Consider the following 144,179-nt stretch of genomic DNA (forward strand, 5'->3'; position numbering starts at 1 on the left):
TCAACTATAAATGTTGTCATAACCCTAACAAGGACATCAAAATGGTTGGATCACTCATGCGTCGCTCCAGAAGCTCCATTGTGCTTCATTGGGTATAAACTACTAGCCAACCCGCGGCGTATACGCACATAATCAGGCCGGTTTTTTAATGATTTTTAAGCACAGGGAGAAAATTAACATTTGAAAAATCGGTAATGTAATAAATCAGCAAGAAAAGCAACATTGTAACAATGCACGGAACGAACCAACACACAATCGTCCGTGACTGAAAACTGGCGCACCGTCCTCGCGCCTTCTCCTGCCAGACGGAGGGATGGGGGTGCACGGCGCAGAGTGTGGAACGGGAGGAAAGGAGAATGACGTCCATTCAGCTCCGTCCATCATGCTAGTCTGCTGATTTCTCGTTCAGTATACACTGCCCGCTCATGTGCCCACCTCTTTACATAGTCCAGATGTACCTGTGAGTGACGTAGACTTTTCATTGCTCTGTGCGGATCTGGCTGCTATTCTATATATAATCCACCAAGACACCCGACCACGGTATTAGCAAGGTGGGAGGGGGGTGTGTACAAAGGGTTGGGACGCAACCAGTAGGAGCGTAGGAGTCGCACTTAGTGGGACTTAGTTTGCAGCCCGAATGGGGTTCAACGGCTTATCCATGCCGGGTCGACACTTGCTCAATGTCATGCATAACTATTTATTGAATGCTAAACACTTCTGGAAAGACACGGTTGTCTAAAATGGGTTGGTGTGAGAATACAACAGTAAGTGAATGAAAGGATGGAACTCTGGAGAGAGCAAAATACAACACAATAGTGAACCCGCGGCATAACAAACGCCACATAATTATTTATTGATGGTTGAACACTTCTGGAAAGATACAGTTGTCTAAAAAGGGAGGGTCTGAGGATACAACAGAATGAGAATGAAAAGATGGAACTTTTCATTGCTCTGTGCGGTTTTGGCTGCCTTTCTATATATAATCCACCAAGACACCTGATCACGGTAGTAGCGAGGTGGGAGGGGGGTGTGAACAAAGTGCAGGAGCATCTAAGAAGACGCATGTTTGTCGCTGAAGCGAATTGCTGCATGTAGCGTGTAAAACAGTTTGCTATGGTGCACGCAGGCGTGCGTCGTAACCGAAACCTCTTTTTTTTAAAGACTGCCTACTTCATTGTGTTTTAACCTCAGTTGTAAAGGAATGTTTTAAGGACCCCATGGGATACCCCTCGGTTTTGGCTGCTTTTCTATATATAATCCACCAAGATACCCAACCACGGTAGGAGGGGGGTGTGCACAAAGGGTAGGGACGTAATGAGTGGGAGCGTATGAGTCACATTTAGTGGAAATTCCACGGCTTGCAGCCCGAATGGGGTTCAACGGCTTATCCACGCCTCTCTGCGCTGGGTAGACACACGGTCAATCTCATGCATAATTATTTATTGAATGCTAAACACTTCTGGAAAGACACGGATGTCTAAAACGGGTTGGTGTGAGAATACAACAGTAAGTGAATGAAAAGATGGAACTCTGGAGAGAGCAAAATACAACACAATAGTGAACCCGCGGCATAACAGACGTGCATGTGGACTCTTACCGCAGACGAAAGAGACTAACTGGGTGGTCGGTGAGTTTTTGCGTCCGGGCAAATGGGCAGGCAGTGTGAATGCCTAGAGAGCGAGGGTAGATGCCGGCCGGTGAAAGAGGAGCGTTGGTAGGCAGGAAAACATCTTCTGTGTTCCTGCAGGAGCATCTAAGAAGACACATGTTTGTCGCGGAAGCGAATAGCTGTATGTAGCGTGTAAAACAGTTTGTTATGGTGCACGCGGTCATGCATCATAACCGAAAAGTTGGTTTTTAAAGACTGCTTACTTCATTGTGCTTCAACCTCAGTTGTAAAGGATTGTTTTTAAGGATCCCATGGGATACCCCTCGCAAACTGTTTCACACGCTGCATATGGCGATTCACCTCCGCGAGAAACATGCCTCTATGAACAGTCAATGCACATGACATTAACCTGACCTGCACTGCATGTGGCCTCTATGACAGACGAATATAAATGACGCCATTTTTTCTGTGTCGTCGCGTCCGAGATGGTGGGCGTGGCCCTGCGAGTTGTCGTCGTATACAATGGTCTTGGAGTTGGTGGGTGTGGCTCTTTCCTGCGTGCGCCATAGGTGTCTCACTTGTCGGAAGCTTCGTGAATCCACGCCTCTTCCGGCGTGCTTTCCATGGTTGTCTTGCCTTAGTGAATTATATATATAGATAAGTATGTGGCCAGCTATGGGGCAGCCTTGCACTTCTAACAGCATTTACAATCTCATTGTGCATTTTTTGACCGATCGAGAGAAAGCTTCACTGGACATCAGCTTGTGGTTGTGGCAGAAGTCAATGTAAAGCCACCATGAAGGCATGAAATGTCCTACAGTGTGTGGCGGACGGCTGGAAGGACCCGGAGAGGGACTATAACTCCCCTGGGCCACGAGAGGGCAGCCACCCTGGTTTGTATGGGGGCCATGGGAACAGAGCATAGAAGCTCAACCCTATTGGGGTGTTGACGGAAGGAATTCCAGGGACATCTGTAGTGCTTCTGGGTGCTCATGTGGCACTTCCACCACACCAGGAAGTACCGTCGGAAGATCGTCAAGGAGCACTTGGAACACACCCGGGTGCTTATAAAAGAGCCCACCTTTCTCCACTTGGAAGCTGGAGTCGGGAGGAGGAAGATGAAGCTTGTGTGTGGAGGAGTAAAGGTGGCAGAAGAAGAAGAAGAAGAGTAGAGAAAGAAGGCACTGAGTTTGGGTGGATTAGAGCACTGTTGTTTTTTATATCAGGATACTGCTGCTGGATTATGTGAATTTCCCCTTGGGATTAATAAAGTATCTATCTATCTATCTATCTATCTATCTATCTATCTATCTATCTATCTATCTATCTATCTATCTATCTATCTATCTATCTATCTATCTATCTATCTGTTGTGTGCAGGAAATTTTGTAAATAAATAGTGTGTGTTTTGGGACATTAGGTGTCTGTCTGTCTGTGCCCAGGGGGCTGTCTTATCACAACTGACAGCGTGTAGTTTCCAGTCCCACTTTTCTCTGCGTGAGAATGAAATAACCTGCCTGCACATTAAGGAGTTTGTGCACTACAGAGATGCGATTGCAGGGTATTCTACATTAAAGGTGCTAGGTACTATAAAGCATGGCCTGCAAAGATGCACTAGTGTGTGACAAAAAGATTTCAGCCTGCATTGTTTTTCTTCACTTTCAGTTTTTTGTTTTTATATAGTGCCTTTTACAATAAGCAGCGTTTGAAGCAATCGCACACAATACTGCAAAACAAACACAGCAACAGATGGCGTATCCATAGAGACAGCTGAGGTAAACACGGGCGGTGTAAGAGCATTCAGAGAACAGGAGAGTATTTATGAGCCCCCAACAATCGGCGCACACCTCCCCTCTATTGGCTGATGTCATTTAGCTGGTCCTTTATAAAGTGCTCAGAGTGGCTACGATGTTAGGAACTCTTCACCGGCTTTGACCAGAGTGATAAAGAAGAGTAAGGACGTTGCTATATTTCTCTCTGTCTACCTGATTACTAACGTGGCCACTTGAATAATACAACATGCACTCTTCAAAGTTAAACAACTGTTTAGAGAATCACTTCAATATCAAAGAGGAGCATGAATTAGACAGCGTGGGCAAGAAGGCCTGGGTGAACCCCGCTTACAACGGCTCACCAGCAACATCTCCTCTAAAAATACGAGCTCTCTACAACCCCAGAGCACTACTGGAAAACCCTTACGAGAACGTGGGCAAACTGGAAATCCTGCCACCTTACCCAGTGGACATCAAGGCTGTGGAAAGCGAGGTGCCAAAGAAAGAGTCTCATGGGTGCTGCTACTTCATCTACAGGGGGATCCGAGGTAAGACACTTGACTACGTGCTTTGAGTATGGGAGAAAAAAAATGTATATTTATAATTCTGAATATTACTAGTAATAAAATTTTGAACTGAGTTCATTGTGAACTGAATTTGTAAGAGCTCTGGAGAAAAAGGGTAATGGGCTCCTCGTCCTGTGACAAACCTTTAGAGAACTGTCAAAGGTTTATTACAGTGTGGGCCGTTGTATTCAGTCAATTCCACTAACCAGCTTGTTAAGTCAGCCAGCCATTATCTCACCTGCAATATCCCAACACAGGGTCATGGGGGTCTGCTGGAGCCAATCCCAGCCAACACAGGACGTAAGGCAGAAACAAATCTCGGGCAGGGTGCCAGCCCACCACAGGACACAAACACCTGGGATAATTTAGGATCACCAATGCACCTAACCTGAATGTCTTTGGACTGTGGGAGGAAACCGGAGTACCCGGAGGACACCCACGCAAACACGCGCAGTGGGTAGCGCTGCTGCCTCGCAGTTAGGAGACCTGGGTTGGCTTCCCGGGTCCTCCTTGTTTGCATGTTCTCCCTGCATCCTCCTCTTCCAATGTCAACAAGTGGACATGGGTACTATCATAATAAAGAAGCACTGGAAGTGGTTGGGCCTTGTGATGGGGAGAGATGCTAATACCATCATTAAACCAGCACTCCACTGGACACCAGCAGGATGCAAGAAATGTGGGAGACCAAGAACAACCTGGTGATGAATGGTGGAGAACAAGATGAAAGCTATGAACAATACTTGGGGTACACTGGAGACGATGGCCAAAGACAGACAGCTATGGATGAACTTTGTTGCTGCCCTCCACTCCAGATGGTGTAAGGGCAGTAAGTCCATAATAACAAACGTATGCACCTAATTGGAATGATAAAGAATTTAGAGCTGATATTCGCCCATTGATTCCCAACTGATACAGTCACCAACTTACAGTGCATTCAGAAAATATTCAGACGCCTTCAATTTCTGCACATATTGTAGATTAAATTGAAAATTTTTTAACTTTTAATTTTAAAAATAGATACTTCTGCTGGGTGGCGCAGTAGTAGCGCTGCTGCCTCACAGCAAGCAGACCCGGGTTCGCTTCCTCCTTGTGTGGAGTTTGCATGTTCTCCCCGTGTCTGCGTGGGTGTCCTCCGGGTACTCCGGTTTCCTCCCACAGTCCAAAGACATTCAGGTTAGGTGCATTGGCGATTCTAACTTGTGCTTGGTGTGTGCCCTGCAATGGGCTGGCGCCCTCCCTGGGGTTTGTTTCCTGCCTTGCGCCCTGTGTTGGCTGGGATTGGCTCCAGCAGTCCCCCGTGACTCTGTAGTTAGGATGTAGTGGGTTGGAAAATGGATGGATGGATAATAATAATAATTCTTTTACATTGAAATAGTGCTTTAAAACAACAATTATTTATCATATACAGGATACAGCACATCCATTCAGTTTGCATTTTCACCTCATCACATTTGATGATGCGGAGATGCCACTTATTCCCATTCTGTACATGAATTACTACACACATATTACTCATTTAGTGAAAGCCACACTGTTTAACTGTTGAACCTGCGGTTTAACCTGAATTAGGATTATAGAATTACTTATTTGTTTTTAATTAAATTGGGACTATATATTTTTAAAGGGTCAAAACAAATAAATTCAGTAATGTTGATTCAATGTTGATGGAGCTTGACTTGTTTCAATCCTGAACTGGATAAGTGGGTTAGAAAATGGATGGATGGACAGATGGACAGATGGGGCTGTTGGAATCACAGACCTTTGACTGAATTAGGTTTAAGATCAGGGATGTGGAGTTGGAGTCAGAGGCAGTTATTGGGTTGCTTTTTTGGTTAGGCTTTTTGTAAAAATATAACCTCTTTTTAATTTGGTATTATTTAATAAATTGTATAAAAAGCCACAACAGTATCGCTATAGCCTTTAAATCCAAACTTTAACGGGTTAGGGTGCTCAAAAGCAGAAAGATGATTCACAATGGCACTGAGGAAAGGCACTGCATATTGTATGGCGTGTGCTTTCAATTAAAATAGTAACCATCGTTACAAGTAGAGCAGTTAGACTTGAAGTTGTAGTCTGAGTTGAAGTTGATGGTACCATAAACCGAGGAGTCGGAATTGAAGGCGGTGGTCCCATAAATTGAGAAATCAGAGTTGAAGTCAAAGTCATTGGTGCAATAAATGTAGGAGTCGGAGTTTGAGTCGAAGTCATTGGTACAATAAATCGAGATGTCAGAGTCAGAGGTTTTGTGTTATGGCTGTCAGAAATCCCTATAAGTAGGCAAATCTTTTATAAGGAGCATGTCAGTGTTTACATATGGATCTGAATTTCTCCTGTTCTGTAAATGTATGCACACTATGTAAGAGTTTGTGGGTATTTAATAAAAGTCTGGCTTGCTGTAAGACTTGCATTCACTTATTTGGTTAACACTTTTATCCAAGACGGCTTACAACATTTATGATACAATTGGTTACGTATCCTTTGGTTTCCCAAGTGGAACCCAGGCAGGTCAAGTGACTTGCTCAGGGTCACACAGCATCAGTAGTGGAATTTGAACACACAACTGCTGTACTTGAAGTCTAAAGTCTTAACTGCTACACCACACTGCCTCCCTTAAATCCAAATCTATAAAGTTAAAAAAACATTCAATTAATTTTTTAACCTCATTTTAGTGAAGTATTTTAAAGCCATTTACAGTATGTGTGTGCACAGAGTATACAAGCATGGTGGGCCAGCGGACAATACAATACAATACAATACAGTTTATTTTTGTATAGCCCAAAATCACACAGGAAGTGCCGCAATGGGCTTTAACAGGCCCTGCCTTTTGACAGCCCCCCAGCCTTGACTCTCTGAGAAGACAAGGAAAAACTCCCAATAAAAACCTTGTAGGGAAAAATGGAAGAAACCTCGGGAAAGGCAGTTCAAAGAGAGACCCCTTTCCAGGTAGGTTGGGCGTGCAGTGGGTGTCAAAAGTAGGGGGTCAATACAATACAATACACAGAACAGAACAATTCTTTAAGACAGCATAATAATAAAAATTTTAGAATTACGGTTTAACAGTAGATGATATGATATAATTAGGTTTGGATATTTTTAGAGTCCTGGAGACCTCATCCATCTAGCTGCCTCCCCATTTGGCCATGCCACGGCTGAAACGTTTCTCCGATGAAAGGACCCCTCTTTCTCATGATTCCTGTGATCCTCCATCAGGGATGACTTTACCATAGGCAGGCAAACAACTTGGCAAGTGGGCCGTGGCACCAATGGCCACATTTGGGTACCGAGAAAAGAAACAGAATAGCTGAGGGTTAGTATTCAAATATAATTATTCATGTTACTTATGTTATAGTGCTAATGACTAACAATAGAGATGCAGTATGTGCAGTTAATCAGCAGCACTATTAACTCAAACCTCCAAGGCCTTAAGCTTACGCAAGCAGGCAGTGTGGTGTAGTATATAAGGTTTGGACCTCAAACCTCCGGTTGTGGGTTCAAATCCTGGTACTGACCCTTTATGACCATGAGCAGGCACTGTCACCTGCCTGTGCTGCAAACTGGCAGAAACAAACATATGTAGCCATCAGTTTTTCAAATGTTACAAAGTGATTTGGATAGAGGCATCAGTCAAAAAATAAGTAGTCTCCCATCTGTTATATGCATTTTCTAGAGTGTCGAAGCTTGTGTCAGTCAATCTGAAGCATAGTGAGTCGAATCACTGTGTCGGAGCTTGTGTCAAAAAACGTTGTCAGGTGACGTGTGACGTTTGAAGCTTGGAACGTCATTGGTTCTTCACATTGCGCTTTATTGGTATGACAGTGCTTTGTCGGTTTGACAGCTTTGGCACTAAATTAACAGGTAGCCTATATAAAATACATCGTTCTCTTTCAACAATTTGGATTGTTAGGAGAGTGATTTGGAGAGCTTTGGTGACAGATGGCAACTAACAGCAGAATTGATGGTCAAGGACCTTATCAGAATAAAGCGAACACAGACTATTCTGACCTTTAACTGGTGACATGAGACTGAAACAGTGAGTGCTGCTTCACTTGCGCTCTTGTGAGCTTGCCTTGACCTCAGTTAACCACCACATGTCTCTGTTCATACTGGGGCTGAGGCTTCAAAACTTCAAATCTTTCTCGGCACAAATAGAAAGAAAGCCTCAAAGCTTCACGAGGCTTAATTTTCCCATCAGTAGCATTTTCCTCAGGTATACTCCCAACTGTCATAGATGTGTGTATTTATTGTCTTTAGAAATCTAAACAGGCCCGGGGTTAGGTTGGGTAGATTTTATTATGGCAAAAGGTAATTCTTTTGCTGCTGAAATGTTCATGAACCATTGCTCCACAGATACAAAGAAAAAATAATGATATCCATTGTTAGAGCACACACCTGGGATTCTTACAGAAATATTTTTGAATTCTAAGAGAGTGGCTATGTGCGTGAATTTGGCCTGGCATCCCAAGTTTAGGACCTTAAGCAATGAGCCAATTGTGAGCAAAACAAGAAAAAAAATGAAACGATAAATACACACTGACACGCACATACATAATAATGTGATCAGATTAGACACACACACACACACACACACACACACACATTGTTGGGGATAAACCAAGAAACCCGCATGAACAAAGGAAGACATGACATGCAGTCCCCATGCACAGGATTCCAAAACTGTGTTCCTGTAGTTGTGAGGGCACACACTCACAGGCCACTCTAAAGGGGGCAATGAATCTAACCTGTGCCATTGTAGGATGAAGGAGTTGCAAGCCATGCAAGTGCAGGGAGAGCACAGAAACGTGGTCACTTATTCCAAACGTCTGTGGTTCTCTGTGTGAAGAAAATCTTCCTAATGTTTGTGCTAAATTTCCCCTTAACAAGTTTCCAGTTGTGTCCATTTGTTCTTGATGAACAAATTTTAAAAACACCGTCTCGATCCACTGGACTATACAAAAAATAGCCAGCCTCTGTTAGTGTTACATTTATATTTTGCTTGTCTAGAAATACAGGAATTGTAGAATTAGAATTGAGAAAGACTGAAATTTCTTATTTTGGAGTTCTCCAAGCAACCCCAAACACATTTGTGACAACATATAAAACAAAATAATGCTAATTTGCATTTGTCAATGTCTTGAGTAAATTTTTGTGACTGTCTATTACTGGAAAGTCATATCATTTTCTAACCTGCTTAGTCCTGAACTGGGTCACCAGTTGGCAGGCTGTAGCCCATTCCAGCCAGTAAAGGGCAGAAGGCAGGAACAAACCCTAGACAGGGCGCCAGGCCATTGCAGGGCAAACACACACACAGACACAGACACACACACACGCACACATGCACACACACACACACATGCACACACACACACATGCACACACACACACACACACACACACACAGACACACACATCACACACACACGCACACATCACACACATATCAAACACACACTCGGGATTATTTAGTACCCCCAAGCCACCTATCCTGCATGTCTTTGGACAGTGGGAGGAGACCAGGGCATGTGGGGAGAACATGTAAACTCCACATAAGGAGGACACAAACCCTGGTCTACTCGTGTCTTCACGATGCCCCCCATTATCAGAATATATTCTTTACATTTAAAAACAGTTAGGAGAGCAAAATGAAATAGATATGAACTTTCACAAAAATAATCATCTTTTCTGAGGTGGGCTGGCGACCCTGCCCAGGGTTTGTTTCCTGCCTTGCGCCCTGTGTTGCCTGGGATTGGCTCCAGCAGGCCCCCGTGACCCTGTAGTTAGGATAGAGCGGGTTGAGTAATGGTTGGTTGGTTGGTTGGTAATCATCTTTTTACACTCATAAGCTTTACCACAAAAAAAAGCAGCAAATTGAGAACAAAATGAGATAAATTAACTGATAAATAAGTAAATGAATGCATTCTGTAAGTCCGGATATGCAGAACCATGACAAGGTTACTTTTACAGTAATACGACTATATACAGTAAGTGATCAAAAATATTTCAACTAAGGAAGACCTGCGTTTCAAGGTTAAGCACGTCATACTCAGTAATAAACATGATGGAGAGTAATGACTTGTAACTTGTTGATTAGTACAGGCAACTAAGAAAAATGCTGGATACTTGTCACTTTTTTGATAATAATGATACTATACACTTATAAATATACATTTTCAAATCTATTGCATATAACAGCAAGAAATGTCAATATTTGAGAAATAACAAATTTAAATATCCCAGAGCTTTGTGACTGAGTGGTACGTGAAAGGCACTATAAGAGAGGTTAAAATCTATGTAATCAATGTAGATTGCTCCATATAATGTATGTTTCTCTTATATGCCATTTGGTATGGGATTCGTAAAAGCAGTGTTAATGTTTGTGATGCACCATCTGTTGGAATGGCAAATGCAATGTACATGTCTCTGTTTTATGGCATTTGGTATGGGATTCATAAAAGCAGTGTTAATGATTGTGATGTTCCATCTTTTGAAATTACAAATGCAATGCATATGTCTTTGTTGTATGCCATTTGGAATGAGAGTCATAAAAGCAGTGTTAATGTTTCTAATGCACCATCTCTTGGAATGACAAATGCAAAAGATATGTCTCTGTTACATGTCATTTGGTATGGGTTTCATAAAAACAGTGTTAACATTAATGATGCGCCATCTATTGGAATGACAAATGCAATGCATACATCTCTGTTATATGCAATTTGGTACGGGATTCATAAAGCAGTGTTACTGTTTGACAAATTCAATGTATTTTATTACTAAAAATGTTTGTGATTAGTCTTCTTTTGGAATGACAGAGCCATAGCAACTGGACAGACACACAGACGGACACACAGACACGTGGTTTTGTTAAAGTGGCTTATTTAGGATACTAATATTATTTTTGCAGCTTTCACTATGAAGTTTAATTTGGTTTAATGAAATAACTTAACTAGAAACTGTGTAGTTCCGGAGCAGCAGAGTGGTGCAGTGGTTAGCCTGCCTCTGAGATCGAGTATTGTAGACTTGAATCCCACACCATCTGTTGTCTGTGAACAGTTTGTATTTTCTCTCCATGTCTGCACAGGTTTTCCTCACTCATCCCCCAAAGACCTGTGAGTTAACTGCTCATTTCACACTGGGCCTTGTGTAAGTGTGCACGATAGTGAGCCACATGGTGGACGGGTGTCCTGTGCAGGGTCAATTACTGCCTTTAGCCCAATGCTGCTCAAATAAGTTCTGACTTCCCGCGTCCATGAACTCCATTAAGCCGGTGTGAGAATGTATCTAGCATAGAATTGTTCAAAATATATTTTTTTCCTTGACCCAATAAGTGATATTTTGCGCTGATTAGCCTTTCTTTTTTTGGACAGGATTGTGGGGCACCACTTTAACAGAGAACACTTCAGAAAATCGGGAGCTGTATGTGAAGACCACCTTGAGGGAGCTGGTTGTGTATATTGTGTTTCTGGCGGATATCTGCTTGTGTAAGTAACATCAGGGGTTATTAGGGAGACATTGTGGTTTAGTGGGCTGAGGGAGAAGAAGAAGGGCTTAAAGTTGAGCTTGAACGTCACTTGGCCTGCCTGTTCTGGAAGTAATGTGACTGACATGATGTTTCTCATAAAATCTGCCAAAGCTTTCAAAATGATGACTCTGATGTAACTTTATGTTATGTATAAAGGTCACATTCAGAAAGTAATTTACAAGAAAGTCAATTATCACTTTCTACACACTGCCTCATTCAAAGCTGCTTCTATCACAAAGTCCTTTTCCTTAATTACAGCGGATTTAGAAAGCATTCAGACCCTTTCCCTTTTTCACATCTTATTTGGTTGCAGCCTGAGGCTAAATCCATTTAAATTCATTTTTCTCTCTCAAAAAGCAACACTTAATAACCCAGACTGACAAAGCAAAAATAGGGTTTTAGAACTTTTTGCAAATATTACAAATGAAAAACTGAAATATCCCATTGACATGAGTATTTGGACCCTTTACTCTCTCCCTTTGTCAGTGATTCTAGCCTGGAGTCCTCATGGGTTTGATGTGACAACAACAACAACAACAACAACATTTATTTCTATAGCACATTTTCATACAAATAATGATAGATAGATAGAGAAGGCACTATAAGATAGATAGATAGATAGGGCACTATACAGTATGATAGATAGATAGATAGATAGATAGATAGATAGATAGATAGATAGATAGATAGATAGATAGATACTTTATTAATCCCAAGGGGAAATTCAAAGCTCAAAGTGCTTCACATGGTGAAGAAAGAGAAAAAAAAGACAAAGTAAGAATTAAAATAAGAGAACATTAATTAACATAGAATAAAAGTAAGGTCCGATGGCCAGGGAGGACAGAAAAAACAAACAAAAAAAAACTCCAGATGGCTGGAGAGAAAAAATAAAATCTGCAGGGGTTCAAAGCCATGAGACCACCCAGCCCCCTCTAGGCATTCTACCTAACATAAATGATCAGTCCTCAAACTTTACACATCTGAATTTGGGGATTTTCTGCCCTTCTTCTCTGCAGATCCTTCAATGTTCTGTCAGGATGGATGGAGACCATCAGTGGACCGCTCTTTTCAGGTCTTTCCAGAGATGTTCAGTTGGGTCCAAGTCCAGGCTTTGGCTGGCCCACTCAATAACATTTGACAATACTCCCATGTTGTCTTTGCTTTCTTCTTTGGGTCATTGTTCTGTTCATCCTGGTCTAAGGTGTAGAGCACTCGAGAGCAGGATTTGATTTGGGACATCTCTAAACTTTGATCGATTTAACTCTTTTATAATCGTCTAGCCTCCAATTCCACCATACTTCACCATTGGCATGGTATTGCACAGGTGAATAGGCTACCTGGTTTCCACCAGATATGATGCTTAGATGTTCTTCTGTAAGTTTCTCCCATCTCCACACAGGATTTCTGGAGTTCAGCCATTGAGTTTTTGGGTCCTACTCTCCCCATTGCTCAGTTTGACCAGGTAACCAGTTTCAAGAAAAGTTGTAGTTGTTCCAAACATCATCCAAGTAAGAATTACGGAGGGTACTGAGCTCTTGGAAACTTCACTGGTGCTGAAACTTTTCTGCAGCCTTGCCCAGATCAGTGCCTCAGCCTCATTGCTTGTTTTTGGCTCTGGTAGACATTGTCAGCAGTGAGACCTTCTATAGACAGTTGTGCACCTTTCCTACTTATGTCCAATTAATTGAACTGACCAGAGGTGAACTCCAAACAAAAGATCTCAATGATGATCAATAGAATAGGAAACACCTAATCCAAATTTCCACCCTACAGGAAAGAAAATCAAAAACGAGATCTCCTTAATGTCTTCTTTTAAACAACAATTAGATCAGAAAGAAATGAAATGAAGACATTTTGTTTTGTCTCCTGTTTCTCAGATTTTTCACAGTAATCTCACATGTGTCTCCTGTCGAGTTTCAGATCTTCCAAGCAGTGTCTTGACAATTTTTTTGTAATATACAGTATGTATATAGTATATATATGATAAAATGAACAGATGCCAGTTTCTTTCCCAGAGCCATCACCCACTCAGACCAGTAACGTAGCCTGCCTTCTGTGTATATTCATGTGTTCTGTCACATACTGTATGAAGGTGTGTGTGTGTACAGTGTATGTGCATGTATGTCTGTGGACGTGCATACACACCACACACTCTTGCACATAATCTTTTGCACATCTCCTTTATAATTGCACTATTCTGCAAGTTTGTTAGCTTTTGCTATTTATGTTATTTGTATGTGACATTGTGTTATGTTATAAGAAGATCCAAATCTAGCAAGTCAAATTCCTGTAAATTAAGTACTGGCGAATAAAAGTGACTCTGATTCTGCTTCTATTACTTATCTATTGACATGACTACCAGGTCATTCTAGTGGCAGTTAAACTAATACAGTGTAACAGACCAAATTATAAAAGTGTAATACATTGTTCTCCAGTAGACTGTGGCCATAAAAGGGTGTACCATATGTGGTCAGCAGCAGTGCCTAGGGACACACTGGCATTCATATGACATTAACCTGGCATTGAGAGCCCTAATATCTTCCATACTGTTTCACTACCACCAGCAGTCTTCACTGTTGACCAAAGGTAAGACAGATCCATGAATTGATGCTAGTCACTGTACAGCATATGACAGGACCCATTGCCCCACATTGTGGTCATTTGATTACTTTTAGCTTTGGCACGATTAAGGAAGGGTCTTGAATTGAAATGCAGTACACAGAGAGCTGCCGCTAAGCAAAGTGAAAAATGTCTGCTTTGCTTTTAGTTATGACATGCAATGTATGAATGTGAATGAAAAAGCAAACAATTGTTTAAATGGATATTCTTTTAATTGAGGTAGCACTGTTGCCTCGCAATTAAGAGAGCAGGGTTTACGTGCGGGGTCCTCACTGCATGGAGTTTGCATGTTCTGAGTGGGTTTCCTCCCACAGTCTAAAGCACAGGTGTCAAACTCCAGGCCTGGAGGGCCGCAGTGGGTGCAGGTTTTCTTTCTAACCCTTTTCCTAATCAGTGTCCAGTTTTCACTGCTAATTAACTCCTTTCCCCTGTATTTTAATAGCCCTGTTTTTAAGGATTAGATAGATAGATAGATAGATAGATAGATAGATAGATAGATAGATAGATAGATAGATAGATAGATACTTTATTAATCCTAAGGGGAAATTCACAAATTTAAGTCTTCTCAGTTGATTCTTTTCTTCATTAAATAACAGCCAAACAGAAATGAGACTTGAAACGAGCCAACAGATGAGCAGCTAAATTGGGGCTTCAAACTCCAACTAGTTCCTTAATGAGAAGCTGATTCTTGCTGTTAATTAAACCCGTTATTCAATTCCATGGCTTGTTGCTGCTCTCTTTTTGCCACAGCAGACATTTCCAAAACTGTTGATATTCTGTTTTTTTCTAAGAACTCCTAAAATGTTTTGGTAACCTGAGGGATCAACCTTACTGAGACCTTCATCTTTATTTTCAGATTTTGTTTGATGGGTACAAGTGAGCGGGTCATGTCCTGCTTGTTTTATGTCTCATTACTGTCCGGCTGCTAATTAAGGAAAAAAACAACTAAGGGGCCTGAGTCAAGCTAATTAAAGCTAAGGCTAAAGTTAATTAGCATCAAAAACTGGTCACTAATTAAGAAGATGGTTAGAATGAAAACCTGCAGCCACTGCGGCCCTCCAGGACTGGAGTTCGACACCCCTGGTCTAAAGACATGCAGGTTAGGTGGATTGGCGATGCTAAATCGGCCGTATTGTATGGTTAGGGTGTGCGTGTGTGTGTATGTGTGTTCGCACCGCGATAGACTGGCACCCTGTCCCAGGTGTGTTCCTGACATGCACTATACTAGTAGGGATAGGCTCCGGACCCCCTCCCAGGGACCTTGTTCAGGACTAAGCAGGTTAGAAAATGATTGACTTCTTTTAAATATGATGCAATAAAACCATGACAAAATTAAAGATAATTTGTGCAAAAGTTAAATGCAATAGATCATATTAACTATGTTGCATTATATGTATTTTTGGCCCTCCATACATAATGGAGTGAATCATTACCTGGCCAAATTCAGACTGCATTTCAAAGTCTGGATCACACATATCAGCTTTCATTGTGATGTGCTTGCTTATAAGTATATTGTAAGTATATCCCACAAGTCTTCAGACACCCTCCTGCTTTTTCCACTCCATCTGCTTGTTTCAGATGTAATCTGTCCAGTATTAAATAGCATCTGACGTTTGGTGTATTTGAAACTGGACAAGCACTCCGCCAAAGAATGAACTTACACAGGTTCCACATTAAGCGTGACAACAGAGATGTTCCTGTAGCCGCTCACTTCAGCAGCCATGGACACTGTGAGAGGGACTTTAAAGTCACAGTGCTTATGGGTAACTTCAAAATACAGCAAGAGACAAAAGAATGGGAACTCATGCTAAAATTTAACACATTACAAAATGGTTTAATTAGAAAGTTTTATGGCCAGATATGCAGATGGTTTACATCTCTAGGACTGACTGTATCCAGCAGGGGGCATTAGCTCCCTTATTGGACTAAGTTCTTTAGTAATTGTGGCATGTTACATAACCTGAACCTATATAAATATAATATGAAAAGGCGATACCCCTCCCTTAGTGATATGGCGGTAAGAAATCACAACTTAGTACACAAATCAGTAACTTAGCTTTCTTTAATGACGGCTCACGCTGCATAACAGATGAAGTAAGTCATGACAAGAACCCAATTCGAGAGTGGGGGCCCGATGTGTAGAGTCTGCCATTTTCGCTGCTGCATTGGAAGGATTTTCCGGATAAGATGATGTTATCTCCCATCCGTCTGTCGGCTTCAAAGGTGTGCCGGGCAATGTTCCAAGGCTTTATACCAGTGGTTCTCAACCTGTGGGGTGGGCCCCCCTATGGGGGGGGGCATGAAGTAACAAAAAGGGGTGCATGAAGATGTGAAAAAAAGAAAACAAGAATCAAAAATATGAAAAAACATCTGTTGAAACCAAAACAAATTAACTTAAACTACATTGTGATACTAGAGCAATAAATATAGAGTTAGATAAATGTCGAAAAAAGTTAAGTAGATATAATAAAATATGCATCTACATTTCAAAAAAATGTTAGGGAGGGCGCGATTGAAACTGTTATGAAAACTCAGGTCGCAAATACTTAAAGGTTGAGAAACGCTGCTTTCTCTTTCTTCATGTGCAGGCCTCCACTTCGGTGAATCATGTCATTCCAAACAAGGAAAAGAGGATACAATTTAATGCTGACTTTGACACACCAAAATAGTATACAATGGTCGTCAGTCTGACTGCCATTTCCCAGTTGTCTCTATCTGTCTTGTCTTAAAATGCTTGCCTAGCAGTTCTTATGTGGTGAACCCCTGAGCTAAATCTGGCTCTGTATCAACTGTGCATGTGAGTAGAAAAAGGCAGATTTATAAAATATATTTGCACAGAGTGCAATGACATATTAAACTTATACACTTATTACACTGACCCACATTACCTGACTACAGACCCACACTGTATGGACAACTCATCACAAACCTCAAAACACTCTGTTGGACAGTTATCTTATCAAAAGATCTTGACTATACCTTGTTCTCCCTTCTCGCTAAATGAATCTTAGCCTGGAGAGGTCTATTAATTTTTTACATCTAAGATGTCTCACTTAAAGGTTTTCCAATGCCATATCTGTCCCGGTGTCCATATAAACACAAGGAATGCCTGAAGAAGGGGCCTGAGTTGCCTCAAAAGCTTGCATGTTGTAATCTTTCTAGTTCGCCAATGTAGCGTTAGGCCGGGGTCCTTGCCTCAAGCCTAGCCAGAGCGTTACCTCCCCCGGGACGCTAGATGGCAACCCACTTGGGTTGCAGCAATGCCTTGACTTTATGGGCATTGGAGTTTGGTGCAGCCCTGTTGGAATCCACAGGCACCGCCAGGAGGGTGCTGCAACAGGATCTGCTGAGCCTTTATGGGCAATTCTTCTAACACACCCGGAAGTGCTGCCAGAAACGAGTCATCAAGCACCTGGAGCACTTCCGGGTGTGCTATAAAAGGAGCCAGCAGACACTACTCGGGAAGCCAGAGTAGGGAGAAGGAAATGAAGCTTGAGGAGGAGTGGAGGCGGATGGACTGGTGGCAATAAAGGGAATGAGCTGTGTTGGTGTTTTGTGCACTTTTATTATAAACCAGTAACGGCATACTGCACGATAACGTGCAGTGAATACACTTGACTTGAGCATTCCTAGTTTTCAGAATCTTTCTCTGTACGTTTAGCATTCTTTTGCTCAGAGGTTGATGCGCTTGCTGCTTCCTGAGCAGCTTTTCTTTTCACCACCCTAGCGGCCTGCTGCTTCTCTTCTTTCGTCGGCATCTTTTTGCGTTAAAACTGATTAAGTTAGTTTTTGTGTTGCAATTACTTAGTACGTTTTCTTTAATTTTTCACTTAAGCTGGCACTTAAGTCTTCAATCTGCCTCAAGAATGATTAACGAAGATGGTAGGGAATGACAACGGCGCCCATACGCATGCGCCGCATGGCCGCCCTGCTGAGCTCTGCCAAGAGTTGATTCTACAATAAGATAAAATAAAAATAAAAAGAGTAATAAAAATCACCCGAAAGCGGATAGTAGACGTCACGTAGTATATGTGTACCAAATTTCAAGTCAATAGGTGAAACGGTTTGCAATCTACAGGTGATTTAAAATCCTGGACAGACACACGAACAGCCACGGTGGCGTATTATAGAAGAAGATAAACCGGGTGTGGTGTGTTGACCCGCCTGTCTGTGTCGGAGGTCAGGGCTGCTGTACACGCCTGGGCTTCACAACAGTAAAAGATGTCCTTTTGTTTGACTTCTCATTACATCCGTAATGTCTAACACAGTACAGCACCATAGTACTACAGAATTAAAGAAATAACAATGGTGTAACCCCTTTGAGCTTAAGACTGTTAAGTTTATGAAAAGTGCTGCATCTCCAGGTTTGGTGGTGTCAACAATGAGTTCAAATTAGCAGTAAAATATAATTTTAATAGATATGGTACCTTCTGAAACAAGAGCCAGTGGTGGGATGACCCAGAAGTCATCTGCTCAGCCCCACAAATGAGTGTCACAAGCGGCAAGTGACTTCTGATATGTGACATGACTTCAACGGCCATAAAGCATTTCAGTCAAGTCCTCACCTCATCATGGGTGAGAGATGAGCCCTGGGCTAGCAAGAAGAACTGGCCTTGCAGGAAGTTATCAGTTAAAAATGTCACAGCAAGGGGGTGAAAAGGTCACCCCACTTAATGAATGTGTCACAAAGTCCTCTTGTTTACTCTGCCATGGACCAAAGTAAGCAGCTGCTTTTATTCAAGGCCCGGCTTGGTAGGAGAGATAGGGTGGATGGCTTATCTTTAATTGTCTTTATTTGCAGACCCACTGAGCTCCTTTGTGACAAGTCATGGTGTCACGTTACTGTCTTTTTACTCCAAACCCACTATTATCTTCAACAGGACTCCTTTTCATGGTCAGCAGTCCTCCTGTGAAAGTGAAGCTGGCGTCTATATTAGTGTGCTTTAGCCTGATAAGATTGTATAAGCACCATGGCTCTAAAGGTCGTGTTCTGAAAATGCTGATTTACCTAAATTGGTAACTTAACGTTCATTGTTCTTTGATTTCTAATACAACTAAATAGGAGTAATACGTTAAAGTCTGTTATCGGCAACAGACAGGAGGCGGATGCTTTGCATTAGAAACAATGGCACCTGTCAGCTGGCTTTGGGGCCACAGCCTGATAAGGGGATGGAAAGCGAGTGTCACGCAGGAGGAACCTGGAGACTGAACCTTTATTTTAGATTTGTTTGTACTTTAATTCATCAGAATTATTACAAGTTGTTGTATGCTTGTTGTCCTTCACACTAACCTGCACTCTATGGGTGACAGGGCCCTTCAGCTGTATGGCGCCCCGATTTTGGAATGACCTCCCTAACTGAATGAAATCAGCTGACTCAGTTCATTCTTTTAAAAAACAACTCATCTATTTGGGAAGGCATCTACATTAACCGAACAGATGCTCAGGGTAATTTGTGTGAGTGTTATAACGCTAATGATGTTATTTGTTCAGGCTTTTCTTCTTGTATTGAATTTAGTATTTTACTCTGGTTTATTGGCGCAGATTTGCACTGAGGCACGTGTATAAAGATACAAAGAATTTATTTTTCTTCAGCTGGAGGGTACGTCTTCCCTGTGAACCCCCCCCCAGCCACAACAAAATCCCAAAAGAACTCCAAACACAAATCACAACCCTTCTTCTTGCACCACCACTCCTCTCAGTCAACCTCGTCCTCTGCCTCCTGATTCTGGCCATGAGAGGTGGTTGCCGGTCCTTTTTATAGCCCACCTGGAAGTGCTCCAGGTGCTTGATCACCTGTTCCTGATTGCACATCTGGGCGGGGCTGTAGAGTTGCCCAGGCTGGCTCCGGGATCCATGTAGCACCCCCTGGCAGCCACCCTAGATACCTATAGGGTTTTGGAGAACTCCATCTCCCATGGAACCCTGCGTGAAACTGAGGCACCATCATCAGCCAGGGAGGCTGCCACCAAGCGACCCAGGGCAGGTACTGAGGAGCCCATGGCTTTGCCATTCTCAAGGAGTTTAATGGTGGCTGCAATCTCATCCCTCTCTGGTCATTTCTGTGCTAAATTTGCACTTTCTCTCGGTGCCTGTATAGGTTCAAGATCAATGCATTTTCTTGCATAAGTGATCAATGGATCATTTTTTGTTTGTCTAAATTTCAGTGACTTATGGAATGACCAGCGGCAGCTCCTACTACTACACCAGCGCCATGTCTGACTTGTTTCTCAACAGCCCAAGTGACAGTGGAGTTACCTTCCAAAGCATTGGCTGCATGTCTGACTTCTGGTCTGTAAGTAACCAAATAGTTTATTTATGAAGTATTTATAAATATTAATAACAGGGATGTGCACAAAGAAGTGTCTGTAATGAGAAATGAAAAACAACTTGAAAATTGTGATGTGTGAACCTAATTATGTTTAGAATATATGCATGCAACTGAAGCAAAGGACAAGTCTTTCAGGAAGGACCCTAATAGATTGCAGCAGTGGATTTTAGGAGGACCAGGCCCCTCATGGACCCCATGATTATCAGAGGTGACTGTGTACAGAAGGTACAGACCTATAAATACCTGGGAGTGCAGCTGGATGATAAACTGGACTGGACTGCCAATACTGATGCTCTGTGCAAGAGAGGACAGAGCCAATTATACTTCCTTAGAAGGATGACGTCCTTCAACATCTGCAATAAGATGCTGCAGATGTTCTATCGGATGGCTGTGGTGAGCGCCCTCTTCTACGTGGTGGTGTGCTGGGGAGGCAGCATAAAGAAGAGGGACACCTCATGCCTGGACAAACTGGTGAGGAAGGCAGGCTCTATTGTAGGCACGGAGCTGGACAGTTTGACATCCGTGGCAGAGCGACAGGCGCTGAGCTGACTCCTGTCAATCATGGAGAATCCACTGAACAGGATCATCTCCAGACAGAGGAGCAGCTTCAGGGACAGACTGCTGTCACCGTCCTGCTCCACTGACAGACTGAGGAGATTGTTTCTCCACCACACTATGCGACTCTTCAATTCCATCCGGGGGGTAAACATTAACATTATACAAAGTTATTGTCTGTTATACCTGCCTTGCACTCTATACCTTGCATTTGTTAACCTGCACTGCATTTTTATCACTCTTTAATTCAGTGGTTCTCAACCTGTGGGGCGGGCCCCCCTAGGGGGGTGCGAAGTAACAAAAAGCGAGGCACGAAGATGTGAAAAAAAGAAAACAAGAATCAAAAATATGAAAAAAAATCTGTTGAAACCAAAACAAATGAACTTAAACTACATTCTGATACTAGAACAATAAATATAGAGTTAGATATAATAAAATATGCATCTTCATTTCAAAAAAATGTTGGCGGGGCACGATTAAAACTGTTATGAACATTCGGGTCGCAAATACTTAAAGGTTGAGAAACGCTGCTTTAATTAATATTAGTTTTATCGGGATGCTGCTGCTGGAGTATGCGAATTTCCCCTTGGGGATAGATAGATAGTATCTATCTATCTATCTATTATCTATCTATCATACTGTATAGTGCCCTATCTATCTATCTATCTATCTATCTATCTATCTATCTATCTATCTATCTATCTATCTATCTATCTATCATACTGTATAGTGCCCAATCTATCTATCTATCTATCTATCTATCTATCTATCTATCTATCTATCTATCTATCTATCTATCCTTTCTGTCTGTGGAATCTCTGTCTGTCGATTACTCTGGTCTGGGTGGGCGTGGTTGTTGGTCGCAGGTCCACTCCATTCGTTTGGGTCTCTGTGAGTATTTCACGTTTTTCTTTTTCTATCTTTCTTTACTATCAGTTTCTTGTATTAAGAATTTTTTTACTGATTTTCCATTTATTTGAAAGTGTATTGTTTATTGTTGGTGGTGGTTGTAATAGTCGGATGGCTTGCCGCCATGGCCGCGTCCCGAGCAAGGCCTCCAGGGCTTAACCCGCAAAACTTTGAGCACCTTTCCAGAAAAAATGGAATTAAGGTAGTTGTGGATCCGATGGTCTCTGTTGAGGCGTGTGTTGTTGAGGTGGCGAAAAAAGTTGGCTGTAAGAATGTAAAGTCAGCTTCCCGCATGAACAAAACTGTTGTGTCGTTTTTGAGCGATGAAACTATGGTACATAATCTAGTGCAGGAGGACCTGGTAATAAACGGCTCGCTAGTCCCGGTTTTGCCTTTATCGATTCCTGCTAAACGAGTTATCATTTCAAATGTTCCACCTTTTTTGAAAAATGAGATTTTATTAAACGAACTTCGCAGATATGGTGAAGTCATATCTGATTTAGTAATGATACCACTTGGCTGCCGCTCTCCAGATTTAAAGCATGTCGTATCTTTCAGGAGACAGGCGTACATGTTACTAAACAACTTGCGTGAGAAGCTTGATGTGGCCTTGAAATTTAAAGTAGAGGGTTATGAATATATTGTTTTTATCTCTACAGAACTAATGAAATGTTTTAAGTGTGGTCAGACAGGGCACAAAGAGAGTCAGTGTAAGCGGGGTGAGATGACTGACGGCTCGGATAAACCGGGACCGGGACCGGCACAGAGAGCCCGTAATAGAACTTCGGACAACGAAGAGAATGAGTCGGTGATCAGTGATTCCGAAATGGAGGATCAGAGTTACAATTCTGATGAAGAGGCTGAAGATCAGGATGAAATAACATTAGAACAAAGTATCACAGCAGACCCGGGACTTGAAGCAGGTAAGCTGGAAGTGTCCAGCGGAGAGACTGCAATAGAAAAAAAAAGATGGCTGAAATGGTTACGGGCGCAGAGGAAACTACCGAACAAATTTGTGAAATAAATCAGAATAAGAAGGCTGATGTCGGCCATGAAGAGGGGGAGAGGGAGGTATCTAAAGTGGCACCAGGGGTTGATTGTTGTAAAGAGGACTCTACTGCACATCTCCAAAAGACACCTGCCGAGAGTGCTACCGCTCCAGAGAAGGGCTCGGGCGCTGCGCCTTCTCAAGGGAGGGCGGAGGAGAGCGCGCTGGCTGTGTAGTCTTTAACTGATGAAATAACACAAGAGACGGGGGCCGATGAAGAAATGATCTTTGAAGAAGGCAACGGTTTTAATAAGCCGGTAACTAGGAAAAGAAAGGAGCTAACAACCAGTGGTGGACGCGCCAAGAAGAGCACGAAGACTGAAAGTGTAGAGGCCGCCACTAGTGGTCTGCAGCAGACAGACGGCACTGAAATCACAGTGAGAGAGGAAGGAGGGGAGGACGGCAATGAATCTGACCCGTCGATCAGAGTTGATCTGTCATCTCACTCGAGCTTACACGAGGCCTACAGCACAGAAAGCATTTTGCGCTTTTTAGAGTTTTTAGAAGGGAAGCGGGGGGTGAGTATAGTTGAACACTTTCCTGATCTCCATCTGTCTCTGAGCTCGGCGAAGCAAGCGGGCTGCTGAACTAGGCATGACCTCCAAAGAGAGAGTCTGCTTGAAGAATATTATAAGCAAAGTGAAACATTCCCTGGAAGCACAATCATGATGGCAGTTTTAATGCAATTCCCCGTTCCTTGGGTTAATGTAGTGTTGTTGACCGCCACCTTATTTTCTTTTACAATGCCTGTCTATTCCCTGTGCTCTTTCAATATAAACAACTGCAGAAAATTAGTAAAAAGAACGGCGCTATTTGAGCACTTAGAGCAAAAAAGAATTAATGTGGCCTTCCTTCAAGAGACCCATACCGACGAGGCTAATCAGTCTGACTGGCACAGAGAGTGGCCATGGGTGGCACATCTTAGTCATGGCTCAAATCAAAGTGCAGGTGTTGCCATCCTATTTTGTAAAAGTTTTGTACCTGACAGTGCGGTTTGTACGGAGTTAATCCAGGGGAGGCTGCTGAAGGTAGAAGCACAGCTGGGTGAGAAGAAGTGGGTGTTTATTAATGTGTACGCCCCAAATGTAGGGACTGAGAGGACTCACTGCTTCTGAGTTTTAAATGATGTCCTGGGGACATGTGACGAAGATGAGCTGGGGCCTCATGTATAAATCCCGATCAGCGTGAAAACTAACGCTCGTGCACGCGCGTTATGTAACGCCCCAAATCCTCCCAGAATTACGCCTATTTGAATATGCAAATCAATATAAATCGCCCTTAAGCGCAGCCTTCTGTGAAAAGACAATGGGAAAAGCACGGGGAAAATATAAGAATTTCAGCGAATACCAAGTGGAGGCAAAGGAGAAACATACCATTTGTTCAAATAAACCGTGATATAATCAACAAAAGGAAGTTGATCGAGTGACATAGCGTGTTGGAGAAACTTGAAAGCTCACGTTCACAAAATCGCACAGTGCCGGAAATAAAAAAAGAAGTCACATATCAAAGTCGCCGTGAAAAGAAGAGTTGTAAGCCCACTGTCTGAGTGTCATATGAAAGCTTATTAGGGTACAGAGAAAAAAGGCACACAGTGAGGAAAAAGCACGAAATGTCAACTTCAATCTCGACATTTCTACTTTAATCACGTAGTTTATTTTGTCATTAAAGTAGAACATCATAAACTTCATCTTAAAATCGTTTAATTAACCAGTTTCTCAAATCACATCGTAATTAAAGTAGCACGTAAAATGCTTTGTTTTGTATGTGATCTTCTATGTGCTCTATGTGTGTGAATCACTACTTGCTTTTTAAACTGGCTCTCTTCCTCCAACTGGACACAGAGTCCATTACATTCGTGATATTACAGCTCTCTGAATAACTAAAATACTGAGATGTATACGTGATATCATTTTCATGATGATAGGAGTTAAAGCACGTTATTAAACATGTCTTTCACTTCGATGAAATAATTTATTGCAGCAGTACTCAGGGGCGGCTCTAGGCTTGTGGTGGCACTGGGCAGAGGAAGAATCGGTGGCTCCTTCGTCGGCCAATGTCAGTAAGGTAGCTTATCACGGTGGATGGCCATGTCCATTGCGGACACTGCATAGCAGCCTTGTGCTCATGACACAAGCATTTAACTTTTGTCAAAATTTGTCACTGCGTTTTTAGCTGTGTTGTTATTTTCTCTTTCTGTTTTATATTTAATATATATTGGCGTAGCCGTCACTGCAGTCAGAGCTTTTTTTTCCCCATGTAACCGATCGCCATACAATCAGCTCTGTAACAGAAGTTAAGCCATCTGTAAGCTTAGCGCTGATTCTTCAAAACGTATCTTCGTAGTACATGTTTAATTATTCTATCCTTAACGACACTCCCAGTGAAGAATATAGATTATTTAAATGAAGTTAAAGTTTTATCTGTATAATTTAATAAACATATTTTGCTGAATTTCACCTTATAAATGATATCGTTTCTGTTTCTGAACCGCGAGGTCCGTACAGGAAAGGATTTAAAACGTTTTGCCGTGGCTGAGACAGCGTGTCCTTAATGCCGTACACCGATAATTCCCTTTCCGATCAGCTGCTGCTGTGATTCACACTCAGATACAGTGATATAAATACTCCGAGTGGTGCAGTGAGAGAAATATTGAAAAAGATGATCCGCTGTGGCAACTCCTAACAAGAGGAGCTGAAAGAAGAAGAAGAAGAAGAAGAAGTGAGAGTAACAACGCTAAAGCAGTTATGGTATTTGGAATACTATGGCTGTTCCCTGGACCATTATATTGTTACAAGTTAATTGCAATCAGATGCATTACACTAATAAACAATATGCGGTTAGTTTCTGTGTATTTATAAAGCCGCGTCAGGAAAATAAGGTGTAACCACACAGGAACAGTAGCACTGCTTTGACGCTGGGTGCCGCCAGTCTGCAAAACCGAGCGGAGAACTTGCGTACGACAAGGCATGAGGTACCATGGAAAAGTGCGTGGATTTACGCCAAGTGTAGGTTTTATACATCGCGATTTGAACGTGGAAAAGTTCTTACGATAACGTTTCTGTGCGTACGCACCGTTTATACATGAGGCCCCTGGTGTTTGTGGGGGGCGACTTTAATTGCACAGAGAATGAGCAGCTGGACAGGAATGGGCTAGAACCGCACCCGGGGTCCGTCCAATCACTGAGGTCTGTGGTCACCAATAATAATCTAATTGATATTTGGAGAGAATTTTATTCGGAGGTCCGGCAGTATACGTGGGTGAAGGGCTCAGCTGGGCTGCTTTCTATGGCTAGACTTGACAGATTCTACATCCAAAAACATCACAGGAATCTCATAGCTAACTGCTCCATTCTTCCAACTGGCTTATCTGATCACTGTCTCGTTTTTCTTCAAATCTCTTTTCTCTCTGCACATTCTGTCAAGTCATACTGGCACTTTAATAGTAATCTACTGAAAGACCCCCCCTTCATCAACTGTTTCAGATACTTCTGGACACAATGGAGATGCAAAAAGAAGACCTTCTCTTCACTGAGGCAATAGTGGGATTGCTCAAAAACTGAGATACGCGTATTGTGTCAACAATACCCTGAGCAGACCACCAGGGATGTGAATGCGGCCATTTCTGAACTGGAGAAGGATATTGAGGAACTTCATTCAGTTTTATGTACGAACTTTGACGGCAGCACTTTTGAGTCCCTTAAAACAAAGAAACAATTATTGATGGACCATATAGACAAGAGAGTCAACGGTGCACTCGTCCGCTCACCCAGATGGATGCTCCCACACAATTTTTCTTTAAACTGGAAAAAACAATTGGCCAAAGTAAGACCATTAACTGCTTAAAGAATGACAAAGGTCAAGACCTGTTAGAGCCTTAAGCCCGTCGATCCTGGGAACACCAGTTTTACCAGCAACTGTTTTCAGCGGACATTGCAGAGGTACCTTTGGACTCATCATGCTTTCTCCAGAACTTACCTCAGGTTTCTAGATGGAGAGAAGGACATCCTGGAAAATACAATCTCTCTGGATGAGTTGACCACAGCTTTGAATGGGCTGAACATTGGTAAATCCCCAGGAATCGACGGTTTGCCTGTTGAGTTTTTTAAAGCTTTTTGGTTTTACCTTGGCACTGATCTGGCAGAGGTTTTCTGTGAAAGTCTGCGAGTGGGTGAACTGCCCCATTCCTGTCGCAGAGCAGTTATCACACTGCTCACTACTCATACTACAATGGGTGGTCGGAAAATCGAGAGTACACCTTATGAGAAGGATTTAGGAGTCATAGTGGACTCCAAGCTATCTACTTCCCAACAGTGTTCAGAAGCCATTAAGAAGGCTAACAGAATGTTAGGTTATATAGCACGATCTGTGGAGTACAAGTCCAAGGAGGTTTTGCTCAACCTTTATAATGCACTGGTGAGGCCTCATCTTGAGTACTGTGTGCAGTTTTGGTCTCCAGGCTACAAAAAGGACATAGCAGCACTAGAAAAGATCCAGAGAAGAGCGACTAGGCTGATTCCAGGTCTACAGGGGTTGAATTATGAGGAAAGATTAAAAGAGCTGAGCCTTTACAGTTTAAGCAAAAGAAGATTAAGAGGTGAAAAATTATGAAGGATTTAGTGCAGTGGATCGAGACTTGTATTTTAAAATGAGCTCATCAAGAACATGGGGACACAGTTGGAAACTTGTTAAGGGTAAATTTCGCACAAACATTAGGAAGTTTTTCTTTACACAAAGAACGATAGACACTTGGAATAAGCTACCAAGTAGTGTGGTAGACAGTAAGACATTAGGGACTTTCAAAACTCGACTTGATATTTTCTTGTAGGAAACAAGTGGATAGGGCTGGCGAGCTTTGTTGGGCTGAATGGCCTGTTCTCGTCTAGATTGTTCTAATGTTCTAATGTTCTAATGTACTCCCAAAGAAAGGACACCTCACAGAGCTAAAGAACTGGCGCCCAGTAAGCCTGCTGTGTGCGGATTACAAAATCTTCTCCAAGGCCCTGGCTAACTGGTTAGGAAGAGTCATGGCATGTATCGTGAACCCGGAGCAGACATACTGTGTTTCCAACAGGTGTATTCTTGATAACATCTTCCTGGTTCGGGATGTGATTGATGCGGCCAGGCTCTTTGGGTTTGACGCAGGTCTTTTATCCCTGGATCAGGAGAAGGCGTTTGATAAGGTGGACCACAATTACCTTTTAGCAGTGCTGAAGGCCTTTGGCTTTGGACCTTCATTCATTAAACACATTGGACTTTTATATCACAACGTTTTTAGTGTCGTGAAACTCAATGGAACACTAACCGCCCCCTTCAAGGTTACCAGAGGGATACGTCAGGGCTGCTCTCTGTCCGGTATGCTCTTCTCGCTCTCCATCGAGCCGCTACTACAACAAATTCGCATCCGCCTTCAAGGTCTGAACATCCCTCAGTGCCCAAATTTACAGCTCAAGGTGGTCGCGTATGCGGATGATTTGACTGTGTTCATCTGTCATCATGGAGACATCATGGAGCTGAAACATTGCCTAGATGAATTTGAAAAACTGTCATCGGCAAAAATGAACTGGGACAAAAGTACCACATTTTTAATTGGCAACCGGAGGGATGGAGACCCACCGGGCCTACCTGGTGGCCTTAAGTGGAACAGGAGAGTCTTCAGATACCTGGGGGTGTTTTTAGGACAGAAAGGAGTAGCTGAGGAAGTCTGGGCAGACTGGGCGGAAAAAGTTCAAGCCAGACTGAAGAAGTGGAAATACCTTCAAAAGGAGATCTCCTGTCGTGGCAGGGTCCTCATTATTAATAACTTGATAGCCTCCATGTTCTGGCATAAGTTACAGTGTGTTGACCCCCCAATATCTGTCATCAAGAACATCCAGGCAATACTTTTAGATTTCTTTTGGGATGGCCAGCATTGGGTGAAACGCAGTGTCCTGTATCTGCCTATAGAAGAGGGCGGTCAGGGACTCATTGACTTGGTGAGCAAGATGGAGGCCTTTAGGTTACAGGCTTTACATCGGCTCTTATACGGCCCTGAGCACCTGCCATGGAGACAGCTGGCCTTTACCTTATTTCGTGGGGTAAGGAGCTTAAATTTTGCTGAACATTATTTTTTATTACACTCTGCCAGCTTTGTTGGGTCTGATCTGCCAGAATTTTATCAATCTGCACTTCAGGTCTGGCACAGAAAGTTCAGGAGGACCAGGCTAAATTTGGAAAGTAAATTTTGGTTCTTGGAAGAACCTTTAGTATGGAATCCTGTTTTGGACTGTACATTATTGTTTTCTAAATCATTTGTATCAATTCTGTTAAACAAAAGAATTTTGAAAATAAGACATTTATTTGATATAAACATGAGGTGCTGGCATACCCCTGCCCACCTAGCGACAGTCCTGGGGATCCGATCAATACGCCTGGTTGACATTTTTCTTAGTTAAGTAAAAACAGCACTGCGGAGGTCAGGAGCGAGTTCTCTGTGTGACGAGTACTTCACAGGTGAGGGGACACCAGAAGCAGAGATGACATCACCCACCATCATTGTAAGACCACATGTCACTGACCACACTGACAGGCCTGGACACCTTCTCAGATTTGGGACTCTGGTCGAGAAAGACTTTGAACTGTATAACAAAAAAGAACTTTATAAACTGTGTGTCAAAGTGACATTTTATAACCAGTTAAAAGATTTGCCAGATACACTATGGAGGAAAGAACTGCAGGTCTCAGAGAACCTCACACCTTCAAGGAGAGCTTTTTAGAAACTACCGTTACAGAAAAGACTTGGGGATCTGCAGTGGAGGATAATGCACTCGGCCTTAGCCACAAACTCATTTTTGAATATAATTAACGCTTCAGAGACTGACCAGTGCCCGTTCTGCTACACGAGGGAGACCATCTTTCATCTGTTCATACACTGTGAACGGCTGAGGCCATTGTTCATTTTTTTAGATTTTCTTCTTAGTGATTTTGGGTTTAAGTTTTCAAAAATTTGTTTTGTATTTGGTATTAATTATAATCAAAAAAATTGGAATAAATCTGTTATTGGGAATTTCCTCTTAGGACAGGCCAAGTTGGCAATCCTACAAACAAGGAGGAATAAAGAGAGAAACCTCATGGGGACTGACGCTCTGCTGCTCTTCAAAGTTTTAATTAAAAGTCGACTGAAACTCGAATTCATGTACCAATAAACTAACAAACAATTTAGAAATGTTCAGCCGCATGTGGGGGACACGACAGGTACTGTGTGCCGTGGAGAGGGGCGAACTGGTGCTCAACTGGGAATGAAAAGTATAGGTGGGTTCAACAATATGTTCTAATTAATGTGCGGAGTAGGAGGAGTGTAAAGGGGGAGTAGTGGTGGTTGTCTGATACATACTTTTTGTTATTATCCTGAATATTGGGTTGTCTTATGACTGTGTATATTTTGTTATTGTTCATAATAAAGGTCATTTTAAAAAAAAAAAATAATATCTATCTATCTATCTATCTATCTATCTATCTATCTATCTATCTATCTATCTATCTATCTATCTATTACATAGTGCCCTATCTATCTATCTATCTATCTATCTATCTATCTATCTATCTTATTATTTTTCTTCTGTTACTGAACACATAAAGTATATCTTAAATCATCTTACATTGTACTTCAGAGTTCTGGATCATAATAGTTTTACTTTTTATTGTTAAAAGTCTAATGCATAAAAAAGAATGGTGGTACAGTTCCTTGTGGAAATATTCATCCCCCCAGTCTTTGTCCCCTTTTTACAAACTGGAATTAAAATGGATTTTTGGTTGGTTAGCAACATTTGATTTACATAGCAGGTCAAAAACTTTGAAGGTGCAAAATATTTTTTATTGTGGAACAAACATTAATTAAGAAAAAAAAAAACAGAAATCATGAGTGCGCGTAGGTATTCGCCCCCCAATGTCAATTCTTTTGTATGGTCATCTTTTGCTGCAAGTCTCACAGGGAATGTCTCTATTAGTACTGGGATTTTTCACATATTCCTCCAAGCAAAGCTGCTTCAGATCTTTCAGTTTAGATGAGTTAGTGGTGGATGTTTAAATGTTTCCCCATTAGCGACTCCAGTGTCACATTAGCAGTATGTTTAGAGTCATTGTTCTGCTGAAAGGTGAACCTTCGTCCCAATTTCAAATCTCCAGTGGACTGAAACAGGTTTTCCTTTAAGAATTGCCCTATATTTAATGCCACTCATGTTTCCTTCAATCCTGACCACTTTTCCTGTCCCCACAGTGTGATGCTGACACCACCATGCTTCATTGTGTGGATGGTGAAGTCAAATTGATGGGAAGTGCTGGGTTTTCTCCACACATGGCGTTTCCCATGATGGCCAAAAAGTTCAAACTTAGTCTCATCTGACCAGAGAACCTTCTTTCACGTGTTTGGGGAGTCCACCACATGTTGTTGGGCAAATTCCAGACTTGTTTTTTCTTTTCTTTAAGCAATGGCCACTCACATTTTCTGGCCCTGCTTTGTGGGGTGCACGGCTTAAAGTGGTCCTATGGACAGATACACCCATCTCTGCTGTGGATCTTTGCAGTTCCTACAGTGCTATCTTTGGTGTCTTTGTTGCATCTCTGATTAATGTCTTTCTCTCTTAGTCTGTGAGTTAAGGTGGGTGTACTTCTTTTGCCAGGTTTGTAGTGGTGCCATATTCTTTCCATTTTGTTATAATGGATTTAATGGTGCTCCATGGAATAACTGTGATCTGAACTTCCCCACAGCTTTCTCTCCTTGGTCTTTGTGTTGCTTACTTAGTGGTTTTTGCAGAGTTAGGGGCCTTTCAGAACAGGTCTGTTTATACAGATGTCATGTGACAGATCACGTGACTCTTTGATTGTTAATCAACTAATTAGGTGACTTCTGATATTAATTGGTTGGACCAGATCTTATTTAAGAGTTTGACAGCAAAGGGAATGAAAACATATTCCCTCACAACTTTTCCGTTTTTACTTGTTTTATTCATGTTGCCATCAGGAAAAAGTAATGTTTCTTCCCAATGAAGAGGCGTATCGGTGAAAATTAAAAGATTTGTTGTTTGGTGAAAGTGAAATCCACATATGCGAGCGGCAGAGATGCGAAGTGGCTGGCACGTAGTGCAGGCCAGGGGGTTGCCAAGCGAAGCGAGCAGGGGGCAAAGCCCCCTAGTTTTTTTATTAATATTTTGAATATTCCTGCTTGGAAAGATTCTGGAGGTGGGAGGGGCACCCATGGTGCCAAATGCTGCAACTTTTTCTTTGTGTTACCAATATGAAACTTTAGGAAGGTACAGTAGGTATGTCTGGTACACCTCAGAGGTGGAAAAACTGCCCTGGCGTTACTTGTACATGAGATATACTGTATTGGAAAACAAAAATTTGAAAAAAATCACTACTTGTAGCTATTTTGTTTTTTTTTGTTTTTGCTATTTTGGTAGTAGTTTCTAAGTAAAAGGATGTTTAAATCTGAGACAAACTAACACATTTGAGAAGTTATCTGACAGTGTTCAGGGAAAAATTGACTGTCCTTCCTTTATTTATTGAATTATGAGGCTTTATTTTTGGTGTTCTCCACCCAGGTAGAAAGTGCTGAAAAATGCCCGCAGGGTGTAAGAGTAAATCAACAACACAATATCCATACAACTCATGATATTAGATGAAAACAAAGACAAAACAAAACCAAGATCAGAATTAACCTAATATGAAAAATGACATTTAAACAACCAAAAAATTAACTCAAGCCAGGGTAACAAGCTGACTAAAGCATAACAGATATCAGCCAGAGAAGTGGATCTCACAACTGAAAGGCCATGCTTACCAACCAGAAGTAACAGATGGGTATTTACTGTAAAATCAATGGCAGTGCTAGTTCTCATGTTTTTCAGCAAAAAGTAAGAAAAACACAAAATGAAACAGTGAAGCAACATAGGAGATGTGATTAGATATAAAGATGATAAAGAAAACCAAACCATTACCGAGCTGCCTTGATTGTCTAATTGATGAATAAATGGATTATTATATAACCAGTAACAGCGTACTACACTTGACTTGAGCATTCCTAGTTTTCATCCTCCTTCTCTGTACGTTTAGCATTCGTTTGCTCAGATGTTGATGCGCTTGCTGCTTCCTGAGCAGCTCTTCTTTTCTCCACCCAAGCGACCCGCTGTTTCTCTTCTTTCATCGGCATCTTTTCGTGTTAAAACTGATTAAGTTAGTTTTTGTGTGGCAATTACTTAGTATGTTTTCTTTAATTTTTCACTCAAGCTGGCACTTAAGTCTTCAATCTGCCTCAAGAATGATTAACGAAGATGGTAGGGAATAAGAACGGCGCCCATACGCATGCGCCATATGGCCGCCCTGCTGCGCGCTGCAGAGAGTTGATTCTACAATTAAATAAAATAAAAATAAAAAGTGTAATAAAAATCATCACCCCGGAAGTGGATAGTAGACATCACATAGTATATGTGTACCAAATTTCAAGTCAATAGGTGAAACGCTTTGCGAGCTACAGGTGATTTAAAATCCTGGACAGACAAACGAACAGCCACGGTAGCGTATTATATAAGAAGATGTTTTCTAAATTTCTTTCATAGCCTGGTCTCAGTTAAATTGTTCATCCTTTTTTGTGCCTATTTTCCTCTGGTCATGGTTATATGGTGGTCTTGTTTGTAGATTGCTGAATATCAATCAATCAATCAATCAATTAGTCGATCAATAGCACATTTAAAAGGACTATACGTCACTTATAGATCATATTATAAGCTGCCACTGCCCTAGATGGCAAGTGAAAAGGCACACACATGGTGAGCCACATATATGACTTGGCCTAACAACATTTTGGTCCAAAGTCATGAGGATACACTATGTACTGAAACTTAGGAGGATTTTTGCTGTGACTCTTCCTTCTTCTCAGTTTGCCCAGGGACCTTTGTTGGATGGCCTATACTGGACAAAATGGTATAACAATCAGACCATCACTCACAGCCCCCAGTCATTTATACTCTATGAAAACCTGCTACTTGGCGTCCCTCGGGTCCGTCAGCTGAAGGTGCGGAACAACTCCTGTGTGGTTTACAAGGACTTCAAAGATGAGATCCTCGGCTGCTATGATGTCTATCAACAGGACAAGGAGGACAAGAGCTCATTTGGAGTATTAAATGGCACAGCGTAAGTAGATACTCTCTTGAAAGGAAACAAGTCAATCTTTTTTCACTCTTGGGTGCCCATATTCTTCCCTCATCCTTTTACTTTGTGCTGAAGGTGTCTTATGTATAGAAGCAAAAGAAATTTAAATGTAAACATCCATCCATCCATCCATTATCCAACCCGCTATATTCTAACTACAGGGTCACAGGTTTCTGCTGGAGCCAAACCCAGCCAGCACAGGGCGCAAGGCAGGAAACAAACCCTGGGCAGGGCGCCAGCCCACCACAGAAATGTAAACATGTAACAGACATGTCAAAAGCAATTTTAAATATTACAACATGCATCTAATAATACAGAATCTGTAATTTTAGGATACACATTGAAGAATATGCTTGGATTGCGGATCTTTTTCATTTAGTAACATTAAAACAAAAATAAAAGCATAGTAGTCACTGCATACATTGGGTGCTGTATGCCAATGGATAGCATTACAGGTGGAGGATTAGAGCCAAAGGGTGGGGGGGACAGACCTACAAGGTCTGTATTATGGAAGACGAACTCACACTGGTAAATGGAGAGCCTCTTTAAGTGCCAGTGTCAATAAGTGGATGATACCTTATGAGTTGAAAATGTACCCGTGAGTAATTAATTTATGGGCACTAATGGAATTGATAGGTTCATGGTGTGGTAAATAGGGGGCGCTTTAGGTCCCTTGAACCCCTGTCCACGACACCATAGTTCCACTCATTAATGAATTTGTCTACTTGGGAATTTAATTGTATTAATGTGTGTAAAACCATCAGTTTATGTTAAATGTGGAGTTATTAGCATTACAGCCTTCAACAAATGTTTGATGAATTATCAAAAATGAGTGAAATGTAACATACTAATATACAGGCTAAATGAATATCTTTTTATTTATCTTCTATAAAGCTGGAGATACTCATCTGAAGAGGAGCTGAAGGGGTCGTCTCACTGGGGCATTATAGAGACCTACAGCGGTGGTGGCTATTATCAAGATCTCGCAACAAACAAGCAAGACAGCACCATGATGCTTCAGGATTTGTATAGGAATCTGTGGCTGGATCACGGCACCCGTGTTGTCTTTGTTGACTTCACAGTTTATAATGCCAATGTAAATTTGTTCTGTGTCATAAGGTAAGAAGTGAAAACTGAAACTGAAATCTTGCATATGTTAAATATAAGTAAAGGCAAATGTTAAGAATTAGAAACACTTGTGCAGTCCATCAGGGCCTGGATATCTTCCCTTATAGCCCTTTCTTATCTATCTGTGGAGATGTCTCTTACTGTCTACATGTAATAATAATAATAATAATAATTATGCAATGCTTAAGGAACTTATAAACTTGACCTGCACTTAGAGATGAGGCCACACCCCCAGAAGGTGGGGCTTCCCTAATGTATCCATCTTGCATGGACAGATTAATACTTTGAATGTGAAGTGTGAGGTAGGTTGTATCTCACTAAGCTTGTAAAGACACAACATATGTTATATTTGTGGCACATGTTCCTCTAAGTCTGCCCTCTGCGTGGTGCCATACTTCTAGGACTCTCATTCAAATGTAGACTTGTAGTCACGTTACCAGTGGAAATAAAGTAATAGTTTTTTTTACATGTTGACAGAGTTACTGTTGATAATAAAACCATTGCTTTCTAATAATTTTGATCATTATTATTAGTTTATTATTTATGCATAGACCAATGCATGCAACATCCTGTAATAAATGATCTAACAGTGAATGTGTTCATTATTTTCTTCACTTTCCAAGATATTTCCTCTGTCATTGTCCTCAGTGAATGCTCTGTCACACTGAACATGATTTAGTTCTTTCTTGTTGATGGAAGGCACTCAGATCTTGGGTACTGTTTGAGAAGCGTTTACAATAAATGACAATTAAATGTACAAAATGCAGGATCTTTGCTGATAGTCCTACAATTCTCCACTACAATGTTTTAGCATTAACAGACACAAGAGACATCCAGAAAGACGGCAAACTGCATTGCAACAGTTTCTCATAGCTGCGTACAGGAAAGGACAGCATGGGGACATATTGCAAGAATAAGTGCATTTGTCTCAGCAGAAGGGGATACGTTTTCCTTTCTGGCCTGGTTATTGTATGTGTAGATTTTGCATATTCTATCCATGCCTGCTTGGGTTTATATCAGGATACTCCAGTTTTTCTCCTATATTCTAAAAATAAGCAGGTTAGGTTGACTGGCATCTTTTGAGGAGCGCCAAGTGAGTGCCCCACAATACAGTGGTGCTCATCCAGGACTGATTGGTACTCTGCCTTCCACTCAGTACTATCAGAACAGATTCAATAGCACAAGACTGAATAAACGGGTAACACAGCATATAGAGAGATGGTGTACAAGGAGAATACTGATTAAGCAAAAAGAGTTTAATTAAGTAATTTTAAATAATTATTTTTATACAAAAGTGGACTTATTCAAATCAGGGATCTTTAGCAACACCTAGTACCAGGAAGAAAAGTACAGGCCTCTGGTAAGTCCTCTTCATTGTCATCATTAAACGTGGTCATGACCCTGTCTAGGGACAATATGCTGCAGTCACCCAGACTGGAGGTTTTATGGTGGTTTGTTGTGAGCCATCCAGGGCCACACTCTCTTTTTTTGGGTAGAAGATCAGGCATTTCTGGAATATAATATCACTCTTTCTTTTATGGTATTGAGCACCCGATAATCACTTTCTTCCATCTCCCGGAATGATTTACGAGATCTGATCACTTTATGTTTAAGTAAACGTTTGGGTTAGAAAAACTTTTTTTATTTCACCCTCAAATCAAACTTTTACAAAACTAATATGCGTGACATAAGTGATGCTGCTGGTGTTTTAAATATTTTCTGAAAAATCTTAAGAGTTTTCATTGGATACCCTAAGTAAGGCGGTTTTTAACTAGCCAATTAAAAAATAGAAAGCAGTGTTTTGAATAGAATCTGGATTAGACAATTAACATCCATTTCAGTTTATGAACTGTTTTGCTGTCTTTATTAGTGCACTTGCAGCTGAAATATTAAATTTGCACATGAAATATTTTTAACTTAGTTCTAATAGTCTGCACTTGCTGCACAAAAGATATCCAGCATTGCGGCAGCCTGTGTTTATTTAATAAAAATAATAATAATAGAAACAGCAAATGAATATATTTCAATGGATTACTTTTGCTTTACTTAACATTGAAACTCATACGCAAAACCAAATTTCTTAAAAAAAAAAATCGATTGCATTATTATTTTAATTATTGGAAATTCATGTTTTTGTAATTTGCCACCCCTTGTTATTTGCCACCCTGGGCAAATGCCCTATTTGTCAATGTAGTGGCTCCGGCCCTGTTTATTATATATATGAAAAAAACAAAATTTGATAAATGTGTCAAACCAGTATGGCATGCATGTAAACCAGTAGCACTCATATTGCAATTAGTCAGTCACAAATTGTCAGTGTTCTTATTCTACCACATATTGCTGTGATTTGCCTTATTAATGACACCCTTACTTCTTGTTTTGCACCAAAGGCTTGTGGTTGAGTTTCCAGCGACGGGTGGAGCAATCCCTTCATGGCAGATTCGAACTGTGAAACTGATTCGCTACGTCAACAACTGGGACTTCTTCATCATCGGCTGTGAAATTGTTTTCTGTGTTTTTATCTTTTATTACATCGTGGAGGAGGCGCTGGAGCTGCGTATCCACAAGCTGTCCTACTTCAAATCTGTTTGGAATGTACTGGATATCGTGGTCATCTTGGTAAGCCCCTCTGTTTGAGCTGAGGCTCTAGTCAGGCATTTTGATAATTCATTTACCTCAGTAAAGTTTTAGGATTTGAAAACTTTCCATCCATCCATCCAACCAGCCAGTCAGCCAGCCAGCCATCTTCTGACATCATGGAATTAATTTTCTTATTCCTATGAAACTTTACACAAACTGCTTTTAATTTTCATAGAAATAACTACTTAAAAGCATTGACAATGCTGATTCTGGGTTAGTAGGATAAGGCAGAAGAACTAGGGGAGGACAGTTTGATCCCATGTCATAACTGACAGTCCTTTTGGCCAATTAATGGCCTCTAATTATTAAAAAGAGTCACCCTGGTTACCAGCAAAAAATAATGCAAGGGATACATTTCCCAGAGGAGGCTTTATGCATTATGCGTTTATGATTTTTTTTTTAATTTAGTAAATATGTCACAAATCTCTCTTTATTTTACTGTATTTTATTCACTTTGTTTAGGAATGGGAGCTTACTTATGAGGTTCGGAATCAGTCACACATTTAGCCAGTTAACAGTCGGAGCTCAGACACACTTCAGCAGGAGTAAAGTTATTACCATTTCTGCATGAACTGTATGTTCCCAAAAATGTGACAAGCAGATAAACCTAGAAAACTGGATGTGGTGCAAACTCTTTCAGCCCTTCTTGCTAACCAACAAAAATGATGCTAAAGAGCCAGCCCTTTGAATGACTGAGCAAGACTGAGCTACAGAATCTAGAAATGAGTGCCTGCCTATATTAAGCTAGTTCCTATGGGCAAAAATACATTAAAAATATAAACACACACATGTAATGAAGAAAACTTACAAATGGAAAGCTTAGAAGTAACAAACTCAGTGGTATGAAAAGATCACAAAGATAGTCAGAAGACCTGACGTCATCCCTATGTCCCTCCACTGTTTTTAGTTGGTGACGTTTTCTAAAGGCTCAGTAAACAACGTGTGCATTCTGGACACCATAGTACCTAACAGGAAGAGTGGAGGTCATAAATACCATCAGCAAAAGCTTATCAACAAAACAACCATTTATGTGATACAAGAGACACACCGACGCAAACACATGTAGTGGACCTTGTCCTGTCTTGCCCAACCAGTTGCCACACAGTTTGTATATATGTGATGCTGCTGCTCTTTGAAAGCATCTGGGTGTCATTTGGTGCTCACCATAGTCAACATGAAAACAAACAAATTGAGGTTTTAAATACTTCTCCAGATGAGTATGACTACCTACAGTGGTGTGAAAAACTATTTGCCCCCTTCCTGATTTCTTATTCTTTTGCATGTTTGTCACACAAAATGTTTCTGATCATCAAACACATTTAACCATTAGTCAAATATGACACAAGTAAACACAAAATGCAGTTTTTAAATGATGGTTTTTATTATTTAGGGAGAAAAAAAATCCAAACCTACATGGCCCTGTGTGGAAAAGTAATTGCCCCCTTGTTAAAAAAGAACCTAACTGTGGTGTATCACACCTGAGTTCAATTTCCGTAGCCACCCCCAGGCCTGATTACTGCCACACCTGTTTCAATCAAGAAATCACTTAAATAGGAGCTGCCTGACACAGAGAAGTAGACCAAAAGCACCTCAAAAGCTAGACATCATTTCAAGATCCAAAGAAATTCAGGAACAAATGAGAACTGAAGTAATTGAGATCTATCAGTCTGGTAAAGGTTATAAAGCCATTTCTAAAGCTTTGGGACTCCAGCGAACCACAGTGAGAGCCATTATCCACAAATGGCAAAAACATGGAACAGTGGTGAACCTTCCCAGGAGTGGCCGGCCGACCAAAATTACCCCAAGAGCGCAGAGACGACTCATCCGAGAGGTCACAAAAGACCCCAGGACAACGTCTAAAGAACTGCAGGCCTCACTTGCCTCAATTAAGGTCAGTGTTCACAACTCCACCATAAGAAAGAGACTGGGCAAAAACGGCCTGCATAGCAGATTTCCAAGGCGCAAACCACTGTTAAGCAAAAAGAACATTAGGGCTCATTTCAATTTTGCTAAGAAACATCTCAATGATGGCCAAGACTTTTGGGAAAATACCTTGTGGACTGATGAGACAAAAGTTGAACTTTTTGGAAGGCAAATGTCCGTTACATCTGGCGTAAAAGGAACACAGCATTTCAGAAAAAGAACATCATACCAACAGTAAAATATGGTGGTGGTAGTGTGATGGTCTGGGGTTATTTTGCTGCTTCAGGACCTGGAAGGCTTGCTGTGATAGATGGAACCATGGATTCTACTGTCTACCAAAAAATCCTGAAGGAGAATGTCCGGCCATTTGTGCGTCAACTCAAGCTGAAGCGATCTTGGGTGCTGCAACAGGACAATGACCCAAAACACACCAGCAAATCCACCTCTGAATGGCTGAAGAAAAACAAAATGAAGACTTTGGAGTGGCCTAGTCAAGTCCTGACCTGAATCCAATTGAGATGCTATGGCATGACCTTAAAAATGCGGTTCATGCTAGAAACCCCTCAAATAAAGCTGAATTACAACAATTCTGCAAAGATGAGTGGGCCAAAATTCCTCCAGAGCGCTGTAAAAGACTCATTGCAAGTTATCGCAAACACTTGATTGCAGTTATTGCTGCTAAGGGTGGCCCAACCAGTTATTAGGTTCAGGGGGCAATTACTTTTTCACACAGGGCCATGTAGGTTTGGATTTTTTTCTCCTAAATAATAAAACCATCATTTAAAACTGCATTTTGTGTTTACTTGTGTTATATTTGACTAATGGTTAAATGTGTTTGATGATCAGAAACATTTTGTGTGACAAACATGCAAAAGAATAAGAAATCAGGAAGGGGGCAAATAGTTTTTCACACCACTGTACATTGTCACAACATTGTCTGTGTGCATGAATGTGGATCTATGTATTAGAAGATTGGAACATTAGAACACTCTAGACGAGAACAAGCCATTCAGCCCAGCAAACTCGCCAGTCCTATCCTCTTATTTCTTCCAAAAAAACATCAAGTTCCTAAAGTCTTACTGTCTACCACACTACTTGGTAGCTTATTCCAATTATCTATTGTTCTTTGTGAAACGAAAAACTTCCTAATGTTTGTGTGAAATTTACCCTTAACAAGTTTCCAACTGTGTCCCTGTGTTCTTAATGAACTCATTTTAAAGTCACAGTCTCGATTTACCTTAACTTCATAATTTTAAAAACTTCAGGCATATACAATACAATACAATACAATACAGTTTATTTTTGTATAGCCCAAAATCACACAGGAAGTGCCGCAATGGGCTTTAACAGGCCCTGCCTTTTGACAGCCCCCCAGCCTTGACTCTCTGAGAAGACAAGGAAAAACTCCCAATAAAACCTTGTAGGGAAAAATGGAAGAAACCTCGGGAAAGGCAGTTCAAAGAGAGACCCCTTTCCAGGTAGGTTGGGCGTGCAGTGGGTGTCAAAAGTAGGGGGTCAATACAATACAATACACAGAACAGAACAATTCCTTAAGACAGCATAATAATAAAAATTTTAGAAGTACGGTTTAACAGTAGATGATATGACATAATTAGGTTTGGATATTTTTAGAGTACTGGAGACCTCATCCATCTAGCTGCCTCCCCATTTGGCCATGCCACGGCTGAAACGTTGCTCGATGAAAGGACCCCTCTTTCCCATGATTCCTGTGATCCTCCATCAGGGATGACTTTACCATAGGCAGGCAAACAACTTGGCAGGTGGGCCTTGGCACCAATGGCCACATTTGGGTACCGAGAAAAGAAAAGAATAGGTGAGGGTTAGTATTCAAATATAATTATCATGTTACTTATGTTATAGTGCTAATGACTAACAACAGAGATGCAGTATGTACAGTTAATCAGCAGCTCTAGTCAGGATATGCTAAACTGAAGTAGTGAGTCTTCAGCCGGGATTTAAAGGCTGAGACTGAAGGGGCATCTCTTATGGAAGCAGGAAGACCATTCCACAGTTTAGGGGCCCTGTAACTAAAAGCTCGACCTCCCACTGTTATTTTATTAATCCTTGGAATCCTAAGCAGACCGGCATCTTGAGATCTTAATGTGCTCAGGTTTGTAAGTCATGATAAGTTCAGACAAGTAAGCGGACCTTGGCCATTTAATGCTTTATATGTTAAAAGGAGGATTTTGAAATCTGCCCTAAACTTAACTGGGAGCCAGTGTAAAGATTTAAGAACTGGGGTTATGTGTTCATATTTTCTTGTTCTTGTAATAATTCTTGCAGCGCATTTTGGATTAACTGGAGGCTGTATAGAGAACAGTTTGAACAGCCAGTGAACACCGCATTGCAGTAGTCAATCCTACTAGAGATAAATGCATGAATTAATTTCTCACAATCCTGTTTATTTAGAAAGCGCCTTAATTTCCTAACATTTTTAAGATGGAAAAACATGTTTTGGACGACTTTGTAATATGCTTTAAATGACATGCTAGAGTCAAAGATAACTCCTAGATTGCGGGCTGATTCAGTAAAATTAATTGGGATTCCAACTGAGTTAAATGACGACAAAATATTGCTGTGATCAGCGTCATTCCCTCCAACAATTAACATCTCTGTTTTATCTGTATTTAAAGACAAGTAGTTCTCATTCATCCATTCCTTTAATTCACTAACACAACTAATTAAAGACAACATCGGAGAAACTTCATTTGATTTAAATGAAAGGTATAACTGGGTGTCATCTGCATACGAGTGAAAATTAACATTATGTTTCCTAATGAGAGATCCCAGTGGAAGCATGTAAAGTGAAAACAGTAAAGGTCCCAGTACTGAGCCCTGCGGACACCATATTGAACTTCTGTGTATAATGATGGAGTACTGTCAGCACATTTCTGTACATACTGGAATCGATTTGATAAATAAGAACTGAACCAAGCGAGCACGGGCCTGTAAGCCCAACATCGTTTTCCAGCCTGTGCAGTAAAATAGAATGGTCAATGGTGTCAAATGCTGCACTTAAGTCCAACAACATAATTACAGTGGAATTTCCTTCATCAGAGGATATCAGAATGTCATTTACAACCCGTGTTAGTGCCGTTTCTGTACTATGACCAGTGCGAAAGCCAGACTGGAATTTCTCAAATAAATTGTAATGCGTAAGGTGTGACTGAAGCTGACTGGCGACTACTTTTCTAGTATTTTAGAGAGAAATGGTAAATTTGAAATAGGCCTATAGTTATTTAGTATGTGTGGGTCTAGGTCTGACTTTTTAAGTAAAGGTTTAATGACTGACACTTTTAGTGCATCAGGTACTGTGCCATGCAGTAATGAACTATTGATAATGGTTAGAATAGGGCTGCAAGAACATCCATTGCACTTTTACTAGTTTTGTTGGCACTGGATCTAGGGAACAAGTAGTGGGCTTCATTTTAGTAATTAAAGTTAAGACTTCCTGCTCAGTTACAAGATTAAAATTATTAAAGTGCTGAATGCAATGTGACAGGGTCTGCTAAGCTAGTATTTGGTTTGTACTGTGATGCTGAGATCTGGGATCTTATATTTTTAATTTTCTCATTGAAGAAGTTCATAAAGTCTGTACTGCTAATATCTGTTGGTATTTTGCACTGTTGATCTGAATTCCCATTTGTTAATTTAGCCACTGCTCTAAAAAGTACCCTAGGATTTTTATTATTGCTATCTATTAATGTAGAATAGTATTCTGAGCGAGCTTTAAAGAGGGCCTTTTATATTTATTAACACTCTCTGTCCATGCAATTTGAAAGACATGTAGCTTTGTTGTTCTCCATCTGCTCCAGTTTTCGACACTCTAATTTAAGAGCTCGAGTGTTTTCATTAAACCAGGGAGAGTTTCTATGTGCTTTGATCACTTTTGTTTTAGGGGAGCCACTGTGTCCAGAGAATCTCTCAAGGTCACATTATAATGTGATATTAGCTGATCTAAATTGTTTTCCACGTTTACATTTGATGTTAACTGATCTAAATGGTTTTCCACAATTACACTCGACTTACTCAAGGTATCTATAAATTTTGAAGCAGAATTACAATCTAGATGTCGCACTGTCTTTGTTTTAATCTGCGAGTGCTGGCATGGGCAGAACTAAATCAAACGTAATTAAGAAGTGATCGGAAATAACTACATTTAATGGAGTAATATTTAAATTTTGAATTTCAACTTTGTAAGTTATAATTAAATCTAATGTATGGTTATGATTATGAGTTGGACCTTTGACAATCTGACAAAATCCTACTGAATTTAACAAATAAGTAAAACATTTGCTAAAAGTGTCAGTTTCCACATCAATGTGTACATTAAAATCCCCATCAGAACTACGTGATCATAATTTATAGCCAAATCAGACAGAAGGTTGCTAAATTCAGTCATGAACAATGAATATGGCCCTGGTGGTCTGTAGACTAGCACTATAATTGTGTTGGAATCTGTTTTAATATTTAAAATGAATGCCTCAAAGGATGTAAAGTTGCCTAAATTTTTAGGAGTGATTTGCATTTTGTTACAATGAATTATTCCAAGGCCTCCTCCTCGACCAGAATCTCTAGACTTATGAAGGAACGAGTATCCATCTGGTGACGCCTCAGCTAGGGAACAGTGTCACATTTACTAAGCCAGGTTTCAGTAAGAAGACACAGATCAGATTTTGTACTTAATATTATATCATTTACCAAAACAGCTTTAGTGCCAAGAGAGCGAATGTTCAATAAACAGCATTTAAAACTGCATGGTTCTTTCTGAACTGCTGATATATTTTTTGTTTTAATTTGAATTAAATTTCTATTACAGATGCCCCTGGTGGAGTGTCTGGTTTTATCCCTTGGTCTAATTATACACCTTATTTTTGGTTATCAATTAATTTATGGTTTGTATCAAGACTAAATTTACTGGATGCCCCACAACAGGGATTATGGGTAACAGCTTCAGGAAAATAACAGGTGGGATAAACAACAGCCTGTGATTTAAGATCACATGACTGCGGCCTGGATGGTGCTCTAATCAGTCAACCAGGCAGTTTTGCTGCCATATTTTGGGATAATACATAAGATCCCTCCAGTTAGGATGAAGACCATCTCTTCTGAAAAATCCAGGCCTTTCCCAAAAATCATCCCAATTGTTCACAAATGCTATGCTTTTATTTGCACACCAGGTTTCTAGCCAGCAGTGAAAGGAATGCAATCTGCTATAAATCACATCCCTCTATATAATCTTGGTAAGGGACCAGATACAATTAAATTCCGACATTTTGTTTTAGCTTTGGTGCATAGAGAGATGAAGTTCGCTTTAATACCTCAGATTGCTGTAAATAAATATCATTAGTGCCGACATGCAGCAATAAGGTAGATACTTCATCGTCGGCAACACGGTCCAATGCGGCCTTTATGCCAGAAATCTTGGCCCCTGCAAGGCACTTAACATTAACTGCTGGTTTAACATAGTTTGGAATTCTAACATTCCGCACTATGGAATCGCCAATTATGAGCACTTTATTATTCTCAGTTTCCACAGGCGCGGAGAGCTGAGAACCTGTTCTGGGTCCGAATTGGTGACCTGGGTGCTGGGGGACTAAATTTTGGATTCTTAGACCCCCGTCTTACTGTTACCCACTCGCCCTGTTGCTGAATTGGTGCTGCTGATTTCGGCCTCGCACTGACTACAGTGGGACCTGGAGAGACTGAAGCGAATCAGAAGTAGCCGAATTGTCTAAACAAACCGAGTCGATCCAATTTTCGGTTTGCCTAATCGCTATCAGATTCCTAACGCGGTCCTCCAATTCGCGTATTTTCCCGACCAACTCTAAATTAACTAAACATTTTTGGCAGGTGAAGCTATCTGCACTGTCGGCCGGAAAACCTGAGCTGTACATACTGCAGGACACACAACATATAAACGTGCCCTCGATGGGCAGAGAGCAGATAGAACTTACATTAAATGTTGAAGTCATCTTTGCCGTTTTTAAAGGTGCTTCGGCGCTTTCCGTGTTCAGCTGAATCACCGTCGCTTTAAGTTTCCACCACCCGCTGAGCGATCGACTTTAATTTCTCACTGCCGGTTATTTCTACTGGTCAGCTGCCGGCTTTACCTCAGGTGAACTTGCTCGGGTGCTTTCGAAGGGCTACGTGCCTGTGGGAGACGCCGCCGCTCTCTGCTTCCGCTCGCATATCTCCTCTTAATCTTCTTCTGCTTTAAACTAAAAAAGGTTCAGCTCTTTTAATCTTTCCTCGTAACTCATCCCCTGTAGCCCTGGACTCAGCCTAGTTGCTCTTCTCTGGACCTTTTCTTGTGCTGCTGTGTCCTTTTTGTAGCCTGGAGACGCAAATGGCACCCAGTACTCCAGATGAGGCCTCACCAGTGAGTTATAAAGCTTGAGCAGAACCTCCTGTGACTTGTACTCAACACATCAAGGCGCTATATAACCTGACATTTTTTTGACCTTCTTAATGGCTTCTGAAAACTGTCTAGAAGTAAATAGTATAGAGTCCACTATGACTCCTAAATCCTTCTCGTAAGGTGTACTCTCAATTTTCCAAACGCCCATTGTGTATTCAAACCTCACATTTTTACTTCCTATGTGTAATACTTTACATTTACTGACATTAAATTTCATCTGCCACAAATCTGCCCAATCTTGTATGCTATCTAAGTCCTTCTATAATGATATAACGGACTCCGAATTATACATGTGGAACGTATTAATTTTTCTCATGACTGTGGCAAAGATGAAGAACAGTTACTCCAACGGCACCAATGCTCAGACATGGTCACCACGATTAAGATATACTATATGTTAAATCAGTCACTGACTGTAGTATTCGAGTAAAACCTGCTCCCGAGGCCTTGTTCATAGGGTACTTAAATGAGACCTCACTTCTGCCCTATAATATCTCTCCAGCTGATCAGTTCAGCATCTCACATGAAAAAGTCCAAGTATAAAACACTGCAATTGTCAGACTTCCATCTTGTCATCGATGGAGATTTTATATGGTACATTAGAAAAACTAAAAGGTTATATTTCCTGTGACTGACATCTATCACAGTGTCACAGAGGACATCTTGCTGCTTTCAAAGCCAGGAAGGCCAGTTTAATAATGCGGTTTGCTAACATTACTTTTTATTTTTATTTTTTTCAGCTTGCCATTGTTGCAATTGTATTCAATGTATTTCGCACTATAAAAGTGAATTTACTTTTGGACAAGTTGCTACAGAATCCTGCTATTTATGCAGATTTTGAATTTCTGGCATTTTGGCAGACTCAGTACAATAATATGAATGCTGTGAATTTGTTCTTTGCCTGGATTAAGGTAAGTTCACTGTGATTGTGTTATATCTGTGTATTGCTTTGAATATTTCTCTTTCTCTCTTCCCCTACAGGCTTTGGTATATATATCACCTAAAAAGTCTATTTGTCTAAATGTATTTTATACTAGACATATTACCTGACAAAGACAGGTAGTAGAATAATTTTAAAATATTTGTTATCTCTTGGTTTTAAACTTTGAAGGCGGCTCTCTCAGCACGCACCTTTACTCCTCCTCTTTTGTCGCATCACCAAAGCCAAACTGACCAATCAAATTGCTCTGAGGGTCTGGACACAAAGACCACAGTTTTTTATTATATTGTAGATAGAGCCTATTTAATGCTTGATCAATACTTGCATATTTATTTAATACACTATATGTCATTTAATGTTCATCTGTCTGTCTTTAATTTACCTAAAACCTGAAGTAGATAGATAGATAGATAGATAGATAGATACTTTATTAATCCCAAGGGGAAATTCACAAAGTATCTAATTATTTAAATATTCTATATAGAATATTTCAAATGTATCCATACATCGACTACAATATTAATTTATATAACATGTTTAATATGTATCTAGGTGGCTAGATTTTACATTGCACCTAAAATATTTCTCTGACTAAATATTGTAGTAGAAATCAACATCTTAATTAAAGAAACAAACTAATCCTCTAACAGGAGAAATCAGTAATCAGGCAGGAGAAAACTTTGGCCATCTTAATCATTTATTACTCGTCAGCCAATGCTTGAACAGGGAGCATTCTTCTTGGGCCTGATCAGAATGGTCAAATAGTGCGGCAGTTCCCAGAACACAAGTGCGGTTCCACAGTCAAAAGCTTTAATAAAAGTGTTTTATTTAAATCCAGTACCTTATACAGGTTTCAATTCCCTTTCAACAGACTTTCTTGCATAATAAATCCTCAGTCTCTCCTCCAGGTAGGCTTTGTCCACCTTCCACCTGACTCTAGCTCTCCTGGATGAGGCCGGATGGCTCCTTTATCTCAGGACTCAGGAGTGCTTCCAGACTCAGGGTCAGGCGGAACCTCCTTCAAGGTGTGCAGCTTTCTTATATCTCCCTCTGGCAGCACCCACACACCCCAACAGGGTTGTGCTTTGAGACTACATGTCCCTAGATGCCCTTCAGGAGTATGAATGTCCCTCCTGTCAGAGGGAGGCTGCTGCCTAGCATATTGGGGGAATAAACAGCCCCCTGAGCCAGTCCTTTCTGGCCCTTCCATCGCAGCCAGAAAAGGTACTGAAAACACATCTGGCTGAGAATGTGTGTCCATCAACCTGGAGCCTCCCGTCTGGGTAAGTAACCTTCCTCTTTCTCGGTCGGGATGCCCATCCATCCACCTGCGGCCTCCCATACAGGTAAGGAACCTACCCCTCTCCTGTTTGAGATGCCCGTCCATCCCCTATAGCACTTACAAGGTATAGGTCTATTATATAAGAAACTGAATTTACATAACAGTGTCAATCAATGCATACAATTACTCTGGTTGGTTCTCTAGGTTAACACCCAAATGATCTATATAAAATAAAAATCTCTTTAATTATATTCTTATTCCTTTAATACCCCTTGGGTTGATCCACCACCCTTGAAACTGGGCAGATGTCATGTACACAGACAATCTTATTGAATACAGGACACCTGATCTCTTAGTTATTCTTCAGTTCAGTTTCTGTGTTACATTTTTATATCTGTTGTTCACTTGACCTTTATCTGGTTTCCTGATATGCCTGAAAAGGTGTCTGACATTTATTAACCCTTCATGCTATTCCTTTAAGGTGAATGCTATATTTTAATTTGGAAAGCATACCAAAGCACTTCATCCTAAATGAGTATGTGACCTCTAAGTCCATTTTTCCTTTGCAATATCCATTTTAAAAACTGCCTTTCATATCTTTCTTCATTTATAACTGTCTATTTATATCGTCATTTTATGTTGCTTTTATATATGAGTAAAACTTGACTGAAAGGTTTTCAGACCATACCTGACATTCTGTGTTTGAAAATTCTTCTGAATTAGTGACCTTTTTCTATCTATCTATCTATCTATCTATCATGTTACATAGCCAAGCACCTTTATATAAAGGTTCAGTCACCCCACATTTCCCCTTATCTACATGTCCAATTACATTTTCAACTGAACCTCTGTATCTCTGCCTGGGACATCCCTCCTATATGCAGAATAGGGAACGAACTGAAGATGCCTACATGAAAGCTTTGCTAAGCCCTTGTTATGATATGGAGTTTCCACAAAGGCAAAATGGTTGTGAGGCCTTCAAACAAAGCTATCAAATCAGATTAATTTCTTTACTAGTTTGTCCATCTAAGCCTCACTTGAACTAAGCCAGGACCTGATTATTTCCTGCTGGCTTCATCTGGAGCAACCCCCACATATAGGGAGCAGGCAAAAATGTATCAAACTATATCAAAAAGCCCCACAAAGAGGAGAATAACTGTAAATCCCTGGCAAACAGGAATCTTTATAAATTGAAAATGTTTTTATAATAATAGCAAAATACAGAAAAAAGCTCAGCAGAGCAAAATGGTGAACAAGGAGTTGTCCAGAAAGGCAATGCTAAGCAAATAACTATCAATACACAGTCCAGGAAATCAGAATCCATAAACCACAGCAGGAAGATACCAAAAACAAGTAAAACCAACAAAAATCAGTAATACAAATAAATAATAAATAATAATAATAAATATTCAACTGCTCTTAAGCCTCCTCAGCTCACTCTTATAGCCAGAGTGAGGGCTCAGGAGCGGTGAGTTAGTGTGGCCCCGCCTCCTGGGGCTCCACCCACAAGGAACAAAGAACAGCAATACATCTAAAGAGACAGAACATTCAGCTGTAATTAACGAATTACAAATGAAACCAATAGAAATAATATAAGGACTTGAAAAATAACCTTAAAAAAAATCAATAAAAAACAAAATGTAACACACATAACTTTGACACAATATATGGCAGGCATCCCTAAGAATTAATTTCCAGAACAGTCTTATGTGTGCTGTGAATACACACTTGCTTTCTAGCAATACTTAATGGAGTGCGATGGCTTCTGGGTGGGATGTCTTTTGCCTAATGTGAATCTTTTTGTAATACTCATCTCCTTTAGGTCCTTTTCATGTAATGTTCTTGCTTTATTCCGAGTTGTTTCTTCAGTGGCTCACTCCGCCAAAATATGCACATTTTTTAAACTACCTATTAAAGCACAATCATGTGCATGTCTACAAATGAATACACATATAAAATACTAATAGATATATGTATAGTATTAATGTGTGTATTGCTATCATTGCCATTGATCTTAGAATGTAAACAACAAAGCAGGTGAGATGATAAACACCAAGGACCAAAACAAGGCTGCCAGATGCCTGCAAGTGTCTTTTGATTTCAATTGTTCTTTGAAATGTTAACAGTTAGTGCTAAGAAGAATGTCTGTTGATGAAGGCCTTTCATGTCTTCAAAGGAGTCTATGTTTTACAAAATTCATTATCACCTTCAAATCCTTCTTTTTATTCCCCAGATCTTCAAGTATATAAGCTTCAACAAGACCATGACGCAACTGTCGTCAACATTAGCCCGCTGTGCCAAGGACATCTTGGGCTTTGCCATCATGTTTTTTATTGTATTCTTTGCCTATGCTCAGCTAGGCTACCTTCTATTTGGGACCGAAGTGGAGACCTTCAGTACCTTTGTAAAATGCATGTAAGCAGGTTTGAGAAGAGGGGTGGCATGGGTTTTTTTTGAGATATGAAGATACCCACATTTTCCTGTCAACTTTTTGATCTTTAAACATTTCTTTATCTGGTTATGTAGCATAGATAGATAGATAAGGCATGATAGATAGATAGATAGATAATGAAAGGCACTATAAAATAGATAGATAGATAGATAGATAGATGAACCCAAAAGAGTTTCTTATTCACTATTCAATTGGCAGCCTGCACATTATTTTTCATATCTCATCAGCATTCTTTACACACACACACAGGTAAGGTACATATTTGGATAAGAAAGAACGTTACATTTATAGTGACAAGAGAGCGTGCTTGCTCTGGACCCTTCATGCAATTTAAATTTGCTGTTGCAAGTCCGCAATTTATACTCATACAAGAAAAATTAAAGTACAGAGTGGTGTGCTAAAAACGGATTTCAATTTTGACCTTGATTGAAATGTTTAGTTGTTTTTAAAAGCTTTTAATTCTGATGCTTTAATCAATTTTATTACAAAAGGATAACAAGAAAAATAAAAGAATTTTTTATTTAAGGTCAAAATTAAGTTTTTAAATATTGGATTGTTTTTTTCTTAATCTGATCCCATTTTTATAAAAATTGAAAACGGTTTATGGTCTTACTTTTATTTGCAAATGAAGTCCATGCTCCTATCCTTCTTCACGAAAATCTCCGTTACTTTCTTGTAAAAGTCCACCTTATTTTCCTTTAGTTTTAAAAGTCTCTCTGCCTCAATGTGGTTTATCGCCAAGAAGAACAGCAGTAACAACAGCTAGCACCTGTTGGGCTCACATGCGCCCCCTTCAGGACGGCACAGTACTGTCTGCCACTCCTTGTGCCTTTTCACAGCGGTTTAAGATAGATAGATAGATAAGGTACTATTTGATAGAGATAGATAGATAGATAGATAGATAGATAGATAGATAGATAGATAGATAGATACTTTATTAATCCCAAGGGGAAATTCACATACTCCAGTAGCAGCAAACTGATAAAAAACAATATTAAATTAAAGAGTGATAAACATGCAGGTATAACAGACAATAACTTTGTATAATGTTAACGTTTATATGTCCAATCAGCAAGACTAAATATGTCACACACATTCATTAAAGATATTAGCCAGGCTGTGGACAGTCAGGGTGTATAATAAACATGTCTGCAAACATTATATTGGTGACAAACAGAGAGACAGCAACAGGCACGCGTCAATCGCATCCATCAACCCCGTGTGTGAGGGAGAGCTCAGTCCAAGGTGAGGCGAGGCTCGTCGCTGCCTCACCTTGCGTTTCTCCCTTGTATTTGAACAGGAAATGCGCCAATTCAGTGATTTTGATTATAAAAATGATCAAAATTATTGGAATCATACAGAAAACAAATTTATAGCACAGACCAGTGGACACATTTATTTTATGTTATCGTTATTAGTTTTTTTACTTTTCATGATGACAGGTGAGCCTCCCCTGATCGCAAGTCCCTGAGAGGGCTGTCATAAGGAGCCCCTTACTATTATGCTGTATAATAAAATTTCTACTGTGAATTTACAATAAACCTGGGATGACAGTGCTTGCAGTTTTATAACTTAAGGATTAAATAGTTACTGCATTTTTCAAGTATTTACACATTTTTAATTGCAACTTTTGCTTTCTCCCAGTTTCACCCAGTTTAGAATTATCCTGGGAGATTTTGACTTTGATGCAATCGATAATGCCAACCGGGTCCTTGGGCCAATCTACTTTGTAACCTATGTCTTCTTTGTTTTCTTTGTGTTGCTGGTAAGTAGCCATGACCCTTCAGTACAGGTTGTCAATCCTTGCTAGCTGAACTGTCTTGCCTTGTAGTCCATGGTGCTCTGCTTCCCTTTTCTAGAACATGTTCTTGGCCATAATAAATGACACCTACTCCGAGGTTAAGGAAGAGCTTTCCCAGCAGAAGGATGAGCTCCATTTTACAGACATCTTCAAACAGGTGAAAAAAAGAGATTCTATGATATAAGGTAGTATAAAATAACAATGAAGTGCAGCACAAAAGCAGCCATGCCACGTGCCATTCAGAAGATAATCCATCGGAAGTTGAACATGTTTGGACCCAGCCAGTACTTGAATAGGAGACCTTCTATGAAAAGCTTGGGTTGCTTGTGTTCACCATGTGATGGACTGGTGCCCTGTCCAGGGTTTGTTCCTGTCTTGTGTCCTATGCTAGCTGAGATAGGCTGTGTGAACAAACAGCACATCTACAGATTTTGCCCAATCAAACTGTGACACATGTATGCTTTTCTATGCAACTCGTATGTGGCACAAGGTTTGCTTAAAGAAAAGAGGCACATGGCAGTTTAACTCAGGTGACAGCTACGAAGACTGGGCAGAGCCACATTGCTATTCAAAGGCAACTTTTAAGTACAAAAGATACCCAAGGAATGGCAAATTGAATAATAATGAACCTTATGCTGAGTGGCAGAGTGGCATAGTGTTAGATTGATATTTTATGTCTGAAAAAGAGGACATCGAAGGAAAAAAGAGGATGTCTGCTCACCTTTTATTTATTCATATTGTCACACTTGGGTCCCAAAGTTGTGCAGATTCATTCAGGGTTTTCAAGAAATAGCAACTTTATTTGAGTACAGCATAAGAATAAAGCAGAGGCTGTCTGGGGGAAAAAAGACAAAGCAGTGAGACAAAAGGACAGAAGTGGTGAGGACTTTTAAATGTTTGAAGCCCTGCATGAGATGCAGGTCACACGGCATGGCAGCAGCAGCAGGCCTTCAGCTGATCCAGCAAAGAGGAAATAAAAAAACTGTGTTTGTTTCCCATTGAATCACTGTTTATGAGGGGGTTTCGGAGGTGCAGCCACATCCCTTTGGGGCTGCTTTCAGTGTGTTCACAATATATCTACCGATCTGTTATTTTTCGAAAATGATATCAGTAAATCAACTCTGATTGTGTTGTGAAAAAGAAAATAAAAAAACAGCACAAAACAGATTTACTGAATCAGTGTGAATTTGTTTTGTTTTCCCTTGATGGATTCTGCTGTTTTAAGACTCCACGTTGGCTGTGTGCGCAGTTCAAGTTCAAGGGAATCCAGTCGGGAGCGGAATGGAATCTTAGGTGGGCACAGAAATAAGCGGGACCGAAAAGTCAGTACGGTGCAGACCACTAGGCCAACAGCACTGGCGCTTGGAGGCATAGCTTAGTTGGAAGACTCAATTGCTACCAGCAACATGACATGACGGAGAGCAGTGTGCCCAGTGCTTGTTCCACTAAACGTAAAGCCATTCTAACAACCTGGTTTTAAGAAGTGCTGAAACATGTAGCATGTAAAACAACTTATCATACATTTTCTTAAAAGTTCTTAATTCAGGGTATTTGTGGGGGTCAGAACACTGGGCACAAGGTAGGAAACAGCCATGGACAGGGTGCCAGCCCCTTGTAGGACCTAAAGTGGTATGTCATAACAAAAAAATGTGTTGATTTTTAGGGATATTTGAGGACGATGATGAAACTAAAATTAAAGAAGGAGAAGATCTCTGATGTGCAGAAGACCTTAAAGTCAGGATCCAAAGAGCTGGGGTTTGAGGACTTCCGGGACAGCTTGCACAAGTAAGAGAATCCACTACTCACAACCTTTAGAATTGCAGTGAGACATTTTACCTCTTTCCTCCAGGGTTAAATATGTGAGGACTTATCTTTGGATTTGAAAATTTTCTAATGGTGACTTCATCTTATCCTGGCTGGTGCAGTGCAGCACAATTCACTTAGACTGGCAGCTCAAACAAAAATAGACGTCTGGGGACAACTTGTTAAACAGTTTGTTAAGAGTAGTGGCAAAATCCAGGATTGCAAAGTCACAGAGCTTCTTCATAAAACACTCGTCCACAATTTCTCCAGTCCGTGCATTTTAAACTGCTGCTGGGATTTCAGGGAGAGAGCAAAAGATCCTGAAAAAATGACTTGACAATGAGAGAAAAATAAAAAAACTAAAATCGCTGTTATCTATTCAGGAGGTCAGTAGCACAAGATATCTGCACTTTGTAATGAGCACTGAGACAGTGGAGACAGACAGAAAGAGACACACATAGACTTACGGCCTCTGTCTGCTGTGATATCTTTCTGTCATTTTACTATTGCATCGCGATATGACATAACAACAACAAACAGAGTTTAGATAAACACTGTGGTCCATGGATATACAACATGTTCAAATGCCGTGGCTCTTTCATCATGGCATGTTTGCATTTCCAATCAGACAGTAATGTTAAATTTCTTTAGTTCCTCATTTAGATGTATGGTCAGACGTTGAATGTTGCACAGGCTTTTCTGTACTTTTCTGGTGTAGTTAGATTTGTTGATGCGAGTGTTTTGAGTACTGAACTCTGCGTCTCCTGTGGCTCTTCGTTATCAGCTCTTTTAATAACAGTCCTTTTGACGGAACGTGATTCATCATTTACTTCAAATGCATAATTTACAGTTCATATTTTCATGAATATATCTGACAATTCTTTCAAGCTTTCAACTTTTACACTATTGTCGTAACACTAAACAACAGAGAGCACACACAGCACCTGCGACAACATATTGTTCATGATTACCTTTCACGTATTGATGTCGTCAAATGCCAAAGTATGTACAATCTAATTCAGCACAAATTATTGTTTTTCCTTCCATCAGTTTATTTATCCCTCCATCCATTATCTGACCTGCTATATCCTAGCTACAGGGTCACCGGGGTCAGCTGAAGCCAATCCCAGCCAACACAGGGCACAAGGCAGGAAACAAACCCCAGGCAGGGTGCCAGCCCACCTCAGGGCACGCACACACACCAAGCACACACTTTAAGATAGCCAATGCACCTAACCTGCATGTCTTTTAACTGTGGGAGGAAACCCACGCAGACACGGGGAGAACATGCAAACTCCACGAGTTGGTGGATCAAAGGACAGTACCTCCTCCAGTACAGTAAAATGCAGTGCTCCACTGGTGTGAACCCAGTAAGGATGCCCGCAGTGATGTATGGGAGTTCTAGTTCTGAGGGACAATCCTATCAGGGTTCATGGGTGCCTCCAGGAGGTGCTGCAAAGATAGGGGCTTCCATCTGAACTGGAAGTGCTCCTGTTGGGCTATGCCCCAATACCAGAAGTACTGGCATAAAAGTGAGCTGCCCAGCCTGCTCCAGTTAGTTAGAATCGGGAGGCAGAAAGCACTGCTCACCTGGAGGAGGAAAAGGAGAATTGTATATTGAAAGGCTGTGAGTTCATCTACAAAAGGAAGGTATTTTGTAAAAATAAAGCCTTTATTTGGCACCTAGGACTGTTTAGCACTTTTAGCTACTTTTTGTATGAAAATGTGCTATATAAATAAATGTTGTTGTTGTAGCATGATGTGTCTGGGGTTTTGGGGCTCAGTGGCGCCCCCTCTCTTTGACAATGTCTAATAGGATTTTGTCGACTGTAGATGGATCATCGTAAACAGAAGCTTGCTCTCTCTTGGACCAGGTTAACAAGAGCACCTCTAATCTTTGTAGTTCAAAATCAGTGAGCTGTCTAATTGTTCCTACCCACTTTTAAACAAATTCATTCATGGTAGTCTCAGCAAGACTAATTAGCTGTAGTCTTCTAGCTTTTTTTTACTAAAAGAAAGACAAAATATTAAAAATAATGTATTCCTCATAAACAAGTTATACAGAGTGGGAAATCATGGATCACCACAATAGACCTGAAGTTAGATATGCATGCTTTGCACCTTCTCTTCCTTGGCCATTTATATACCCATCAGTAATTCCTCTGTATTTATATTCCATTAATGTGGTGAATTGGCATCCATACCAGGAAGTGATCTCTTCTGTGCTCTTCTTCTAACTACAATAACAGGACCAGTTTCAGGTGCAGCTGGACTCCCACTGTTTGTGCTGTAGCTGATTGATTGTAGCTTTGATTATTCGCTTGTGTATTGCATAGTATGCATTTTGCAATGTGCTACGGTTTTTATTTCTAATTTGCATCTAGTATTCTTTTCTGTGAATACTCTCTGTTTGACACAGTAAAGCACTAGATCCTTCTTGCCCCTCTCTTTGACTTTGGCATCACTGGGTCTGCCCTTAGGTTTTTTTTTTTTTTTGCATAGTAGGCAAATCCTATCATGTGTCCTGGCGAGGAGAGATGTCAAGGGTGCCCCAGGGAAGCACAGGATGCCTCAAGGACCGGTGCTGGGCCCTCTCCTCTTCTCCATATCCACTTTTACACTAGGCCCTATCATCATGTCCCTTGGTTTTTCTCCTCAGTGTAATGCACAAGATATCCAGCTGTGTCTGGCGTTCCCTCAAGAAGACCATATGATATCAGGTAGAACTCTTTATGTCCCACTGATATCTCAATTTAGATAAAGGCACACCATGTCCAGCCCAGCCTTCTTCTCCTGGCTTATCTGTCTGTGTATTTAGCACCTTACCTCTGCCGAGTTCATTATCACTAACATCCACCAAGTTGGTTTACAACCTTGGGGAGGTGATTGAAGACAGTGCCATACAATACAACTTATTTTTTACAGCGCTCACCACTGAGTGTCAAAATACAAGCACAGATTATATGATTACTAAAAACAGAACTGGTAAACATATAAATAGAGATTGTCAGAACACACAGAGAACAAGGGCAAAACTGATTAAACATAAATAGAAATCAATAATATCTGTCTATCAATTCATTTATGAACTATGGCCAGTTGGCAATGGAGGAGATTAAAATTGTTAAAAAGAAAATAAAATACAAAGTCACAGTCCTGGATACCTAGGCCAACTGGCTACCTCACCCCCTCCAGTGTGTTTTCTATAGTTGAGTCTTTTCTGGCTGATGAGAGATTCTTCCCAACCAATGATTCCAACTCTCCTTTATCCAATATGACTCTTCCATATGCAAACCACCTGCTCTTCATTGACCATGTTTCCACAGTCTCCAGGTCTTGCAGATTCACTCTACAACATCTGCAAGATCAGACCGTATCTGATAGAGCATGTAGCACAGCTCTTGGTCCAGGGTTTGGTCTTGTGATGTCTGGACTACAGCAACTGTCTTCCACCATGTGTCACCAAGCTACTGCAGATGATTCGAAATGTAGCAGCACATCTGGTGTTCAACAAACCAAGGCAGGTGCATATCCAGTGGCATAGCTGGGGGGGGATAGCATTGGGTGCAAGGGGGGACATCTGTCCCCGGGCGCAGCATCCAAGGGGTGCCAAATTGATGTTACGAAATTTTAGAATGAAATGTTTTCCATTCTTAAATGCACTAAAAAGTAAATAAAAAACATTTGCATACTCAGTCCATCTCTCCATCAGTATGAGGATATCTTTTTCCTATTTTTTTTGTCTCTTTCTGATTTCGAAGCACATATTAGTTCTATATACCCAACAGACAATAATTTATCCCCTCCACTCCACCACTCTAACATGCTTGACTCCCACCCAGAAACATTTTTGACATTTTTAAGCAGGTCGCGCATCTGACATGAGGCATTAGTGTTAGTTGTTGCAAATATATATTTTCGACTTAGCATTGTTGTCTTAATTATTTTACTTTGTTCTATCTTTATAAATTTAGTGAAACCTTGAAAATATACGCATAAAAGTGCTTTAAAAAATTAAAATATTAAAAAATTTTAAACTATTTAAAATAAAAAATATGAATTTTCCTTCTTAAAATACTATTATTTTAAATACATTTTTAAAAATTTTCTTTCCCTTCCCCATTGCATTTTGGCAAACAGGAGGGGGTGCTGAAAACCCTAGCTATGCCTCTGTGTATATAACTCCTCTTTTAATATCACTACACTGGCACTATGTAGCGACACGTATTAAAATTAAATTCTTGATGCTTGCCAACAGTGTAGTCAATGGGTCAGCAACTACTGCGTATATCTCTCTATTATAATAAAAAAAATCCTGGGAACAGACAAGACTTTTTAGCCTGGGACGAAGACGTGGCTTTATCAGAGAGATATTTTCAAGTCCCACAAGATGAGACTTTGTGCCAAGAGATTTAATCACGCCCTGGGCCAGAAATAAAAGACAAAGAGTAGATGACAAAGTAGAACGTCTTAAAAGAATTCAAAAACGTTGGCGCAATACACATGCAGAGCAGGTTAGAGATCATGAAAGTACTAAAATTGAAACTCTCAAAAAAATGATAGTAAAGATCGCATTAACGCAAACAAACAGAAATTATTACTCTGTGAAATAATGGAACAGCAAAGAGATTGAATATACTGTTTGGATTTAAAATTTAAGTCGGAGACTTGTAGATCTTCTAATTTGTGTTGCCATCAGGGAAAAGTAGTGTTTCTTTCCAATGAAGAGGCATATACACGAGAATTAAAAAATTTGTTGTTAGGTGAAAGTGAAATCCAGAGACGCAAATGGCTGGCGTGTAGCATAGGCCAGGGGGGTTGGTGAGCAAAGTGAGCAGGGGGCAAAGACCCCTAGTATAAAAAAAAAACTATTGAGGTCCTATGCTCCATCAAAACCACTCAGATCTACTGCTGAATGGCATCTCGGTGGGGTCTGGGCGGTCTCGTGACCAGAGAACCCCTGCAGATTTTGTTTTTTTTTTTTCTCCAACCCCTTTTGGAGTTTATTTTTTTGTTTTATCTGTCCGATCTTTGTTACTTAGTATTGCCTAATCCTATTTTTATATTTTTCTTTTTTCTTTTTTCTTTCTTCATCTTGTAAAGCACTTTGAACTACATAGTTTGTATGAAAATGTGCTCTAGAAATAAATGTTGTTGATGTTGTTGTCTCAAATCTCAATCCAGACTTTTTTCATGTGAAGCTCCAAGCTGCAGTGTCCACTTCCATTCAAACGCCTGACTCCCTCAATGTGTTTCAGAAGCGTTTACAGACTCTCTCGTTTGGTAAAGTTCTGTCTAACTGATACGAGCTGTTGGGTTTTTGTAACCTAGCAAGTGTAATTAGCTTGCGTTTTTGTTCTGAGCTCTTCGCTTGTGATCAATTTTGAAGCTGTGTATTGTAACGCTTGTTCCCAAACACTCCTTCAGACTGATGGTCACTCGATTATGTTGACCTCTTTTGTAAGTTACTTTGAATATAAACAGCTGCTAAGTGAATTAATGTAAATATAAATGTAATATTGGAACTACAGCACTGGTCACACCTACATCTTGATTCACATCACATACACACTTGTTGCTGCTGGCATTAGACTTGCACTGTGCAGTGGGTGCTGCTGTAATTAGATCCCCAGCATGCTCTGGTTGCTTCTGAGCCTGATGAAATATTTACTACTGGGATTGGATTCCCACCAATCGAGCGCTTGATGCTGAGAGTGAAGGACTGGTTGTGTCAAGGCATTGGAGTCATGTCACGTACCACTATCTGAGGGGACTGAAGTACCACTTTTTTGCTGAGGTTGGATTACTGGTTACTCCTAGGATTAGATACCCTACATGCTCTATTTGTTACTGGGACTGGGTGCCCAACAATCACCAAATGATGCCCAAAGTAAAGTCCTGTTTGCATCTTGGGATTGAATTCCTGCCATCTCTCAGTATTTACCGGGATTGAAGTGCCATGGGGTTGGATGACTGATTACTGCTGTGCTTGGATTCCTATTATGAATTTGTTGATAACTGGGTGGAGTTTCCCAGCATGCCTTGTTGGTCACTGGCACTGGGTTTTCACAATTTACCAATTGGTCCCCAAGGAAAGTGAAGCACTGGTAGCTGCTCTGATTGAGTTTCTATTATACACCATTTGGGAAGCTTCTTACAACATCAGAATCTGTAGAAGAATCACATTTATTGACTAAGTGTGCTCACATACAAGGGTTTTGACGGTAGTTTCTTGATGACTGTCTAAGTATAGTTAACATGACAGATATAAAGACAATTGACAAGGGCACACATGAGATAAATACAAGATGAACAAGGTGATCATATCCATATAAAGTGAAGGCAGTGCAGGAAATACTGAAATATTTACACATTAGCTCTTTTGCAGGATGCTGGGGGTGCCCATACTGAGCACGGACAGCTGAATAAACCATTTGTGATCTTGACAGCCTGTTGAAAGAAACTGTTCTTATATCTGCTTGCTTTGGCATAGTTTTGTCTATAACGGTTGGCAGATGGGAGAAGTTCAAAGGCGATGTGGCCTGGATGTGAGGGGCCGGTGATGATTTATCCTGCCCGCTTTTTGACTCTGGCATGGTAATGCACCAGTTGTATAACATGTACTAGCTGCTGCTGAAACTGGAGCACAACTTGCTGTTATGACTGTAGTTGCCACCTTGCACTGCCTGACTCCCGGACTGAATTCCCAGCTGAATGCCATTTACAATGAAAATCTGATTGGCACTGAATTTTGCACTCTGGTTGATACTTGGATGGGATTACTAATGCACAATGACTGCTAATGTGCCTGTTATTGCTAGGCTGTGGTCACTATTATGGCTTATGTACTGCGCAGGCTGTGTCCCTGGCATGTTCTGATTGTTTATTTGAAGGAATGAGTGAAGGCAACGCTGATTGCTGCTGGGGTGGCATTTCCAACAAAGCACCACCTAATATGGGGACTGCATTCCTGATGTGCATTGGTGGGATTGCAGGGATTGGCACACTTTCTTTGCTGTTCAGGCTACTGGATGAGGCTGATGTTGGATTACCTTCGTGTTTTGGGTTGATGCTGCGCTTGAACTGCTGCAGTGCAGTGGTCTTGACTGACTTTGGTCCTGGGACTGCTTCACATCTTTAGAAAGATAAGTGGACCTTGGAAACTGGTGAATCAAACTGGCACTTTTTAAAAAAAGTGATGGCAGCGTGAATATAACTTATTTTCTGGGAAGCACCTTTCCTACCTATAGAACTGGCTAGAAGCTGAACTATTTGGACCAGCATGACATTAAAAACAAAACAGAGATGGTAGCAGATGGCACATTTAAGAGAATACTCTACCCAAAAATATTTTTGTATATGTTATTTATCCCATGTGATTTGTAGGTGTAACTAAGGAACAATTTTAGTCTCGTGGTTTCATGGAAAATGAGAAAAAATGGTTTATCATATATATACATATATATACTGTATATATATATATACAGTATATATATATATATATATATATATATATATAGTTGCACTGGGGAGTGCCGGTGGAAGATTGCCAGGAAGCACCTGGAGCTCATCCGGGTGACTATAAAAGGGGCCACCTCCCTCCATTCGATAGCTAGAGTCGGGAGAGAAGAGAGCTTGGTGGAGAGGAGCGGAGGCGGCCTGAAGAAGTGAAGCATTTGTGTTGTGGCCAAGACTTTGGGGTTTGTTCACTTTATTGACTGTAAATATGACTGTATATAAACGTGTGTTGGGTGACGTCAACATGTCCGTCTGTCTGTGTCTGGGCCGGCTACCACAATATATATATATATATATTTTTGGGAGAGAGTTCTGTTGTTCACAGTATAAAAGAAGTGAAGAACCCTAATTTAAACAGCCTTCATGAATTTAAAACAAATTAGATGTAAATAATGTGAAAATGAACAAATCTAAGTAACTCTTCTTTTACCTTTTAGAATGGGCCATGCCGATCATGAGATTTCTGCAGCATTCACACGGTTTGATCACGACGGCAATCAGATTCTGGATGAGGAAGAGCAAAAAAGAATGATTCGTGATCTAGAAGAGAAGCGGGTACAATGTCTATCAGGCAATCATAGATTGATCAATGAATTTTTTTTCATCACACTTTTGATTCTGAATAAGCTTCGTTCAAATGAGTCACTTCATCTTTGTGGTAAACAGAGCATTTAATGAAGTTCAATCTGCCACAATCTCAGAGAGAGGTTACCAGAGTTTCCCAAACTTGTTAATTGACTTATTAATCAATCACTGTCTAATTTTGTATATCTCAGAATGAGTGCTATCAGGAAATGCTTTAAGAATCCATCCATCCATACATCCATCCATCCATCCACTAAAGTAATTTACCTGATTCTATTGCTGTGAACTAATGAATAAATCCATTATTGTCTGGGAAACAGGAAAACTTCATGGGTTATGATCTGGAATAAATAATGTGTAGGTATGCATGTCTTCCCAGAAGTTGGTAGAGGGTAGAGCACTGGTCCAGGGTATATCCCACCTAAAGTTTACAGGACAGACATAAAACCCTAAGATCCTGTATGTGGGTAACAGTTTCAGGCACCAGTACTAAGGAGTCAGATTTGCAGACTTGGTGGAAGTGAATAACATTTGCTTAGGACGCAAGAGGGCTATTTGAGCCAACAAATACCAAGGTGCCTTATCCACCCATCTCTATATATGTAAAATCCAAATCCAAATCTGTCTGTCTGTATGTATGTCTGTCCGATTTTCATGAGAGAACTACTTAACGGATTTAGATCCGGTTTTTTTTCTATAATTTGCTTGAACGTTCTGGTTGATTTTGTGACTTTTGTCATCGTGTTAGATATGATAGTTCGCTTGCGGTACAAATTTATTTGCGTGAATCTGAGAGAGAGAGAAACAGCAGGCTGAGCTCCCTTCTCACTCACGCGTCTTCCTTCGGGGCATAACCTTAACTCTGCTTAGTTAGCGAATGAGAGAATTACTTAACGAGAATGGGATTTTTTCCTATAATTTGCTTGAACATTCCAGTTGATGTCTCTCATCATGCTAAGAGTCATAGTTTGCTTGCAGAAGTGATATATTCAAGCTAATCCGAGTCAGAGGCTGCGGGCCGAGAGGAGGGAGAAGCGTTACGTCAGGATTAGGGAGCCTGGCAGGGCCCTCCTCGCTGTCCTGCTTCACTTCTACGTGGGTGAAGCCATGGCGGATGGCTAGTAATAGATAAACTGGAGCCAGTGTGGTAAAAGTGACCATTCTGCACCAGCGTCATGGTCCTGTTGGCCATGGCAACTGCTTCCAATTTGATATTACTTTAAATGCTGTCTTTAAAAAGAGGTTTTGAATTCCAGTTCCCTAAGACCTCCAACTGGAAAGGTAAAATAGAAATCGGATGTAAGGATGGATAAATTAAGGCTTTAATCAAGAGCTTCAGGGTAGCATTCACGAGCAATAAGACAATAAGTACAAACAAGGATTCATTTGCAAAGAGCATTTTCTCATTAGTAACTGTAAAAGACACTATATAAATGATCAAACTTAAGGCTGATTTATATTTCCATGTTAAGCTTACACTCTAGCTATGCATGGAGGTTTTGGCATCAAAAGTAGTCTTTACTTCAGCATCCCGCTGCACTGTGACACACTTTCTTACATAAGCAAACGTATTTGTCTCTCACATTTTCCCCTTTTCCAGAAATTCATAGATTTCCAAACCCAATATCTCTGCAAAAGAACGAAGGTCCAAGTCTTTAGAGTCCTGGTGCTTCCTGTCTTGTTATATGGTTGTGAGACATGGACGCAATCCAGTGACCTGAGATGAAGACTGGACTCCTTTGGTACTGTGTCTCCCTGGAAAATCCTTGGGTACCGTTGGTTTGACTTTGTGTCGAATGAGTGGTTGATCATGGAGTCCCGAATGAGGCACATTACATGCATTATGAGGGAGCGTCAGTTACAGCACTATGGCCATGTGGTGCAATTCCCCAAAGGGTGATCCGACTCCCAGAATTCTCATTGTTGAGGACCAGAGTGGCTGGACCAGGCCAAGGGGACGCCCACGTAACACCCTCTGTGGCAGATAGAGGGTCATTAACGGAGGGTGAGACTGGACCGTGTGTCTGCCTGCGAGAGTTGCCAACCAGAATCCTGAGCTGTTTTGTCATGGGGTGGGTGTGGCAATGCACAGTACCAGTGCCTGCTCCCCAGCCTGACCTGACCTGACCTTTCAAACTGGAAGATGAACATTTCAGGAAACACATATTTGCCAATCAGAGTCATAGAGGTTCACATCAATACAATGTGTAGTCACATTTTTGAGGAGGCGTACTTCAGGTTATGTCTCATTCCCTGATTGGTCACCATTCATGGAAAAAAAATAATATTCCAACATACCAGACATACAGTAGAAAAGTTGCTGTCCGTGGCACTTGTTGTGTTGCTTACCGTATACATTCTAAATTGCATTTTGTACACTTTGAATGCTGCACACATGCGTACCTATAGGAAAATGTTGCTGATCTTTGATGGCTTGTGAGACTTTAAAGAGATTCTCATTTATGTTTCATTTAAGAATCAGATTTGTCACAAATATTTCTCCTACAATTCCTTAGGAGAAATAACTTTAGACCAGGGGTCCCCAACTCTGGTCTTGGAGGTTTTCATTCTGACCCTTTTCTTAATTAGTGACCTGTTTTTTGCTGCTAATTAACCTCTTTAGACAAAAAGGAGACATGAGATACAACTGAGGTAAAAGGAGTCAAAATTGGGAATTTGTGAAATCTCTTTCAAAACTTGCGATTTTTTACTTATTATTGGACTGGTGCCTTGATAACATACAACATTTGGGATAATATTGATGGCAAGTCTTTTGTTTTCCCAATTGGAGCACAGGCAAATGAAGTGACTTGCTCACAGTGGTGTCAGTAGTGGGATTAGAAACCACAACCTCGTGTCTTAAAGTCCCAAGTGTTAACCACTGTGCCACACTGCCTGCCTTTGCTTCCAGACTGGGTATGATCTAATTGGAAAACAACAATATAAATTAGAGCAGCTCATACTATTATTCAGAAGCAAGGACTACAGGTTTGTAATGGCAGTAAAGTCTTTGATTACCAAAACAACCGTCCATTCATTTCACCGTATATTAGAGCACACAATGCAAATACTCTCAAATTGCAAAAACAAATGTTTTGAAAACCTGAGCCTATCGTGTGACTTTGCAGAGGTCTCTTCTGAAACTCAAAAGGAGACATTTGTGAAACATCTTGGTTATTTTTTTTTCTCAGAAGAAAAATCTAAGGCAAAAGAAAATGTGTTAATTTTATTTCTTTCTGAACTCACATGTCTAGGAGAAACCAAAAAGATATTATGGAGAATTCTTTTTTGATTTGTCATTCCTCTGAGTCGAAGGTAAATAATTTACTAATTGCTAACAGTTCTGTGACAAATTCCATGCCAGGCAGCATTACCTTCTTTTCAAGGTTTGCTGGTTTTGGATAAGACGTCTATGATGTGAGCGTCTCCAGTGTAGGCAGTGTAAGAAAGACGGTATATAGCGCCTGACTCGACACAGATTTGACACGAGAGACACGTGTAAAATTAAATAAAGTTTTATTTTCTTCAGCTGTGAGACACGTCTTCCCCGTGTCCCACAAGCCCAACACAGTCCCAAGCACAATTCAGCAATCAACCACAAATGTCTCGTCTTCCTTCTCCACCTCCCCTCACCAAGCTTCGTCCTCCTCCCACCCGACTCTGGCCACTGAGTGGAGGTCGCTGGCTCCCTTTATAGTTCACCCGGAAGTGCTCCAGGTGCTTGATCCCTGATTTCCGGCTGCACTTCCGGGTGTGACAAATTGGTCGCTCACACGGGCTCAGGAGTCCCAAATACAGCGCCCCCTGGCGGTACCTGCGGGACCCAACAGGGCTGCACCCAACTCCAATTCCCAGGATGCCCTGCGGGAACCCGAGATACTGTTCCACCCCAGGGAGGCGGCCAACTAGCATTCAGGGGGAGGTATTGCAATGTCCATGGCTGCTCCCCCTGAATATAGTGTGCAGGGGCGTCCCGGCTGGGTAAGGACGCCAAGCCCCTGTCACAACAGACAACTACTTCATATTCATTTTTAGTTGTTTTAGTGTTGAAGGAGATCTTTTATAAATGATGTTGATATTGATTTATAATAAAAATGCCATTGATATTCCCATCAAAAGACCATCTTCATTTTAAAGTATGACATTCACTTTAGGGAACTGAGCTCATTATGAATGGTGGCATATAAAGACTAAAGGCCTTGTACATTTACTTAGAGTGATGTGCAATATGAAAGCTGCATTGCAACCCCTGCCCATCCATACTGCAATTTTTAAAATTTCTCTCTTACCTTTAGGTGGCGCTGAATGCAGAGATAGAGAACCTCGGACGAAATTACAGTAAAAACACTTTTGATGAACCAGTGGAGTGCGTAGATGTGAAGAACAGCAACAAACCTGACCGAAGTGCCGAGATCTCGCCGGAGGAGTTCCAGATGTGAGTGTGGGCAGGACATCAGGGTGTGAGTGGATTCCTTCTGAGCCATTTCAGTTTTCAGTTAAAGAAATTTTGTGTATTTAAGGTTACTTCGCCGTGTCGTTCACCTGGAGAACTCAGTCGGCAACATAGTGTCTAAGATGGATGCACAGGCCATAAAGGCAGAACTTGAAGACAAAAACAAGGTGAAGCGAAAGGATATGATGAGCAAAATGATGGTAAATATCAATCAGGTACAATAAGATTTGCCCAGAATTATTGATTGTGAAGCTGCTAGTTAATAAGCACCAGCAGAGATGGGGGCTCGTTTATTAGTTTGTCTTAAAAATTAGTTGTAATAATTCTTTCCTTTGATTCCTGTATTTGATCTGTAAAGTCCAGCAAACCATATCTGGTCAACATCTGCAGCATCCCCTCAATCAGCAGTATACAACACAGCAGTTTTTATCCATCCATCCCTTTTCTAACTGATTTTAGGGTCATGGGGACCCTGGTTCATTACTATAGTTGCAAGTGCAATATCCAGAGGTGGAAAGCCATCTCTGATGAAGAGAATCCTCAGCACACAGACTCAATGCTGTCATGGCTGACATTGAAGGATGTGAATACTTATGAGATCAATCAATTTGTGTTGTACATTTGTAAGTATTTAGGCCACTTTGCAGAGATCTGCTTTCACTTTGACATTAAAGAGTTCTTTTCTATCGATCAGTATCAGAAAAAAACAAATTCAGTGCACTGTGATTCAGTGTTGCACAGCAATAAAATATGAAAACATCCAAGGGAGTGAATATCTTGTATAGGCACTGTAAAGATAGATAGATAGACAGATAGACAGATAGATAGATAGATAGATAGATAGATAGATAGATAGATAGATAGATAGATAGATAGATAAGGCACTATATGATAGATAGATAGATAGATAAGGCACTATATGATAGATAGATAGATAGATAGATAGATAGATAGATAGATAGATAGATAGATAGATAGATAGAGAACAGAGATTGTGTAATATACAGATGTGGACAAATCTGTTGGTCTCCCTCCACAAAAAAGAAGAACCCACGATTGTCTCCGAAATAACTTCTAACTGATAAAAGTTATTGGTACCCATCATTTATTATTCTATATTTTACCAAATTAAGAGTTTAGGTTTTGATTCAACAGAATATTTCAAATAATAACACAAATGAAAATGGCCTGAACAAAAATGATGGGAGGCTTAACCTCATATTTTGTTGCACAACCTTGAGAGGCAATCATTGCAAACACGTGACTCCTGGAGCTCTACATGAGACGTCTGCTCCTGTCCACAGGTCGCTTGGCCCTACTGCTCTATCTGTGTCAGGTTTGAAGAGGTCTTCTCCAGACTGTACCTTCCAGTTTTTTTCCACAGAACTTTGATAGGAAAGGTCATTTCAGAATAGTCCAATGTTTTGTTCTTAGCCGTTTTTGGGTGCTTTTAGCTTTGTGTTTTGGCTCCTTATCCTGTTGGAGGATCCATGACCTGCGACAGAGACAGAGCTTTCTGACACTGGGCAGTAAGTTTCACTCCAGAATGTCTGGAAAGTCTTGAGATGTCATTGTTCCCTACACACTCAAGGCATCCCGATGCAGCAAAACAGCCCCAAAACATAAGTGAGCCTCCTCCATGTTGCACTGTACTTCTGATGTTCTTTTGTTTGAAAGCTTCATTTTTTCATCTTTGGACACAGAGCTGACATGACTTGACAGTTTTGTCTCATCTGTCCAAGGGACATCCTCCCAGAAACTTTGTGGCTCGTCAATATGCATTTTAACAAATTCCAGTCTGGCTTTTTTACGTGGAGTCCTCTTGAGTCTTCTTCCATTGAGCCCACTGTTATTCATAAGGCAATGAATGGTGTGATCAGACATTGCTGGACTTTGACCTTGAAGTTCAGCTTGTATCTCTTTGGAAGCTGTCCTTGGCTTTTTGTCTGCCATTCTCACAATCCTTCTGCCCATTCTGAGGTTGATTTTCCTTTTGCGGCCGTCTCCAGGGAGGTTGGCTACAGTCCCATGGACCTTAAACTGTTTACTAATATTTGCAACTGTTGTCACAGGAGTATCAAGCTGCTTGGTGATGGTCTTCTAGTCTTTGCCTTTAACATACCTGTCTAGAATTATCTTTCTGATCTCCTAAGATAACTCTCTCCTTTGCTTTCTCTGGTCCATGTCCAGTGGGGGATACTTGATGATACCAAACAGCAGAATGACTACTTTTCTGCATTTAAATCAGCCGAATGACTGATTGCACGATTGGAGACCTGTGTGATATTAATTAAAAAACAGCTAGTTTCACAATCTAATGTGTCAGGGCCATTTTGGGAGATCTAAGCAACACTTCATCTCTTGTCACACATGCTTTGCTTTACTAGATGACATGTCAAAGCCATGCAGGCATACATGGGACCACTGTTTCCCATTTAATCACTTTTCAGGGGGCATATGGTACTTTTAAAATGAACAGTGTCACAAAAGCAGACCACAGACATCAAAAGGTTTGGGGCAACCACCCATATATTGTACCTTGGCTGCAAATGGCTTAAATTCGTTGTGATATTCACAGGTTTGAGTCCAAAACAGAACTCATTGTAAAATGAAAAGATGGCGGCAGTAAAGGCCGAGACTGAAAGTGACATCATCGAGACTGGAAGTGATGTCATCGTGGTGCTGGACCTAGAAGTGATATGTTCACAGCTGGAAGTGACGTCATCCATGGTGTCCACTCCCAAAAACCGGTAACGGGAGTGACGTCATTACTGGCGTCGGGACCTAGTGAGATTTCCCGTGGATGATCTACAGAAGACTGAGAAAGAGAGTTAGTGCATCTCGCCACCCCCTGGTCTGGCGTGCTAGTACTATCCTTAAGGCCTTTGAGCTGTCTCCCAAAAGCACGTGTGGGACAACAGTAAGGGGATCAACAAATTTGTCCATGTTGGCAAGTTAACTGTATGATTGATACTTGTACACACATTCACACGCAATTTCCTTCAGGCATAATTGAGTCTATCCTATTTTATTGAAGTTCATCAAATTATTGAATTAAACAGGAAATGTAAATGATCATTTTTTATTTTCTCACAAACATGTATCTCCTGCTTTTCTCTCTAGGATGAGAAGCCTGTGCCAGGGAACCTGCTGCAGCACAAGAGCCCAGAAGCCACAGGGGGTGGCGTACTGGCAAAGCCCACTTTTGGGCTCAATCACCCATCTGATGAGGTCTGGCTAGGCAGCTCTACAGGGTCTGCCTTCCCACCACTAGGTACCCGGGCGCGTGCCAATCTACACTTCTGAGGAGACAAACCCACAGTATAATTATTTAAAAGATTCTTCATGTAGACTATTAGAAGTGTCACGTGTGCCCTAGGACAAACACTCTAGATAGTGGACTGCATTCAGCCAGTCATTGGGCGTCTTCACAATAACCAGCGTTGTTTGAATTACTCCCTCCGTGTAAACAGTAGAAGTGAAATCTGACAGCATGTTAATGCCACATTAAACGAGGTCGGCCACTCGGTTGCTAATCTTATAAAAACGATTCGAGCCAAGGACAAAGCAGAGGCCTAGTCCAGTTTTCATTTGAGCATCTCAGCACAAACAGCCCGAGCTGTCCTTTCTGGACTGATGTCTTCTGAGCTCCATCACACTCCTCTTATGTAAGACCCTTTCTTCCCAGTGTGCTTCATGACACAATAAAATCCACAGTGCTAGGCTTCCTATGAGATGCAATTTGTCAAATAAATCAAATTTTACAGTGATCTGAGAGGGCTCAGTGTGAACTAAAGTTGCATTTCTTTATACATTGCAAACAAAAGTCGCTTTTTTTAGTGCTTTTCTATAGCGAACTCTACTCTAAGACTCATTATGTGCACACAAATCTACAGTATACTAGTTTCCATTTATTTTTTTAACTTGCAGAATAACCAGGAAAACGAAGATGTTTAACATCGAGCAGTGAGGTAGAGGTGGTAATTGAAGAGCTCAGGGCTTCAGCCATTACTTCACATTGTCTTCTGTAGGTACCATGCAGCACAGTGGAAACTGGCAAATAAAAAAAACCTTACAGCTTCCTACAGTGCTTTGTGGTAATAATGGCTGTGTATAGCACTCTGTAAAGAGGATGTGTGGCCTGGTAAATTTCTGCCCAATTCTGATAAGTATGAAAGATATTGTATGCAATAAATATTGCACTGAAAGTGCTTTAGGATGGTAGTTTTGTGTGACAAATACCCCGTAGTAATTAGGGGGTCCTGTTACTGTGTCAGTCTTAGGTGAAAACTGAAATCTTACTCTGGTAATGTGAAATATACAAAGATTACCATCTTCTGACCAACATCTTGCACAACATCCATTATGGTTGCACTTTGGGACCACCGGATTTATGCGCACACAGAAGGCAGAAGCAGGTCATTTTTTAAGATATTGCAGCGCATGTGTCGGTACCAGACGTACCAGCAGTCACTGAAGCCATGCCAAGGTTACATGTATGGAATACCACTTGGGCAAAACTTAAAATTAAAATGGCAATTATTAAATGAATAATCAAATGAAAAATTAAAGCAATAAATATATATAGATATGAATGAGTAATTTAACATAAGTTAAATATGTTACCTAATTATTTTAAAACATACAGTGGTACCTCGGTATACATCCTTAGTCCGTTCCAGATCCATGGACTTCTACCAAACAGGACGTATACCAAACAAATTTTTCTCCTAAGAAATAAAGGGAAAATGACTAATCCGTTCCTATGAAAAAAAATCCTATTGTTATTGGCATATTATACATTGATGGGGTTGTATAAAATAATTTAAACACTGCTTAATACTAAAATGCATAAATACAAAAGCATTAAATGAAATAAATAAAAATGTAACCTCAATTTACTTTTTAATAATGTCTTTGTTTTTCACAATCGCAGATACCGTCGTTCTCGGCATACGGTATGCAGCAGCCATGTCCCGGATATGCATGCCACCAGCATACTTTTCAACAACCAATTCAAATTTACAAAATCATGTGAAAATTCACAGAGTGTTATAACGCGACTTGTTCACTGAATGCTAACAGACTGGAGTACTGACACTCGTGGGCAGTGGTGGCTTTGTCACAAGAGAGGTAAACAAGGGTAGCGCATGGCGTTCTAGCATGCGAATCATATTCCAAACAAAGGTCGTATAGCAAAATTTTTCGCATCCAAACAGGACGTATACCTAGTTGGACTTATTCCAAAGTGGACGTTTACCAAGGTACCACTGTAGTTTCATTTCATTTTGGTCTGACAATTGTGAACGCTAGGTGGCACTGTAGCCCCTTTAAACCCAACAGACAGACACTCAGGACACCAGGGAAAAGCACCAAGAAGTATTTGAATTCTTTTTTTTTTCTTTTACGGTGCCCCTAAGCACCACAGCCACAAATAAACAGGCAAGTAATCAAATAACACAATCACAAATCTTCTCTTTCTTTCTCCTCCACACCTTCCAACAAGCACTGTCTACCGCCTCCCGACTCTGGCTCCTTTACTGGGTTCACAGCAGTTCTGTCTATGGTCTATTTTCTATGGTCCAACCCGGAAGTCAGATGGAGAACTTGAGTTTTCTTCAGCCCGGAAGTCCTTCTGGGCTTTTGTCCCTGTGATCTGGACTATGGGTAAGACATGACTCCCCAGGTTCTCTTGCAGTGTCCCCTGACAGCACCCACGGTACTCAGCAGGGCAGTGGTATTAAAGTACATGTCCCATGGTGCCCTGCGGGAATCTGGCGCAGCGCTACACTGCAGGGGAGCTGCCATCTAACATCTTGTGGGTTAGTAGTGTTCCAAAGAGGTTGCCTTCCCCCCTCCTTCCATTCTGTGGGCGTCCCAGCCGGGTTGAGCTGTTGGCTGACTGTGACACAATGTAACTACTGTATTTAACATTTACCGTATATACTCACGTATAAGTCAGGTGTTAATACCCGTAAAATCGATCATAAAATCAGACCCCGACTTATACGCCCATTCAAAAATGCGACACTTAATTTTTTTTTTTAATCTTCTTGCCTCCTTTAGTCTCACATCAGTTTCTCAGATGCATCAAATTTTGCTTCAGCAGCTCAGTTACCAATTTCTTTCGCTACTTCAACAACATTTAATTTAAAACCAGCTTCATATTTTCTTCTGATCGAACGCTCCATCGTAGATAAGGGATGCTCTTACGATAAAGGTGTATGTGGGTGTGAAATACAAAAAACACAAAACAGTGCAAATGACGGAATAGTTTGGGTATTACCGTGTGGTCACGTGGGCACAATATAGAGAGAGAGGTTAGGAGCACACGCTTATATAACGCATTGCCGCACCCACATAGAGAAAAAAAGGCAGTGTGCTCCGTGGTTACTCTCTCAGGTGGGCGTTAGAATATCATAATCCCTTGGATCAATAGCGTGAATTTTCTGCATTTGACTTATACGACCAACATCATAAAATACCAGAAATTATATGGTAAAATCAAGTCCTGTCTTCTCCACGGGAGAACTTATCCGTGAGTATGTATGGCAATTATTGCAGGTTTTACTTCAAAATGGAGTCATTTTTAAGCACCATTTTTATTTAACAATGGAACTTTTCCATAGACCACAATTCCTAATGGCTCTTCTAATGCCAGTGCTTTTTCCTTCAGAATGCGTCTTTTCATGATGGTTTCATCACTTGTCAATCAAGACAAAAGGGCTGCACCTTCTCCTTTTGGTTAGTTTGCCTGTCTGAGCATTCCCAATATGCTACATCATTAATTTGTCTCAAAACAGCATCATGTCTTAAGTGATCTCTCTTAATTTCATTTGCAAAACTAACTATCCCAACTCTTTAATGCCTCTGGAAAAGTCTTTTCCAGTTGAAATGAATGCAGTGCAATATTGAGTAGCCTGTCATCTATAATCAGGAAGAGTAATCAGCAGCGAAGGATTAACCAATAGGAACAGGCTCAGCCTGGTGGTCTTTGTCCTGATTGACAAGTGACAAAACCATCATGAAAAGGGGCATTTTCTCATAAATAGTAGAGCCAGTATTAAAGGAGCAGTGAGGAAATGTGCTGTTCAAAAAGTTGTATTGTGAAATAACTTTTCCATTGTGACTTTAAAAACAAGGCCATTTTCAAATATTAACTGCAATCATTTAATGCTGGGATGCCAACTGGATGATCCCATTTACTCAAACTACAGATTTAACCAAAATAACAGGCACATGGTGGCACAAAATTTTTTTTAACCTCCTCTTTGCTCGATCAGCTGCAGGCTTGCTGCTGCTGTCGTGCCGCGTGATCTGCATCTCGTGCGGTGCTTCGAACATTTAAAAGCCTGTACAGCAGCTTTCCTACTCTTTGTCTTTTATTATTATTATATTATTATTATTATTATTAAATCTTTTGGCACAAAGTCTTGTCTCACGAGATGTGAGTTCTTGATAATGTTTTAGTTTATAATTTAAAAATGGAATAAGAATCTGAAAATCTAACAACATCACATTAAAGTTTGATAAATTCTGAAAAGAATGATACCAAACATATATATGTAGGTTTTAAAATAAGCCTGATTTAAAGCGTGACAAAAAACGTGGCATAAAAATCTCCCATAAAATCATCGCACAAAACCATTGCACTTTTAGGCTTAGGATATCATATATATAGAGTATATAGAAATATATATATATAATAATGCAAAGAGTACGCAACACTTGTTTCGCCCCTATTTGGACTCATCAGGCATACACACTCCACTGCTCCCCTTGTGGGGATCGAACCTCAGTTGTCACGTTGAAGTCCCTTTACGCTGCGCTACGGTGTGTGGTCCATTTATCTGACAGCCTATAGATCAGAGTAATTATATTCATTTCATTCGTAGTTTGAGTCTCGACCTGATTGTATGGGTGGTTACCTAGGTAACCACCCTGTAACCACCCATACCCATATATATATATATACACACACACAAACCAGCATTGCAAAACTCAAAACTCTGCCCACTTATTAAAATTGTCTTATGTTACCTGACCCATCACGGATATAACGAATCTCTGTTCATCAGATATGCCTAAACCCCTTCTTCTCTATTCTTCTTGTTGTCTTTTTTGTTGGCAATACCAGCCCTGTTGTGGATGCTGGCCAATGTGACGTACAGACGTATTCCGCATGGTTTACTCTCTTATGCTGGCCACTTTGCCTCTCTTCATAGGACATTCCCACCCTCTTGTGGATGCTGTAGAACACTGCATCTGGGTAGGGAAATACAGTTAGGTCCATAAATATTTGGACAGAGACAACATTTTTCTAATTTTGGTTCTGTACGTTACCACAATGAATTTTAAATGAAACAACTCAGATGCAGTTGAAGTGCAGACTTTCAGCTTTAATTCAGTGGGTTGAACAAAACGATTGCATAAAAATGTGAGGCAACTAAAGCATTTTTTTTAACACAATCCCTTTATTTCAGGGGCTCAAAAGTAATTGGACAAATTAAATAACTGGAAATAAAATGTTCATTTCTAATACTTGGTTGAAAACCCTTTGCTGGCAATGACAGCCTGAAGTCTTGAACTCATGGACATCACCAGATGCTGGGTTTCCTCCTTTTTAATGCTCTGCCAGGCCTTTACTGCAGCGGCTTTCAGTTGCTGTTTTTTGTGGGCCTTTCTGTCCGAAGTTTAGTCTTCAACAAGTGAAATGCATGCTCAATTGGGTTAAGATCAGGTGACTGACTTGGCCATTCAAGAATTTTGCACTTCTCTGCTTTAATAAACTCCTGGGTTGCTTTGGGTCATTGTCCATCTGTATCATGAAACACCGCCCAATCAATTTGACTGCATTTAGCTGGATTTGAGCAGACAGTATGTCTCTGAACACCTCAGAATTCAATCGGCTGCTTCTGTCCTGTGTCACATCATCAATAAACACTAGTGTCCCAGTGCCACTGGCAGCCATGCATGCCCAAGCCATCACACTGCCTGACTCCACCGTGTTTTACAGATGATGTGCTATGCTTTGGATAATGAGCTGTTCCATGCCTTCTCCATACTTTTTTCTTGCCATCATTCTGGTAGAGGTTGATCTTGGTTTCATCTGTCCAAAGAATGTTTTTCCAGAACTGTGCTGGCTTTTTTAGATGTTCTTTAGCAAAGTCCAATCTAGCCTTTCTATTCTTGAGACTTATGAGTGGCTTGCACCTTGCAGTGCACCCTCTGTATTTACTTTCATGCAGTCTTCTCTTTATGGTAGACTTGGATATCGATATGCCGACCCCCTGGAGAGTGTTGTTCACTTGGTTGGCTGTTGTGAAGGGGTTTCTCTTCACCATGGAAATGATTCTGCAATCATCCACCACTGTTGTCTTCCGTGGACGTCCAGGTCTTTTTGCGTTGCTGAGTTCACCAGTGCTTGCTTTCTTTCTCAGGATGTACCAAACTGTAGATTTTGCCACTCGTAATATTGTAGCAATTTCTCGGATGGGTTTTTTCTGTTTTCGCAGCTTAAGGATGGCTTCTTTCACCTGCATGGTGAGCTCCTTTGACCGCATGTTGTCTGTTCACAGCAAAATCTTCCACATGCAAGCACCACACCTCAAATCAACTCCAGGCCTTTTATCTGCTAATTGATAATGACATAACGACGGACTTGAACACACCTGCCCATCAAATAGCCTTTGAGTCAATTGTCCAATTACTTTTGAGCCCCTGAAATGAAGGGATTGTGTTAAAAAAATGCTTTAGTTGCCTCACATTTTTATGCAATCTTTTTGTTCAACCCACTGAATTAAAGCTGAAAGTCTGCACTTCAACTGCATCTGAGGTGTTTCATTTAAAATTCATTGTGGTAATGTACAGAACCAAAATTAGAAAAAAGTTGTCTCTGTCCAAATATTTATGGACCTAACTGTAGATGCCGGATGGATGGACATCTGATCACTTTATATATACTGTACACTAGCTGTGCTACTCATCTAACACAGGTTGCAATGTAAGTAATTTACTTGGACCTCAGTGTTCAAGTTTGCTGTGCAAAATACAATGCATCTGTCTGTGTTATAAGCCATTTGGTATGGGATTCATCAAAGCAATGTTAACATTTGTGAAATCTATTAGAATGACAAATGCAATGCATTTTGTTACTAATAATGTCTGTGATACACTATACTTTGGTAAGACAGAGACATAGCAAATGGATGTTCACACTGATACACAGACGCAAAGACACTCATCCTTTTATTAAAGTGGACTAGCAGTGTTATCCATCTAAGATGGGCTGAAATCTAAATAATCAATGTAGACCTCAGCATTAACATTTGCAAAGCACCATACAATGCACCAATGTCTGTTATAGGCCTTTTGGTATGGGATTTGTAAAAGCAGTGTTAATGGTTGTGATACGCCATCTATTGGAATGACAAATGTGATGTATTTTATCAGTAAAAACATTTGTGATGCACCATCATTTGTAATGATAGAGACATAGCAACTGGACAGACGCTGGGCAGAAACACGGACGCTTATCCTTATTTATTAATGTGGATCGTGATATCTCGCTCTACTTTCTCATAGGATTGCTTATATTCCAATTACAATTTACTTGATTTCATTTTGGTACATATGGTATTCCATTTGGTCATTTACTTTTAGCATTGCGTCTTGTCAGCCAGGTTTTGCGTCATTCATGCATGTACTTGGAATTACTTTTAAACAACGGCTTCCTTGATTTTCATGTATTTCAGATATTAAAGAAGTCCTTCACTCAAAAATTATATTTTATATGTCACTTACCACTTGTGTTGTATGTTGTAGTGGTGGCAGAGAAAAATTGTTAATTTTATTTTTTCAAGCAGAATGGAGAGAAAACGTTTATGACAGAATAAAAGCTGATAGTGAGAAGTGTTGTACAATGCGTGTTAAAAAGTCTTTGAAAAAAAAAATAAGAAAGAAACTCACGTTACTTGTTACAAAACAATTTTATTGGCTCTCCTTTTTTTACGAAAACAATATAGCAGCAACAGAGAAAGTCCAGAGGCGAGCGACTAGGCTGACTCCAGGACTGTGAGGTAGGAAGTGTAAAGAAAGGTTTGAACCTTCTTAACGCAAAAGAATACTCCACCCATGAACATATGTTACTTATCCAATGTAGTTTGTAGTGATGGCCCAGAAAATGTTTTAATCGTACGTGTTTGTGCAGAATAGAGAAAAAAGTCAATTTTGACCAATATTGTGCTCCCCTCGACTTTCTCGTATACTGAGATGGAGGAAAAGATCATCAGAACCACTGCCAGTTGCGCAATATTTCTCAAATATCATATCTCTCTGTTTCTCATCATAACTAATTGATAATATCGATACCCCTTTCATTTATCTCTATTTATAATCAAACTTTATATTAAAATGATGCGGTGGAATTTTTCATGATTACATATGCATTACCTAGATTACGTGCTAAATAAAAAGAGTTATACTTACCTAAAAACATAGAAAAGGTGTTTGTGTTATATAATTTGTGTTGCAATAAATTGCTATAGGTAAAACTGCATTTAACTACATTTAATTATGACAATGATGGCGCAAATAATAAAAAAAAAATCAGAAAATTAAATGTATTACCAGGAACACAACGGGGACGTAGCAGCTTTTTGTTACCATTACAACTTTATAGTTACATGTCATGTTCAATGTTTACAAGTTACTGCTAAACTGATGATGTATAAATTAAAATAAAATTAATGATAGTTATTGAAAGAATATGCGTTATATTGAATACAGTTTTTTAATATCGTGTACACATTTATTAGAAATGGGAAACTGATACCGAAGTGTCGAAGCTAGTGTCAGCCCATCTGAAGCGTAGTGAGTCCAATCACTGTGTCGGAGCTTGTGTCAAAAAACACCGCTGTCACGTGACCCGTGACGTTAGACGTCATCAGTGCTTCACAGCGCGCATTACTGGCTTGACGGCGTTTCGTCGGTTTGACAACTTTGGCGCTAAATTAACAGGTAGCCAATATAAAATGCATCGTTCTCTTTCAGCAATGTTGGGTTGTGAGGAGAGAGAGATTTGGAGAGCTTTGGTGACAGATGGCGACTAACAGCGGAAAACGGCGTTCGTAACTTAAATAGTATAAATGGACAAGGATCATAGCAGAATAAAATGAACACAGACTTTTCTGACCTTTTACTTTTCACACGAGACTCGAACAGTGAGTGCTGCTTTATTTGCGCTCCTATGATTTTTGCCTTCACCTCAGTTAACCACCAGATGTCGCTCCTCACACTGGGGCTGAGGCTTCAAAGCTTCGAATCTTTTTCGGCACAAACAGAAAGAAAGCCTCAAAGCTTCAAGAGGGTTCATTTTCCCATCACTACAATTTATATTTCTATGATACAAGAAATTCAGTCGGTTGTTTAAATAAATTACTACTTCCGGTTGAGTAATTTTTCTCAAATTTCATATCTGTTTGCTTTTTATCATTATAAATATCTATACCAAATTTGAATTACGTATCTGTAATTATAACCCTAGTTTACTTGCAAATTCGCAAAAGTATTCAATTAAAGCATCGGAAGTGCTCCAAAGGTTGATATGATTCCTTATTTTTGATATAAAGCAGGTGTAAAAAATCTCATTGACTGAAGTCAAAAGTTTTTCGAGTTATCGTGTTTACACACAGACACAATTTCAAAAATGGTATTTTCGGACTCAAAAAGGTCACGATTCCTATAGTTTTTGTATACTATGTATACGAGAAAGTAAAAACATAATGGAACAAAAAGAAACAAAAACTTCACGTTACTCGTGTCGCATAATCTAAATGTCCGTAATCCAGTCATATTTTTAAAACATACAAACCACGTGATTTTTAAATCCAAAGTAATTAGCGCTCATCATAAACAGAAAACTACCGAGTCGTTGGAATGACTTTTTGAATTGAAGACGGGACACTTGACTATGCAGTAGTGCGAATGCACAATAAGAGAGCTCCACCAGAGGAGTCCTGCCGCCCAGTCTCCCACTGTCCATTCATTGTAAAGGTCTGGATGGATGACGGTACCTTACCTGGCCACTATGCCAGCCTGACCCTCCCATCTATGAGAACTTTATCACAAAATGCTTTACATTTCAGCCCATCTTTTTTTAACTGTATATAGAGGCTTTGGTACCTGGTGTTATTACTAAGTGCTTTCTACTTTTATTCATCTGGCAGCGACAGTGGGCCGTGACGACATTGCAGGAAACCCCGCCCCCACTCCCACACCTCTCCGATTGTCGCGCTCAGTTTCGCAGCTGCAGCATCGCAGTTGGATCACGGCGGATTCTCGGCGACTTCCTCCACCTCACGAGTGTCTGACGATCGTGTTCGATTCATCAAAGAGGGCATGCACTGACGATCGTGCTTTATTCATCTAACGCTCTGATACTCCTGTGATCTCGTAGGGACCACCACCACTTCGCTTTGACAATCACGCTATCCGAAAAGGACCACCCCATTCCCCCCTGCTCAGAAGATCGTTCTAAATTCACGAAGGAGAACCGCCGGTGGTCACAAACACACTAGCATGTGAAAAACTGGGGCATGACAGCACAAAGGTTGGTAAACACTGGGCTAAGGCGATAAACCAGAGGGATGCCAGTTCAGAGTGTGACCCTGAGGAACCTCTTAACTCATCAGAGCTCCAACGATAAAGTCACTTCTGATAAAGGTGTCCACCAAATGTACAAATAATAATACATTTCATGTAGCTTTTTCAGTTCTGGACACCATCATGGTATACTTTATAGTTCAAGCCTGCTGCATTTCATATATCACTTTTTAGACTGCATACCGTAGTTATTTTAGTTTGCGCTATAATGACATGAGTGATCACTGGATACACACTGATGGCCCCAGCCGTAAAACTCTGACAATAAACTGATTTATATAATAACTTTCTCAAAAGTGATAGTAAGCATCTTTTAAACTGACATGAACCCACCTGAAACTCTTCAGACCCACCCTCAAGGTGTATTCAGCTCGTATTTGTAAGAAGCACATCATATACTGTAAGCTCTCAGGGGTCAAGTGTTCGGGCCGGATGCCCACCCTAGCACATATCACAAACAAAACAAAAAAAAAAGGAGAAATTTCAAACTCTTTGATGGTCACAGCTCATGCTTAATAAATGCTGCTTTGTCCTTGGCTCTGGTCACTTGTGTTAAGGTGGATGCGGATACCCGACTGCAGACTGGAGATGACTGGAGGAGATCCTTACGTCAGACCGTAGATCGCGATGAGAGCTGATGAGCGACTGGACGGCTTCCTCTCGTTAGTCGACTTTGAAGTGCGAGGTGTGTAGTCTGTATGTACAGCGCCCTCTTCAGCCAGCGGTGTAACATTGCTCATTGTGTATGTACAGTACAATACTTTATGTACCCGTTATTTCATCATTAAACCTTGTAAATGTGTCTCCTTTTGGCTTCCCAACTAAGGACACGCTTTTAGGAAGGCAATCTGATTTTCAGCATTTTACTGACAGATTATTTATGCCTAGTTTAACGTTATTCTCTTTACTTGTGAGAACATTCCATTGTTTTGTGCTGTCATGTTTCTTATTTAGTTTTTAAATTGTGCTTATAATGACTGGCACAATAGCAATACATATGCATTGCTCAATAAAATACTTTGTGATACTGCTTACTACATAAGACACTATATAAAAGAAAGCTTGACTACAGAATAGTGTGCTTTGCTATGGGATATGGGTACGTGATATTGCTGCATGTCAAAGTCACTGTATGTAATAAAAAGTCATTGTTGCTTAGTATTAAAGGTGCTATAAAAATAAAGCTTTATTGTTTTGTAAAGTGGTAGTACTAAAGGTGTTGTATATTAAAGGGGACTTGTTAGGTGGCACACTCTGTGATATTGTTGGGTGTGAGAGGTGTTATGTGTAATAAAAAATACATTGTTTTGTAAAGTGATTGTTCTTACAATGAGAGGCGCTTTAGAAATAAACCTGCATTGTTCTTTGAAGTGTTTCACATGAGTGTTCACTGTAAGAGGCACTATATAACAAAAACAATGGACTGAATGGTAGAGTGTCAGTTTGGGTTTGTAATAACGGTGAGTGTAAAGGATGCTCTGACTCAAAATGATCCATTGTTTAGTCAAGCAAATGGGATAATACTCAGAGGTGCCACATAAAAAGTTGAATTGTGTGGTAAAGTGCTCTGCACTGCTCACTGGGCATTAGGATACTGTAGAGAATGAAAAGCAGTGGATTGAGAAACTTAAACTTTCTGCACTTCATTGTGTTTGTAAATTTAATTTTAAATAGAGTAATTTGCCATTTTGTTCAACAAACTACACTCAATAACCCATAATGATAAAGTGAAAACCATGAAATTAGGAAAGGCATGCGAATGTATTAAATATCAAAAACTGAAGTATTCAGACCCTTCATTCGGTACTTTGTAGAAGACTCTTTGGCAGCAATTACAGTTTTCAGTCTTCTTGGTAAGTCTCTACAAGCTTTGCACACCCCCAATGGTCCCCCTAAGTGTAACAAATAGCAAATACCAGTTCATCCTGACAGATCCTCTCTAGTAGATCGAATGGGAAGCTATCTGTAAATTGCCATCTTCAGGTTTCTCCACAGATGTTCTATGGGGTTGTATCCAGCAGGAGCCGCCTGCTCCTTTGTTGATGCAGAAAAGACTCCGAGCCATTCTCATCCCTTTTGTAACCGTAACGGAAATAATCAGACTAGAGAAATGTGATACAAAAAGAGACATTTGCATTTAACGTGCTTTAAAAGATAACTTCCACTCCCCAAAAACAGTACTTATACATTCATATCCAGGCTGGAGAGAAGCCAGCAGAACCGCACAGTCATTACCGCCAGTTCGTTAGTAGGGAATGCTGATGACCATACATCCATCTGGTAGTTCAGGAGCACGGAGACGGCGCCTAGCATCATGATGGATCCTCACCTTCGTAAACACATCTTCTTATAGAAGCCACAGCTTTTTAAATCACCTGTAGCTCGCAAACCGTTTAAGCTATTGACCTGAAATTTGGTACACATATACTACGTGACGTCTACTATCCGCTTTCAGGGTGATGATTGACCTCCAAGGTTATTCCTCTTTTTATTTTTAGTTTATTTTATTGTAAAATAAACAGTCGGCAGCTGCCAGCAGGGTGGCCGTGGGGCGCATGCGTACAGGCACCGTTCTCATCCCTACCACCTTCGTCGTCACTTCCTCTACCACTTCATATCTTAAATCATTCTTGAGGCAGATTGAAGACTTAAGTGCCAGATTAAGTGAAGAATTAAAGAAAACGTACTAAGTAACTGCGACACAAACACTGACTTAATCAATTTTAACACGAAATGATGCCAACAAAAGAAGAGAAGAAGCAGACCACTAAGGTGGAGAAATGAAGAGCTGCTCAGGAAGCAGCAAGCGCTTCAACCTCTGAGCAAACGAATGCTAAACGTACAGAGAAAGAGTAGGAAATCTATGAATGCTCAAGTTAAGTGTATTCACGGCATGGTATCGTGCAGTGCGCCGTTACTGGTATTTATATATTCATAGAATTTGTTACGAACCTTACCAGGTATGGGCAGCTGTCTGTTATGTTTGGACTATCTCCAAATAATACGCTCTACACCTGCTCTTTTGAAACCATTGCTTCTGCTGACAGTGGCTCTGACCAAAGTTATTATAGTTAGTGAAAACTAAAATCAAAATTGAAACTATTAATAAAAATACATTTTCGTAAACGGACATAAAATAGTTAACAAAAATTAAAACTAAACGAAATCATTAAAGTAGATGGAAAGAGTAATAAAATCATAATTTACTAAAAAAAAAAACAACATATTTTTCGTTACAACCGGACTTACTGAATGGCTAACCTGGGATGCACGGGTCCCGAAATTAATCCAAATATATTAATACAAATTTCATATTTTGTTTTTAAATAAATATTCCTGCCGTTAGTCTTCAACTCTTGTTACTTTTAGCGCTAAAACAGAAAGTCATCTGCCACAAGTCGCCCGCTCATATTCATCCACTGACGGCGGTTGGTGACGGATGATGCGCTTGCGGCGACAGAACGAGCTGAATACGAGCGCGTAAGGCGTGTGACGAAGAAATCGATTTACTGTGTGATTACAGTGACAGCTCTTCAGATGCTGATAGCGATTCTGGTTCAAGTGTTAGTTACACCAAGGTGATGATTTTGCTTTGAATGTGTTCAGTAGCTTTCAAAACCGCCATTCACTGGATCTCGGGGGCGCAAGAGAGAAGTATTAGATACAGATAATCCCTTGCAGAATTTCAGTTTGTTCATAAATGACGGCACGTTAGCTGTAGTTCTGACTGAGCCCAAGATACGTTGTACACAGCAAGTAATTCATCAGCAGACGCTAAACTAAATTCCAGGCCGCATGAGTCTGATGTCCGCTCTGATATGGTGTCACATTTCGCGTATATCAAGATGTAATTCAAACGCCTAAAGTCGAAATGTATGGTCATCAAAACCTTTTACAGTAAGGACGGAAAAACCACAAGTGAGTAACGTTTCAGTTCACTTCTCAGGTGCCTGCTCTTTGTAGACAGTAATTCAACTGCCACTTCGCACTGGAGAAATCCTTTGTGAAAATAAAACGGCACTCTGATCGAGAGACTAACAGTCAACATTACAAGATGGACATAATGTTGCTGCCCAATCACTTCTGCTTTAAAAAGGTCGTTTAACAACGAAAGGGTACACACTTTGTAAAATTCCTGAGTGGGCAATGTCTCGACTGAACTACAGGTAGGTGACGAGAGTCTGCCAACTGGTGAAAAACTGAACACACTAAAGTGTTTTTGCATTTATTCTGAATTTATTAATTTCTCTCTTTTTTGTTTACATTCAAAGTTCAAAATACCTGATATTGTGAAAATAATCAAGAGCAGAATGATGTTTTCAAATGTGCCCCCCTCTTTTCAATTTTTCTCTCTCTATCTCAAAATAGATAGTTGAAATGTCATATTCTTTTTGTTCTTAATATCGGCCATATCATACATATTGCATACCAGAGATTTTTCCTGCCTTGCATCCAAAGCTGATGCGGTAGGCTCCATGGTTGCTGCGCTCCTAATCTGGAGAAGCGGGTTTAGATAATGTATATATTGCTCCTAATCTCAGATGCTGTCTCTGTCATTTTGTGCCCCTCCATACTCGTATTACCTGCTCTTGCTCTGCTCATTATGGGTTTACTGTTCTTATGTGTGGCTATTCAAGTCTCACTGCCGCTAACCTTCACACTACCTGCTTGTTTTTCTTTGTTTCCCTCAATACAGCTAGGTGGGGTCTGCACACCGAGCCTAAGAGCCCTGTTAAGCCACCATGATGTTCATGATCACACCTGTCAGAATACAGCAGAGTCTATTTTCTGATTTTTGATATCTTTTCAGGCCTGCGGGTGGCACAATTCTGTCTCTAAATTGTATGTGCCCGAGATGGAATCAGAGATCAATATGGCTGGTTCAATAACATCTAACCAGGCCTAATCTCAGTGTTCCTACCCATCAAATACTTATTCATGTTTTTGTCACCTCTCGGAGAAATTATTGGTGCTTCAGGGAGTATACATTGATAGCACGTTGCAAAACCTACCGCACAATGGACCACCTGGACTGGGCAGCAGGTGACATGTCCAGGCGAAGTGTTAAATAGATTACAATATGTAAAGAATTCTGCAGGGCGGCACGGTGGCACAGTGGCACAGTGGTAGCGCTGCTGCCTCACAGTTAGGAGACCCAGGTTCGCTTCCCGGGTCCTCCCTGCGTGGAGTTTGCATGTTCTCCCCGTGTCTGCGTGGGTTTCCTCCCACAATCCAAAGACATGCAGGTTAGGTGGATTGGCGGTTCTAAATTGGCCCTGGTGTGTGGGTGTGTTTGTGTGTGTCCTGCGGTGGGTTGGCACCCTGCCCAGGATTGGTTCCTGCCTTGTGCCCTGTGTTGACTGGGATTGGCTCCGGCAGAACCCCATGACCCTGTGTTCGGATTCAGCGGGTTAGACAATGGATGGAAGAATTCTGCAGCTAGAATTTTAACCCATGCTAAGCCTTGAGAACAGACAGTACAATCACTTGGCTGACTTCCTTGCACTGGTTGCCTGCTAACTACTGGATCTCTTATAATATTACTTTGTTATCATATATGGCAAGGGTCCTATTTATATTTCAGACATGTTAAAATGCTACACTCCCCTTCACAATCTCAAATTTCTTGTTGTCTCACACAATAAATGTAAATCACTAGGTGATCAAACTTTTAGTTTTGTAGCACTCAGATTATGAAACTCCCTGCCTCTTCATCTAATAGACAGGCTTCCTCGATTGTTGCTTTTAAAACCAATTTAATTGACATTGTCAAACATAGGCGCCTTACGGTCACCTTCCAGGGTCAGACAGGGTATGCAGAACCCCCAGTGGGGGGGACACAAACACAAACAATGCCATCTCTTTTCTCTTCTGTGACTCTGAGAAGCCACCCAACAAAGGCAAATAAGCCACGCCCCCGTTCAGCTAAACCACACCTCTTCCAGTCAATATGACATAAATTCGAGGGCTCCGGGAAAATGGCATCTCAGTCTGAGGAATGCAGCCCTCAATGAAGGAGCTACCCGACCCAGACTTGCTGAAGACAGCAACAAGTTTTTAGAGACCACAAAGGCTAAGAAGGCAACTGCTATGTCTTATTTCTGTTACACCGCTGCACGCTCATTTTTTTCCATTTTTTGGACTGGAAGTAAACAGGGTGGCCAGGTTAGCACCCCAACTTTTCTTTAGTTCTTGGTTTTGCTGTCCCTCATTCGCATCCCTCATCCTTCAGGTTTCACTTCCTCTGCCCAAAGAAACCTCACTACGACGTGTTGTTTAGCATGCAATCCTGAAGTGGAGCTTCCGTGTTCATTTGACTTTGGATTCAACTAGAATAGCGGCAGAGCACTGCGTGTTCAAACTCCTCATAAACCTTCATGAACGTGCAGAACTGCATCAGCTTCTATCCATTGCGGTTATCACGGAAGTTTCAAATTGCCTTTACTTTTTGATTTACCCTCGAATAACGGGTATTATGGTCACATGTACAGGGCACAGTGAAATTCTTACTTGTATGTTGCACACACGCCGCCACTCTCTTTATTTAGTTCGTAGGAGCTGCATCAAGTGTTTGGTGGGAATCAACCAGCCCAATGCAGTAAAAGACGACCGAACGGAAGAAGTGAACAATGAAGAATAAAGACAATAAAAAAAAACCGATGTACATGCAATTGTCATGAGGCATTACACTTTACAGTACTTCTACAATTACTTTTTTTTCTCATTTGAATATCACTGATTAAGGAATTTGAATGCACGCTGCTAACGTCGAGGTTCACTTTCACATTCAAAGGAGATTGCTTTTAAAACAAATATGTTGGAAATGTTCCAAAGCCACAACCGAAAATGTATTTTGCGTATATGCAAATTAATAGAATTTAATACACAAACATCCTTGAAAATGCGCAGTTTGTCTTCATCCGATGTTTTTATCACATTTGAGGGTCCTTTTCCACAGCTTTTGAAGCATCTTTCATTTAGGAAATCCTGCAGTTCCTACATCAAGCAGCTAAAACTAATTTAATCCGTGAGTTCCGACATCCTTTTCTCGGACTGGAGTGTACAGTAATCAGATAGAAGGGCTCGTCCATCCGGGTGCTGCACGTGGCTGTTCTTGATCTGATAATCCAGACGTCAAGTGACATCGCAGATGTGCGTCTTCGCAGATGTGGGCATCTTCCTAAACTTCCTAGCAAGCCTTCCACCTTTAATTTGTTTTTCTGGTACTCCTCGTAAAAAAATGTTAATTCTTATTCCGTCAAACTATTACAGTCTTTAAGGAAGGCTTCGACGGTCGACTTGTCCGCATTCACTTTGGCAAACTCCACAGTGGCAGCGACGTGACGCTGGTGTAACACCGTCGGGGCGAAGTCATTTAACAGGGGTTCGCCTACAAAAGAGTAAACCATGCGGATATGACAAGAGAATTTCCAGACGTGCCTGCAGTAGAATAAGCGGACCCGCGGCTGTGCTATTGTATATTTCAGCTCCGACGCCATTATTGTAATCACTAATTAATGTGAACTGTTTTGAAGCACAAAGAGGGTGCATATTCTACACAGAAGCCATGCTAACTACTGTGCCACCACTCTCCAGAAACAGGGCCTTGTTAAGCAAATGCATAGAGAAAGATAAGTAAAGGAAAAACCTAGAGATTCAAGATAAAAGACAAAAAAGGCTGTTTAAATGCACAGAGTGGTCCAAGCTGGCTACCTCAAGCACTACGGGCCATTAGCTCACTCCATCTGTAGTCACTTTACCTCCTGACTGCTGAGAGACAGCGGAGTGTTTCTAGCGTCTCTGCACATTAGACTCACTGGTCCTCTGGGTGGAGAGCTCCCTGTAAACCCCTCTCTGGAATTTTCCGTCTGATTTCTTGGCTGTTTTCTGGGCTTACCCAAGTTGGCCAAAAAATCTTCTTCCTCCACTGTCCATGGTTCTGAATCATTCAGTTTGGGAAGGACTCATTTTCATATTACCTGACATGACCTGCAACCACATTTTCTTCTGTCTCCTTAAAAACTTCATCTAACTGACTTTTCATCTTGGTGCAATTCTTCATCTGACGATTCTCTGCCTTTCACTCTACATGGTCAAACCACATTATAGTAATTCTTCCTCCTAATGACACAGGCTTTCAAATACGATAGCCACCTTATAATAGGAGAATGTCTGATAATGGGAATCCAGTCTTAAGAATTTCAGCCCTAATTCTGCCCTTGATGATGAAAGTCTTGTGTTGCTTTCACATGTTATCTGATAGAACCGCACTCCATTTTCCCAGTCAGAAATTTTACATGAACACTCTATGAAGTCAAAGCTCAAATTCAGACAATTTTGGAAAAAAAAAACCCAATACTACCTCATATTCCCCAAATTCAGATGAACCCTGACCTTTTTACATAACCTCAAATTTCAGAAATTAAAAAAAAAATCAGAAGTGACATTTGTGTAGTCAAATTATATTTGCATCACCATGCTACACCTTTATTGCATTTAGTTTAGTTTTATTCTCACTAATTAATAGTGACGTCAAAAATACAACCAGAAATTCAAGTGAATGCAGTGAAGTGGGAATGAGAAAAGGGACAATTGAGAGTGAAAGATAGATAGATAGATAGATAGATAGATAGATAGATAGATAGATAGATAGATCAAAATAAAAGGCAATATGATAGATAGATAGATAGATAGATAGATAGATAGATAGATAGATAGATAGATAGATAGATAGATAGATAGATAGATAGATAGGGCACTAAATAATAGATAGATAGATAGATAGATAGATAGATAGATAGATAGATAGATAGATAGATAGATAGATAGATAGATAGATAGATAGATAGACAAGACATTATCTAACAGGCAGGCAGACAGACAGTTTTGCACACTTTATTGTGTGGTGGATTTAATTTTAAATCAATACATTTGCCATTTTTGCTCATCAATTTACCCTCAGTAATCCATAATAACAAAATGAAAATATGTTTCAGAAAGGTTTGCAAATTTACTAAAAATTAAAACCTCATATCTCTTATTTATCACTGACAATTGCACAAGTGTTCCTCGTGTGTTGTATTAAATGTATGGTGGTATTGTCTTCATTGTCTGTTGATTTTATGGCCATGTTGCCTTAGACTGTGAGACCTACAAGTGTACTTATGACAATAAATCTGAACTTGAATTAGCTGATTGCTAAGCAGTTTCCGGCTTTAATTCCCTTTTAAATGGCCAGTGGAGAGTGCACTTTTCCTACTAAACCTAATGCTTACTCAGCTCCACATATGACCTTATGGCTCAACTGTATGAGACTACAGTATGTGTATCACTGTTTTTCTCAGTGCTTATGATTAAATAAGGATGTTTGGAAACTACATGAGCTACATTCCACCAACTGAGTACACACTTCCCATTACATGAAAAAGAAGCTAAAAAAGTCAAAAGAGGTACTGAAATTGACACGGGCAGCAGGCCACCAATCACATGTTACAAACCACAGAGCACTTCCACAAAGTTGACAGAATCAGCAATGTTCTGTGCTTTCTTTCTGAACTTCTTGATTCTTCCTTCAGTTCATTTGGTTTACTCCAGCCACCATAACAAACCTCACAGTGTTCCATTCAATCTGAACTAGTGTGGTGCTGAGGTGTCACCTATCGCATGGCTGTACTTGGGTCCTAATCTAGGATCCTGAGTTGGTTTGTCATGTGGTGGGTGTAGCAATGTACTGTATCAGCGTGTGCTCATAACACCCTCTCTCTCTCTCTCTCTCTCTCTCATTTGGTTTCGGTCAGGGCGTCTGTGCTGGTGAGTTGGCACTGCACTGCCTTTTGTGTCCCACGCACAGCACTTGAGTGCTGCTTGGCTAAATAATGGCTACAGTGCAGGCGGTGGCTTTTAGTATTACTTTTTTACATTTTGTTACATCCTCATACTAAAATCTTTAAAATTATTTTTTCCTCAAATCAAGCAACACTGAATACTCCAGAATGACAAAGCAAAAACAAGATTTCAGAATTTTTGGCAAATTTATTGAAAACTATAAACAGAAATATCCCATTGATACAAGTATTCAAGCTCTATACTAATACTTTGGGGGTGTTTACAGCCTGGGGTCTTTTTTTGGATCTGATATAATAGACTTTGCACAGCTTGATTTGGGAATTTTCTGTAATGTTTATCTGCAGATCCCCCCAAGCTTTGTCAGGCTGGATGGAGACCATGAGTGGACAGCTACTTTCAGGTCTCTCTAGCCATCTTGAATAAGGTTCAAGTTCATGCACTGGCTGGGCAACTCAAGGACATTCCCAGAGTTGTCCTCAGGCCACTCATGTGTTGTCTTTGCTTCGTGCTTTGGGTCATTGTCATGTTGGATGGTCCATTCTGAAGTCCAGAGCACCCTGGACAGGTTTTCATTAAGAATATCTTAGAAGTTGGCGGCACGGTGGCGCAGTGGGTAGCGCTGCTGCCTCGCAGTTAGGAGACCCGGGTTTGCTTCCCAGGTCCTCCCTGCGTGGAGTTTGCATGTTATCCCCATATCTGTGCGGGTTTTCTCTGGGTACTCCGGTTTCCTCCCACAGTCCAAAGACATGCAGGTTAGGCGCATTGATGATCCTAAATTGTCCCTTCTGTGTGCTTGGTGTGTGTGTGTGCATGCCCTGTGGTGGGCTGGCGCATTGCCCGGGGTTTGTTTCCTGCATTGCACGCTAGGCTGGCTGGGATTGGCTCCAGCAGACCCCCCGTGACCCTGTAGTTAGGATATAGCGGGTTGGATAATGGATGGATGGATGGATATCTCAGAAGTTTGCCCTGTGTAGTCTCCCAGTCCCTGATGCTGAGAAACAATCCTAAATCATGATGCTGCCACCTCCATGCTTCACCTTTGGAATGGAATTGAATACGTGTTGAGTGGGGCTTGTTTTCCTCCATACATGATGGCAATCTTACCTTCATATCACACCAAGGAATCTTGTATCCTGGCCACTCTATTATAAAGCCCAGAGCCCAGTGGAGTGTTGCAGTGATGGTTGCCATTTTCAAAGTTGCAGCCATCTCCACACTGGTTCTGTGGAGCTCACCCAGAGTGACCACTAGGTACTTGGTCACCTCTCTTACCATGTCCCTTCTCCTATAATTGCTCATTTTGGTTGGTTGGCCAGCTCTAAGAAGACTTATGGTTGTTCCAAACTTCTTCCACTTAAAAATTATGAAGGACACTGTACTCTTGGAAACTTTGGCTTGGAATTTGGCTTCCTCTCCCAGGCTGGTCCTTCCCGTTTGCCCAGTGCTTCCAGGATAGCCTCTCCCTGGACTGGATTAAATAGCTTTGATATTTGATAGATAGGTAATAGACATTTTTATATTGACGTTGTGTTGGGACAGTAGCCTGATTCTGCTGTCCATGGCATATATTATTTTGGATTGCATTCATTATTTATCTGCTTGAAAACCTTTCTCTTTGTGCCAAGTAACGCTGTGCCATGTTGAGACAGTTTGTTACATATGATCACGATATGCACCCAGTCTGCTGTGAGCTGCTCCAGTTGTCTCCCGTAGGCCCACAGCGAGACATTGACTAACAACTTCCGTAAAAGGGCACAGTCCAGACCTGGACCCTCGAGAGCCTCTCAACCAACTCCAGGGATAGCCTGCCAGCTCTAATGAGGAGCTCTGACCAGAACAATTAATTGCAAACAAAAGAGATGTATAATCTTGGGGATGAATTATTCATAAGAGTAAACCACTGGATAGTAAAGTTAATAAAAAAAAGTGCAAAGTGAAGATTAAAATGGAGCGTAAGGAGCTAAAAGTATGGTGTCATTCAATGAAACAGAGAGCCAATCCACCGAGATGAACATAAGAAAGTAGACGTACCACGATTATCTTCTTTTAATGGGTTATTAAAGGCACCATGAAAACAGGTGGATTTTCCTTAACATGGTGGAGAAGAGGTCCATTAGTGACAGGCTTCTCAGTTAATCAAGCGATGAATTATCTGTCCCATCCATGTATTTTCAAAATCAGTTTTCCATGATCACGTTCACATTAAACCAACTGAAGACCATCCTAAAGTCGGCCTGAAAGCTAAGGTACTGACCTGGATAAAGCCTACTTCTTTGCTCTACATCCTGTACCTTGAATTTTAGAGAACAGCTCTATTATTATACCACTAGATGGCGGGTTTGGCACCATAATGTTCATCCACATCACATAATACTCTCTCAAAGACTCATTCCAAGCAGAAAGACATAAGGAACGTAACAAATTTGACAAATAAGTGCAGACCATTCAGTCTATCAAGCTCATTTGTTTAGCTAATAGCTAAGCTCTCCTAATTTCTTATCCAGATTCTTTTTAAAGGTGGTCTAGTTATTAGTTCTGCTTGAACTCCATGTCTTGGTAGTTTGTGTTTCCTGGCTTCAGTTTTTAATGCACTTCCCCTTAATTTCCATTGTTGTCCTCGAGTATGTTATTCACCCTTAAACTGAAAGAGTGTTGCTGGATCTAATTTATCAATGCCTTTGGGGGGTTTAAATACCTGGATGAGGTCCCCACAGAGTCTCCTCTACACAAACTAAACAGGTTTAATTCTCTCAGTCTGTCACAGTAGGACATGTCCTGAAGTCCTGAGATGCACTTGTTCTCCTTGTTCTCCTCTGCACAGCCTCAAGTGCTGCTCTGTCTTTCTTGTAGCGTGGTGACCAGAACTGTACTCACTACTCCAGAGGTGGTCTCACTAATGCATCATATAGTTTGAGTATAACACTCCTTGACTTAAATTCAACAGTTTTTATGATGCAATCTAACATTTTATTTTCCTTTTTAATCACTTCTGTGCATTGCTTAGATGATGACCCCAAATCCTCTCTCTGTAGGTTAGTGTCTCCCATCTTGTATTTATGATCTATGTTCCCTTTGCCCACGTGTTGCACTTTTTTTTTCATTAAACTGCATTTTCCAGGTGTTTGCCCAGTTCTGAAGCTTGTCCAGGTCTTTTTGAATTCTTTTTCCTTCCTCCTCAGTGTCTGCCATCCCACCAATTTTAGTGTTATCTGCAAATTTCACAAGTTGACTAACTACACCAGAATCAATGTAATTGATATAAATCTGAAAATGTAACGAGCCAAAGACAGACCCCTTAGGGATTCCACTGATGACTTCACTCCACGTGGAGCTCAGAGATACCACCCATCCATGTATCATGTGACAGGGCACCCCAGAATACACACAGTAACTCTTATAGGATGCTGATAGATAATTCTTAATAGTTCAGAATAAATGTCACAAGTGTAGCAACACATGGTCTGTGGTCTTGAGGTACGTCCATAGTGCATTTTATTTTAGCTTTATAAAAAACACTTAACTTAAGGCCTGTGAGCTATACTCGAATCATAAATATGCCATGAAGCAAAAACTCAGAATATAAATATAGCAATGAACACAAACAATTACCCTGTGGAAATATAAACTTACGGTATTGCACGTACACTTATGCTTTTTAGACAAAAGTGCCTTTAAATGCCAAAAATGAAAGGAGCAGATTCCAACTGTAAGTTCACTGCAGTGACTCCTGGCTCAGGAACTACAGAAAACCACAGACATGTGGAATAAGTGACCACGCAGTGTGGTAGAGAGGAGCACTTTGGGGACTTTCAAATCACAACTCAGTATTATTTTAGGAAAACATGACTGAAAACATTTGGTGGGCTGAATGACCTGTTACTTTCAAAACTGTTCAAATGCTCTAAAATCTCTAAGCTGGAGAAAGCCGACTTCAGAAAGTGCAGAAATGCGACAGCTAAAGCAGTTTGTTATCTGTGTCAAAGATCACACCTTCAGTTTATAAGCTGAATTAAAAGTGCATAATTTTCTAATTATGGGAGAGCTGCGCCATAATAAAATAATAATTCTGAATTAGTCTTGAGTTATATTCATAGAAAAACACAATTAATTAGACCTACAAACATTAATATGCTGTTGCTAATACATAAAAGAAAAATCCATTAGGATAAAACTACTAAAATTATAGAAAAAAACCCAAAATAAATCCATTAAGTAGTTCTCTCGTGAAAAGTGGACATTACATTATATTATATATATATATATATATATATATATATATATATATATATATATATATATATTTACAGTCAAACCTCGGTTTGCGAGCATAATTCGTTCTGGAAACATGCTCGCAATCCAAAGCACTCATATATCAAAGTGAATTCCCCATAAGAAATAATGGAAATTCAGATGATTCGTTCCACAACCCAAAACTATTCATATAAAAATGATTAATACAAAATATAAAGTAAAAATACATAAAACAAATTAACCTGCACTTTACCTTTAAAAGAATCATGGCTGGTGTGAGTGAGTTTCTAAACTCATGTGGGATTCCACCCAACGGGACGACACGCTGAAGAGCGTCCCAAAGCAATCGCAGTCTCCCAGCGCTGTAGCAGTTCGCCGTATAAGTGCATCCAAAAAGATCGCGGACATGCTATAAGCGCCTGCTGTCAATGGGTGATACAAGGAACATTATAAAGATCCCGCTACAATAAATAACAGCGCTGTTGCTGTTTCAAGCTGAATAAAGCTGGTGTTGTTAAAGTACTGAGACTCAGCTTCGTGTTTTGGGGCACAAGATGGGGACTCGCACTTCACAGCACACACGTGCGCGCGCACACACACAAACACAGTCACAATGCTGTAGTAAACTGTATACGCTCGTACGGATGTTGACTACAGTATATGAGACAGACTCAGATGGAGAATAGGAGACGATTGCCCGAGAGAGAGAGAGACGCATGCGCGAGCGCGAGCGAGATAAGGAGAGAGAAAGAGAGAGACGCGCGCAAGAAAGAGAAGAACCATCAGCTCAGTTGTGATCACATGACGCTCAGCAGACAAAGTGTATCCATACTATTAGTATTGAAGGACATCATTGTTTATCAAGTCAAAATTTATTAAAAATTTTGCTCGTCTTGCAAAACACTCGTAAACCAAGATACTCGTAAACCGAGGTTCCATTGTGTATATATATATATATATATATATATATATATATATGTATATTGTGAAGGATGGCCGGCCATTTATCCCGGCCAATACCCCCAAGCCGCCAGGTGGAGCCCTCCTTGCAGCATGGAGGTCCCCAGAAGACCAGCAGGGCATCATGGACAATGGAGTTTTTATGCAAAGCCCTGCTGGATGCCGTGGGGGCCACAGGAGGGAGCTGCAGGGAGGACCGAGGGCTTCTTCGTGCCCTGTGACCCGGAGGTTCGTCATAGGAAGAGCAACGGACTTCCGGGTTGAAGAAAAGAACTTTTACCTGACCCGGAAGTGATTGAGGATCACATGGACTGGGGATTGAGAACACTTCCGGGTCAGGGATTATAAAAGGGCTGTGGGAGCTCCCAGACAGCGAGCTGAGCTGGTTGGAAGGGTGGCAACGCGTCTGGGAGCTGGAGGATTGGTTATTTGTTATTATTGTGATTTATATGAGTATTGTGGTGGAGAGTGTGCTTTGTGCACTGTGGAAGAAAAATAAAGTCAACATTTGGATTTTTACCTGGTGTCTGGAGTCGTGGACAGGGGTTCAAGGGAGCGAGAGCGCCCCCTATCGTTCACAATATATATATACTTACTAGAGGGCTTGCCCCCTGCTCATTTTGCTCACCAACCCCCCTTGCCTGCACTACACACCAGCCACTTCACGTCTCTGCTGCTCACGCTGTGAAAAGGGGAGCTGAACGCACCCAAAGGAGACATGGTTGCTCCTATGAAACCCCCTCTTAAATGGTGATATAATGGGAAACAAAAAGTTTTTTTTTTTCCTCCACTTTGCTCGATCAACTGCTGGCTGGCTGCTGCTGCCATACCGTGAAGGACAGCATCCATGCGGTTTGTCAAGGATTCATACAATTTATTGATGAAGTCATCAGGAATAGCTAAGAAAACAGTCTTGCATGCCTCCCAGAGTTCATCAATATTCTTTGGTTTCGTCTTCCATGCTTCCTCTTTCATCCTACCCCACATATGCTCAATGATGTTCATGTCTGGTGACTGGGCTGGCCAATCCTGGAGCATCTTGATCTTCTTCGCTTTAAGGAACTTTGATGTGGAGATGGAAGTATGCTATGTGGAGATGGAAGTATGCGATGGAGCACCATCCTGCTGCAGAATTTGGCCTTTTTTATGGTTGGGAATATAAGAGGTAGCTAAGATTTCTTGGTATTTTAGACTATTGATGTTGCCTTCCACCCTGCAGATCCCTCGCATACCCCCATACTGGATGTAACCCCAGACTATGATTTTGCCTCCACCAAACTTCACTGTTTTCTGGGTAAATCTCTGCTCCATGCGGGTTCCAGTAGGTCTCCTGCAATATTTGCAGTGACTATGGTGTAATTCAACAGAAGATTCATCTGAAAAATCCACCTTCTGCCACTTTTCCAGCGTCCATCCTTTTAGCAGGCTGTGGGCCTTGGCAAATGCCACACGGTTTTTCAATTGTCTTTTGTTTAGTGCTGGCTTATGGGCACTGATTCGACCATGGAGGCCATTTTGAGACAGAATCCGACAAACTGTTCTGGTTGACACAGGGACTTCAGGTGACCAGGTCTCGTGGAGCTCTGCTGCAGTAAAAAATGGGCTGGCCTTGGATTTTCGAGCCAACAAACGGTCCTCTCGAGCAGTTGTCTTGCAGGGTCTTCCTGACCTGGGCTTGTCAAAAACGTCTCCAGTCTCTTCAAATCTTTTTTTTATCCTCTGAACTTGACGCTGAGACACATTGAAGGTGTTTGCCACATCAGCAGTGGATTTGGTCTTCAGCCTCTTAATAATCACCACTTTAGTCTCACGGTGAATCTTAGGCATGCTTGCAGAGGTCTAGTTGCAGTTGATGTGAAGGTCTAGTGTACTGGGGTTCTTTTTATACACACCTGAGACCTAATTGATCCATTATTAGTCACAGGTGAAGCTCATATGACAAGGCGACAACACTTATGTCTTGCCAAAAATTGACTCAATGGCCTTTACCAAGCTGTGAATATTAGAATACTTTTTGTCAGTTTTGTTTTGCACTGAAACATTATTACAAAAGCTGATGGGATTGAAATGACCCATTTCTTGTAACAAAATCTTGATTAGAAATATATTTTAGCGGCACTTCAGGTCAATTTGTACACAAGCGACAAGACTTTTGTCAGGGACTGTACTTCTAGGACACATACAGTTTCATCATACCAGTAACCTCATAATGAAAAGGCCAAGTGAAAGTATGGTGTCATGGTGGAGTACATTAGATACTGTAGTTAGAAAACAGGAGCTCTGAAGAACCATATTTTTAACAGTAGTCTCATGCTAACCAGGACATCATTTAAGAGTTAGAAGAGAAAAACTGAAATGTAACTCATGTTCTAGTGTGCCGCATTTGGCTGCAATCACGTGAAGCCTGGTGAAGCCCCGCCTCACTTATCTAATCGCATGAGGCCCATGAGAAAGGTATATTTCACAGGTGTGATAAAAATGTACCCGGTTAGATTACTGACGATGTCCTATTTTTACATTTACATTTATGTATTTAGCAGAGGCTTTTAGCCAAAACAACTTTTAAAACAGGTCAACATAACTGAGTAAACATCAGTCTGGAAACTGTATTGGAACAAGTGTTACAGAACAAGGTTACAAAATAGACCATCACAAGTGAAGACAAACAGCACAGAAAGACACAAGACTATCTGGTATTTTCTTAGCTACTAAGAACCTCACATCAAAATCATCCATCCATCCATCCATTTTCTAACCCGCTGAATCTGAATACAGGGTCACGGGGGTCTGCTGGAGCCAATCCCAGGGCACAAGGCAGGAACCAATCCCGGGCAGGGTGCCAACCCACCACAGGACACACACAAACACACCCACACACTAGGGCCAATTTAGAATCTCCAATCTCTCAACCTAACCTGCATGTCTTTGGACTGTGGGAAGAAACCGGAGCGCCCGGAGGAAACCCACGCAGACACGGGGAGAACATGCAAACTACACGCAGGGAAGACCCGGGAGGCGAACCCGGGTCTCCTAACTGCGAGGCAGCAGCGCTACCACTGCGCCACCGTGCCACCCCCATCAAAATCATTATTAATTAAAATTATACTCAAAGAAAAAGAGATTTCAAACGCTTCTCAAATACAGTTAGGTTGTCAGAGGTTCAGATGGAGGTGGGTAACTCATTTCAACTAATTCCACCAACTAAGAGCTACACATAAGAATAGTCTATATTGAGATTTGATGCCATGTAGTGGTGGTATCACCAGACCTCATTCATTGGCAGACCTGAGTGGGCAAGAAGGAGCGTAGGGCCTCAGATATACCTTAATATACAAAGGTGAAGATCTACTGAATACTCTGAAGGTGAGAGCCAAGGATTTGAACTTAGTGGATGCTGCAATAGAGAACCAGTGTAGTGACCTGAAAAGTGGCATGCATCAGTCTAGATGGGTTGAAAACATGACATGTGGCTCTTTTGTTTTGTTTCATCTACATTGACTTGGCAGGACATGCAGGTACCCCAGCCAGTATGGTTTTACAGTAGTCAAGATGTGAAAAGACCATTGACTGGACCAGACGCTGTCAGATATGACTTGATCACCTGAATATTATACAGAGTGAATCTTCCTGAACGGGAGACTGTTGCTGTGTAGTCAGTGAAGGATAGCCAGTCATTGATCAACACCCCAAAATCGCATACTGACTTGGGAAGTGTTAGTGATAATCGGCTGAGCTTCATAGAGATCGGGTGATGAATAACAAGGAGCTCTGCCTTTGACCAGATGAGGTGGAGATGGTGTTGTTTCATCCAATGTGAGATATCGGATAGATATGCTCAGACATTAAGGGAGATTGTGTAGTCCTCTAGAAGGAATAACAGGTACGATGAAATATCATCAGCATAGCAGCGATACAGCGATAAGGAAGCCAAAAGCTGATTGATCCACCTCCATGCTTAATAGTTGGAGACTTATTTTTTTCCTGGAATTCTGCACTCCAACCATATCTTTGCACATCGTGGCCAAAATGTTCTGTTTTGACGTCATCCAAAATGGATGAGGCTTGTTTAGAAGTTCATTCGTAAACTTCAAGTCCTGAAGTCTGTGGCTAGGATGCAGAAAAGGTTTTCTTCTGCTGACTCTACCATGAAGGTCATATTTGTTCAAGTGTCAATGCTCAGTAGAACATTGCACCACCACTCCAGAGTCGGCTAAATCTTCTTGGAGGTCTTTTGCAGTCAAACAGAGGTTCTTATTTGCCTTTCTAGGTACCCAATGACTAACCAGTTCTTTCAGAAAGTTTTCTTGGTTTCTTCTTCCAGACCTCAACCTGACCTCCACCGCTCCTCTTAAATTTAATAACATTATGAACTGCGAAAACTGCTACCTGAAAACACTTTACTATCTTCTTGTAGCCTTCTTTTGCATTGTGAGTATCAATTCTTTTATTTTTTAGAGTGCTAGACAGCAGCTTAGAGGAGCATATGGCTGCTGATTGTTGGGATAAGCTGTGAGGAGGGTGAGAATTTATACAGCTTTGCAATTTTGTTTCCTAATGATGTCTGTGAACAGGCCATAGTCCTGACGAGCTAATGAAGGTCTGAGACCACCTTGGAAAAAATTAACTGAGACCTCAAATATCTTGGGGTGCCCAAACCTTTGCACAAAACAAAAACAATACACAAATTAGTGATCAGTTCATCTTCTGCTCACTTAACAATTCACATTTTAAGCAAACGGGCCCAAACTCTTGCATATCACTGTAGTTACTCATATAATATGTTTGGGACTTGTTTGGTTTGGATAGTCTTCTGCATAAAGATAACTGCTTGAATTTTCTGGAAGTTTTAATATATTCTGCTTAAGTTGGCATTTGATGCAAAAATGTTATATGAAATAAATGCTAATGTTTTGAATTATGGGGAATACAGTGCCACTTCGGTTACTCCAAAGCCCCAAAGACCCAATGTTACGATCTTCCCAACAGACAGAGCCAAAGACACAAAAAGCAATCTACTAAAACTAAAAGAAAACTATGAAATTATAGCTTTAAGAAACTGCTTGAAAGAAGCGGTAGCATTTCAGTTTATGTACTGTAAAATTGCATTGATTACTTATTTATTGCTGAGTGCTGGTACTGTATTTGTATAAAGCAGCATTTCTCAAGTATTTGTGACCCGAGTTTTCATAACAGTTTGAATTGCGCCCGCTAACGTTTTTTTGAAAGAAGCCCACTAATACCAATTTGTTCTTTTTTAATTAATGATATATCATAGATGCATATTTTATTATACCCACTTAACTTTTATCGACATTTATCTAACTCTATATTTATTTTTCTAGTATCAGAATGTAGTTTAAGTTCATTTATTTTGGTTTTAATAGATGTATTTTTCATATTTTCGATTCTTGTTTTCTTTTTTTCACATCTTCGCTCCCCCTTTTTGTTACTTCGCACCCTCCTAGGGGGGCCCACCCCACATTTTGAGAACCACTGAAATAAAGGGACTCCAAAGGATGTGTTATGAAGAGTGCCTGGCTTAAATAAAAGGAAACATTTGGATAAAGGACGGGGTGTGAAATGTTAAATTAATTACTTAATTTGTGTGGTGCTGAGCCAAACTTAAAAAAAAATGGTGAGGTGGCCTTTTGCTCTTATGCACCAAAAATCTGCAATACCAATAAAGATACCCATGCTAATACTATAGAACATTAAAAAAAATCAAATTCCCAAATTCAGTTCTCTTTTAAAATGTGCTTATTTTATAATTCTTCTTAGAGGTGTCTTAAGAAGATTGTAATCCATAATGCAGTAACACATACTTTGCACTAGTCAATAACCACTCATTTTCTTTGTTTTCTGCCCTGGCACTTCACACCACGGCTATGTGCACTCTGAGAAATAAGGGTGCCATAGGTGCTTCTTCAAAGCAATGTCATAAGGGAACCATTTTTGGTTCCTGAAAGAACCATCAACAAGAATAACAACGTTTATTTCTATAGCACGTTTTCATATGAATGATGTAGCTCAAAGTGTTTTACAGGATGAAGAGAAGAGAATAAAGACAAAATATAAAAATAAAATTAGTCAATACTAATTAACATAGAATAAAAGTAAGGTCCGATGGCCAGGGAGGACAGAACAAAAACAAAACAAAACAAAAAAAACCCAGACAACTGGAAAAAAAAAAAAAAAATCTGCAGGGGTTCCAAGGCCACGAGACCACCCAGCCCCCTTTAGGCATTCTACCTGACATAAATGACCTCAATCAGTCCTCATGGTATTCAGGCTTCACATGGAAGAACTTGATGATGATGGTCATGTGGACTTCTGGCCTTTAATCCATCAATGTAAGGACATCAAGGTGCTTTGATCAGGTGGCGGTGGTGCAGATCAACATCACAGAAAACCAGAAAAAGAACAGCAGAGAAAGTAGGGGTTAGTACGGACTGTGGAGCCACCAAGAATGATATTGATAATTAAATGCATATACAGAGCATCAGGGTTACACTAAGATGAAGCTATGAGAAAGCCATGTTAAAATAATACGTTTTTAGCAGTTTTTTAAAGTGATCCACAGTATTAGCATTGGAGAATTTCTATCAGTAAATTATTCCAGATTTTAGGTGCAAAACAGCAGAAGGCCGTCTCGCCGCTTCTGTTAGTTTAGCTCTTGGAATTCTAAGGAGACCCTCATCTGAAGATCTAAGGTTACGATTTGGAGTGTAAGGTGAGAGACATTCTGAAATGTAAGATGGATTGAGATTATTTAAGGCTTTGTAAACCATTAACAGTATTTTAAAGTCAATTCTGAATGGCACAGGTAACCAATGTAGTGACATCAGGACTGGTGTGATGTGCTCAGATTTTCTTTTCCTAGTTAAGATTCTAGCTGCTGCATTCTGCACCCGTTACAATCGATTGATGTCTTCAACAACAACAAGCACAATGTATTTCTTGTTTAACCCAAAATCACAAAAGAAATGCCTCAATGGGCTTTTAAAGGTCTTGTTTTTTGACAGCCCCCCCAGCCATGACTCTCTAAGAAGACAAGAAAAATCTCCCAAAAAAACTTTTGTAGGAGAAAAAAAAAAAAGAGACAGAGAGGGGAGACCCCCTTCAACGTAGGTTGGACATGCAATGAGTTTCAAAAAATGGCGTAAATACTACACACAAAACAGAAGACAAGTAATTCTCATCCTAGAAATCGATGGCTAATGGCCACCTCAGAAGTACAATACAACAGTACAAGCGACGTTTGTTCTTGCACAGCGCACATCATAAGTGCAGAGCACCACAACAACTCTCGAGGCAAAATGCACAAACAGATTATACCGTCACCAGATACTGAACTATAACGTATGAGGATACAGAATTATATCCACAATTACTGTCGACATGAAGGTTCCAGAAGTATCCTTTATTAGTTCCCTGACGGGTTCTGAAAATAACCATGAATAGATGATTCGCTAACTACCAGTGACTTGTTACGTAAAAGGACTGTCATGGCATACAATAAATCCGGCTAAGTTGTGATCTTCTAGTATCCTGCTAGGAAGCTTAAAGTACACTAAAGTTTTCTGTTTTATCCCCATACTAGAAACCTTTTCCTAAGATCAAGAACCAATTTAATATGCAAAGAACACTTTCCAGAATAAAATGTTTTTTTTTGTCAAGCAACGAGTCAACAATGAACCACACCACCCTATAAAGTGCCATTATTTTCCAGAGTGTGGTCAAAGTGTTCTGTAGCTGCCTGTCTCATGCTGGACTGAATGGTAAAAGCTGTACAATCTCTTCCTCTTATAGAAGTGTTAACTGGATAAACTGAAACATTTATGTATGCTGAACTGCCCAGTGGAGTGCTGGGTGGTCTTTTGGCCTTGGAACCACAGGAAGTTTATTTTTTCCAGCTGGAGTTTTTTATTTCGTTCTTGAACAGCTGGCTATAATGTCCATCCATCCATCCTCTTCCGCTTATCCGAGGTCAGGTCGCGGGGGCAGCAGCTTAAGCAGAGAGGCCCAGACTTGCCTCTCCCCGGCCACTTCTTCCAGCTCTTCCGGGAGAATCCCAAGGCGTTCCCAGGCCAGCCAGGAGACATAGTCCCTCCAGCGTGTCCTATAATGTGTATTACTTTAATAGAACTGGATATTTATCCATCCATCCATTATCCAACCCGCTATATCCTAACTACAGGGTCACAGGGGTCTGCTGGAACCAATCCCAGCCAGAACAGGGCACAAGTCAGGAAACAAACCCCGAGCAGGGCGCCAGCTCACCACAGGGCACCCACACCCACACACCAAGCACACTAGAGACAATTTAGGATCGCCAATCCACCTAACCTGCATGTCTTTGGACTTTGAGAGGAAACCGGAGCGCCCGAAGGAAACCCACGCGGACACGGGGAGAACATGCAAACTCCACGCAGGGAGGACCCGGTCTCCTATATGCGAGGCAGCAGCACTACCCACTGTGCCACCCTACTGGATATTTATTTTTCCCAAAATTATTTTTTAAGTCTTACAGTTTTTTTTCAATTGCTGAGACAGATTCTCCAGTACTGAAGTCGCTTTCTCAGAACTCTTCATACAATCTGCAGTACCAACACACAGCCTGACCAAACAGTTAAGCCCTCCGCCAAAATGCACTACAGCACCGAAACAGTAGCATTTTATGTCCTTCTGGAAGAACATTACATTATACACAAAACAAAAGGCCTACAAAACACTAACAGCAGACAGCATTACCTAAAATGTAATATGGATCGTCATGAAAGTATTGTCTGTAAATGACATTATTTGTCACAAACATTGAATGCATTTTGTATGAAAGCAAAGAGAAATGCTTTACAGTTTGGCCACATAAGCTGATGTTGTGGTGACTGTATGAAGAGTTTTGAGAAATAGACTTCAGCATTGCAGAATCGGTCTTAGCAATTGGAAAAAAAAACTGTAATGTTGATTTTTAAAATTTATTTACAATAATATATTTGAATATTCTTTTTATTTATTGTCTGATTTTATTATTTTTAATCATGTCTTGTATTTTTATTTATATGTTTTAAAGCACTTTGAGCTACATTATTTGTATGAAAATTTGCTATATAAATAAAAGTTGTTGTTATTCAGTTTTACAGCCTATTTAAAAACACTTTGAGCTGCATTTTTATGTATGAAATATGCCATTATCATTACTAGTATCATTATTGTTATCATGTGCTTTAAAATATGCTTATCAAGAAAGATGCCATATAATATCTAATTTGTTTTTAACTGATGTGGTTTTTGTTTTCCAGACACGTCTGAGTGAGAGACAAAACATGAGAGAGTGAGTGAGAGAGTGAGTGAGTGAGTAAGTGAGTGAGTGAGAGGAGTGAGTGAGAGAGTGAGTGAGTGAGTGAGTGAGAGAGCGAGTGAGTGAGTGAGTGAGTGAGTGAGTGAGTGAGTGAGTGAGAGAGTGAGTGAGTGAGTGAGTGACAGAGTGAGTGAGAGAGCGAGTGAGTGAGTGAGTGAGTGAGTGAGTGAGTGAGTGAGTGAGTGGTAAATTAAGAATTTGTGAGGAAAACTTTAACTGTTTTAGTTCAGTTTCTGCCTCACCATGTGACCCAAGAAGCTCTAACTGCAACAAAAATATCTGTAAATATTTTCAAGGCACCATGGTTTTGTAAGTCATTTTAATATTAAAAAAGTAACACAAATAAAGTAATAGGTTTGTAGGATCACTCTTGTCATGAATGAAACTCAAGATGCAGGTACTCAGCTCCTTTTAACCCTTTTTTTTCCTTGGTGCATGCAGCTTAAAGACCTTTCACTATCCTTCCAACATCTTCTCTCATCCATAGAATCAAAACAAGTAATTTAGTTCCACCATAAATGGAAAAAAGAGTCAATTAAAAAATCGCAAACAAAATGACTGAATTATTCAGAGTCTTCTAGCTATATAATACTCCATGTATTGTCACACATGCGGGTTCGTAGGACCTCCTCACAAGCTCAGTACTGCTAACACTCTCATCTCTTTCTTTCCCCACAGTGCTTAGGAACCTCCCAGTGAGGGCCACTGACTCCGCCCCTTCTGGCTCAGCCTCCACTGGAAGGAGACGGCAGCAGGCAGAGCTCCACTACCTCGGTGACCTGAATATTGGCTAACCAGCCTGAATATATTGTATTGCCTTTCCATTACACGCATAACAGGAAGTTATGGAGGAATATTTCGGACAAAATGAAATAAATAAATAAATGCGTAAATAAATAAAAGTACTGTGAAATGTGAGCATAAATAAATAAATGTGTCATGAAATGAGAGCCTTAATAAATAAATATGTCATGAAATGAGAGCATAAATAAATAAATGTGTCACGAAATATGTTTTTCGTTGCTTATTTATTTATTTCATTTTGTCCGTAACATTCCTGCAAACCGTCATGAAATACGACTTGAAATAAAACTGTCACTTTCACTCGTCAAAGTTGAGAGGGTGGGCTCTAACACGCCCTCTAGTTACTGATTGGTGAATCGATAGCACAAGAATTAATTAGAAAAATGCTTACTACTGCCGATGAAATGGATTCTGCCGAAGATATTACGTATTTCAGAGAGAGAATTGAAGATTTATCGGAAGAAATTACAATGTTGGCGGCCCTAATAGACTCTAGATATAGATGAAACTGTTTTTGAAATTATCGAAGAACAGGTGGAACGGACTCTACTACACTCCAGTTCAGGTGATGCAGTTCCCTGCTCTGGACGTCCATCCTTTGACATTCCAGCTGAGTCAATAGAACACCTTCTGTTATGCGGTTTAAAAGTACAACAGATTGCAGATCTGTATGATGTATCAGAGAAGACGATCACAAGACGAATGAGCCAGTTTGATATACGGTAAGCTGCAACGGCTGTATTAGTTTAGGTACTTTGACATGGAATGCCCAAAGCAGCTCCACCTAATATTTTGAACTGAACAACTTTACCACTGATCAGAGCTGTACAGTTGTTTGAAAAAGTAGCTGCAAATATGCAACTGACTTTCTACTCGTAAAACAAGGGTCAAATACTCAGTTCTAAAAGGGCCGCCAACATTGTAATTTCTTCCGATAAATCTTCAATTCTCTCTCTGAAATACGTAATATCTTCGGCAGAATCCATTTTATCGGCATTAGTAAGCATTTTTCTAATTAATTCTTGTGCTATCGATTCACCAATCAGTAACTAGAGGGCGTGTTAGAGCCCACCCTCTCAACTTTGATGAGTGAAACTGACAGTTTTATTTCAAGCCGTATTTCATGACGGTTTGCAGGAATGTTACGGACAAAATGAAATAAATAAATAAGCAACGAAAAACATATTTCGTGACACATTTATTTATTTATGCTCTCATTTCATGACATATTTATTTATTAAGGCTGTCATTTCATGACACATTTATTTATTTATGCTCACATTTCACAGTACTTTTATTAATTACGCATTTATTTATTTATTTAATTTTGTCCGAAATATTCCTCCATAGGAAGTGTACGTCAAAGAGTGACTTTTGTTTTTCTTTGTTGTGTCCTTGGACAATAAATGGGATAACTCAGTTGACACCCTGACTTTGCTCAGTTCGTGGAGCCTGTCATTCCTGCACCCTAACACAGTATATATACTGTATATCAAATTGTAATACTTTATAGCTGTGTTTTGAATTTTTCACCTTTGTTGGGTTATTTATCTGTTTTACACAGTAAGGTGATTATTTCAACCCTCAGGTCACATCTTGTCTGTTTGTTTTGTTGCCAATCACACATAAACAGCTGGACTGATTTTCACAAATTTCTGCATGTAGGTTGCCATTAGTCTAACTTAAAATCTAGACTATATGGCATTTCAAAAATTTCATCAGGGATAAGGTTATTGAGAAATCCCTTTTAAAAATAAAAATAGTTCTCTACACTTTACATACCTGAGCAGAATGTCATTGGTTTGGAAGGATTGTTTGACAATGAAGTGATACAATCAGCCTCGTACACAACGACTGAGTTGACCGTATCAGAATCTGCAAACCCCTGAAAAATTAAACCTGCTGGTAGGTTCAGCTTGGTTTTGTTTTACATTTTGAACGTATATGTATTTTTGTTTTAATTTTTTTCTTAATTTGACCTTAACAGCCGTAAATACCTGATAATAATGAACATAACTTTGTGCCAGAATAATGTTTTTAAATACCCACCACCCTTCTCTCTCAAAATAGCTAGCTGAAATGGATTGTCCTTTTTTTTAATATTTAACATGACATACCGTGCTCTGATGGCTATCAAGTATAACTCTAAGCTTTGACTTTGTACATTCTGTGGCTCTCACTCTCCATATCAATCATAATCTTAGTTGCTGTTTCTAAATGTTTTCTTCCTATCCTTACATCTCTCCCACACTACTTGCTATTCTTGTGCAATTCCTGTTTAAGTTTAGGCAACTCTTAGAAATTCAACATTACATACTAGTCAGGCTGGGCTCCCGGTGGGTCATTTCGCTGAGCTAAGCCCCCCATATATCATGTCAGGCCCCCCACCCCCATGCTACTGGGCTTAACCTGTGTGTGAAATGCAGTGATGATGTAATCGCTTCAGGCAGCATTTTGGTAAAGACTGCATGTTGTATAATTCTTTTTTTAACATTACAAAATAATAAAACAAAAAAAGTCACATCTGAACCCTAAGAATTACATCCAGTGTCTTATTTATAAACTTCCTTTTAAAAATTGTGAGAATTACTTGATCGGTGCTGTCATGTTGCCATGATGAGTACTTTATTTTACTTCACCAGGTCTGTGTCTCCCAGTGCTTGGTCAATGTGAGGAGTTTTATTATTATTAGTTTTATTATTATCACCAAATCAAGTTAAGTCAAGTTGGGGAGCATGCACTGGTGCAGTGCGTTGCCACACCCACTACAACTCATGTTCCCGGTTGGCAACCCCCCCCAGGCAGACACGCAGTCCAGTCCCACCCTCCGGAAATTATCCTCTATCTGGCGCAGCCAGGTGCTACGTTGGCAACCCCTTGGCCTGATCCAGCCACTTGGGTCCCCAACAATGAGGATCTTACAAGTCGGATGACCCTAGGAAACGTGCAACATGGCCATAGTACTGTAACTGACGCTCCCTCACAACGCAGGTAATGTGCCTCATTCGGGACTCCATGAGCAACCTCTCATTCGACACAAAGTCAAACCAACGGTACCCAAGGATTTTCCGGAGAGACACAGTACCAAAGGAGTCCAGTCTTTGTCTCAGGTCACTTTATAGCGTCCATGTCTCGCAACCATATAGCAAGACGGGAAGCATCAGGACTCTAACGACTTGGACCTTCGTCCTTTTGCATAGATATCAGGAGAGCCACACACCCTTCTCCAGTGACCTCATGACCCCCCCATGCTCTCCCAATCCGTCTACTGACTTCACCGGAAGAGTCACCAGAGACATGACTGTCACTGCTGAGTTAAGCGAACCTCTCAACAAGGTCAACACTCTCTCCGCAGACAGACACACTGCTGATGGCTGTGCCCAAGAGGTCATTAAAGGCCTGGATCTTGGTTTTTATACAGGACACTTGCAAGCCCAGACACTCAGACTCCTCACTCAGTCTCTCGAGAGCCCTGATCAGATCCTCCATTGACTTTGCGAAGATCACAGCATCATCAGCAAAGTCAAGATCCATGAATCTTTCTTCACCAACAGATGCCCCACAGCTGCTGGACCCCATGACCTTGCCCAACTCCCAGTCCATACAAGCACTGAACAGAGTAGGAGCAGCACACACCCCTGATGAACCCCAGAATCAACTGAGAAAAATGCAGAGGTCCTGCCTCCACTCTGTACAGCACTCACAGTACCAGTGTACAGGCCGGCCATGATATCCAGCACCCTCGAGGGGATCCCATGAACCCTCAAGATGTGCCGTATGGCAGCTCGATCAACTGAGTCGAAAATATTTATTTATATTTAAAATATATTTAAATATTTATTATCACCACCCTCCTCACGCACTAACATACTCTGGTGCACAGTGGCGTAGCTCGAGTTCGTGCCGCTCGGGGTGGGGCGGTGCTTCATATCTGAATATGTTAACCTATTTAAATAGAAAATTAAAATGATACATACATTTTGCATAGATTTATATATAGAGAAACTGAAATAATTTTTCACATATAATTATTTTTAAGCATCAGCTAGACAAGAATATAGTATAGACGCACTGATGAGCCGTGTTTTAATTATTTGTTTAGTATAATTAGGCTGCAAAAACCAGAACCAGTGTAGTGTACAAGTGATACAGTAGGTGGAGATGTTTTCTACGCAGACCAAGAACGCATTTGGATTGATATTGAAATGAAATTATAAATGATAAATTAGTTGTTTTTCTTCTTCGAAATTATTATTGTAATAATGTTTATTTTTATTTTTATTATTGCCTCATAAATTTCAACTGCTGTGTCTGATGTCATCACAGAAGGACAGTCTGAAAATTATTTTTGAAGCATTTGTAGGTAAAAATCAGGGAATTTTACTTTCTTAATCATGAGTGATATTTTTCCGAACCCTACTGCTTACACAAGAATTATACTGAGCCTTTTGGCCAATAATGCCACCCCCTACGCCCACCCCTAGCTACGCTACTGCTGGTGCCTTCGCCAAATGTCAACCAGGCTTTGAACTCATCTTGTTGTTCTGCTGAGGACTCATCAGAGAATGTGGGCCGAGCTGAGGAGAGCGATCTTCTGGATCACTTTTCTGCCGACTCTAAATGGGAGTTTGTCTTGATGGTTATCAGTGCGCCTTTGACTACTGGAGCCACACTTACCCTATTGTTCTATGTGCATCTGATTTTAATCTCCAGATCTTTAAACATGATAATCTTCTGTGCCTCCTTGCTCAGGATGTTGTTGTCATCCAGGATCATCACATCGACTTGCTCTTCTTGTCATGGAACATGATGTCCGGCCTTTTGGTGGTGACCTCATGGTGTGTGAGAATGGTCTTGCCCACATAATTTCACAGTCTCCAGTGTCTACAACTGAATCTAGTGTATGCTTGGACCACTTGACCGTAGTCTGAACATCCAGCTGTTGGCATAATGCCCAGTGCAGATACATATTTACCTTGCTGTGATGTTTAAGATGTTTCTTCAGGGTCAGTCCATGGCATTTGAACTCTGTGTTGTTGATGGTCTCCTCAGCTTCACCACACAGATGGCATCTGCAGTTGACTGGTGTGCCTATGATATACGTCTGGTTGTGCCAAGTGTTCTTGAATGGCTGTCATGAGGCTTTCAGTTTCCCCCAAGTGATCTGTACTTCAAAACCATGCATGAATCAGGTCCTTTCCAATCTACAGCCTGTCCATGTTGTTGAAGAACTAGCCATGCTGTGGCTTCTTCTTGTGGCACTGCATCCTTGTCTCCATGATCTTGGACTGCAAGGATTGCTTGGTTTTACTTCTGATAGTGCTAATGGTCTTGGGCAGACAATACCTTTTTTATCTCATGGCCTCTCCTCACGATGGCCTTGTGCTTGTGCAGAGCTCAGTGGTGTTTGGGCAGCAGTCACAATGGCCACCCACCTGTCCACTCAAGGTACTGTGACAGGCAGCCACGGCCATTACCTGGACAACAACGGAGTAGAAGCACCGGAGGCAAGAGCAATGGTGTGGCAATACCTACCCTAGGATAATAGAGGGCAGCCCTGCTGGGTTTCGTGGAGGCCACCAGGGGGAGCTGCAGAGCCTTATAATGGACTTCTATCACACCTGGGAGGGATTCCAGGTAATACTGATGAGCCACTTGGAACACTCCCAGGACCTGAATAAAAGGAGCCGCCTCACTCTATTTGGGGGGACAGGGTCAGAAGGAGGAAAGACAAAGCCTGAGTGGAGGACTGGCTGAGAGAAGGGACTGCGTTGATCCTTTGTGTACTGTGTTGTGCTGTGAGGAGCAGAGAAAACCCTGTGTTGTGTGCTAAACCTGTGTGCTGCCTGCATGTCTGTGTCAGGGTTAGGATGGCTGTACGTGCCTGGGCATCATAGTACTACTACTATTATTATTATTAATAATATTGTCGTTGTTATTGCATTCCATAATATCTATGGTGTAAGTCATATAATGCCCAAAACATCACTCACGAAACACCCACTACATGCCCGGTTACACTTTAGTTAAGATAAGAGCTGTGGAAGGGTTATCTGACACAAACAATGAGGACTGTTGGCTAAGCCAAGTGACATAAATGTGCAATCCAATCGGTGGTTCAGCAGAGTTCCTGAATCCCGGAGCTCCAGTGGTCTGCAGTGAGACCCTTATTGTTCAGATTGACATCATAGGCTGTTTCAAGACTGACGTTGCGGGCATTTCATGATGTTGTGGGTGTTACATGACTGACGTTATATATATTACAGGCAGCAGTTAAACCCATCTTAGGTGTTTAGAGAAGTGTGTGTGTGTGTGTGTGTGTTAGGTGGAATACAGCCAAGCTTCATTTTTCATTCAGTTTCATATGATACATTTTACTGCGGTGAGCTGGTGCCCTGCCCAGGGTTTGTTTCCTGCTTTGCGCTCTGTGTTGGCTGGGATTGGCTCCAGCAGACCCCCGTGACCCTGAGTTAGGAAATGGTGGGTTGGATAATGGATGGATGGATGGATTATGAATGAATAATCTGTATTTACAGTAGTCCACAGACAGGAATACAGTAAAGTCCATTGACATATACTGCTGAGTGGTTTGCTCATTCCTGGACATTTTATAGAATACAAACTTGTTCTGTTTTGTAATACAATGTTTGCAACAAATAATGTCAGTAACTCTGTGTGTGTGTGTGTGTGTGTGTGCCCTGCGGTGTGCTGGCGCCCTGCCCAGAATTTGTTCATGCCTTAGGCCCTGTGCTGGCTGGGATTGGCTCCAGCAGACCCCCCGTGACCCTGTGTGTTAGGATATAGTGGGTTGGAAAATGACTGACTGACTGAATACCAATTTTGTGTGTTTTGGTCCTTTACAGCTAATTATTTTCATGTTTTTTTTGTTTTTTTTTTTCTAAAATTATATATATATATATATATATATATATATATATATATATATATATATATATATATATATATATATATTTTGTTTCTTTTCTTTTTGTTCAGTATCCAGAGAGTTCACTGCTTTGCGAAACCTCTGCAGCATAATGTATTGCATGTAAATTAAGTGTATCACCTCATGCCTAAAAAAGAAATCTGAGGGTTTGGCCGAGTGGGCAGCAAAATCGTACTTTGGATGAGGTGGTATTATGAAGGTGCTCTGATTATTGCACTCACCATAAGAAGCACCCCTTTACTGTTGCGGCCCTGCTGCTGGGTATACGGTTACATGTTGGAATTTTAGAACTTTATCACACCTTTTTTTGTAAAATTGGTTAAAAATACAATCCACAAAACTGAATTTATTGGACATTCATACCAATTATGTTTCCACTCACAAATGAATTAAAATTTCTATTGTTGCCCTCATAGCTTTTCAAAGAGCCCCATTTACTATTTTCGCATCAAGCTGAGGCTGATACTCGCTAAGTAATCCTAGGTGGGACTCTATCAATGCTTCAAACCCACAGGCCTCCTGAAGTCTGTCCATGTGGAGGTAGTGTGGATGATGGATGAGACACTTGCATTTCTATCAGCAATGACAAAAGGATCATCATTTCAAAAGCACAGAAACATCTGCTTTCTTAACGTATGCCATTATGTAATCATAGCTAGGCTTAGCGCCGTCTTACCAGCATTATAGGCCCCCAGAAAAATATACATAGGCATCAGAAAAACTGTGGGTCCCTATGCTCCTAGGGCCCCTGTCAATGCCCATTGTGCCCATAGGTTAAGACGTCCCTGGAAGGCTACAATTAAATCTAACCAATTCCTCTTCTTTCGGCTGCTCCCGTTAGGGGTTGCCACAGCGGATCATTTTTTTTTTTTCCATATCTTCCTGTCCTCTGCATCTTGCTCTGTTATAAATCAAACTAATTATATTGATTATTATATGTTATTCAATTGCATTTCACTGGTTTGCTTACAGATCTCTGTAGCAACGCATTCTGGTAGTGTTAAGTCTCCTTAGAATTAAGTGTCCCTACATCTCTTAAACATTTCCCATTTTTGTTTTCGTATTTGTAGTGAAACCTTATTTTGTGAGCATAATGCGTAAAGGTATCACCTAAATATGTAATCCTACATGCCTGGTTCGCTGGTTTTTATACTGTTCCACACCAACAGAATATAATTGCAGACCGCTGTCTCCCAACAGAGTGCAGACTCGCGTATTTCCTACGGATGACGCCCTGCACTCATGCGCGGTGAAAGCCGCCGAATATGCGCCGCAGCACACGTGACCTGCGCCTTGGGTTATACAACAGAACTCTAGCGGCCTTAGGAAAGGCGGCGCTGCAGCACAGCAGTCGAATGCCACACGTGCGGCGCGGAAGCTTTGAAGGTGGAGGAATCGTGCCACTGTCTTCTCACGCAAGAATTTCAGGTGGAACAAAGGTCGAAGAAGGGACCCGACTGGTTTGAATGCCAGTTATGAAAACATCCCGCCTATACGGTAGCACTAAGTGCCGGGCTGGAGTTTCCGATAAAGACTAACCCACTGCTTGACAGGGCAGCGGCTTTTCCTTATCTGTGTATTTAAACCATGACAACTGTTGCCGAAGTGTGACTGAATGAATGAATTCACATGTAATAAAGTAACAAGAATAGTCAGATATAAAGTAAAAACAGCAAGACGGTACGTTCATTCATTAAAATTCTGTACCTGTGGTTCCATCTGTTTTCCATACCTATTGTCTTCTTTACGGTGTTCCGGGGAGAACGAGCCGACAGCACTGTGCAGAAGTCATATGGCAAGAAATTGATTTTTAAATAAGATACCTGTGCAGTAAGTGTGTATTTGTAAATGAAATGCCACATATATTTAGGATAAACACAAATGTGTATTGATTCAAAAAGGAACAAGAATATGTATTGTTTTAAAACAAACCCCTTTTTATGGAGGCTTCCTTTAGACTTCAAAACTAGAGCAATTGATTGTGCTACCACAGTCTACAGTGGATTCTGCATACTTTATTGTATTGTAGATTTCATTTTAAATGAATAAATCTGCCATTCTGCCAATCAATTTGCACTCAATGACTCCTAATGATAAAGTAAAAAGATGTTTTCAGAAAGGTTTGCAAACATATTAAAAATCGTTAAACTGAGATCTCACATTCACACAAGTATTTGGACCCTTTGATGTTGCACTCCAGATTTGTGGTCAGTCCAGTGCATCCTGTTAGCTCCCGTTTCTCCTTGAGTTGTGTCCAGAACTTGATTGGAGTCGACCTGTGACACAATGAATTTATTAGACATTATTTATAAAGGCACATAGTTGTGTTTATAAGGTCCTACAACTCGTACTACATATCAGGAACAAAACCAACCTGTGTAGTCCAAGGAACTCTCTGTAGACATTTGCAATTGAATTGTGGTAAGGCATAGGTTAGGGCAGCGGGATACAACTTATAGTAAAGCTTGGAGTGTCCCCAGGAGCACAGTGGCCTCAATAATTATAAAACTGAAGAAGTTTGGAACCACCTGGACTCTTCCTAGAGTTAGTTGTCCGGGCAAACTGAGTAACTGGACAAGAAGGGCTTTGGTCAGGGAGGTGACGAATAACTCAATGGTGAGCCTAATAGAGCTTCAGAAGTTATCCGCTGGGATGGGAGAATCTGTTGGAAGGACAACCATCTCAGTAGCACTCCATTAGCATTTATGGTAGAGTGGCTAGACAGAAACCACTCTTGAGTAAAACGTACATGGCAGTTTAAAAGATTCTATGAAACGATTCTGGGAAACGATTGTCTGGTCTGATGAGACAAAAATCGAGCTCTTTAGGCAAAACTCCAAGCACAGAACAGGGACTGCTTTTCACCTGCCTAATAAAAGGGATGTTCAAAAAGTTTCCACACTTTTTTTAATTCTATTTCAAAAACAATTTGCAATAGTCACCTTCCTTTGCAAAGCAATTTTCCCAGCGTCGTAGCAACTTTTTAATGTCATTAACAAAGAAATGTCATTCTTCTGTTTTCATGAATCAGTTCCAGGGTTCTTTCTTCATTCCCCGTGGTTGTGGCTGTAGCTGGACGTCCGGAGCGCTCTGCATCCATCACACTAATACGGCCATTTTTGAATATTTTAATTCACACATAGACGACTCTACGAGAGAGAATTTTATCCCCATACTGAGCACACATGCGGCGATGAATTTGTGCTCCTGGCACACCTTCTGCCCATGATGAAGAGAAAATCGTCGGAGCAAAAGATGCACCAAAAAGTCTTCGCCTAGAATGAAGGCTCTAGGAGTCAAGAGGATGAGCAAACAGAGTAATTAGCTTTATTGCAATAAAACAATAACACAAACTCAACCCAATTCGGCCAAATCAAGTTGAGCCCCGAACAGTTCAAAAATCACAGTTTATATAATCATCTCTTATCATTCTGACCTCGCTAGAAGCAGCCTATTCGCTGCTTTCTCCTGACTCCTTTTTCTGCAACTGGTCTAAATAACTTTTATTAGAACCACCAATATTTCTTATTTTCTGTCAATTATCTTTATTTTTCTGCTTCGCTTATTTTTAGGTCAGCTGAGAGCCAACAAGTGTTTTCCCTTCTTCCATCCTTGAGCTGTCTTTATCTCATCATTCTCCCTTCCTGGGTCCTCTCGATAGACTACATTGGTAGCTAGAGCTAAGCCGCAATTAAAAAAGAAATACGGCATGGGCCTTTATTTAACCATTTGTTTAGCAGGCCTAACATTAATATTTGCACTAAGGTTAATGCTTATATATTTTCCTTTATTTATTTATGATAATACATGAATATACTAATTTTATTTTCCATACCCACAAAAAGTGTATGACAGAACGTTGTTCCTCTTTGGTGCATCATCTTCACCACAGGGTGACAACTCTTATACTAAACTGCCAGGGCAGCTGTTTTGCCTGACAGAACTAGTCACATGACTCTCTCAGACACGGCCAATCACTGCTCATCCTGCCTTCACTGTTTCTAACGGAAATATAAAAGTGTGGAGACTTTTTGAATGTCCCTCATACTATTGGGTGGAGTGGTGGCTCTGAGGCTGGGGATCTGCACTGGTAATCGGAAGGTTGCTGGTTCGAATCCCGTAAAATGCCAAAAGGGTCTCTGCTCTGTTGGGCCCTTGAGCAAGGCCCTTAACCTGCAATTGCTCCGTCCTGGGTATGATGTTAATCTGCATCCATCCCTGCATGTAGGCCCTCCAACCTGCAGGGAAACACTTGGGGGTTGGTGGCAGAATTGGCACTCCAGCCACCATAAAAAAACTCACACTGTTCCACTCTATCTGAAGTAGTATGGTGCTGAGATATCACCCGTTGCATGGCTGCACTTGGGTCCTAATCTGGATCAACAACATTTATTTATATAGCACATTTTCATACAAAACGTAGCTCAAAGTGCTTTACATAATGAAGAATAGAAAAATTAAAGACACAGTAAGAAAACAAAATAAGTCAACATTAATTAACATAGAATAAGAGTAAGGTCCAATGGCCAGGGTGGACAGAAAAAAACAAAAAAAAAAAAAATCTGTAGGGATTCCAGACCATTAGACCACGCAGTTCCCTCTGGGCATTCTACCTAACATAAATGAAACAGTCCTCTTTGGATTTAGGGTTCTCTCGGAAGGACTTGATGATGACGGTCACGTAGACTTCTGGCTTTAAATCCATCCATCATTGGTTGGATCCTGTTGGTTGTTGTGTGGTGGGTTCGCCGATCCACTGTATCAGCATGGTGGTGGCAGCATTATACCGTAGGGTGCTTCTCAGTGGCAGGGACAAGGAAGCAGCTCAGAATTGAGGAAAGGATGAATGCAGGCAGATACAGAGAAGTCCTTGAAGAAAACCTTCTTTAGAGTACATGTAATGTCAGATTAGGACAACAGCCAGGACGACGCTGGCTGAAAAACCTCTAGCTGTCCTTGAATGGACTAGCAGACATCCAGATTTAAATGTCACAGAACATCAATAGAGAGACCTGAAGATGGCAGTTTACATACACTTCTCATCCAGTCTAACAGAGCTTGACGGGATCTGCCAGGAAAAAACGAATAAACTGCTCAAATCTGGCTATGCAAAGCTTGTAGAGATTTGCCCAAGAAGACTAGAAACTGGAATTGCTGCCAAAGGGGCTTCTTAAAAAGTACTGAATTAAGGGTACTTACACAAATATAAGATTTTAGATTTAGATTTTTAATAAATCTGCTGAACTTTCTAACGACATTCTTTTCACATTGTTAATGTGGGTTACTTCATGCAGATAGATGGGCAAAACTGACAAATTGTTCCATTTAAAATTAAATGTACAACACAATATAGTGTGCTGGACGTGAAGGGATCTGAATAATTTTTGAATCCACTGTATTTTTTTCGTCGTGTGGTAAATTGTTCTAAGGATTGACAAAACTCTTCTTTTGATTTTGGTGTTTTTTTGTTGATTTCCCATAGTTGTTCCCAAGAGGTTCAGTTATATTGAGGTCCAGTGAATTCAAAGTGGGTTGGGATTGTGTTTACTTTGGTTTGGGGATGGTTACTACAGCACATCACAGATCTGGTTGGCGTTGACCCAATGGATTCTCGCTGTTTACATCACAGAAGGATGTCTCACTGTTGTAACGCTAATTAGAGTCCATGCAAATGCGGCCGACGTGTAGGTTCAATTGCGCATCTAGCTTAGAACGCTAGCTCCCTGGGAATGAGTTCTTTCGTGATTGCGGCATGTTACATAACCTGAATCTATATAAATATAATATTAAAAAGTGTTACCCCCTCATTTAATGATATGGTGGTAAGAAATCACATAGGAGAAGTAAGTCAGCTTTCTTTAATGATGGCTTATGCTGCATAACAGATGAAGGAAGCCAATGACAAGAACCCAGTTTGGGAGTGGGGGCCCGATGTATACAGTCTGCTATTTTCATCGTTACATTGGAAGGATTTTCTGGATCGGATGACGTTATCTCCCAGCCATCCGTCGGCTTCAAAGGTGTGCCGGGCAATATTCCAAGGCTTTATACTCTTTCTTCATGTGCAGGCCCCCACTTAGGTGAATCATGCCATTCCAAGCAAGAAAAAGAGGATACAATTTAATGCTGACTTTGATAGACAAAACATAGTATACAATGGATACTGTCTGCCATTTCCCAGTTGTCTCTATCTGTCTTGTCTTATATTATAATGTTTGCCTAGCAGTTCTCTATGGTGAACCCCTGTGCTAAATCTGGCTCTGTGTCAACTGTGCATGGGAGCAGAAAAGGCAGATTTATAAGATATATTTGCACAGCGCACAGTGACATTTTAAACTTACGCTTCTTACAACCTGCATCTCGATTGGAAGCTGGAACGATGAAATGCCAGCTAACTGATGGATCATTGTCGATGCCATCCCCATGCTGATGGAACATATCAGCACTATTAGATTATAATGTGGAAAGATGAGGTTTCAGCCAGGAAGTTAACGCAGCATGCTGCGCCGGTTTCTATTTCTCAACGGTTGTCATTCTATTGACCAGATCTTCGCACCATTGGTCAAAAAGGACTTCCAGATGATGTCAGAGCCAATATGCTTCACAGAAAGCCACAGGTGGGCATGAGTTTTTCATCTCACCTATTAGCATCTTCCATCCATCCATCCATTATCCAACCCACTGAATCCAAACACAGGGTCACGGGGGTCTGATGGAGCCCATCCCAGCCAACACAGGGCACAAGGCAGGAACCAATCCCGGGCAGGGTGTCAACCCACCACAGGACACACACAAACACACCAAGCACACACTAGGGCCAATTTAGAATCACCAGTCCACCTAACCTGCATGTCTTTGGACTGTGGGAGGAAACCCACGCAGACACGGGGAGAACATGCAAACTCCACGCAGGGAGGACCCGGGAAGCGAACCTAGGTCTCCTAACTGCGAGGCAGCAGCGCTACCACTGCGCCAACAGGGCATCTTTCTGAAGTAAAACTTTTAAATTTGAAGTCATTGTTCATGAAGCTTTCTGCCACTGGATCTCATTTCATTCATTTTGCAGTCTCTTCTGCTTGTCTTTCCTCTTGAATGGCCTTTGCGATCTCTTTTGCTTTTACCATTCTTTAAAGGAATGATTTTGCTACAGTCCAGCAACAACACCATTACTTTTAAGACTTCTTTGCACGATCAATGATCAAAGTTCTTCAAATGATCAAACGTCTTCGTATGAGCATTAACTTGGGTGTCAGGCGATTCTTCCAGGAGCTGAGCAAAATTTCATTGAATATCCTTCTCTCTCGTATTTCCCTTTAAGTAATGTTCATTTGATTTGGGCAGCTTTTTAAATCTTCAACTGTGTTTTTTGTCATCTTGCCCATTTCCTTTAATTGTCTTTATAGCATCTTGAACACCATATCATAAAAATCTCATTTATTATGAGCTATTGCTCGCTGACACTAGCCCTTGAGATTTCTTCTTCATCCAGGTGTGCAGGCTTTAGCCTTTTTCAAACCTCTCCTCAAGTCCATCCATCCATTTTCTAAACCTGCTTTATTGTGAACAGGGTCACACCGAAGCTGGAGCCTGTTGTAGTAAGCATAGTGTGCAAGGAACGAACAATCTCCATACATCACAGTGTAGACACACACACCACACATACACACACACTACAGCACATTTAGCATCTCCAATCCACTTAACCTGCATGTCTTTGGACTGTTCGAGGGAAGTCATTACTGTATTTATGTAGTATGTGCAGCTACACCCATTTGTTTGTTCAATTTTTCCACTAGCATATCTGGTTTGGTTTTATCAGGTGTGGCGGACGACTCGGGAGCCTGCACACCCGGGACTCCTGGAAGGTGGAAGGACCAGGAGAGGGACAATATTTTCCCTAGGAAACGAGAGGGCAGCCACCCTGGTTTGCAAGGATTGCCACTAGTTTGCCACTGCCAGGGGGTGCCCGGGTGGTCCCAGAGACATGGACTGCAGCACTTCCGCCATGACAGGAAGTGCTGCCAGAACAGGAAGCAGATACATCCAGAGTGCTTCCAGGTGCCCTTGCAGCACTTCTGCCATGACAGGAAGTGCTGCAGGAGGGTCATCACGGAGAACCTGGAGCACATCCGGGTGTGTTATAAAAATTGCCGCCTGACTCCAGTCGGGAGGCAGAGGAGTAGAGGCGATGGAAGACAAAGGAAAAGAAAGAACTGAGTATCTGTGAACGGTATTTGTGGTGATTTGTGCACTGTGTATGCTGTAAAAGAACCAGCAGAATAAATGCGTGTGTTTTGGACTTCTGGCTGTCTCAGCGTTTGTCTGCGCCCGAGCTTCTTTCGCACAGGCTAATCAATACCACTGTAATTTGAATCAGGTATCCCGTTGGTGGAGTTTAGCAAATACGAAGAATGGTTGGTTGGCCTCAAGGAGATGTTTGGGAGCCATGTCTGTGATGTTCTAGCCATCTCACAAGATATTGTATCAATAAGTTTTTGGGAAAGAAATTCCTACTTCTTATTATATCAATTGTTATTTCTATTTTTTGTAATGTTACAGTCATATGAAAAACTTTTTTGAATCCTTCTTTATTCTTTGGATTTTTGTTTCATTGGCTGAGCTTTCAAAGTAGCAACTTTTAATATATGGCAGTAACAGGAAACAGTAGTAATTCAGCAGTGACATTAAGTTTATTGGATTAACAGAAAATATGCAATATGCATCATAACAAAATTAGACAGGTGCATAAATTTGGGCACCCCAACAGAGATATTACATCAATACTTAGTTGAACCTCCTTTTTCCAATCTAACAGCCTCTAGACACCTCCTATAGCCTTTGATGAGTGTCTGGATTCTGGATGGAGGTATTTTTGACCATTCTTACATACGAAATCTCTCCAGTTCAGTTAAATTTGATGGCTGCCAAGAATGTACAGCCTGCTTCAAATCATCCCATAGATTTTTGATGATATTCAAGTCAGGGGACTGTGACGGCCATTCCAGAACATTGTACTTCTCCCTCTGCATGAATGCCTTTGTAGATTTTGAACTGTGTTTTGGGTCATTGTCTTGTTGGAATATCCAACCCCTGAGTAACTTCAACTTTCTGACTAATGCTTGAACATTATCCTGAAGAAGTTGTTGATACTGGGTTGAATTCATCCGACCCTCGACTTTATCAAGGACCCCAGTCCCTGAACTACCCACACAGCCCCACAGCATGATGGAACCTCTGCCAAATCTGACAGTAGGTAGCAGGTGTTTTTCTTGGAATGCAGTGTTCTTCTTCTGCCATGCAAAGCACTTTTTGTTGTGACCAACTAACTCAATTTTTGTCTCATCAGTCCAAAGCACTTTGTTCCAAAATGAATCTGGCTTGTCTAAATGAGCATTTGTATACAACAAGTGACTCTGTTTGTGGCGTGAGTTCAGAAAGGGCTTCTTTCTCATCACCCTACCATACAGATGTTCTTTGTGCAAATTGCACTGAAGTGTAGAACGATGTACAGATACACCATCTGCTGCAAGATGTTCTTGCAGGTCTTTGGAGGTGATCTGTGGGTTGTCTGTAACCATTCTCGCAATCCTGCGCATATGCCGCTCCTGTATTTTTCTTGGTCTGCCAGACCTGCTGGGTTTAACAGCAACTGTGCCTGTGGCCTTCCATTTCCTGATTATATTCCTTACAGTTGAAACTGACAGTTTAAACCTCTGAGATAGCTTTTTGTAGCCTTCCCCTAAACCATGAGACTGAACAATCTTTGTTTTCAGATCTTTTGAGAGTTGCTTTTAGGATCCCATGCTGTCACTCTTAAGAAAAATACATTTTCTCATGATTGGACACACCTGTCTATGAAATTCAAGGCCTAATGAGCTAATCGAACCAATTTGGCGTTTCAAGTAATAATTATTGAGCAGTTACAGGCATTCAAATCACCAAAATTACAAGGGGACCCACATTTTAGCTCAGCCAGTTTTTCACATTTGATTAAATTTCATACAACTAAATACTGCTTCACTAAAAATCTTTGTTCGGAAAACACCCCAGTACTCAGAAAGACATACCACTGTTATCTTTTCTGTTGAAAGTAGAGTCAATTATTATGCAGGCTGAGAGGAGATCCCAAACTTTTTCATGACTGTATATAATGCTTCAATGAGCTAATAAACACTTAACTGCCGCAGTAGCTGACTTTAAAAATAATCTTCAGATTCCCACAGGCAGGAGCAAACCCTGGATAGGATGCCCATCCATCACTGGGCACACTCGCTCACCCATCCACAGGTAAAAATTTTAATTACTGATTAATTTAACCTGCACATTTTTGGATTGTAGGGAGAATTCCAGAGTAGCGAAAGAAAAAATATGGGGGTGAAAGTCAATAATCTATTATTTCTGAGCACTTATAGTATTTGATCATGCACATTTTCGGTTTGCTATTTTAAATGAGATGATAAGGTTTAGAATGTCACACAATGTCCTGTCACACTCTTCTGCATGGCCCTTGTTACCCCCAAACAATGTGTTCAAAAGAATACCTCTTTAAATATACCGTGCTGTAATAATAATTGTGGAAAATCTTCAGGTTTTAAAGAAATGTTCTACCCAAAAACTATATTTTTTAATTGTTTCTTACCCAGTGTGGTTTTTAGTGTTGTAAGAGAAGAATTTTTAATTTCATATATCATGCAGAATGGAGTTAATAAAGTGGAAACGGGAGGGGAGCAATGCTGTACAATGCTGTATATATATATTCTGAATGTGCACAATGTATACAGTTTTGATAAAGTATTGTTATGTCAATTCCTCCTGTAAAGTACAGTAAAAGTAGCCCACAACCTTTTCACACGAGGTTGCACTTTTGATCCACCATCTAATTCACTGGCCAAGAGTCTTATCTCTGAGCATCCAAAATGGCACTTCAATAACATCATCAAAGTAACAATTGAAATGAATAAAAACAAAATTAAACAGAACACAATAGGTACTATTAATGCCTTCAGACTGAAAAATGGATTACATTTTATTGAGATTATTTAACATATTGTGAGATTTCTGAACTTTTTTGGGACCCCGCTTAATGGGATGACACGCCGAAGCAGGACCCCCTCAATGAGGCAACACGGCGAAGCGAGACTGCTGCATCTGTGGAGGGCTGCTTGTCCTTTGCCGAGGCAACTGCAGGTTCAAAGCACAGCAGCAGAGTGCCGCAGAAACAAATGCAATCTGATCGCAGTCATGCTATATGCACCTGTCGCCGTTGGGTGATGCAAGGAACATTATAAATACAGAGAACAGTATAATTTGGCCACTGACCTGGCCCCGACTATTCCTGTTTTCTGTGTCTATGTATGTATGTAGAACCCACTACAATAAATAACCCTGCTGTTACTGTTTCAAGTTGAATAAAGCTGGTTTTCCTAAACTATTGAGACTCAGCCTCGTGTTTGGGGTGCAAGACAGGGACTCACACGTCACTAAATACATAACAGATTGATCAAAGTGTGCTTTTTTGCTTTGATGTCTATCTAACTTATAATAATAATGTCTTAAGTTTAACCTTTCTATGCAGCTCTAATGTTGAGAGACACTAAGTAATTATAAAATGAGTAGGTTTAGGTAGCAGGAATGGTAGAACATTGGTTTGATGTTCTGCTTCTTAGATTCTCCATCCTGCGTTCAAAACCAGAGCCCAGTCTGAGTGTAGTTTGAACCTTCTCACTACTTGTTCATGGATTTTTCTTTGGGTGGTTTTAATTTTCCTCCCACTTCTATACATACTGTATGTGTTCACTTAATTAACATCTGTAAACTGGCTCTGAAAAGAAGTTTGTGTGAGTAGACGTTTTGATGGACTGGTGTCCACTAAGTGTTTGTTTCTGTCTTGTTCCCAGTGCTGCCAAGACAAACTCTGGCCACTGTGATGCCGAATTGGACTAAGTGGGTTTAAGAATGTTTCTTTATGTTAGTTCTGGGTATACTTTCACAAATTTCATTTATATAATACCAAAAAAATACTGTATTTTGCCCTCTTCTTGATCTTTTCTCCACTTCTATGAGGGGTTAAGAATCTAGCTACCAAGGGGGCAAACCAGCTCAATTTGGTGCTGTCATTAAGCCCCTATAAATAAAGAGGGTTAGTGTCAGGAAGGGCATCTGGCTGTAAACCTTTAGCCAAAACCTTAATGATGGAATCAATCTAATAAGCCTTAGACAACAAACATAATTTTGTAATAGTGTCGAAGTTAACAGGGATTGCATAACTTACGATCATTTATTGAGTAGATTCAGAGAAGCAAGGACAAACAGAGGAGTTTCTTTACACTGCCGATGACACACCCAGGAGACAGACTGTCTTATCTGCTCTTTTGACGGACATGAACTGCGTATCTGAAGAACAATCTCTGAACAAACTGCTTATTTCATGTAGATTACATGTCCTAATAATTGCTTTCTCACCCAAACAACCCAACTTTCATTGTTTTTTTTCACAGATATTTGACGAGGTGGCGCCCTAATTACATATTGTAAAGTAAATATTTACAGTTCTCATCTTTTACAGAGGTTAAGGCTGTGTAGAATGTCTGGGTGATGGATTTCATTTAAATACATTGTTTTCTGGCCTTAGAGTTGTAATTGGCCATCTTCCTCAAAATACCTCCAAGTTCCACCAGAGTTCAAAGTCAATTCTCAGTTGACAAATGCAAACTCGAACATCTCTGCTCTTTAGTTTATGTTAAGTGTCTGGAAAGGGCCTACTATTCTGTCTTAAAGTATAAGTTTGGTATGCTTCAAGTGATAATTATTTTTTCACAATCATGATAGATATAATTTTGCCACAAGAGATTGTATTCTAAAGTGAAACATACTGTATAGATTTTCAAAAATAACTAGCCTGCTCTTGCGTGTAATAATAGAGTTAATGGGTGCAAGGGTCCCATTGACAAAGAAAAGCCTTAAAACATACTGAATAAGTCAATTTTACAAGCCAACAATGCTATCAAGTATTGATCTGCATGTTCAAATTTCACACAAATATTGCAAAATAGAGTATCAATGTCATTTTAAGAAGGAAAGAAGCAAAGATTTGGCCATTTTAAAAGGAGGATGTCATTTAGCTGTTTGTCTTCCTCCATGACACCCTATCATCAGCTCCACAGGCATGGATTAACCTCAAAAAGTCTTTACCAAGTACCATTACTGGCACTGAATGTTGCTGCCCAGATGTGAATTACTGTCTGTGTTCTGTAGACAACTATTCAGTAAGAACTAAAAAAGCCACCCTTACTATTGCTTACAGTATATTCTTTCACTGAGAATGCACAGGTGATGAACCAGTTGAGGGGAGGAAAGGCTGCAGGGATCTGTGGTATCCAGGGTGAACTTCTCCAGGATGGTGGTAAGGCTGTCCTCCTGGCATTGCAAGCAATCTTTGCTTCCATTTGGGAGACTGGAGTCATCCCAACTGACTGGAAAACAGGACTTGTCATCCCTATCTGGAAAGGGAAGGGTGATCACCTGGATTGCAGGAACTACAGGGGGATAACACTGCTCTCAGTGCCGGGTAAGGTCCTTGCTAGGGTCGTCCTCAATAGGATCCGTGATCATTTCTTCATCTACCAGTGACCGGAACAGTCTAGTTTTTTGCCTAAGAATTTTACCATCGAATGCATCCTAGCACTGAGGGTTCTCATGGAGCGCAAATGTGAATATCGGCAGAGTTTCTTTGTAGCCTTTGTCGATTTTCATAAAGTGTTCAACTCAGTTGATCGAGCTGCCCTGTGGGACATTCTGAGGGTTCACAGGATCCCCTTGAGGTTGCTGGGTATCATGGCCGACCAATACACTGGTACTGTGAGTGCTGTGCAGAGGGGAGGCGGGACCTCTCTGTTTTTCCCAATGGATTCTGGGGTTCGTCAGGGGTGTGTTCTGCTCCTACACTGTTTGATGCTTGTATGGACTAAGTGTTGGGCAAGGTCATGTGGTCCAGTGACTGTGGGGCATTTGTTGGTGATGAAAGATTCACAGATCTTGACTTTGCTGATGATGCTGTGATCTTCACGGAGTCAATGAAGGCTCTGATCATGGCGCTCGAGAGACTGAGCGAGGAGTCTGAGTGCCTGGGCTTGCGAGTGTCCTGGATAAAAACCAGGATCCAGGCCTATAATGACCTCTTGGGCACGGCCATCAGCAGTGTGTCTGTCTGCGGAGAGAGAGTTGACCTTGTCGAGAAGTTTCCTGTTTTGCTATATGGTTGCGAGACATAGATGCTATCCAGAGACCTGAGACGAAGACTGGACTCCTTTGGTACTTTGTCTTTCTGGAAAATTCTTGGGTACCATTGGTTTGACTTTGTGTCGAATTAGCAGATGCTCATGGAGTCCCGAATAAGGCACATTACCTGTATTGTGTGGGAGCATCATTTACGGCACTAAGGCCATGTGATGTATTTCCCCAAGGGTGATCCTGCTTGTAAGATCCTCATTGTTCGGGACCCGAGTGACTGGACCAGGCCAAAGGGTCGCCAACGTAACACCTGGCTGCAGCAGATAGAGAGTCTTTTCCGGAGGTTGGGACTGGACCACGTGTCTGCTTGGGGGGTTGTGAACTGAGTTTTTTCATCATGTAGTGGGTGTGGCAACGCACTGTGCCAGTGTATGCTCCCCAACTTGACTTGACTTGATACGGAAGTGTATTTCGTTGTTTTGCAAAGATATCGCATGCTGCCACAGCGCTGATAATACACACGTATGCTTCCATGAGAGAGGATGCTGAGCAGGCATGTAGCATGTAATCAAGTGACAAAATCTGAACAGACAGAACATGCAATTCTGTTTCTTCAGCAGTTATGTTCAGGCAGGGGGAGGGTTAGGAATTTGGTTGTATTTTTGCCTATAACATGTATAACAGGCTAGTGATTTTTTTTAAATGTATAAAATATGCTTCACTTTAGAATTTACAATTTTATGTGGTAAAATAATATCTACCATGTTTGTGAAGAAATTACCTTGACTTGAAAAATACCAAAATTACTCTTGAAAAGATACAACTGGACTGCCATATCTTGGGTCTGCCCTACACTTCCAACAGGCAATATCCTGGAGAAATTCCATAAGATGCGCAGACTACTTAATTTTGATTCTTTCGCTCATGAATTAAAACAGATGTCCTCCGAGCTCTTTACACTATCATGTTCTGCAGCCATGTGGAGTAACCTGTTTCACCTGCTTGTCCCCTCAGTCTTATTTCTATGGCTACTGACCAAAGCTCATGACCTTGAAGAGAGCTGGAGGCATAGGTTGAACTTTATATAGTTAAGTTTATGTAACGCCACAGCATCACCAGTATTTGGATAGGACTAGGAGCAATATTTTAATGGGGTGTCATTCAAATGGTTAAAATGGATGTGCTAATCTCATTCAACTATTCTTGTTCTGTTAGAGATGCTCACTACATTGCGGTGCATGCTCAGCCAACAGACCATTATCACAGTCATTCATTTTGCCTATGTCTATGGTGCCTTTCAAAGGTATTGTTTCTACACACAAAGAATGCTTCTGCCACCAATACCAACAAATAATGATCCTTTACTTGTGTGTTCATGATCCTTTACTTATGAGTCCATATTTGTTGTTGATTTAACATGATCTCCATGATCACCAAAGACCTCATGTATAATGCCGTGCCTAGAACTCGCACTATGACATGGCATAAGCATAAAAGCAGGAATGTATGTATGCACAGAAAAATCCAGATGCATAAATCTATGCGTTCGCCAACTTCCATGTTTTTCCGCTATATAAATCCTGATCAGCGTGAAAAGTAACTCTCGTGCACGCGCCTGCTGCCCACCCCAACTCCTCCCAGAATTACGCCTCTTTGAATATTCAAATCAATATAAACAGCCCTTAAGCTCAGCCTTCTGTGAAAAGGCAATGGCAAAAGTACGAGGGAAAATAGAAGAATTTCAGTGAATACCAAGTGGAGGCAAAGAAAATGTACTATTTGCTGGTTTAAAGTGGTATAAAGAACAAAAAGAAGTTGATCGAGTGACATAGCGTGTTGGAGAACCTCGAAAGCTCACGTTCACAAAGTTGTACAGTGCCCGAAATAAAAAAGAAGTTGTCAGATATCAAAGTCGCCATGAAAATGCAAGTCGTAGCCCACCGTCGGAGTGTCTTTTGGAAGCTTATTAGGGTACAGAGAAAAAAAAGGCACACAGCGGGAAAAAAGCTGAAATGTTAACTTTAATCTCTAAATTTCCATTTTAATCATGTAGGTTATTTTGTCATTAAAGTAGAACATCATAAACTTCATCTTAAAATCCTTTAATTTACTAGTTTCTCAATCCCATTGTAACTAAGTAGCACATTAAATGCTTTGTTTTGTATTTGATCTTCTATATGCTCTGTGTGTGAATCACTACGTGCTTCTGGGCTTTCTCTTCCTCCAACAGGACACAGAATCCATTGCATTCGTGATATTACAGCTCTCTGAATAATTAAAATACTGAGATGTATACGTGATATCATTTTCATGATTATAGGAGTTAAAGCATGTTATTAAACATGAACACGGTGGCGCAGTGATTGTTCATGTCTCACACATGGTGCTTGCTGCACCATGTGCTACCTTCGATGAAATAATTTATTGCAGCAGTACTGTCTCTTTCAAATGTACTAACCTTCAATTCCTGTCCTTCCTTTTCTTTCTCCAAATACCGAATCGCCACAAAATCAGCTCTGTAATAGACGTTAAGCCATCTGTAAGTTTAGAAAGCCGATTCTTCAAAACTTTTAAGGAACATCGAAATATCTTTGTAGTACATGTTTAATTATTCTATCAATCTGTCCTTCCAGTGTCGTGCCAGTACTAGCAAGAATACAGTGCGAGGCAGGCACAAACCGTGAAGGAAGTTCCAGCTCCTGGCTAGCACTGCGGCACCGTGTAGTTAAAGTTAAAGTTTTATCTGTATAATATAATAAACATATTTTGCTGCATTTCATCTTAAAACTGATATTGTCATCATATGTAAATACGCGCTTTATAAAGTGGCTCAGGTTGTGCAATATTATAATTGTATCGCATGTTTACAATGAGGTAATTGTACTTATAAGTACAAACAGTTCTATAAGGAGCACTTGATGGACTGATGGAGTGCATTTATAGTTCTTGTGATGAAATTTTTTCTGAACAGCGAGGTCCGTACAGGAAAGACTCTGAAGCATTTGTCATATGAGAGCAGTTCAATAGACATGATGGCTGAGGCAGCGTGTGCTTGATGCTGTATAACAATAATTCTCTTTACGATCACCTGCAGTACAGCTGTGATTCACACTCAGATACAGTGATATAAATACTCCAAGTGGTGCAGTGAGAGTAATATGGAAAAAGATGATCTGATGTGGGATCCGAGGTGCAGTGAGAGTAACAACGCTAAAGTAGTTATGGTATTTAGAATAGTTTTACCATTCTGTGGACCATTATATTGTTACAGGTTAATTACAATCAGATGCATTAAACTAATAAACAATATGTGGTTAATTTCAGTGTATTTATGAAGCCACGTCAGAGATGTGGATCTAAAAATGAAAAGATAACCGAACAGGAATAGTAGCACTGCAAAACCAAGCAGAGAACTTGCGTAAGACAGGGTATGAGCTACCGTACAAATGTGCATGGCTTTACGCCAAGTTTAGGTTTTATACATCTCGATTTGAATGTGGAAATGTTCTTACACAACATTTTTTTGCGTACGCACCGTTTATACATGAGGCCCCAGATGGCCTAATAATCATAGTCACTGGTACAGAGTTCTGTTATTTCGTTGGTCCTGTTGTTTTTTCAGTAATTTTAATTTATAATAGGAGATGGACCACTGCACCACTCAGAGTATTTATATCACTGTATCTGAGTGGGGAATCAAAGATCTACAGAATCTGAGAAAGAGAATTATCGGTATACAGCATCAAGCACATGTTGCCCCAGCCATGCTGTCTATTGAACTGGCCTCACACGGCAAATGCTTCAGAGCTTTTCCAGTATGGACCTCGCAGTTCAGAAACAGTTTCATCCCAAGAACTATAAACGCACTCAATCAGTCCATCAAGTGCTCCTTGTAGAAAGCTTTGTACTTATAAGTAATATCACCTCACTGTAAACTTGCGATACAGGTATAATATTGTCCAACCTGAGCCACTTTATAAAGTGCGTATTTACATATAACAACAATGTCATTGTTAAGATAAAATGCAGCAAAATATGTTTATTTTATTATACAGAAAAAACTTTAACCATTTAAATAATCTATATTGTTAATAATTAAACATGTGAGGACACGGTGCTGCAGCGCTAGTGAGGAGCTGGTGCCCTGTTCACGGATTGTTCCTGCCTCGCGCTGTATTCTTCTAAACATGTACTACGAAGATATTTCAATGTTACTTAAAAGTTTTGAAGAATTGCCATTTTTTTTTATTTTTATTTTTATTAATTTTATTACAATCCATACAAAGCAATCAAGTTTTTACAAAAAGAAAAATTGAATTAAGAACAGATCGATCCCCACCCCTGAGAAAGAAGAATCGCCATTCTAAGCTTACAGATGGCTTAATGTCTATTACAGAACTGATTATGTGGTGATTGGGTATTTGGAGAAAGAAAAGTAAAGACAGTAACTAGAGGTTAGTACGTTTGAAAGAGACATTACTGAAACAATAAATTATTTCTTCGAAGGTCGCTCACGGCACAGCAAGCATCTTGCGTGAGGCATGAACAATCACCACGTCATCGTGTTCCCATTTTTAACAATGTGCTTTAACTCCTATCATCATGAAAATGATATCACGTATACATCTCAGTATTTTAATTATTCAGAGAGCTGTAATATTGCACATGTAATGGATTCTGTGTCCTGTCAGAGGAAGAGAAAGCCCGGAAGCACGTAGTCACACACATAGAGCACATAGAAGATCAAATACAAAACAAAGCATTTAACGTGCTACTTTAATTATGATGGTATTTGAGAAACAAGTAAATTAAACGATTTTAAGATGAAGTTTATGATGTTCTACTTTAATGACAAAATAAACTGTGTGATTAAAGTGGAAATTTCAAGATTAAAATTTACATTTCATGCTTGTTCCCCACTGTGTGCCTTTTTTTTCTCTGTACCCTAATAAGCTTTCATATGACACTCAGACATTGGGCTACGCCTTTTCACGCCGACTTTAATATCTGACAACTTCTTTTTTATTTTGTGCACTGTGCGACTTTGTGAACTTGAGCTTTCGAGTTTCTCCGACACGCTATGTCAGTGGTTCTCAACCTGTGGGGTGGGCCCCCCTAGGGGGGCGCGAAGTAACAAAAAGGGGGGTGTGAAGATGTGAAAAAAAGAAAACAAGAATCAAAAATATGAAAAAAACATCTGTTGAAACCAAAACAAATTAACTTAAACTACATTCTGATACTAGAACAATAAATATAGAGTTAGATAAATGTCGATAAAAGTTAAGTAGGTATAATAAAATATGCATCTACATTTCAAAAAAACTGTTATGAAAACTCAGGTCACAAATATTTAAAGGTTAAGAAACGCTGCGCTATGTCACTCGATCAACTTCCTTTTGTTGTTTATTCCACTGTTTAAACCAACAAATAGTGCGTTTTTCTTTGCATCCACTTGTTATTCGCTGGAATTCTTCTATTTTCCCATATACTTTTGCCATTGCCTTTTCACAGAATGCTGAGCTTAAGGGCTGTTTATATTGATTTGAATATTCAAAGAGGCGTAATTCTGGGAGGAGTTGGGGTGGGGCAGCAGGCGCGTTACTTTTCACGCTGACCGGGATTTATGTAGCGGAAGAACATGGAAGTTGGCATACACACAGATTTATGCATTAGGATTTTTTGAGCGTAAGCACATTTCAGCTTTTATCGGTTTGTCATGTTATAGTGTGAATTCTATGCACGGCATTATACATGAGGCCCCTTGTGCTTAGGATGATTTCTACTTGTATCCCAAATGATGGTATTTGTTCTGAGTTTTCATGTAGTATTTGTATTTTAAGTATTTTATTCTGGTTTAATATTTCTTATTCTATTTCAAAGCTTAGTAGATCCTGAATTTATATTTATTAGTGTATAATGTAGATATTCATTTTTGCCAATGCTGTATATGGGCTGCTGTTCATTTTGAATTTCTATTAAGCATTTTGGGCATGGGAAAGATGCTATATAAATAAAGTGTACTATTATTATTATTATACTATTAACAGGTTTTTATCTGTTTTTGGAGTTAAGATTAGGCTGCCTGTGGTGAGGTCTACTCTGGGGAGCCTACACCCAATTTTGAGCTTTCCTGTGACAAGATTATAGCAATAGACAGTTTTCTGGAGACCTGACTTCCTTTTTGAATCATGAATAGTCTCATTGTACTTCTGTCTGGTATGATAGATAGATCCTGTCCTACACCTCCCGACTCCAGCTCGCTTTCTGGGTCTTCAGTAATCCTTTTTATAGTCCTTGACCCGGAAGTGCTTCTGACACTATATGATAGATAGATAGATAGATAAGACACTATATAATAGATAGATAGATAGAGTGAATCCAGAAAGTATTCACAGTGCATCACTTTTTCCACATTTGTTATGTTACAGCCTTATTCCAAAATAGATTAAATTCATTTTTTTCCTCAGAATTCTACACACAACACCCCATAATGACAACGTGAAAAAAGTTTACTTGAGATTTTTGCAAATTTATTAAAAATAAAAAAATTGAGAAAGCACATGTACATAAGTATTCACAGCCTTTGCCATGAAGCTCAAAATTGAGCTCAGGTGCATCCTGTTTCTCCTGATCATCCTTGAGATGTTTCTGCAGCTTAATTGGAGTCCACCTGTGGTAAATTCAGTTGATTGGACATGATTTGGAAAGGCACACACCTGTCTATAGAAGGTCCCACAGTTGACAGTTCATGTCAGAGCACAAACCAAGCATGAAGTCAAAGGAATTGTCTGTAGACCTCCGAGACAGGATTGTCTTGAGGCACAAATCTGGGGAAGGTTACAGAAAAATTTCTGCTGCTTTGAAGGTCCCAATGAGCACAGTGGCCTCCATCATCCATAAGTGGAAGAAGTTCGAAACCACCAGGACTCTTCCTAGAGCTGGCCGGCCATCTAAACTGAGCGATCGGGGAGAAGGGCCTTAGTCAGGGAGGTGACCAAGAAACCGATGGTCACTCTGTCAGAGCTCCAGAGGTCCTCTGTGGAGAGAGGAGAACCTTCCAGAAGGACAACCATCTCTGCAGCAATCCACCAATCAGGCCTGTATGGTAGAGTGGCCAGACGGAAGCCACTCCTTAGTAAAAGGCACATGGCAGCCCACCTGGAGTTTGCCAAAAGGCACCTGAAGGACTCTCAGACCATGAGAAACAAAATTCTCTGGTCTGATGAGACAAAGATTGAACTCTTTGGTGTGAATGGCAGGCATCACGTTTGGAGGAAACCAGGCACCGCTCATCACCAGGCCAATACCATCCCTACAGTGAAGCATGGTGGTGGCAGCATCATGCTGTGGGGATGTTTTCAGTGGCAGGAACTGGGAGACTAGTCAGGATAAAGGGAAAGATGACTGCAGCAATGTACAGAGACATCCTGGATGAAAACCTGCTCCAGAGCGCTCTTGACCTCAGACTGGGGTGATGGTTCATCTTTCAGCAGGACAACGACCCTAAGCACACAGCCAAGATATCAAAGGAGTGGCTTCAGGACAACTCTGTGAATGTCCTTGAGTGGCCCAGCCAGAGCCCAGACTTGAATCCGATTGAACATCTCTGGAGAGATCTTAAAATGGCTGTGCACCGACGCTTCCCATCCAACCTGATGGAGCTTGAGAGGTGCTGCAAAGAGCAATGGGCAAAACTGGCCAAGGATAGGTGTGCCAAGCTTGTGGCATCATATTCAAAATGTAATTGCTGTAATTGCTGCCAAAGGTGTATCGACAAAGTATTGAGCAAAGGCTGTGAATACTTATGTACATGTGATTTCTCATTTTTTTTATTTTTAATAAATTTGCAAAAACCTCAAGTAAACTTTTTTCACATTGTTATTATGGGGTGTTGTGTGTAGAATTCTGAGGAAAAAATGAATTTAATCCATTTTGGAATGAGGCTGTAACATAACAAAATGTGGAAAATGTGATGTGCTGTGAATACCTTCCGGATGCACTGTAGATAGATAGATAGATAGATAGATAGATAGATAGATAGATAGATAGATCTTTTTTTAATTTTATTGATTTTATTGTAATCATTCCATACAAATAGATCAATTTTTACAAAAATAGGATTGAAAATAAATCAACCTCCTGCCCCTGTGATAGATAGATTTTTATTCATCCCCAGGGTAAAATTTGGCTGTTTACAGAAGGTCTTTAAATAAATAAGTACATAAATAGCTGGTGTAAAAGACGAAGTAAGAGACAACATAAAGGTTTGGGGTTTCCGGCCCCGTATACTGCAAAATTATCCACAGCAAAAAATCAAAACAGGTCAAATACATGAAAAATATCTTTCAGTATGCACGACGCCTTAAGTACATCACGGGGTGCTCGACACCATCGACGCTTTGGCTCAACACGGGACCAAGGCCTGTGTCCGAAGCGTCGGTCTGGAGAATAAAAGGAAGACCAAAATCAGGTGTCCTTAATACTGGTGCCGACGTTATGGCCTTTTTTAAGTCACTGAATGCATGTTCTGCCTTGTCGTTCCATACCACATATAAGGAAGCGCCCTTTTTTGTTAAATTGGTCAAGAGTGCTGCCCTTTCGGAGAAACGGGGTACGAACCGGCGGTAGTACCCCGCTAACCCCAAGAAAGCCTGCACCTGTCTCTTGGTATTCGGACGGGGCCATTCCAGGATGTCTTTAATTTTTGAACATTGTGGCCTCACCTGTCCTCGTCCCACTAGGTAGCCTAAATACTTGGCCTCTTTTAGACCAAAGAAGCACTTTCGGGGGTTTTTGCGGAGGCCGGCCTTTGCTAGTGTCACGAGGACAGCGGAGATCTGCAATAGATGCTCCTTTTAGGTGCCGGAATAGATGACTATGTCATCCAGGTAGGCGGCACTATAGGACTGGTGGGGCTTCAGCACTCTATCCACCAGACGTTGAAAGGTCGCCGGGGCCCCGTGCAGCCCAAATGGGAGGACCTAAATTTAATAATTTAGCTAAAACAGCAGTTTCATAGTCTCAATGCAGTGGCTTCAATGTTCAATGTTTTGTTACCATTAACTCTGACCTCGATGGCTGACGACAAATTATATGTGGCTGCCAGTCTTCTTGTTGAAAGCTATAGCACTGATGTTTGCATGGCTTACATGTTACTCCTGACTATACCAGTGACTGTTGCTGCATGTGAACGATCGTTCTCCGAGTTAAAACCCATCCAAAATTACCTCAGAAACACAATGTCACAAGACAGACTTAATGGCTTGGATGTACTCTCATTTGAGAACGAGCGTGTCAGACAACTTGATGTGTCAAACATCGTTGAGACTTTTGCGCAACAGACGGTACACTAGTGAATATTTTACGGCACTAGTGATATTAGAAGTAATATGATTTGTGACTGGTCAGTCAGTTTCACTTTTATAAGCTATAACAGTTCAACATACAGTGGTGTGAAAAACTATTTGCCCCCTTCCTGATTTCTTATTCTTTTGCATGTTTGTCACACAAAATGTTTCTGATCATCAAACACATTTAACCATTAGTCAAATATAACACAAGTAAACACAAAATGCAGCTTTTAAATGATGGTTTTTATTATTTAGGGAGAAAAAAAATCCAAACCTACATGGTCCTGTGTGAAAAAGTAATTGCCCCCTGAACCTAATAACTGGTTGGGCCACCCTTAGCAGCAATAACTGCAATCAAGCATTTGTGATAACTTGCAATGAGTCTTTTACAGCGCTCTGGAGGAATTTTGGCCCACTCATCTTTCCAGGATTGTTGTAATTCAGCTTTATTTGAGGGTTTTCTAGCATGAACCACCTTTTTAAGGTCATGCCATAGCATCTCAATTGGATTCAGGTCAGGACTTTGACTGGGCCACTCCAAAGTCTTCATTTTGTTTTTCTTCAGCCATTCAGAGGTGGATTTGCTGGTGTGTTTTGGGTCATTGTCCTGTTGCAGCACCCAAGATTGCTTCAGCTTGAGTTGACGAACAGATGGCCGGACATTCTACTTCAGGATCTTTTGGTAGACAGTAGAATTCATGGTTCCATCTATCACAGCAAGCCTTCCAGGTCCTGAAGCAGCAAAACAACCCCAGACCTTCACACTACCACCACCATATTTTACTGTTGGTATGATGTTCTTTTTCTGAAATGCTGTGTTCCTTTTACGCCAGATGTAACGGGACATTTGCCTTCCAAAAAGTTCAACTTTTGTCTCATCAGTCCACAAGGTATTTTCCCAAAAGTCTTGGCAATCATTGAGATGTTTCTTAGCAAAATTGAGATGAGCCCTAATGTTCTTTTTGCTTAACAGTGGTTTGCGTCTTGGAAATCTGCCATGCAGGCCGTTTTTGCCCAGTCTCTTTCTTATGGTGGAGTCATGAACACTGACCTTAATTGAGGCAAGTGAGGCCTGCAGTTCTTTAGACGTTGTCCTGGGGTCTTTTGTGACCTCTCGGATGAGTCGTCTCTGCGCTCTTGGTAGCTTACTTTTTATTTTAAACATCTTCTTTCACAAAGTTGTCTTGGAAAAGTAAGCGGGTCCACATTTTACATAGATGTATGTACTGTGTACTAGTATGTACCCACACCTCCCACATTTCATTCCCACAATTTATTTTATTTTTGCTAACTTACTGTGGCTGTAATGAAGCGATTTAAAAAGTTATTACATTGACATTGTCACGGATGCCACTGCCCTGCCAGCCCCTCGGATATAGTTACAAATAAATTGTTAAGAGTTATACTAGACCTCAAGGTGCTGCACAGGGGTCTTCAGCAAGCTGGCTATGCCAGTGAACAGAGCCTGCCTTCTTTAATTAGCTTGCTGATTCTGTGGGCATCTCTTGAGGTGATGTTACCAACCTCGCACACCACAGCGTAGAAAATCACACTGACCATGACAAAGTTATAGAAGATGCGAAGGACGTCAATGTCCACATTACAGGAAAGCAATCTCCTAAGAAAAAAGAGTCTGCTCTGCCCTTTCTTATATATTTAATCTGTTACTTGTTTAATGGGTCTTAATGTCATTTTTTTTCAGATGGAAGACTCTTGACTGCAGTGGCCTTGCAGCACATGGGGGCCTGAAACAGCTGGTTCACACCATAGGTTTTTTTTCAGTAATTGCAATTGGATTGAAGACAACCAAGACTTAAGAGGAAAAAAAAAAGGTTTTGGCAAACAGTAAGCTCTCTTGATAGGTGAAAGGTATGCAGGCCTGTGACTGGCTCTTCTGGTATGAGGTCTCTTGACAGGTAAAATATGAGCCTAGTTCGTCAGGTATGGCATGAGTATAAACATGCTTTATATTCAGCTCAAGAAACATATTGCATTTTTAAACATTTAGGAAGTAAGAGTGGCCACCAAAGTCATATTATTACTGGTAAATTATGGCCTTGGTGCATTTGGAGTTAAATGGGAATAAATAAGTCTCTCCTGCTGATCTTTACAAGCAAAATGAGAAACGCCAATCATATGAACATCCTGGTTCATTCCAGGCCAGTATTAAACTTGCATAGCCTGCTGAAGGGGTGTAATGTGAGCCTGTAATTATTTTGATTATTATTTATTTAGCAGACACCTTTATCCTTGAAGACTTACAAAGCAAGTTATAATATGTACAAGAATAATTAGAAGGTGCAAACATCTAAAGCAACAGAGACCAAGGTATAATTATACCTTGTGAGGGATGGCCGGTAGCCTGGCCCAGCTGGGACACCTCTACAATGGAAGGATCAGGGGAGAGAGCATGCACAGGGCATCGTCTCCCCTGAATCCCAAGATGACAGTTCCCCTGGGTGGCAGTAGTGCATCATGGGCCTCATGGGACTTGGAGTTTGCCAACTTAGCCTTCTTGCGTTCTCTGTGTGTGCCCAGGGTGTGTTGAAGGACCGGGGAGCCCTAATTCATGGGGCTTTCACCTCACCCAGAAGTGCTTTCGGACCACGGTTACAGGACACCAGAAGGTATTACATAAAAGGAGCCAGTTGCCTCAACTCCAGGAGCCAGAGACAGGAGGAAGAAGGATGAAGCTTGTATGGAGGAGTGGAGGAAGCAGTGACCAAGAGAGAGAGAAAGAGAGAGAAGAAGAAGGCAAACAGCAGCTGTGCTTGTGCACAACTGTACTTGTGGCTGTGGTGGGAAACATGTGCCTAAGAAGAATTTCTCACAATAAAAACTCTGTTGTTCATTTTACCTATGTGTCTGAGCCTTTGCGTCGGGTGTTGCATCCAGGAGATTGAGTGCCCCCTGGTAGCCACAAGTTAAGCACAACACAACTACTCTTTGCCTTTTTCTTCTGTCTCTGTCCTGGTCACTGCCTCCTCCAGTCTTCCATGCAATCTTCATCCTCCTTCGTAGTTGAGGCAGCTGGCTTCTTTTATGTAACACTCAGGTGTACTTCCAGTGTCTGGTAAGCGTGGTTTGAAGGCACTTCCAGGTGAGGCAGGAGCTCCATGAAGTAGGGGCCTGCCAGGCCCTGCAGCACCCTTCTGGCGGCACCCACCAAACCCAATAGGGCTAAGTTAGCAAACTCCAAGTCCCACAATGCCTTGTGGAAATCCAAGGCACCAATGCAACACTGGGTGTAGTGGGTGGGGAAGGGGGGAATTGGGGGGTGTTGCCATTTAGGGAGATAATGCTCTGTACAGGCTCTCTCCCCAGTCCTTCCATTGCAGAGGCATCTCGGCTGGGCCATACTCCCAGCTGTCCCTCAGAACTTGCAACAAAATTAAGACAACTATCAGAATCGTAAACTTTTTGTCAATACAACAGCAGTCATCCTGTGGTAGACACACTGAGCAGTTCCAAAATATTTAATGAAAAGGTCAATTTATAGTCAAAATGTCAATTGAAATCATCTTGGAGCAAGAACTGAGGAGCATTGTCCAGTATTAGCATTTTGGGTACAGGAAATTCAGAGATTTCTTCAAAGGGCATATGGCGAGACCAAAGACTGCAGAAACTGAGGAGCAAAACTATTTAGAGAACCAGTTGAACATGATCCTTGCAGCAACAGGAAGCCAATGGAGTGACCAAAGAAGAGGAGTAATAGGAGTGAAATGAGGATCAGAGGACACCAGTTGAGCAGCTGCATTCTGGAGGAGCTTGGGAGATTAGATAGCAGTTGAAGGAAGCACCACAAAAGAGAATGGTAAAAGTCCAGCCAAGAGAGAACCAGTGTCTGAACGAGAACTTGTGTGGTATAATTAGTGAGGAAGGGTTGGATCCTTGGAATATTACAAAAAAGAAATGGCATGATTGAGTCACTGAAGAAATATATTCAATGAATGAAAGTGGGTTAGGCTTAGGGTTAAGTCTGGTGTCATACCAAGATTCCTGACCGTGACTGAGAATGAAAAGGTGGCAACTTCAAAAACAATGCTTAGAGACCAATCTGAAGACGGAGAAGCAGAAGATATTGGCATTACATAGTTAAGTTTAAGATGATGAACATTCATCCTGGATACGATGGATAAAGAGGCAGTTGGAGATTTGAGCTGAAACCTATTGGTTGAAACATGGTAAGGAGAGGAAGATCTTTGCATCATCAGCATATATGTGGTAGGAGAAGCCATGAGAAGAAATAATATTGTCTAAGGAGTGAATGTTAAAAAAGTTTGGTCTTGATGCCGATAATCTTAACCATTTTTCAGCCTATTTCTCACTTACCTTTTCTGTCTAAAGTTCTTGAGCATGTTGTAGCCTCCCAACTCACCCATTACTTAACTTCTAACAAATTTATGGGACACTTTCAGTCTGGCGCTTTGGGAAACCAATGATTTGCATATGGCAGCAGACGCTGGACAAACCAGCATGTTAATTCTGTTAGATCTCAGTGCAGCATTTGACACTGCTAGACATGACATTTTATTTTCCAAAATGGAGAACATGCTGGGTGTCTCTGACACTGCTCTCCAGTGGTTTAAGTCCTATCTAACTGAGAGGTAAGAGTTTGTTAGTCTTGGCAAGAGCAGGTCCAGTTCTGCACCAGTCACACAAGCAGTTCCTCAGTGTTCTGTCCTCAGCCTGCTACTTCCCCTTGGCCATATCATTCATAGTTATAGACTGGGTTGTCATTTTAAGCAGATGATACTTAACTGTATTTCAATGTTAAAACTGAAACTTTTTCAGAGTTTTCTCAGCTCACAACTTGCCTTAGATTAAAAGCTGGATGGAGCAGAACTCTTTTTAAAAATTAAATTGCAACAAACTGGACTGCAAATTGGCATTGATGTGGAACTTAAAAAAATGAGCTCCTTCTCACACCATCACTCTTGATGGTGATCTCATCAGACCTTCTTCTGATGCAAGACATCTTGGTGTCATTTTTGATTCCTTCCTTTCTTATTCCGCCCACATAAACCGCATTAAGAAATGTTCTTACTTTCACCTCCATAATATATCTTGTGTTCACTCATTCCTCTCCTTTTCTAATGCTGAGAAACTTGTCCCTTCTTTTATCACATCCTGCATTGATTATTGTAACTCCCTACTGTAGGGTTCTCCTTCTAATCTTCTATCACAGCTCCAGTTGATTCAAAACTCTGCTGCAAGAGTCCTTACTCAAACCAGCAACAGTGAGCACATCACACCCATTCTGCTTCATCTTCACTGGCTCCCTGTGTCTTGCAGAATTGAATTTATGATTCTATTATTAAAATGGCCTTGCATCATCGGATTGGCTGGCCCAGCATTGACTCAGCTGTGGAATGGCCAATAGGGGGAGGCAGCTTGATGGCTGAGGTTTCCAGGACTCTGAACAAATCCAAATTGTATTATGTAATATAATCTACTGTTGAATTCTGCTCTGTACTTGTAATATTTCTATTGCACTATTATATTGTATTGAGGATTACTTTTTTTTTTACTGTTTTGTTCCGTGTATTGTATTCTATTTACCCCCTTTTTTTCGACACCCATTGCTCACCCAACCTACTTGGAAAAGGGTCTCTCTTTGAACTGCCTTTCTCGAGGTTTCTTTCATTTTTTTCCCTACAAGGATTTTCTTGGGAGTTTTTCCTTAGAGAGTCAAGGCTGGGGGGCTGTCAAAAGGCAGGGCTTGTTAAAGCCCATTGCAGCAATTGTGTGATTTTAGGATATATAAAAATAAATTGTACTGTATTGTATTGTACTACATCAGTGACCTTCTCCATCACTCTGCTCCTGTTTACTCACTAAGGTCCTCTAATTCCAGCCATCTTATTTATTTATTTATAAAGCACTTTAAAAACAACATCAAGGCTGATCAAAGTGCTGTACAATAAAACCCAACATTTAAGATACACAATAACCAAAGGGTACAAGAAACAGAAACACATAAGAGCTGAAGAAATTCATAATACAAAGTACACAGACAGTCAACATCTCACACTGGGTCAAAGGCCAGGGAGTAAAAGTGTGTTTTTAAATAAGATTTAAAGACAGCAAGTGAAGGAGCCTGTCTAATGTGCAATGGCAAATCATTCCAGAGTTTTGGAGCTGCAACTGAAAAAGCCCAATCACCTCTAAGATTGCATCGTGTCTTAGGAACACATGAAAGAATCTGGTCAGCTGACCTGAGAGACAGCAAGACGCTACATAAGGGTACAGCAGTTCTGACCAATAAAATGGAGCACAACCATTAAAGGATTTAAAAAACAAATACAAGGATCTTAAAATTCAGAAACGAACTAGGAGGCAGTGAAGGGAAGGCAAAATTGGGGTAACATGCTCATGCTTTCTTATACCAGTTAAAAATTGAGCAGCAGCATTTTGCACCAGCTGTAGGCAAACAGTGGCGGCCTGGCTAATTCCAAAAAGATGTGCATTGCAGTAGTCTAGACAAGAGATATAAAAACACGTATCACTGTTTCAAGGTTGTATTTAGACAAAACAGGCTTGATTTTTGGAAAAAGCAAGATTTTACCACTGCGTTCACATGGCTATCAAGTTTTAAAGTAGAATCCATTTTCTCACCTAAATCTGTGATCATGGATTTCTCATACTGAACCACAGTGGAATGGTTCATGCAGGGAGTCCCGCTGGTACCATTGGGTCTAAACAGCATGACTTCTGTCATCAGTCTTGTTGTGCCCCACACTAACTTTCACTCTATGGGTGACAGGGCCTCCAGCTGTATAGCACCCAGACTTTGGAATGATCTCCCGAAATTAATGAGATCAGCAAACTCCATCTTCTTTTAAAAAACTAGGGGGCTCTGCCCCCTGCTCGTTTCGTTCGCCAACCCCTGTATTTGGTTAATTGAATATACAATTTTAAAAGCTTTTTTTTTCTTTGGAATTGTTTCAATTTCATTATTTGCACTTTTACTTTAAAGCTTCATTAAAAACAATATTTGGAATTACCTTTTCTTCAAGATCACATTGAATTTTGATTCCGTTTTTGGAGACACATTGTGACAACTGTGGTATCTTTCCGGCCATTCATCCCGGCCAGTACCAACAGGCCACCAGATGGAGCCATCCTTGCAGCATAGAAGTGCCCCGAATGCCAGCAGGGAATTATGGACAATGGACTTTTAATGCACAGCCCTGCTGGATACCATGGGGGCCGCCAGGAGTCGCTGCAGGGAGACCCAGAAACTATTTGCCTTACGCCCAGGAAGTATGTCATAGTCACGTGGACAAAGGGAACGATGTGCTTCCTGGGTGAAGAAAGGAAGGATTTTTATCTGACCTGGAAGTGTTCCAGGTCACATGGACATAGAGGGTGAAACGCTTCTGGGTCAAGGAGTATAAAGGACTGTGGGAAATCCCAGACGGACGAGCTGAGTTGGGAGGCAGGGTGGCTAAGCATCTGGGAGTTTGGAGGATTGTTATTGTTTATTTAATTATTAGAGAATTGTGGAGAGGAGCATGCTTTGTGCACTTTACTATTACAATAAATATCATTATTGGACTTTTACCTGGTGTCTGACGTGTGGTCTGAGGGTACAAGGGGGCGAGAAAACCCTAATCTGTCACACAACGCAACGTATAACTGCCCGTAAGTGACTATTGTTTCTGTTTGTCTAATACATAATCCGACTTTTTCAAATGTT

General features: G+C 40.8%; 1 protein-coding gene across 1 annotated transcript; it reads left to right on the forward strand.

Moving 5' to 3' along the window:
- The first annotated feature begins 3,557 nt into the window (after positions 1-3,557).
- Positions 3,558-71,840, forward strand: pkd2l1 (polycystic kidney disease 2-like 1). The gene is made up of 15 exons (XM_039735189.1): positions 3,558-3,929; positions 11,309-11,422; positions 20,248-20,375; positions 33,833-34,086; positions 34,999-35,223; positions 37,623-37,851; positions 46,978-47,148; positions 50,693-50,874; positions 52,556-52,676; positions 52,771-52,869; positions 54,376-54,497; positions 62,471-62,588; positions 66,914-67,053; positions 67,139-67,271; positions 70,195-71,840. The coding sequence occupies exons 1-15, from the start codon at positions 3,629-3,631 to the stop codon at positions 70,375-70,377; spliced, it is 2,520 nt and encodes an 839-aa protein (XP_039591123.1). The 5' UTR covers positions 3,558-3,628; the 3' UTR covers positions 70,378-71,840.
- The last annotated feature ends 72,339 nt before the right edge of the window (positions 71,841-144,179 follow it).

Source organism: Polypterus senegalus, chromosome 1, assembly GCF_016835505.1.
Source record: "Polypterus senegalus isolate Bchr_013 chromosome 1, ASM1683550v1, whole genome shotgun sequence".
Lineage (NCBI taxonomy): Eukaryota > Metazoa > Chordata > Cladistia > Polypteriformes > Polypteridae > Polypterus > Polypterus senegalus.

Coding starts and splice junctions, on each gene's coding strand:
- pkd2l1 (XM_039735189.1), top strand. CDS start 3,629: ATGCACTCTTCAAAGTTAAACAACTGTTTAGAGAATCACTTCAATATC. Junction 35,224..37,622: donor AATTTGTTCTGTGTCATAAG/GTAAGAAGTGAA, acceptor TTTGCACCAAAG/GCTTGTGGTTGAGTTTCCAG. Junction 62,589..66,913: donor GTGATCTAGAAGAGAAGCGG/GTACAATGTCTA, acceptor TCTTACCTTTAG/GTGGCGCTGAATGCAGAGAT.